The sequence below is a fragment of the Rattus norvegicus genome, chromosome 10 (assembly GCF_036323735.1).
Source record: "Rattus norvegicus strain BN/NHsdMcwi chromosome 10, GRCr8, whole genome shotgun sequence".
Taxonomy (NCBI): Eukaryota; Metazoa; Chordata; class Mammalia; order Rodentia; family Muridae; genus Rattus; species Rattus norvegicus.
In genome coordinates, this window is record NC_086028.1 from 80,359,685 (window position 1) to 80,496,031 (window position 136,347).

Genomic DNA, 136,347 nt, shown 5'->3' on the forward strand with positions numbered 1-136,347 from the left:
AAATGCCTAATTCCACAGGGCTGGAGTTCAGAGGATGAGAGGGAGGGGAGTTATAGCCACAGCCAGACTTGGCAGGGCCCCTGGGCATCAGGAGCCAATGTGGGTTCCTGCTCCTCCCTCTCCGAGGGTAGGTTTTTGAAGGTGCCGTGGGAGACAGGGAGAGAGCAGGTGGCAGGTCACAGCAAGCAGAGTGCCTGCTCAAAGTTTAGTTGCAAGATTACACCTAGTCAATTCTACCTTGGAACAGCTCCTTGGCCAGTTCTCAGCTCAGTAACCACGCCCTGGCACAGCCTGAGCAGAGATACCTAGGCCTGGTCCACTCTTCCCTCCCAGCCCCGTAATGACCAGGCCTCCCATTTCTCCACCTGGCCTACAATTACAAAGCACAGGGCCACCAGTCTGTGCGGCTGAACTGAAGGACGACCCCAGAGGGGGGCTAGATGGGATCATACCCATTATACAGAAGTGGAAAGTAAGGCTCAGGGAGGTCTGTGGTCTCAAGGCTATTTGGTGACACTGCCAGGTGACTAGAGAACAAGGTACCTCCATGCAAGTCCAGAACTCATTATAGGGCTTTTTGACTGACGTATTTCTGAGATGGATTGTAGGGAGTGCCTCTTGGTTAGTGTGGGAGATGTAGCGAAAGACAGACTCCTCCCCTCCGACTGTGGGTTTTACTTTGTGTGTGTGTCTGAATGTGAGCACAGGTGCGTGTGTACATGTAAGAGCAGGGGAGCGCGCGCGCGCGTGCGTGTGTGTGTGTGTGTGTGTGTGTGTGTGCATTCACTTAAGTGTGCACAGAAGTTACATTGGGTATTTTTTTCTTACTCTCTATCTTTTTTTCTTGAGATGAAAATGAATCTCTTGCTGAAACTGTGTCTCACTGGTTGGCCAGCCACTTTGGGCATTCTGCTCTTTTCTGCTCTCTTCTCTGACCAAGGCCTTTACATTCATGGAAAAGGCAACAGCCATCTTCTTGTTTGTTTGTTTGTTTGTTTGTTTGTTTGTTTGTTTTTGTTTGTTTGGGGTTGGTTGGTTTTGCTGTTGCTGTTTTTGTCTTTTTGAGATAAAGTCTCATGAGACCCAGCCCAGCCGTCAACTAACCATACAGTCAAAGATGACTTTAAACTCCCGATCCCCCTGCCTCTACCGCCCACGTCTCTCCTTAGATGTGAGAGCTCCTTGGCCTGAATCAGTAGCAGAGGGACACTTGAGTCTCTGGGAGAGGGGAAGGGGATGAGAGTGTGATTTGGGATGGGATGCTGACTGGGGACAGGCAGGGGACGAGGGTCCATTCCCAGAGGAGGACACGGGAAGCTGTACACCTGGCACTGACTGGATTGGATATGGAGGCCCCTACATTTCCATAAAACAAAAGGATCATTCACTCCATTTAGAGACAGAGCAAATGAGGGTGGTACAGAGAAGGAAAGAGACTTGCGCAAGATCACATGGCAGAGAAAAGGGGAGGCTGGGATTTGAAATGGAAATCTGAGGCCAGAGTCGAAGTAGCTCTCCAGTATTCTCCGAGCATTCAAAACCCACTAGGCAAGATGCTAAGAGACAGAAACAGGATGCAGGAGTCTCTCCAGGGCTCCCAGCATCATCTGCCCTGCCCCCACCCCCGTGGTTATTATTTTCCATTTATTATATACTTACTAGTGTGTATTTTTAATTTAAATTTAATATTTGAATTTTAAATTTTATTTTTGACATTTAATTATATATTTAATCAAAATGTATTTGCATCATTTCCCCCTCCTCTTTTACTCCTACTAAAAACCCCCGTGCCCTCCTCCCTGCCCTGTTTGTTCTCCATAGTCCGGCAGCCAGCAGTGCAATTGAGACCCGCTTGTGAGAGAACCTGATGCGAAGTGGGCAGAAGTGGGGTCTCAGAAGAGTCTCTGAAACTTCCTGAGAGTTGGGGAAGGAGGAGCATTGGTGTGGCATTGGAAGCTGCAGGGGGAGACAGGGGAAGGGACTGTCTGTGCAATGCTGCTCTGAAGCAGGGTCTGCGCTGGGCAGGACACACCCAGGCCTTGCGCCACCACAGGGAGGAGGGAGGGCCAGCTGCCTTGGCAGGCCACCAGTACTTTGCAGGACGTGGCACCCGCGCTGACTCCAGCAACAGGACCTGAGGGAGGGACAGCTGGGAGTTGAGTCCCTTTGGGGACGGGACCACTATGCACGGGGCCAAAAGCTCAAACAGTAGAGATCAGGCACCTCAGGAAGACCACCAGGCTGCTGCGGAGTGGGAGAGCGCCGGGTGGGAGGTGGGCCGGGGACGAGGGATGCTGGGAGAGGAGAGGAGAGGAGATGATAACGTCTTCGCAGAGCCTGAGGAGCAGAATAAAGAAGCCATAGCTTGGACGAGCGTGATTGTAGAACTAGAAAGCCCCTTTCATGACCAGCTGTGGTGGGAGTCAAAGCCGTCAGGGTGGAGCCTGTGTTACCCCTTAACAGCAGCTAGGCAAAGGGCAGGTTGCTTAATCTCTCTGGACCTCAGTGTCCTCCCCTTTAGAATGCAGCTAAGGACCCCGGTAGCCAGAAGGGTTTGGCTGTGAAGACCACGAGAATGCTTCCACCGAGCAATTGTTAACTTGTGTGTGTTATGTGAAGGGCAGATCCTGGAGGAGGGAGCCACGAAACACCTTAGACATGAGGTGGCTGGCTTTAGGGCGAAACACTGGACTGGGGTCCTCGAGTCAAACCGACTCCGCATCCTGAGTAAGCCCCTCCCACTAGCTGCCAGAGACTAGCAGAAGTCCAGATGAGTGTGGGCCCAGCCGCCACAGTGTGGCTGTATACAGTGAGCCAGGGCAGGCTGAGGGAGCTTAAAGGCCACTAGGATTTCGGGATTTCCTTATCACTGTGGAATGCAGCCCAGGAAGTGAGCTGGGAAACTTTTTCTAATACCTTCTTTTAGGCGAGCTTTCTTGTAGCTGGGACAGCCGTGAACTCCTGAGGTGTCCAAGGCTGGCCTTGATCTCCTGAGACTTCCACCTTCCCCTTCCCAAGCGCTAGAATTACAAGTGTGCACTGACACATCCAACTTGCATTTCAGGCTTTCCTTCTCTTCTTCCTTCCTCCCCACCCCCACCCCATCCTCCATTCTCATCTTCAGCTCCTGACTGACCTGGAACTCTCTATGAAGACCCAGATGGCCTGAAACTCAAAAGAGAGCCGCCTGTCTCTGCCTTCTGGGTGCTTCGGTTTAAAGGGGGTGGGCTACCACTCAGGCCTGGTTTTCACATCGGTCAGTCAGCATTAAACTTACACAGCAACCACCAAGTCTTAGACAACTTTAGATGCATTTATTTCCAAAATAATAACGAAACGCAACGTTGTAAAAGCAGTATGAAGGATAATTACCCCCAAGTAACGAGAGGACACAGCAATTACAAGCAGGCAGAAGAAGGGTTTTCAAATCCTGTCTGTTGCTTTCTTTTCTTTCTCCTATTTGTACTGAATTAGAAAACCCCAAACCACAATTACAGGTCATTAAACATGGCAGCAAATATTAGCGGCTCTGTCAGGTGGTTTTGGATTTGGACCGCATCCATCTCTGAGAACCATCCACCTTCCCCTCTTATGCACCCGAGGTCAGCAGATGCCAGGTTTTCTAAAGACCCAAGGCCTAAGCTGTCTCCTGTAGCTTAGAGGGAGCCCCGTGCAGTGCGGCAATCTGCTCTCTGCTTGAATTTGACTGTGGAAAGAATTCTTTAAGTTCTGATGTAATGTTTGGATGTGGTTTTTAAATAGTCTTAATAATAGGTCATTGATTCCAGTCCCCTGGTCCGAAACAGAACTCTGCAAATGGTGAGGGAGATCTGTGCCCCCATAATGGAATACTTTGGGTTTAGGACATTCTGCTGTGCTTAGGGTTGTAGCTCAATTACAGCTATGCTTAGCAGAGCATGCGTGAGGCCCTGGGTTCAACCCCCATGCAAACCATAAAGAAAACCGGTCTGCTACCATAAACTCAACAGTAAATCTGTAGTAGATTGGTGATGTCTGGGCGGTTCAGCCGGTGACTGTGTTGCTGCTATCTGCTTGGGCCACTCAAGACTGTGGACGTGGTGATCTTGAGTAACCTTCTGAAAACATGAAGTCATAGGTTTATTTCTTCACTCTTTTCCAGGGACAGGACTGGCTCATAGTTACCATTTCTGCTATTCCCTTTAACTCCTATTGGGGAGGATTTAGACTGCACCTTTCTTTACTGAGGTCAAAACATAATAGTGTCAGGCCATCAGGATGGCTCAGGTACATGCTGCCAACCCAGATCACCCAAGTTCACTAACGGGAACCCACGGGGTTATCATCTGACCTCCACACTCATGCCCCAGCATGGATAGACAAACATACACACACACACACACACACACACACACACACACAAAATAAATGTAAAAAAAATCTTTTTAAAGAAAAAAAGTAAAAACAGCCACAGTAAAGGTTGGGTATGGTGGCACATGTGTGCAAGCCTAGCACTTTGAAGGCTAAAGCAGGAGGATCACAGATTCCAGGCTAGCCTGGGCTACTCAGTGAGTTTCAAGGCAGCCTGAGCTACATTTCAAATCTACATTTCAATAAGCAATAAAAAGATAACAAAAAGGACAAGCAGTTTCTCTCTTATCTGATAATCTGGAAGACAGTAGCCCAAGACTGGGAAGATACTCTTTTTCCTTGACTGACTTCCTCAGAGACCCGGACTCCTTTCATCTTGTGTTTTGGCTACCCGCAGGTTCTGTTTTCATCTGCAGGCTCCACGATGGCTGACCACTAAATGGTGCTAAGCAATAGTGGGAGGGAGCTGGAGAGGAATGCCAGGCCCCCTTCCTATAAGACCCTGAAAGCCACACTTTATAGATGACATCCCACCAGCCACCTCGTCATAGCGACCACATCCAGCTGAAAATGAGGAAGGGAAATGTAGTTCTTAGAATTCTAGATTGTCACCTGTCCTGCTAAAATCGAGACACTAATTTTGTGAAGAGAAGAAGTGAAGGGGACGGGGGACCTTGGGAGACCCTAGCCATCAGCTTACACTACCAGACCCTGAAGAGCAATCTGGAAACAGACACTCACTGGCTTTACATGCGGTCTCTTTCTTTCCTGGAGAAGCGGCCTGATGGCCAATGTCACTGGTCCTCCCTAGGCTGTGACATCCAAAGCAGCTTATCAACTCATATCATGATTCAAAAACGATCACCAAACAAACAGTCCTTTTGTTCCTAAAGCATGGTGATGAACTGAACATTTTGAAATGCTGTCTTCTCTTTTGAACTACACATACGCCAAGTGTGTCTGGACTCTGCCCACCACTGATCTCTAACCAACTTTAAGCCTGGTCCCACGGGAGATGGTTGAAAGAAAGATGATATGCAGCTATTTGATCCTTCTGGCATCATGACACATGCCTGTCATCACAGCATGTAGGCAAAGGCAGGATTTTGAGTGACAAGCCAACCTGGGCTACATAATGAGATCTGTCTTGGGGGGTGGTTAGGGGGAGCAGTGTTTTGGTTTGTTTGGTTGTTTGATTGGTTGGTTGGTAGTTTGGTTGGTTTTTATTTGAGACAGGGTCTTTTTCCATAGCCCTGGATGGCTGGGAACTCACTATGTAGACCAGGCTAGACCTCTGCCCCACCACCCCCCCCCTCTCTCTCTCTCTCTCTCTTTTTTTTCTGGAGCTGGGGACTGAACCCAGGGTCTTGCGCTTGCTAGGCAAGCGCTCTACCACTGAGCTAAATCCCCAACCCCTGACCTCTGCCTCTCAAGTGCTATGTTATAAATAAGTTCGGGCCTGGGGATTTAGCTCAGTGGTAGAGCGCTTACCTAGGAAGCGCAAGGCCCTGGGTTCGGTCCCCAGCTCCGAAAAAAAGAACCAAAAAAAAAAAAAAAAAGAAAAAAGAAAAAGAAATAAGTTCATGGTCACAGAGAAAGAGCCCGCCATTCCAAATGAAGTGTCTGGATGAGGCACACTTGACTTGCCATCAAGAGGGATGCTAGGAATAGAAAGTGCATTTGATTTTTATGCTAACTCAGGTGGTGGCCATATCTTTTCCCCATTCTGGATCCAATCTCAGTCTTATTCAGTTGGTTATCCTGAAAAGAACTGAAGTGCAGGTCACTGCTCCAGGCCCTCACATTCCTGGATTAGAGCAGTGAGCCTTCATGCAAACAAAGGTTTTACTAGGGAAAATTAAAACATTTGCATAAATGTCCTACAAAGTTGTGGAGATAAAATTTTCTTAAACACTGGGTTGGGGATTTAGCTCAGTGGTAGAGCGCTTGCCTAGCAAGCACAAGGCCCTGGGTTCGGTCCCCAGCTCCAAAAAAAGAAAAAAAATTTTTTCCTAAACACAAGTTTGATAGTATTTGATTTAAAACAAGATTCATATTTGATATTTCTTACAAGTTTAAAGGCATTGCCACCTTGGACCAAGCATTGAGGCATTTAATACCAGCATTCTAGAGGCAGAGACAGGAGGATCTCTGTGAGTTGCAGGCCAGCCTGGTCTACATAGTGAGTTCCAGGACAGCCAGGGCTACACAGAGAAGTGCTGTCTCAAACCTCTTCCCCCAAAGAAAGTCATTCCCACCACCCATGGTAAGAAACTCCACCCCAGCAACAACAAAAGCTTCAAGTCCTGAGTAGGTTGCTAGAGACCAGCTTTAAGACCTGAAATAGCAACACACATAGTATGCACTCACTGATAAGCAGATATTAGCCCAAAAGCTCGGAATACCCAATTCACAGACCACATGAAGCTCAAGAAGAAGAATAACCAAAGTGCAGATACTTCAGAACTTCTTAGACGGGGGAACAAAAATACTCATAGGAGGAAATACGGAAACAAAGTGTGGAGCAGAGACTGAAGGAAAGGCCATCCAGAGATTTCTCCAACTGGGGATGCATCCCACATACAGCCACCAAACCCAGACAATATTGCAGATGCCGAGAAATACTTGCTGACAGGAGTATTTCTCTACCAGAGCCTGACAAATACAGAGGCGGATGCTCGCAGCCAAACATTGAACTGAGAACAGGGTCCCCAATGGAGGAGTTAGAGAAAGGACTGAGGTAGCTGAAGGGGTTTGCAATCCCATAGGAAGAACACACTATCAACCAACTAGGAGGCAGAGGCAGGCAGATCTCTGAGATCTAAAGGCAAGCCTGGTCTGCACAGCAAGTTCCTGGTCAGCCAGGGCTACACAGAAACCCTGTCTCAGACAAAAGATAAAATAAACAATAGCGAGAGTTATTCTAATTAACTCATTCCCTTTACATCCGATGCTGCCACCTGATAAAGGATTAACAAAAACTGGCTTCCGGCTCTCTCATGTGTGTGATAACGAACACAGACGCTCTCAAGTTTTGTGGAGCGAGTTACTTAGTATCCGTTCAACTGAAAGGATGTGGATTTTCAGTCCAGTCTCCGGGATTTGTTTTTCTTCCAGCCTCTGGGGGCGGGAGTGGTGAAGAAAAAAATCCATTAATTTTTGTCCTGGAAAGTTTATTTTGCTTTTGTTCTGGGGGTGGGGGGAAGCACTCCCGTGACTCACCAGCAAGATCATTATGCTGTGTTTGAAAACCATGTGAGAATCTGAGAAACTCAGGGGCTCTCTGCCGCTACTTGACAAAGTTTCATAACACACAGCACCCTGGGGACTCAGATGGCATGGCTCACCCTTCCAGAGAGCCTTGCTCTTGGCTGTTTAGCATCCCCATCACCCTTTCTCTGCCACTACTGCCTGTGTGAAACCAACCAAGGTGTCCCAGTTCTTAGCAATTGGCTTTGTGAGGAACTGGATTTTTTTTTTTTTGCTTTGTTTTTGATTGTTTGTTTTTTGAGACAGAGTTTTTCTGTGTAGCCTGACTGTCCTGGAACTCACAGAGATAACTCCTGCCTCTGCTTCCTGAGTGCTAGGCTCAAAGGTGTGTGCCACCATCTCCTGCCTGGAAACTGGATTCTTGATCAGAGTTTACTAGTACTTTCTTTCAGTCCCAGATCTTGAATTGTCCCCTGTGCCAAGCCTTCATGAAGCACTTCTGAGTCACTGGCTCACTAGACAGAGGATATTCTGCCGCACAAAAGGCACCAATCACTAAAACCTCATAAGTTACGTGAAAATAGATTGCCTGAGACAAACTGGCAAGATAGAGCAATTGAATCCATATAAATGCCTGCGTACTGTCAAAGGATATTGCAGTTATTTAAAACATAATGGGACTACTCTAAAATTGTCATCCATATTGCCTTTCAGGTTTATGCATGGTTATGTTACTCATTTCTTCTTTGGAGATATCCAATACCTGTGGGCCGTTTGTAGATTTTGAGAACACATGCCCCCCGAGCACACCATGGTGTGTAGTCTCCATATTAGAAAAAAAATCTATATGTACTGCTGATTACATCGTGAAGTGAGGTCATCAATGGAGAAGAGTTTTCCTCTTACCCTGATTTCTGGCCACATACAGCTAGACGCGTGTATTGACTGACTGGCACTTGGGGACTACACTGAAACTCTCCCATTGCTGTATTTATTTTTTCCTCACGATGTATGTGACCGTGAATTCACCATCCTCCTGCATCTATCTTTTGAGTCTCGAGACTACAGGTATATTTAACCATGTGGGCTTCAAATGCTTTTTTAAATATTTGTTTATTTATTTATTTTGACGAAACAAATGTCCCAGCAGGGTCTGCAGTATACAGCCCAAGTGGCAGAGCCATCCCACCTTGCCTGAAAGTCTGGCAGAGTGCCTTCCTGCTCTGGCTACCACTCAGGTAGGTGGTGGCACACTTGTGTCCCTGTAAATCTATTTTCCAGTGTAGACCACCCTTGCCCCAGAGCTAGAGAAGACTAGTCAGATGCACTTTCTGGTTTGTGGAGGAAAGCACGATGAAATCATTTCTTCTTTCTTTTAAGGGGAATGTCCGGAAATGCCCCAGACTACCAAAGATTTCACAAACTTTATGAGCTTTTAAACAGTTGTAGTGTTTTCCCCATACCTTCCAGACTGCACATGTCAGGGCTCCTGGCGCCTCTCGCTCTAGCACCAACTGACATACAGATTGATCCAAGGATGGTGGTAGGTATACCCAAGGCAGAGGCAGGAGCATTCCCATATTTGACCCCAGCCTGGTCTACATCGTGGAATATGTAGTCCAGCAAAGAATACATAGAGAGAAGCTACCTCAAAAAAAGCTAAGAGTGGATGACTGGGGGGTGGGGGTGGGGTAGCTCAGAGGGTAGCATGAAGCACAAAGAACCGAGCTTAAATTCCCCAGCATCCATGGAAAAAGCAGGGCACTGTGGCTACATCTCGGTGCTGGGAGACAGACACAAGAAGATTCTGGGTGCTTTTTATTAGACAGCCAATCTCCCCAGTGACAAGCAAGTGAGAAAGACAACCAACATTGACCCCTGGCCTTCACATACACATATATGGGCAGGTGACACCCCCACTCGCCTATACACGTGTATACTTGTATATATACTACAGTACATTGCGCACACGTGAGCACGCAGGGGCCCTGATCTTTCCTGGGGCTGACCTAGACCCTCTGACCCGCCCCACAAGGAATGGGCCCCACTCAGGCATAGATGTCCATTCTGATTATAGGTGGCTGCACTTCCAACTTCTCCTGTTCCCACAGGGCACAGAGAAACTGGTAAGTGATGAGGGTACCCTGGAAGACAAGAGGGAGTCAAGACAGATGGCGGGCATCAACAGAACAACAAATTTGAAGAGACGGTCTATGGAGGACATGTGTCCGCCATACTGCAAATACCTGAAAAGGTTTGAAGGAGGGAAGATCTGCTTGGGCTCACCGATTCCTTCCACGATCAACTGTCCCATCGCTGCAGGTCTGGGGTGACAGGGCAGGAGGTGGATGTGAGGGGACAGAGCAGCCAGGCAGCAGAGAGGGAATGCCTGCCACATTGGGCTTCCTTTTTCTTTCATCCACGCTCCCAGCCTATGGGATGGTGTTGTCTACTTTCAGGAGAAGTCTCCCAACTTCCGGATAATTCTCTCTGGAAATACCCTCACAGACATGCCCAGAAATAAGCTATACTACTAACCGCTGGGGAATCTCCAGGTCCATCAAATGGACAACCAAAACGAACTGCACAGAAGCTGGAGAGACGGGCTCGGCAGCAGTTAAAAGGAGTTGCTGCTCTTGCAGAAGACATGAGCTTGGTTTCCAGACCCCCACATCAGGCAACTCACAACCGCCTGCACTTCCGGGCTCCAGAAAATCAGATACTCTCTTTTGGCTTCCACAGACATTGTCTCAGGAGGATACAGACCAGACGATAGCATAAGTTCATAATGGAGCCAGAAGCTGAGAGATGTGTCCCGGCTCCCTGATCCCAGCCCTCGTCTCTAGAAACTCACCCCGTTACATTTCCTGGTCTCCAGCTTCCCGCTCAGGCACCACTCAAAGTTTTCCCTCACTAGGTGTCAAATGTTTGGGAACCAGAGACTCATAGGTCCTAGGCTCTTACGAGGGAGACTTGCTACTGAGGAGGGTAAGAGCAAGCCCAGCCCATCCACCGTGAAGCCTGCTAGTCAGGAGAAGACAGAGAAAGAGAGGCCCTCACCTGTGTGTGCCTAACGAAGGACACAGAAAAAAAACAGTCAGCAGTTGTGGGCTCTGCAACATAAACACCCCATCAGCATCAGAGAATGAGATTATACTAGCACACTATTATATGTTATGTATTATGTTTCTATGATTTAATTATAATATATTTATATATTATATTATAATAACTATTACATAATAGTATTATGCTCTGGTCTCAGCTGTGCAGCTCCCTAGCTGTGTGACCTGAAGCACTTCATTCCTCTGAGACTGACTCTTCTATAAAAATGCAAATAAAACCCACACCACAGGATTGCTGTGACTTTCACTGACCTACCAATGGTGCCTGGCACCAGAAAACACTCAAGAACCCTTAACTGAGGTGCCCATGTGCGGTAGGCGGCCAGAGTAGCTAGGCTGATGGCAAAAGGGGAAGAACATCTATCACTACCCGTCTGGGTTGACCCCAGCAGGGGGCTTCCTGGCATGTATAAGGCAAGCCTATGACTTTCCTGGGGAGTCTTCAGTGAGAAGGAAGAAAAGGTTGCTTGCACCCCAGCTGCAAGCTGTCAGTCTCCTCACATAGACACATTCCGCAGCAGGAATTGTGTAGATAGATGTGCAAGCAAGGAACACAGGAGACCATGGCCCAAATGGTCGTGACTATGTCCTGCCTCAGACAGCCCTGGGCTGTCATGGGTTTGCCTAAGTCCCGCTAGGCCTCCCTTAGTCTCTGTATGCCACAGAGCTATTAAGGCTACATTAAGGTATGTCAGGGCTGTGAGGATTCACGGAGATGCTTCGGGATGTGTCCTGGGATTTTTTTTTTGTTGTTGTTTGATTTGTTTTTTGTATTATTTATTTTATGTGAGCACACTGTTGCTTTCTTCGTCAGACACACAAGAAAAGGGCATCGGACCCCATTAAGGATGGTTGTGAGTCACCATATGGTTGCTGGGAATTGAATTCAGACCCTCTGGAAGAGCAGTCAGTGTTCTTAACCACTGAGCCATACCTCCAGCCCAATGTGTCATTTTTTTTTTACAGCCATCCTCCATGATGAGAGAGAGGCAGACTCTTCTAGCCGCTGCAGCTAGGAAATGTCTGTCCATTTCTAACGGTTCTAAGTTGCAATCTCCCTGGGTGAGTGTGCACAGGAGAGCCTGTCTGCCGACATAGCAGCCTCTTCCAAGTAGGTGCAATGGTGCCCTTCACTGTCTATCCTGGGTCTGTGGGACCCTACCAAGAGTAGCAGTTAAGTGGGAGGGTTCTGGAGCCGGGCCGTCAGAGTTTGAATTTTGACTCTTGGCTTTGTGACTTGGGACAGCTGGCTTAGCCTCTCTGGGCCTTTCTTTTCTCTGACATTGCAGACAGTAAGCACACCCTCCCCGGGGACTTTGTGTGAGTACAAACGGGAATATAAACGTGTGAAGTGCTTGTAGCACAGCCTGGTACAGATGTTTGGTTTTAGCTGTGCTGGCCGCCCAATTCCCACGCCTTTCGGAGCCAGCAGATAGCTCATCCTCTGGAACACCCCTTCTCAGAGCTGACGGGATGGGCTCCCTGAGGCAGAAGTTCCTAGAAGGGAGCAGCTTCAGGCAGTAGCCAAGGCAAGCTGCTCCAATGGTCATGCTTAAGCCCCGGGAGGCAAAGGGGACAGGTTTTTTCACTAATGGTTTGCAGGGAAGAAAAAGTAAGGGCTGATGCTTTGATGCCCCCAGTACGTAGGGAAAAGCACCCCATCTCTCTGTGTTGTCCTCACAAACCTCAGAGGAGCCTGAAGGCTCTTGAAGTTGGGGAGTGGTCCTGACCAGAGCTGACACTGGAGTTCAAACTTGAGCCTCCCCCCACCTCCCACCCCCTACACACCTCTCCTCACCCCCTCCCCTTTCCTTGCCCTTGTCAATGATCTGTCAGTAACCCCCGGAGGAGGTGGGTGATAAAGGGAGAGAAGGTGATTGGATAAGAAGATAAGGAGCACTGTCAGAGGTAGAAACAGAGATTGTACGTCCTTACTGATGAGGACTGTGGATGGGGGGGAGAAGGGCAGAGTGGAGGAAGGAAGAGAGAGCCAGTGTATGTCTGGTTCTCTTTTGTTTTTCTGTTTGCTTATTTTGTTTGTTTGAAATGGGGCCTCATCATGAAGCTGGCTGGCTTGGAACTCACTATGTAGACCAGGCTGGCCTCAAACTCACAGAGATCCATCTGCCTCTACTTCTCAAGTGCTGGGACTAAAGGCATGGGCCACTATGCCTGTCTGTTGTCTGCTCCTCAAGTAACAGTCCAACTTGAGGGGAGGAACTTTTCTGTTCAGTATTCATATTTTTCAGATAAGGAAACGGAGGCGCAGAGAAATGAATCCCTCTAGAGTTACCAGGTCAGTCTAGCACTAGGCTGACAGCTAGAGAGCCAACTCATCCTGGCCGTGGTTGGGAAGGAGAGGGGAGTAAGGGGTGAAGCTCCTGAGTCCCTTGAAGGCCCTGGGATCGGGAACTCCCCTAAAGCCAACCCCCTTTGCCGCTGAACTGCACCAACCAGATGTCTTCCAGTCTGCCTGAAGAAGACAGGACTCACTGCTGTGGAGAGGGGCAGGAGGGCTGGGAGGTGACCTCACAGGGCTCAGGGATTCTTTTAGAAGGGTCCAGGCTCATGGCTTCCCCCCCCCCAGCCAGGTCAGACACTAAAGTGTCCTAAGCCCCTCCATACCTGCCGCTCCCCCACCTTGGATGAAGCCGGCCATTAGGCAGGGACCGTCTCTGGGAGAGGCCAAGCCCTCTGGCTCACTTGTGGATTTCCTTTAAGCAAGACTTCCTCTCTGCTTCCAGGACTCCTGTCAAACAAGAGGGTCCCTGGCTTAGAGTTTGGGAGCTGCAGGCAGAACAGACATTCCCCGATGACTCACAAGCCTGGAACTCTGTGGGCCAGCAGGAATGGGGATGGCTTCCTGGTCAGTCAGGGTCAACTGGGACACTCACTCTGAGACAGGGAGGCAAGGGAGAAACAGAGGTCAGAGGTAGAGAGAGCTCAGTCCAGGGACTCACGGTGAGGTCCCTAAGGTGCCTAGGGAGAGGACACTACATTCGTCTCACTATATCTCTGCTATAAAATGGCAAATTGTAGCCTAATGCAGCCTGAGGTGGCGGGGGGGGGGGGGGGGGCCTAGATTTCACAAAGGATTTCAAACTTTCTGGGAACTTCCTTTGACAAAGGAGGGACCCCACACACACACCCCCAGCCTGCGCACGCACCTCTGCCCCTTCTTGAGAGCAATACACTCCAGACCCAAGACACTGAGGGATGGTTGGGGTGACCTCTAGGGTCCCCCAACACCTTGAGTCTTGTTTAGCAACTGTAACCCGCTTCACACCTCGCTCTTCTCCATTCACTGGGACTCGTGTTTGGGGAGGGGAAACTGAGGCACCGAGTGGTCACAGCTACCTTCCCTAGCTCCCTCCGGCTTAGCAGGTTTCCTGGGCTAAGTGTGCCTGGCTCCTCTCGCAGCCACCCCTACGGAGATTGTTGCTGAGGCTCCAGTCTACGTGGCAGACAATTGAGGGGGGCTGCACGGGAGGGAGCTGGGAATGAGGTCAGCGGGTTGGAAGAGCCTGGACGGCTGTGGAGGCATCTGGACTCCAGCCTCAGGGAAGGTGGGGGCCTCCAGCAGCCACTCCCAGCCCTGAGCTGTCAGTTGCCCGCCCACTGTGGCCTCCGGCCCCGCCCTCCCCGCAACCCACACTCCCAAGGCCCCACCCCAGCCAGCTGGTTCCCATCAAGCCCTTCCAGGTGGCAGTTCCTCCCTGCCCACCATGCTCCCTTCCCCCTCGGGCCACAGGGCCCAGCTGAGAGCCTGGAGCTGTTGTCTGGGACTCTCCGATTGGGGCTGGAATGATACGGTGGTCTTGTCTCTCATGCCGTCCTCTCCCACCTCAGCTGCTTCTGTAGATGGGCAGAGTGAACTCTGGAAGGCCTGAAAAAGATGACAAAGACTGGATCTCAGAGAGAGCCCTGGGTCTCAGCTGTGTGGCCACGGAGAGTCAGTTGCCTACTCTGGACCTCAGAGGTCCCCTCCGCGCCACTAAGGAGGTGGGGGTGGGGGCGTGAACACACACTTTTTTCCCAGCAACATGTCTTACTTATTTTGATACTTCAACCTCCAGACCCTAAAAACCCTGGAACTCAGCAAAGGCTGGACAGTAATTTTGCCGGGGCGGGGCAAACTCCTGTCTACTCTCCTGCTGGGTCTTCCTGTTAGTCCCAAACACACATTCCCACTCTCAGAACTCCCCTCCCGGGTTCAAGGACGCCAGCTTTATATCTGAGTCTTTTTGATGTCATGGAGGTCAAAGTGCTTTGGACAAGTCTCTGTCAAAAGTCACAGCCAGGCCCTGCTCAGAAGTGGTCGCCAACTCTCTGAGACGCTTAGGACGAAGAATCCAGAGTTCCGGGTCTCTAGACATCAGCTCCAGCTGACTCGTCTAGCCTTGTCCAACCCCTTGTCCGCTTGTCATCATTCATAGCCCATCCCCTCCCTTTCTGAACTGACTGTACCTCCCTCTCCAAATGGTGCATTCAGCATCATTGCCTGCACTCCCAGGCTGGCTCTAAAGCCTCTCCTGCTCCTCCTGAAGCCTACCCCCTCCATCCTCCACCCTCCACCCCCAGGGCATTGTCCTTAATCCCTGGGTCTCTCAGGAGGCTTATCTTTACCTTTCAAGACCAGTGAGTATGAGGCATAATCACTTACCCCATATTACCAATGGGGAGAGAAAGTTCAGAGCATGAAGCAGTCAATAATACACAGCCAGTGGGTTTGGCCAGATGCACTTTTGTTTACATTTCCCAGACCTCCCTGCTTCCCTTCCCTTAAGGGTACAAGCTGTTGGTCCCAATACTCTCCCAGCACAGGGCTGATCCCCAGAGGCCTGCAGAATCATTCAGTTGAATAGAATCAGCTAGAGTGTCTGCCAGAAGACACCCAACTCAGGGTCTTCTTGCCTCACTGTTGTGTCCCAGACAGACCCAGGAACCAGTCATTCCCACCCCTCATCTCTCAACCCCACATCTGCTCTAGGTGGAACCTAACGCCTGTCTGTTAGCCATCTTCCTCTGGTTTGTTCCTTCTCTCACCAACCTGGTACACGTCTCCTCACTTGGGCCACGCTGGCACCTCTCAGCCACTCCTCTACGGTGCCTGCTTGGAGCCCACTCCATCCAGGGACCGTGGTGACTTTTCACAGATACAGGCTTAATTGTGATCCCTCCAGTCTCAGAGCCTCTATAGGGGACTGAATGCACTTGGCTGCCTGATCTGCTTACCATGCTCAGCACTAGCCTACTAGCCTAGCTTCCCCTGCACCCCCAAGATAGGCTTTCAATGTATACCCCTGGCTATCCATAGAGCAAGGAGGCTGGCCTCGAACTCAGATCCACCTGCCTCTGCCTCCTGAGTGCTGGGATTAAAAACAGTCAACATGACTGCAGTAGCCTTCTTGAGATTCCCTGAGTAGCTGAAACCTGCCTGTACCAGAACCTTTGACTATATTGCCACATCTACCAACTCAACTCCCCACTTGCATCTGTTCCTTACCTAACCCATCTCTATTCAGCCATGTACCTGCCCAGAGTCCCAAGATTAGGGCAGACCCTCATTCACAACCTGGTCTGTTGCAAGTCTTTGGTTATGAGATTTATGTCTGTCTCATTACCAGACGTAAGATGCGTGAGGGGCAGCCACAGGGTCTCTGCAGCTCACTGACTCCCAAGATGATAAACCCTTGATGTTTAAGCGCTGTGGGGTGACTACATCAGAAAGGGAACCCTGAGTCCTCAGCAGAGGAAGTGGCAGGGGTTGGGGAGGCTATGAGGAAGAAGATGGGACCATGACATCGTCCTTTATACTGGATTCTTTCTGCTGCAAGACAGATTCTGTCCAGCCGGTCCTCTCCTCAGAGCTGACACAGGGGAGTAGACCGAGTTTTTCTCTTACCCCTAAGATGGCCCCTCACCTGAAAAACTCCAGACCCCTAATGAGGGATCATTGGCAGCTGGTACATAAGTGTAAGACTGAAGGCATCTGTGGAGAATGGGACAATACCTGGATAGGAGCCCCTGACATTTATCAAACATTATCTCCCTACCTAGCTCTTCATACACATACTCTAAAACTTGAAAATCAAGCCTCATTGGATTCTTTGCATTTATATCCTTGTAGTTTGAACTGGAATCCTTTTGAGAAAGGATGCAGATACTGGAGAACTAGAGACTTGGGAGCAGAGACGCCAAACGGGGTTGCTAGAAGGGAAGACCAAGGAGAAAAAAATGTGTGGGCAGAGGTGTGGACAATGGGCAGAGGGAAAGAGAGGACACTGAGAAAAATGCATGAGGAGAGTTTGAGGGAGAGGAGCGGAGGGTAGGGGGAAAAGATATGCAAAAGGGAAGGGAAGGGGGAAGAAGAAAGATAGAGCTGGGGTAGAAGGGGTCCTCTAGGGAGTAAATGAAGATGGTGCTCAAGGCTTGACTCTAGCCCTCAGCTCCCCCGCCCCCATGCTTTCTCTGGGGACAACTCCATGTGTACACACACACACACACACTTCAGTCTCCATGTTCTTGGGGTCCCCTCATATCATTTCTTCTCCAAAATCTAGAATATAGAAGCCAAGGATTTCAAGGGTTTCCTTTTCTCTCTTCTTCTTTTTTTTTTCTTTTTCTTTTTCCTGAGATGGAGTTTCCTTTTGTAGCCCTGACTGTCCTGGAATTCACTCTATAGACCAGGCTAGCCTCACACTTAGTGATCTGCCTGCCTCTGCCTCTTGGGTGCTCAGGATTCAAGGCGTGAACCACCACTACCCGACCAGGGATTTCTTACACACTTCTGACTGGACTAACCAGGAAAGCAGAGAGGGAGACAGGAAGAAAATGCTCAGAAGGAAGGAGTAGGATTGGAGGTGAGCTGGGGGAACCCAGACTGAGCCGTGCAGAAGACAAGGAAGAAGAAAGCCACCCACACACCTAGGATCCACCCACAGATTTTGCTCTGGGTACCCCTGTCTGGAGACTGTAGGGCTTTGTGATGGAGGGTGGGGTATGCTTCATGCCCCGTGCCCTTTACTCCAGACGTAAATGCCCACCCCCACATACAGCTGCTCGCTCTCTCTCTCCCCTGCCCTTCTCCCAAGAGACCAGTTCTCCATCCCTGGTCTGCAGCCAAGGCTGGGGGCAGAAGAACTTTCTGGAGGATTTGAGTGAGAAAAGCAAGAGAGCCTCAAGTAGGGACTGGAACCTCTGGGAAGGGAGTGCAGAGGAGACCCGGGTATGTGCCCTACCTGGTACATTTATACCTGGGCAGCCTCTGCTCCTGTTCCAGACTTCAGAGCCCAGACGGGTCCTCTCCCTCCCTCATGAGGGGAAACATTTGGGGAAATTTGGAGAGAGACAGAACTCAGAGCTCAGCACTTTCCTCTTTCTGTTTTTCTTCTTGAGGAATTTTTTCCCCCAACTGCTGATGACTTTACCATTCTTGGGGGTGGGGGGGTGGAGATTCTGGCTTTTGCTCCCCCTACACTCCAAGTGCCGGACAAAGCCCTACATTCCACAAGAAGCCAGGGCTTCAGAGTTTCCTAAAGATGAGGTGGCGTGGCGAGTCTCCTCCCTCTCCCAGCTCCAACTCCCCCTCCCCCAGTCTCCAGCCCTCAGCCTGGCCAGGGAGGCCCCGCCAGGCTGGGAGGAGACCCCAAGCACATTCTTCCTCTCGCTGTCATGCTGCAGAAATTAAAGACACATCTCTGAGCTGGGTACCCGCCAATCGTTTCAAGTTGAGAAGTGGCAGAGGAGGTCCCGAGCTTCAGCTCCATGCCACGTGTAAAGGAAGCTTGGAACCCACTGCCCACAACTCCTGGGGCAAAAACCTGGAGTCAGACATGGGGTGAAGGCTGTCACACGGCACAGACACGTCAAGCACCCCCCCCCAATTCTAGTAGTCTCCTAGCCTCCACCAGAACCCCAGACCCTTGATGTGGCAGTCACCAGTCCACACCTGTTAGGCTCTTGTCTCTTCTTCCAGATGAGCCTGGGGGGCGGGGGGGGTGCTAGATCAGGAGCAGGGAAAAGTAGCTTTGGATAAGTGCTTTTCCCAATACAAAACCCAACAAAGAGTGGGCAGATCACACTGTGTAGTGCTTCGTGGAACCCTACCCTAGACAACTGCCTTGAACACCTATTCCCTCTGATGTACACCATCCCCGTCCACTGTTAGGGAGTGGGCATCCTTTGGAACTGACCACTGTGGAAGGCAGGACTTTACTGAGTTCCGGAACTACCATCTCAGCTTCTCAGCCCCAGCCTTACCCTACAGGCACTGGCATAGGCGGGGGCAGATCCTGGGCCACAAGTCACTGCCACATGGTTGGGATAATTGATGAAGTCCTGTCCTTCCATTGCTGTCTCCAGTTCTGCTTCTCTGGAAACTCTATATTTTTCCCTTTAATTATAGCCTCTGCAGTCTCCCTCTGCCACCCCACCCGCACCGCTTAGCCTAACTGCCCACGGCCAGCGACGTGGCTCCCTCCCCTTCTGCTCCCTTGGTCTTTTTTATTTTTTTTTCTTTGCCTTCGTTGCACAAAACTAGCTCAGGGAGGGCGTGAAGGGGGGGGGAGCAATGGAATCTTGGATGGTTTGGAGGAGGCGGGACTCCTTGCTTCCACGTTTACAGCTCTGAAGACGGCTGTGGGGGAAGTGATACAGGACGTCTATGGGCCCTGAGAGGAGACCCCTATGCTTCCCTGCCACCCACACAGTTTAACAAAATGAAGTTCCTAAGTAGAGTGGGGGTCAGGCAGAGCACCTTTGCAGGGTTGATGGGAGCCCAGGGAAAGAAAGGACACTGTCTTTTAGGGACACATTTAAATATAAGCCACTTTTCTTGGGGGACGACAAATGACCCTTTCCTGATTGCAGAGGTGGGGAACAATGGCTGAGATTTTCAGCAAAGAAGCGAGGACATGAGGAGTAGCCTTCAAATAAAGTCACTCAGCTACCAAAAACAAGTTTCTGCCACACACCGAGTTCACCTAGGTGTCCCCAGACCAGATCCAAGTACAGTAAGGAAAGCAGGTTCTCTACAGAGAGAACACGGCTCTATGGCCAATGCCTTCTACCTGCTCTTTCTGGATTGATACTGCTACCTAAGAGGGCCTCTAACCAATTCCTGGCTGTAGCCACAGCTGACACAAGACCTTTTTCTAAGACATCCCTGGTCACAGGCCTCCTGTAGCAAATTCCAGCCCTGGGATGGAGGTGGTCAGGAAAGAGTTTATACAAGAAGACCCAGGCCACAGCTTTAAGGACTCAGAAACCCCCCTGCCCACACGGCTGCCCATCATAACGCAGAAGGTTTCTTCTGGAAGGACAAGGATGTCAAACTTCTCCCCAAGCCTAATCCTCAGAGATGTCTCCCTCTGTTACACCTGGGGCTGGAGAAAGGTGGGTCTTTCATGGAGCCACATTCATGGCAGAACAGATAGCCACCCCACTCCTTTCAAACAACCACATATCTGACTCTTAGTATCTGTGAAGAGATGTCTAATTTGTTCCCAAATAGTCCTACCCTGCATACCTGGGCCCACACCATGAGGTATTCTCCTCCCTCTAACAGTCACATCTGCTTAGCTGCCTGGTTCTTCGGATTTGGAGAGATGCTTGCCTAACTTATTCTTCCTTAGGTCTTCCCAAGGATGCCAGAAAGACTATGAGACATGGCCAAGAGGACCTTTTCCCAATTGTGCCTGACACTGAACCCTTTGTAATGTTCCCCAACTCAGATTCCCAATTCTACATCCTTCTGATTTGAGGTCCCAGAAGGAAAGTGCAAGGGGCATCCCCTACCCACAATCAGTATATCGAGGGCCCAGCCACACTCAGTGATAGCACCTCTGGCCCATGTAGATCTGGGGGACAAGGGTGGCAGAATTGCAAAGGGGGGAGGGGGCTGGGTGGACTCCTTTCCCTTCCTTTCCCTCCTCCCCCCTCTTCGTTCCAAATTGGGGGCCGGGCCAGGCAGTTCTGATTGGCTGGGGGCCGGGCTGCTGGCTCCCCCTCTCCAAGAGGCAGGGTTCCTCCCAGCCCTCCTCCATCAGGATGGTATAAAAGGGGCCCAGGCCAGTCGTCGGAGCAGACGGGAGTTTCACCTCCGGACGGAGCAGGAGGCACACGGAGTGAGGCCACGCATGAGCCGAAGCTAACCCCCCACCCCAGCCGCAAAGAGTCTACATGTCTAGGGTCTAGACATGTTCAGCTTTGTGGACCTCCGGCTCCTGCTCCTCTTAGGGGCCACTGCCCTCCTGACGCATGGCCAAGAAGACAGTAAGTTCCAAACTCTGGGGAGGTTATGGTTTCTTGCTATCGCGTTCTGCATAGGGGTCCTAGCAATAAAGACTTAAACGGAAGCGCGGGGTGCTCCAGAGTTAGGAGGGATGAGAAGGTGATGGAGAGGAACTGGGAAGAGAGAGGTCACCCTCGCGAGCAGAGGAGAGTGAGCAGATCTCAGAAGTGGAGCCCTGGTTGAGATGGCACGGCAGGAAATTTCAAGCATCTATCTGTAGCGCGACGGGAAAAGTGGGAATCTGGGCAGGGGTTGGGTCAGAGTACGTCGAAGATCAAATAAGACCTCTGGAATAGAGATTCGAAGCTCAAGATGTAAAAGCAATCAAAAAGGCTGCGGGATGATTCATAAGGAAAGATTGTTTGCCCTCTCTGCAGGCTAGACAGTGTTGCTGGGGCCTCCGGGGTGCTGGGCTCTGGGAGTGGGGTGGGGGGAGGAAGGGACGCACGGAGAGGGCGGGTTGCTGGATGAGAAAGTTTGGCTAAGACTTGACTGGGCGCGGTCCCTGTGCCTCCTGCTGGTCAACCTTGAGCACTACGAGTCCTGGTACAGTACTTTACAGCGCGCGGGCTTAAGAGGGAAAACCTGGGCTATTGCCGGGCCTGGACCCTCATCTCCAGACTAGGAAAATAAAAGCACAGATGGATATGATAGCCTTGGTCTTTGAAAGTGACCCAGGCCAGTAAAATTGGGTCCGCCCCGTGCATTGCTTAGCGTTGCCCGCCACCTAGTGGTTGCTTTGATCCGGTGCTAGAGAGGTGGGCGTGGTTAACTAATCATTGCTATTTGTAGACTTGAGTTCTTTCTTTGGCTAAGGAGTGACCCCAAAGCTCTACTGGCTTTGAAGGAAGGACCGGGAAAGCTTTGATTCCTGGGAGCGGAGAGTTAGGGTGTATCTAACTTTAGGGATATATTTTACTACTCTGGACAAGGCTCCACGGAAGTCACCCTCCTCCATTTTAGCCCCGCCCATTCCGTCCCACCTGCCCAAGGAAAGGAGGTGGGACCAGGGCTGGAATTTCCCTTCTCTCCTCCCACCCCCGCCTCCGGTCTCCCCGCAAACCACGTCCCACAAACCTCCACCTACTTTGTAGGAGCCCTCCTACTCTCCGTCAGGAGGACTTCTATTTCATTTGGTTCCCGCGCGCGTGGGCTGAAGTTGAGTTTGGAAGCAACCCCAGCCTAAAGCTTTGTTTAAATTCCTGGGAACTTGGAAGTTACAGCCCTGGCCAGGCTTCTTGGTGCTGTCACTGAACGCCGTTACAGAGCAGACCTGCATTTAAGGATTTAAGGGAAGAAAATAGGGGTTGGGGGAAAGATGTGGGAAGTGGAAAATCTACGTGCACCTCTTAGACAGGGGAAAGGGTGAGTAAGGCTGGGATCCCTGGTGCATCAGGTAAGGTTTCAGAGCCGCTCATGTCCTGTGTCTCTTCCCATTTGCTCAGTCCCTGAAGTCAGCTGCATACACAATGGCCTAAGGGTCCCTAATGGTGAGACGTGGAAACCTGATGTATGCTTGATCTGTATCTGCCACAATGGCACGGCTGTGTGCGATGGCGTGCTATGCAAAGAAGACTTGGACTGTCCCAACCCCCAAAAACGGGAGGGCGAGTGCTGTCCTTTCTGCCCAGAAGAATATGGTACGGTTCTAGTCCTAGGATTAAGGGAGGTCGGAGTCCCTCCTTTCCCTGTGTCTTGAAAACCTATAACACCCCAGGTACCTTAGCAAATTTACTTCTAACTGCACATTTTTCTCCCCAGTATCACCAGACGCAGAAGTCATAGGAGTCGAGGTAATAGTCTGCCCCCTACTTTTGCCCACCCGTCCATGACTCCCACTGTCCTCCAATAAACTCCAACTTTTTTTTCGTTCTCTAACCGGCCTCTTGTTTCTTCACCCTCAACCCCACAGGGACCCAAGGGAGACCCTGGCCCCCAAGGCCCACGGGTAAGAGCATCTTATTTTAAGTGAGCTGGGAACCTGGAGGGGGTGTGGCTCTGATTTGGGTTCATAACAGCCCCCTCCATTTCTTGGTGCAGGGACCTGTTGGCCCCCCTGGACAAGATGGCATCCCTGGACAGCCTGGACTTCCTGGTCCTCCTGGTCCCCCCGGCCCCCCCGGACCCCCTGGTCTTGGAGGAGTAAGTAGATCTGGGAGACCCCAGACTTATGTGACTCCCCGTTTTGTTTTGTTTTTGTTCATTTGCCTGTTTGTTTTTCTTTGCTTTGGTTTTGTCAGACACAACTTTGTATCTTTAAGTAATCATAAACTTACAGGAAAGTTGCAATGGTACACAGAACTTCTGTTCACCCTTCAAAACACCTGCTTTTTCACTTTCTGGACACACAGCTCTCTCTGTCTCTGTGTATTCCCAACCATTTGAGACATATCGTCAAGAACATGCCCAAAGGGGGTTGGGGATTTGGCTCAGTGGTAGAGCGCTTGCCTAGCAAGCGCAAGGCCCTGGGTTCGGTCCCCAGCTCCGGAAAAAAAAAAAAAGAATAGAAAAAAAAATGTTCCCAGAGGTCTGCCTCTGGTGACATGAGCAAGAACATGCCCATGCCTTATGCTCTGAAGCACATTTCCTAAGAGCAAGTGCATCCTCCTATGGGACCATAGCACCACATTTAATGTTGATCTAACGCTATTGCCTGATGGACAGTCCCACTTTCAGATTTCACCGGTGCCTCCCAAAATGTCCTTTGTAGCATCACCCCCTCCCTGTCCAAGACCACCAATTGCATTCCATTATCTCAGTCCTTTGATTCCCACGAGTGTAGGCTGTTTCTGAGACTCTTCGTCATCCTTGACTCAGCGAGGTTTTGAAGAGTCTGGCTGTTGGGCAGAAGCCATTATTTTACAGGTTCTTCGACAATTTGGGATTGGCTGGTTAGATTAGGTTCAGCCAAAGTGTCTGGTACAGGAATATCTTACAGTCTGTATTACTGTCTCTCTTAGTTAATGGCTTCTGGAAGCCTACGTCTGCTTCTCCCATTACTACCATTGCTTCCTGGCTTTTAATTTACCCTCCTGAGTCCTGTTTGTTTTTTGTTTTTCTCTTGTTTTTCTAGAACTTTGCTTCCCAGATGTCCTATGGCTATGATGAGAAATCAGCTGGAGTTTCCGTGCCTGGCCCCATGGTGAGCCACCAGGGGGAGCAGTGGGACAAAGAGGAGGGGGATCCAAGAAAGGCCAACGATGTCCTGGGGAATAACTGGGGAAATAAAGGCCACCTTTGGGACTTCGGATCTAGAGAAGATGCAAGGCAGACAGCTGTGATCCCCACAGGAAGCAGTAGAAACAGATCTCTGATGCACTGCTTTTACTCACAGATATCACAAGCCCCTCTTTTTCCTTCTGTAGGGTCCTTCTGGTCCTCGTGGTCTCCCTGGCCCCCCTGGTGCACCTGTACGTATCTAAGGGTCTTCATGTATCACTTTGGGCATGGGCTGTTGCAGGGAAAGATGGGGATGGGGCAGAAGGCTGGTAGACATCTCTTGTAAGAGGGAGACAGCCTGGAAGGAACCTGCCTTTCTGAGCCTACCCTTCTCTCGTGTTCTTCAGGGTCCTCAAGGTTTCCAAGGCCCCCCTGGTGAACCTGGCGAGCCTGGCGCTTCAGTAAGTTAGTCCTCCATGCAGACACTCCTCCCTCTCCACAAATTCTCCAGTGGAAGGTCACCCATACTGAGTGAGGGGTGGCTTGTCACCACCTAGTTCCAGTCTTCCTCCTTGTTGTCTCTCATCTTGGAGTTCTAACTGCTTCACCTGTCTCCTCTAGGGTCCAATGGGTCCCCGAGGTCCCCCTGGCCCTCCTGGCAAGAACGGAGATGATGTAAGTACCCCGGGGGTGGGGGAGACACTATCAAATCCTGTAGCCTTCGCAATGTGGGTCCTGAAATCCTCCCAGCAGGGTCTCACCACCAATAACCAGGGGAAGAGAACTCAAGATGGCCCTTGGCAGTGATCTTTCCACTGAATAGAATGCTCTAGTTAGGCAGCCCCCATCTCTGCCTACATCTTCACCCCTTCCACACCCTGTCTCCATCCCTTGGAGTAATCTGGGTTTAAGAGCTCTGGGTGTGAGCAGGTGTGGAAACGAATATACCACTGGTGGGAATTCCCTGGAAGGTACTTAAACTGAGTTTTAGGTTAGAAGTTAGATTTGGTTCCCCTAAACCAAAGCCACCCTTCAATAACACCCCCCCCCCACAGGGTTGGGGATTTAGCTCAGTGGTAGAGCGCTTGCCTAGCAAGCGCAAGGCCCTGGGTTCGGTTCCCAGCTCCGAAAAAAAGAAAAAGAAAAAAAAATAACACCCCCCCATAAACCTGAGCCCTCCCACCGTTTCCCAGTGTGGGGGCTAGGGGGGCATTGCCATAATGGCTTTTTCTCTCTCTGCAGGGGGAAGCTGGTAAGCCTGGCCGCCCTGGTGAGCGTGGACCTCCTGGACCTCAGGTATGCAAGATATGAGGGTGGGCCAGGGCTCCCTGCACTGGGGATGCATCTAGGAGCAATATTCACAGAGCCCTTCCTTCTGACACCTTTCCAAGTCCTCATTTGTCTTTCTCTCCAGGGTGCTCGTGGATTGCCTGGAACAGCTGGCCTCCCCGGAATGAAGGGACACAGAGTAAGTCTCTCTTGAGTCACTGAAACACCCAAAGTCCCAAGTCAACATCTTATCCCCTTCCCTATGAGATCCTGTTGTGTATCATGTTAGGTGGTAGCTACAGATGTCTCAAGAGTCATAGGTTAGACATCTAGAATAACTTCCTTTTGTGGGGGAAGAAGTTGCAATAAAGAGACTGGCTGGGCTGATAGGTGAATTGGGGTCTAGTTCAGCTCAGAGGCAGGGAGACAACTGGAGGTCTTCCAAAAGTTAGCGTCAAATCTGTGTGGGTGTCGAAGAGGTATACTCCCCCACCTGGCGTCTTACTTCGTCTTCTTCCTTGTGAAGGGTTTCAGTGGTTTGGATGGTGCCAAAGGAGATACTGGTCCTGCTGGTCCTAAGGTAAGATATTGTCGAGGTCCTGAACTGCCCACGCCCAACAGTTCTGCTCCACATGAATACTTCACTCTGTGCTCTCTTCCTAGGGAGAGCCTGGCAGTCCTGGTGAAAATGGAGCTCCCGGCCAGATGGTGAGTTTGCCAGCTTGAGCGATCGGGGGCACTCCAAGAGGGAGGGCTAGGGTGAAGGGTGGATGGAGGCTATGGAAGGAGGTGTCTCCATCTCACTCAACCATCCTTGGTTTCGTTATTAGGGTCCCCGAGGTCTGCCTGGTGAGAGAGGTCGCCCTGGACCCCCTGGCAGTGCTGTAAGTACCCCTGGCTGCTTGGATGCCCCTGGGCTCTGGCTGGAGTTCCCCAGGGACTAAGGGAACTAACTGGCCAGTGCTCAGGGGGCATAATTGGGCTTCGTCTCTCTTGCAGGGTGCTCGTGGTAACGATGGTGCTGTCGGTGCAGCTGGGCCCCCCGTAAGTATGGCCTTGACTTTGAGTTTGGGAGTGGGGTGAGACTTCAGGGTCAGCTCTTGGGACTGACATCAGCCATTGAAACTTAAAAGCTCTCAGTCTCCGCCTTGTAGCTAAACCTCCATTTTATTCACAGGGTCCCACCGGCCCTACTGGCCCTCCTGGCTTCCCTGGTGCAGCTGGTGCTAAGGTGAGACTCATCCTTTCTTTGAACATGATTGGCATAGGCCAAGGGCTAGGTGTCACCCCAGATCAGAGAAGCCCAGAGTGGCAAGAGTGAATGAAACACATTGCACAACACCCTTATCCTCGTGTTCCCTCCCTAGCTCTCAAAATCCTCATCCTTGCTCCCCCGCCCTCTAACACCTGACATCTGGAAGTAATGCTGGGTGCCCCATTCTGATTTGTCCTTTCCTCCAATCCAGGGTGAAGCTGGTCCCCAGGGAGCCCGAGGCTCTGAAGGTCCCCAGGGTGTGCGTGGTGAGCCCGGACCCCCTGGCCCTGCTGGTGCTGCTGGTCCTGCTGTAAGTGTCCTCTCTGCTGCTGACCCCAGTGCCACTTGCCAGTTTCACCATTCTAGGCTGTCACTCACCCTCCTTTCTCTCTGTGACAGGGAAACCCTGGTGCTGATGGACAACCTGGTGCTAAAGGTGCCAATGTAAGTCACTAGTGGCCCTCCTCCTCCCCTGCCCACCTGCCACCTGCCCCATGCCCTTCACCCTTGGGCTAAAATGTCTGTCCTGACTCCTGCAGGGTGCTCCTGGTATTGCTGGTGCTCCTGGCTTCCCTGGTGCCCGAGGCCCCTCTGGACCTCAGGGCCCCAGCGGCGCTCCTGGTCCCAAAGGCAACAGTGTAAGTATAAGACTCTCCCTTCTGCCGGGCTCATGCACTAGCTCCAGTGCGCCCCCTTCTGAAGAAGCGTACACTTGCAAACCAATAGAGCAACTCCAATTCTTGTCCTCTTTCTGTCCCTACACAGGGTGAACCTGGTGCCCCTGGCAACAAAGGAGACACTGGTGCCAAAGGAGAACCCGTAAGTCACACATCACCCCTTTTCCTCCGAAGCCCCCAAGACCTGGAAGCCTCACAGGGGAGCTCCAGGGAGGAAGGGAACCCCCTGCCTCATACCCAGAAGCCCTGTTGCTAGAGGCCAGCATCATAGGCTCCTGGGCTTGTGCCCTCTCACCAAGGCCACTCCCTCTCTGTCCAGGGCCCTGCTGGAGTTCAAGGTCCCCCTGGCCCTGCTGGAGAAGAAGGAAAACGAGGAGCCCGTGGTGAGCCTGGACCTAGCGGCCTGCCCGGACCTCCTGGCGAGCGCGTAAGTGTCCCCTGTGTCTCTCAACCTTTGCTCTTAGTGCTCCCCCAGTGCTGCAGTGGTGATTGAACTCACTGGCCTTTTTTTTTCCCTCCCTGCAGGGTGGACCTGGTAGCCGTGGTTTCCCTGGTGCTGATGGTGTTGCTGGCCCCAAGGTAATCTCTCTCTCTAGCAGAGAAGCTGACTCCCCAGCTGCCTGACATCACCTCACCCTGACAGTACTGTTCACACCTACCTGGACTCATATCTGCAACCGTGCTCCCTGCCACCTGTGCCTATGTCTGGGTCTCCCTCCTCCTCCTCCTCTTCCTCCTCCTCTTCCTCCTCCTCCTCCTCCTCCTCTTCCTCTTTCTTCTCCTTCCTCTTCCTCCTCCTCTTGTGTGGCATCTCTTTGGCATCCCCATGAATCCTCCTCAAAGCCCCAGACCTTCTACCAGCATGAAGAAGGTGCTAATCCACAATAATGAGGCCAAGCTTGTGACCCTGATGTATCTGTGACTTCTTTCCACTTAGGGTCCTGCTGGTGAACGTGGTTCTCCTGGCCCTGCTGGTCCCAAAGGTTCTCCTGGTGAAGCTGGTCGCCCTGGTGAAGCTGGTCTCCCTGGTGCCAAGGTGAGAAGATCCTCAGTCCTGCATGGGACTTGGATCAGCCTGCAGCTAGTGCTCTAGACTCCCCCTCCCATCCCCCTCCTCCCCTTGTCAGCCCCCTCCTCCTTCCCTCGTTCATGCTCTCCTGCCTCTCCCTAGGGTCTCACTGGCAGTCCTGGCAGCCCTGGTCCTGATGGCAAAACCGGCCCCCCTGTAAGTATGCCTGTTCTCTTACGCCTCACCCCTACCATCTGATGTGCCTACCTTAGTCCTTACCACAACACTTGTGCCTCCCATCCTCAGGGTCCCGCTGGTCAAGATGGTCGCCCTGGACCCGCAGGTCCTCCTGGAGCCCGTGGACAGGCTGGTGTGATGGGATTCCCTGGACCTAAGGGTACTGCTGTAAGTATCCAGTGAGGAACACTGAAGAACCAGGAACAGGCATACTAATTCAACTGACTTGCTGTGTGACCTCAGACCTTTAATGACCCTTTCTGGGCCCATTAGTGAAATAAGAGACCGTTGATGGCTCCACGATCATCACTTTGTCATTTACCATTTTATCACTTGATAAATAAGTTTTGTTGCTAGGCAGGCTTCCCTGAACACACAGATAAGATGGCCCTTTTACGTGGTAGTCTCACCCAAGTTTGGTAAGGAGGGGAGAGCCTTGAGATGACCCCCATTAGCAGTTCAGGTCACTGAAGGTGTGTATCAAGGGGAAGGAAAGGGAAAGAGTGACCAGGAAGGAGCCTCGGGCACCTTCTTTGGGTGCAGGAAGAGAGGCCAAGCATTAGATGCCAGCAAGACCTTCACCTAGACCCTGAAGCTTGCCATCCTCTTTCAGTCTTCCCGAACAGAAAGCCCCCTAGGAACACTCACTATGAGAGGTCCTCGACTGTAATAGTCTCGACCTGTGACCCTCAGTCTTGCCTCCCTTTCTACACAGGGAGAACCTGGAAAGGCTGGAGAACGAGGTGTCCCCGGACCCCCTGGCGCTGTTGTAAGTATCTCTTTTGAGTCTCTGTCACCATCCTCACATGGCAAGAGTCACTAGTGGGCTCTGCTGTGTCCCAGAGGTCCAGTCCCTACCTGCTGCTGCCATCTGCCACACTGAATTTATCACCTTCTCCCCACAGGGTCCCGCTGGCAAAGATGGCGAAGCTGGAGCTCAAGGAGCCCCCGGCCCTGCTGTAAGTACCCCTGTCTGCAAGCCCTGGGGATCAGGAGAGGCAGGGCCTAGCCTCCCTTCTCCTTGGACTCTTCATGACCACTGCCTGTTCTCTACGACAGGGTCCTGCTGGTGAGAGAGGTGAACAAGGTCCCGCTGGCTCCCCTGGATTCCAGGTAAGGCCTCGTGACTTAGGTCTGTAGGGAAGCGTGAAGAGCGGTCCTTTGTTAACAGTTAAAGATTCTAAACTCTTCACCTTCTTCCCTCCACCTCCCACTTTACAGGGTCTTCCTGGTCCCGCTGGTCCTCCTGGTGAAGCAGGCAAGCCTGGTGAACAGGTAAGAGGTAGTAGCTGTCAAGAAAGTGGAAGCATGCAAGAAATACAAAGCGAAAAGACCACCTGTAGCTGCTTAGGAAACATCCAGCTAGAGGGATAGGGATGAAACACCAGGGGAGGACTTTGGCTACACCAAAAGTGTGAGAGCGCTCACTGCACATCATGTGGCAGTGGCTGTGTGGCTTCTAGGCAAGGTGACTTCTTTATGCAAACTCCTGGAATAATTCTGGCGTTACCTCAAGCCTTCCCACTGTAATGAGGAATTTCAGCTCTAAGCTGAGAAGGTGTTCCTCTGGGCTCTGAGGACCAGCCCTAGGAAGGGGGGCAGAGGCTCTTTCTCAGGTGGAGGTTGGGCTCACTGCTGTTCCTCTTTCTACCCTCAGGGTGTTCCTGGAGACCTTGGTGCCCCTGGACCCTCTGGCGCAAGAGTACGTGAGCCCTCTAGTACCACTTCCATTACAACGTCCCAAGCTCAGTCCTGTCAGAGCATCATGAGCCCTTTCCTTCCTCTCTAGGGCGAGAGAGGTTTCCCTGGTGAACGTGGTGTACAAGGTCCCCCAGGTCCTGCTGGTCCCCGAGGAAACAATGGTGCCCCCGGCAACGATGGTGCCAAGGTGAGAGCATCATGGAAGGGCATGATGGCTGGAACCCAGACTATAGGGCTTGGGGACAAGATCAGAGTGGGAACCCAGGGGGTCCAATGTCGGGTCTGTGAGTTTGTTCTGGCTGGAACCTGTGATCTGGGATCCACACATAAGGGATCCTAAGTGAGCTGATGGCTCTGAGACACTTCTGAGACTCACTGATCTTGTTTACCAAACAGGGTGATACTGGTGCCCCCGGAGCTCCTGGTAGCCAGGGTGCCCCCGGTCTTCAGGGAATGCCTGGTGAACGTGGTGCAGCTGGTCTTCCAGGTCCTAAGGGTGACAGAGTAAGTCAACCTTCCCCTCCCATGAGCCCTTGGTGGTTCTCGTTTATCTCCTTGCTTTGCTGGTTACTCTATTACCTATGATCCGGGCCCTTCTGATGTGTCACCATGGGGATGAAAGTTGGGGCATCTCCCTGATAGAGGTTCCTTTATTTATCACTCTGTAGACTTCAGGGCTCTCTTAACCCAGTCTCCACCTGAAACCCCAGGTAGGCAACTTTAACCCCTGAAAGAACATTGTATCCTTGGCTGAGCTGAAGAGGTCCTCTTAGATACATCCACAGAACACTGTAGCTAAATTCCTGGCCCTAGTCTGGAAGTCTCAGATTTTTTTTTCCCTGTCTTTAGGGTGATGCTGGTCCCAAAGGTGCTGATGGTTCTCCTGGCAAAGATGGCGTCCGTGGTCTGACTGGTCCCATTGGTCCTCCTGGCCCTGCTGGTGCCCCTGGTGACAAGGTTAGTGGCTACCTCTCCACCTTATCTCTTGACACAAAGCTGCCTCAGCAAGCTCAGATGGGGCTATGCAGGGAAGGCAGGTCCTGACATATGAAGCTGGTGACCCAGGAAGTTCAAGGGACCAGAAGGGAGGGAAGGTGTCACTGTCCATCTCCCCAAAGAGTTCAGAGTTCCTGTCTCTCCCTCATAGGGTGAAACTGGTCCCAGTGGTCCTGCTGGCCCCACCGGAGCCCGTGGTGCCCCCGTAAGTATAGCCCTTCTCTCCTACCTGCTTTCTGTCCCCACCCCAAACCCCATTCCTTTATTCCTTCATCCCTCTCCTTCCCTAACGTTGAGAAAACTTCTCCAACGTGTTCTTCTTCTTCTAGGGAGACCGTGGTGAGCCTGGTCCCCCTGGTCCTGCTGGCTTCGCTGGCCCCCCTGTGAGTACCTCTTCACTATCTGTCCCCAACTGAGACATAAGGCCTGGGACCTTGGGTGACTGAATGAGAGCAGAAGTGTTACCCTGAGTCAGGGGAGAAGGGTGGGGAGGTACTGGTTGTCTCCAAGAGTCTCTGCATCTCCAAGTCCCTATCTGTGGCCTCTCCTCTAGCCCAGAGACCCTCTGCTCCCAGGCTGCCTCATCCACTCCTCCATTGTCCATTCTCCCTCCCACCTAGGGTGCTGATGGCCAACCTGGTGCGAAAGGTGAACCTGGTGATACTGGTGTGAAAGGTGACGCTGGTCCTCCTGGCCCTGCTGGTCCCGCTGGACCCCCTGGCCCCATTGTAAGTATCTTACCCTCTACACCATAAGCTTTTGGTAGCCTTGGACTTGTGGCTAGCCTGGGTCTCATACCTGGACACTCTCTTACAGGGTAACGTTGGTGCTCCTGGACCCAAAGGTTCTCGTGGTGCTGCTGGTCCCCCTGTGAGTACCATCCAAAGTCGAGACTCCCCAAAGGCAGAGATTGGAGGAGATCAGGCGAGGTAACAAGTGACCATTCCCTTCTGACCACCCGATGTTCTCTCTTGCCAGGGTGCTACTGGTTTCCCTGGTGCTGCTGGTCGTGTTGGTCCCCCTGGTCCCTCTGTGAGTATCTGTGGTTCTGGAATGGGGATGGGGATGAGACACACATACACACTGTCAAGACAGAAGGCCTGGCTGGGGCATGCCGCTGTGATGCTTTGGAAGCTTGGACTCTGACAGTCCCTTTTGTGCCCATGTAGGGAAATGCTGGACCCCCTGGCCCTCCCGGTCCCGTTGGCAAAGAAGGGGGCAAAGGTCCCCGTGGTGAGACTGGTCCCGCTGGACGTCCTGGTGAAGTTGGTCCCCCAGGTCCCCCTGGCCCTGCTGGTGAGAAAGGATCTCCTGGTGCTGATGGACCTGCTGTAAGTGCTATGAGATCTCTGTGTTTCTGGAGAGATCCAGAGTTGTGTAGGTTTCCTGTGCCACCGTGATCCCATCTCACTCCTGTCTGCCTCCCTCAGGGCTCTCCTGGTACCCCTGGACCTCAGGGTATTGCTGGACAGCGTGGTGTGGTCGGTCTTCCCGGTCAGAGAGGAGAAAGAGGCTTCCCTGGTCTTCCTGGACCCTCTGTGAGTGTTCCTTCATCTTGGGGTCTCCAAGAAGAATGGTCCTAGGACTTGGTTCCTAGAAGGGGCAGGGGTAGCAGTGGTCAAGACAAGGAGATCAAATGTGATAGAAATGCTCTCACGAGAGCCAGGTGTTGGTGGTGGTGTCAAACACCTTGAATCCTAGCACTAAGGAGGCAGAGATGGGTGAATTTCTGAGTTCAAGACCTGCTTGGTCTACATAGCGAGTCCTAGGACAGCTAGGGCTACACAGAGAAACCCTGTCTTGAAAACCAAACTAAACAAACATACAAAAAAAAAGGTCTCGTGGCTTGAACCACCACATCTGACCTCCAGCCTTACTCTGTTCTTTAGGGTGAACCCGGCAAACAAGGTCCTTCTGGAGCAAGTGGTGAACGTGGTCCCCCTGGCCCTATGGGCCCCCCTGGATTGGCTGGCCCCCCTGGTGAATCTGGTCGTGAGGTAAGCACCCTCTACCTACTGGCCAGTACCATGCAGGACCGCTAATCGTGTGCCTGCCTCTTCCCTGGAGTGGCCTCTCATCTCTCCCCGCTCCCTCTACAGGGATCCCCTGGTGCTGAAGGCTCCCCTGGAAGAGATGGTGCTCCTGGTGCCAAGGTAAGAGGTCATGCCACACATCGCACATCAGGCTGGACTCTGGTTTGCCCTGGCCCCTCCCCAGACAGGACCCTTCATCTGAAGCTGACCCCATGACTTCTACTCTCTGTTCCCAGGGTGACCGTGGTGAGACTGGCCCTGCTGGCCCCCCTGGTGCTCCTGGTGCTCCTGGTGCTCCCGGCCCTGTTGGTCCTGCTGGCAAGAATGGCGACCGTGGTGAGACTGTAAGTGGCTGAGCTCAGGTCAGATCTCTTTTTCAGGCAGATTACCTCACTCAGGCTGGGGAAGAAGAGGGTCTTGGGATATATCTGGGCCGCTGGCCTCCCTGGAAAAACAGTCATAACTTGGCCTTCATCTAGGCAGGACCCCATCTTCACCAAGGCTTAGGGCTTGTCCCACCTTATCACATGAAGCCTGGCTCTGGGGAGGTTTCATTGGGAATCAGGAGAGGTGGCCACAGCAGAAGGTGTGGGTTAGGAGTTGTCTAACCAAGGGAAGGTTCATCCTGCATCCCTCGACCTTGGCCTTCCCCAAGTCAAGATCTAACACACTATTTTCTCTCCAGGGTCCTGCTGGTCCTGCTGGTCCCATTGGCCCTGCTGGTGCCCGTGGTCCTGCTGTAAGTGTCCCATGCCAACCTCATGCCCTGTGAACATTGGCCTAGATGTGAACAGAGTTCCACCCAACACTCAACGTGACTTTGCACCTGACAGCCTGTCTCCTCTCTTTTAGGGACCCCAAGGCCCCCGTGGTGACAAGGGTGAGACAGGCGAACAAGGTGACAGAGGCATAAAGGGTCATCGTGGCTTCTCTGGTCTCCAGGGTCCTCCTGGCTCTCCTGTGAGTAAACTCACCTTCCTAGCCCTGGCTACCTCAGGCCTTCTCTATCATATCCTGGTGCAGACTGCATAGTGGGAGAGGAGCATTTGCCTCGGTGTCTACTCTAGGTAGACATTCTGATTCTTCCTAGTGAGGGTGAGGGATAGGGGAAAGAGAGAGAGTGCTCAACGAAGGATTGTGGTGGGAATGGTCTAGGACACGTCACCTTCACTACCCCTGAACTGCTTTTCTCTGTTCTTCAGGGCTCTCCTGGTGAACAAGGCCCCTCTGGAGCTTCTGGTCCTGCAGGTCCCCGGGTAAGTTGTACCTTCCACCTTATTTCTTCCTGGAGTCCCTCCCTGTCCTGGTTACTTTCAAGTATCCCTCTGTTCTTCAGAGAAGAGTTCAGAGACCAGACAGTGGGTGGGGAGGAAAAGAATCTTGGTCTTGTAGAGCCTTTGACTTTCCCATCCCTGCCCCTTGCAAGCCTAGCTATAGGAACTAGTTGAGGACACCTTTTGAGACAGAAGCAGAGATTGGGCAGGGCCAGCAGTGGGGGGAGGGGGAGTGCTTCTGAGCCAGAGTCGGGGCTGCCTTGGGTTTCTAGCCATATTTTTCTAACCATCTCTCTATCCCCCAGGGTCCCCCTGGCTCTGCTGGTTCTCCTGGCAAAGATGGACTCAACGGTCTCCCTGGCCCCATTGGTCCCCCTGGTCCTCGAGGTCGCACTGGCGATAGTGGTCCTGCTGTAAGTAGCCTCACATCCTCTGCCTCCTGACCCTCCCCAGGAAGACTCGAGTACCAGAAAACCCTGATCTCCTTTCTCTACACAGGGTCCCCCCGGACCTCCTGGACCCCCTGGCCCTCCCGGTCCTCCCAGCGGTGGTTATGACTTCAGCTTCCTGCCTCAGCCACCTCAAGAGAAGTCTCAAGATGGTGGCCGTTACTACCGGGCCGATGATGCCAACGTGGTCCGTGACCGTGACCTTGAGGTGGACACTACCCTCAAGAGCCTGAGCCAGCAGATTGAGAACATCCGCAGCCCTGAGGGCAGCCGCAAGAACCCCGCCCGCACATGCCGTGACCTCAAGATGTGCCACTCTGACTGGAAGAGCGGTAAGGACTAACCCCAGCTGCCTCTCTTCCCGTGCTCTCTTCCAAAGCCCACCATGCTGCTTCCCCGTGTTTTTATGCATCCGTATGGTGCTGGCTGCCTAACTTCTCCTGACTCTGCGTTGCCCTGCCCACTTCAGGAGAGTACTGGATCGACCCTAACCAAGGCTGCAACCTGGATGCCATCAAGGTCTACTGCAACATGGAGACAGGTCAGACCTGTGTGTTCCCCACTCAGCCCTCTGTGCCTCAGAAGAACTGGTACATCAGCCCAAACCCCAAGGAGAAGAAGCATGTCTGGTTTGGAGAGAGCATGACCGATGGATTCCAGGTACGTGCACTGAACCCCAGAGCCACTCTACAGGAGGAGATGGGTTAGCCTCATACCCAGAAAGCACAAGACGTTCTGGAGTGGATTTAATATCTGCTTAGTGGAAGGGCAGATGTGGATCTAGGATATAGGAATCCTGGGTAAAAAGGCAAAGACTAGAAGGTCCGTGTGATGGCTCAATTTCCCCTCTCTCTGGCCCGTGCAGTTCGAGTATGGAAGCGAAGGTTCCGATCCTGCCGATGTCGCTATCCAGCTGACCTTCCTGCGCCTGATGTCCACCGAGGCCTCCCAGAACATCACCTATCACTGCAAGAACAGCGTAGCCTACATGGACCAACAGACTGGCAACCTCAAGAAGTCCCTGCTCCTCCAGGGCTCCAACGAGATCGAGCTCAGGGGCGAAGGCAACAGTCGATTCACCTACAGCACGCTTGTGGATGGCTGCACGGTGAGTATCCCCAGACCAGGTCCCGCCCACTTCTTTGGGCATCTGCTTTAGCCTCCTGGCAGATCAGAATGAGCCTCACTCCATCCCCGCCCCTGGTAATGACCCTCTCCCACCATCTCCATCCACTCCAGAGTCACACCGGAACTTGGGGCAAGACAGTCATCGAATACAAAACCACCAAGACCTCCCGCCTGCCCATCATCGATGTGGCTCCCTTGGACATTGGTGCCCCAGACCAGGAATTCGGAATGGACATTGGCCCTGCCTGCTTCGTGTAAACTCCCTCCATCCCAATCTGGTTCCCTCCCACCCAGCCCACTTTCCCCCAACCCTGGAAACAGACCAACAACCCAAACTCAATTTCCCCAAAAGCCAAAAATTGGGAGACAATTTCACATGGACTTTGGAAAACATTTTTTTCCTTTGCATTCATCTCTCAAACTTAGTTTTTATCTTTGACCAACTGAACGTGACCAAAAACCAAAAGTGCATTCAACCTTACCAAAAAGAAAAAAAAATAAGAATAAATAAATAACTTTTTAAAAAAGGAAGCTTGGTCCTCTTGCTTGAAGACCTATGTGGGTATAAGTCCCTTTCTGCCCACTGGGCTTATGATACCCCAAATGCTGCCTTTTCTGTTCCTTTCTCCACCCCCTCTTGGGGCCTCTCCTCCATTGCTCCCCAAATTTAAGTCTCCCCCAAAGACACAGGAAATAATGCATTGTCTGCCCAGCCAGCAAAGGCAATGCTGAATCGTCCCACCAGCCCCTCAACCCCCAGCCTACTTCCCTACCCAGCACCTTCAAATCCTGCCGGGACATGGGGTTCTCGGACTATTGAAGGAGCCTAACCATCTGGCATCTCCATGGCCTCTGCAACAAATCCCCACACACACTTTGTTTTTGAGGGCCTGTGCTGGGGGAGCCACCTGCCCCTCGCAGGGGTTTGGAGCCAGGCAGGGTCACAGCAGACTGGAAACATCGGCCACACATGTGCAGGCTGGGTGGGAGAGACTGTTCTGTTCCTTGTGTAATTGTGTTGCTGAAAGACTACCTCGTTCTTGTCTTTGTGTGTCACCGGGGCAACTGTGTGGGGGCGGGGATGGGGGCAGGGTGGCAGCGCGCCCAGTTTGGTATCAAAGGTGCTACATCTCTGTGAAGGGGTGGGGTGGGAAGGAATTTCTGGTGCTATAGAATCTGAGATGCTCCCCTAGACCAGCAAATGTTCCTTTTGTTCAAAGTATTTTTTTATTCTTTTTTTTTTAATGGATAGGGACTTGTGTGAATTTTCTTTTCCTGACGGTGCTATTTAACAAGGGAGGAGAGAGTGCCAACTCCAGCCTGCTCTCTCTCTACCCCCCTCTTCACTCTTCCAGCTCCTGGGCCTATCTGATGATCTCTCTCTCTTCTGAAACCCTCCCCTCTTGCTGCTGCTCCCTACCCTCAGCTTCTCTCTCTCTCTGTCCTGCATCAGGGTTTCAGAGCACCATTTTCCAAAGCACAAAGCAGTTTTTATCCCTGGGGTGGGAGGAAGCAAGAGACTCTGTACCTATTTTGTATGTGTATAATAATTTGAGATGTTTTTAATTATTTTGATTGCTGGAATAAAGCATGTGGAAATGACCCAACGCATGTTCAGTGGTCTCTGAATTTCCTTCCTGGAACTTGGGGAGGTGGGGATCCAGGGAGAGGCTTTGGGATGTGTGAGGCAGGGAGCTTGTCTTCTACCATCACCCTTTATCTCTCCCCCCACTTCTCATCCAGATGCCGTTGCCTTCCTCTTGCCTTTCTTACGCCTTAGACCCATTTTTCTTGCCTCTTTTACCTTTTCCCCTTTCAAGTCCTCTTTGCACATCCCCAAGTCCCCCAAGTCTCCACCACAGTTCAATACCAGACGCACAGCATCACGGGCAAACTCGCACGCACTTCAAATCCCGGACCACCCATACCTCAGGCCAGAATCCTAATGGTGTATCACTCTTCCATGATGTAGACCTGAGGCCTGGCGAGGTGTTGCCTATGGGTCCTGAGAGGCTCAGGGACTCTCAAAAGGATCCAGAGGGAGGGAACAGGGACTGAGTCATGGAGGACCAGGTTTCTCCCTGGTCAAGCATGGAGGGGTAGTTGGCTTCTCCCCATCTCTTGCCCAAAGAAACAAGTGATTTGATATAGAAGGGGCCTTTTGAGGCTGGAGTGCCACCAGGAGGGTAAGAATGTTCTGAGGTCACTCTTGCTCTCACCAGAGGGAGGTGCCCAGCTCCCAAAGGGATCTCCTGGGGGCTCTTAGAGAGCTGTGGTGAAGGAACTTCCAGTGTGTCACCAGAAAGGACAGGACCCCACACCACAGAGGTGCGTGGGTCACTCCTGGTCTTCGGCGTGCCCAGAGAGCGTGCTGGCTCGGTGCAGGGGGCCTGTGGAATCATGCCACCCTTCCTCCTGCCTCTTCTTCCCTTTGCCTTTATCTCTACAACTTTTTGCTTCTTTTTCCTCCTTTTCCCCCCTCCCTCCTTCCCTCCCTTCCTCTGCCGGTCTGAGAATCTGAGGCCCTAGGAGAGTGGTAACTGACTGTCCCCCACATCTCAGAGAATGGGGACATAGTGGAAGGTCTGAGAATCCAGCAGGCAGGAGTCTGCACTGAACCGGACACTAAACATAAGGACACAGGTGACCCCATTCAGGGGGTCAGGTCTCAAATTTGAAAGGAAGGCACAGACTACTTGTAGCTTCCCTTTCTTGTGCTACCAGAGAGACCAACTAATCTACTGCAGTGTCCACTGGACACGATCTTACTGCCACTGAGTACTCGAGACTGTTAATTATGACCTTTAATAATTTATTACTAGCACTTTACATGAGGGCAATGTAAAAAGAAAATTTATCTAGAGAGGAAAAGAAGTTGAGGAGTATAAATGAAGATCTATTTAGACACAAATTACCCAAAATTGCGTGGTCCTGATAGACCCATTGATTGATGCAGTGATTGGGTGATACCTTTCTCCCCAGGCATCCCCAGTCTTGAGGCTCTTCCTGGCTTAGACCCTATCTCTTCCCATCCTCACAGGGTCCATCCTTCTGAACTCAGCATCTGAGCTGTACCTGGCCACTACTCACTTGTCTAAGCTTATTGTCTCCTCCAGGGCCTACATCTGTCATCTCAGTCAATAGGCATGATTACAATTTATATATATAATATATATACACATATATTATATATAATATAAATTCACATACACACACACACACACACACACACACACACACACACACACACACACACACAAGCCCAAGCTGACCTCAGCCCTCTGAGGTCCCAACACACTGCTAGCCCCTTACCCAGACGTTACAGGCCCCTGTGGTCATGGTCCACCATGTTCTTTCTAGTGTCAAGGCCTGGAAATTCTGTGCAGGGCTGGGCACAGTCTTCATAGGTACTAGGGAGAGACAAGATGGTGATAGAGGTCCTCTGGAGGATGTGAGTACAGAGTACAGAGCTGTGGAAAGGTGAAGGTGAAGGTGAGAGGAAGGAGAACAAACGACAGTTTCCTGACGTGACAGGTAGTTGAGCCCTTAAAATGTGGCTCCGTGATAAAGGACTGCAATCCTCACTTTTACTACTGCAATCACTTTCACTAACTGCAAAAGGGCTGAAGGAAGCAAGCTCCAGGCAAAGGAGCGAAGAGCGCCTCTCACTGTGCATATGCAAATCTACACGGGCGTCTGCATGCACACGCATGTTCACATGTGGATATATGCATGAGCATGTGCGTCTTGTGGTAGGCCTTGTGTGCAGCACTCCTCGGCGGCCATCACATGGTGAGGGCTGGTATGTGCTCTAAGTGTGTGTACAGAGCAGCAGGGAAGGGGGACAACAAAGAGAGCATTGTATCACACTCTGAACCCAAGCCCTCCTTTCCGCTGACATCATTGCCGCCTTAAATACAGATGCCAGGCCCTGTTCCCAAGACCCTCACTGTCCCCTGTGTGCTAACACAGCTCTGCTGTGTGGACTTCCCGTTCATCTTTATGGGGAAGACTATCCTCCTGGAGCCGATGTTTCCATCAAATCCAAGTAGAAAAAATCTACAGGGAAAGAAGGTTTGGTTTTGATTTTTTACTCTTGCTGTCCTTTTGGAATCTGAGTCCCTTTGGGGAAGGACCTGGAGCCCCATCATCTCCTGGATGGATGGGCTGTAACCTAAAGATGATGGATTTTTCTCCTCCGTTCAGCTTTTCAATCCTGTTTCTAACTGTCTCCAAGACTTCCATAGACTGAGCTGCATGTGGCCGGAGGGGAAAGACTGGAGTGTGGGGACCTCAGCGACATGAGGGAGGACGAGGGAGTACCCATGAGGGGAGGCACTCAAAGCCACAGGAAGGCCTGGGTGGTGGTGTGGCGGAGTGAATGGGAGCGTGAGTGGTCCTGTGTGTGTGTCTCAGTGGGGGCCTGAGTGGGCAAGAATGTGTCTCTTTCTGTGCCCACTTTTCTTCCGGGGCATCTATGTCCCCGGGCCCCTATCTGTTGTGGTGGAGGTGGGAGATCACCACCTCTGGACATACAAGTCTTTCGAGTTTATCTGCACAGGCTGGTGGGTTAGTCAGAGCAGAGAGACGTATGGGAAATCAGGAAGGGACTGGTGTGGAAGGAGTCAACCATCCTAAAGTCCCCACACCAGTGGGAATTCTCAGAGCTGCTGCGAGGCTGTTAGCCTGTCCCTCTGAATGTGTGCTACAAACTGAGCTGGGGCATTTGCACGGAGGATGAAGCACCTGGGAAGAGGACAGTCCTTCTGGGAGGGTGATTGATCCTTGTGCACATGGAGATTTCAACTCTTTGCAGAGAGTGTGCAAAGCCAGGCAGGGAGGGAGAAGAGTCGGCACCCAAAGATGCTGGACCACATGTGATTCTCCCTGCCTAAAATGATAGGAGGAGAATGGGCATGGTAGCACACCTTTAATCCCAGTACTCGGGAGACAGAGGCAGGAGGATCTCTGTGAGTTCCAGGGCAGCCTGGTTTTCAAATTGAGATCCAGAACAGCCAGGGCTACACACAAAGAAACACTGTCTGAAAAAAAAAATGAAAAGAAACAAGAGACAGACAGACAGGCAGGCAGACAGACAGATAGACATGCAGACAGGCAGACAGATGGGCAGACAGACAGACAGACATTATGGGAGGAAATGAAAAGCAAGGCAACTGAAAAAGGAAGGCAGAAGAGAAGAGGGAGGTGAGAGGCACCTTGGGGACCGAAGCTGGCTCAGAGCACAGAGGCTGCATACACCTCAAGTTGGAAGACGCCCAGTCGCTATGGGGCAAGCTTCCACCTTAAGAGCTGTGGAACACCAACCAACAGGGAGCACCAAAAGCAAAATACTGAGCTCTGGGTCTGAGTGGATTTGGAAAAGCCATGAAATCATTACCACCATAACAATAGAGCGTGGGGCTAGCAAGATGGCTCAGCAAGTAACCGTACTTGGTGCCAAGCTTGAGAGTTTTCTTCCAGCCTTCACATACATTCTGTGGAACTGGCGCACGCATGCACATGCACACGCACACGCACATGCTCATGTGCGCACAATGGGGTGGGTGTATGCACGTGCCTGTGCTTTTGTGTATCAGTGTGTGCCTATGTGTGTGAGTATATGTGCATGTGTATAAGTGTATGTGAGTGTGTGCATTAAAAAGTAAACTGTGGACAACTCATATATTTTTCATTTTCTTTTCTTTATTTCCTTCTTTTATTTTATGTGCATTGGTGTTTTGCCTGCATGTATGTCTTTGAGAAGGTGCGGGGTACCCTGGGACCCGAATTACAGACTGTTGTGAGCAGTCATTCGGGTGCTGGGGATTGAACCCTGGCCTTCGGGAAGAGCAGTCAATTCTCTTAACCACTGAGCCATCTCTCCAGCCCCATATTTTTCATTTACTGGCATCCATGTCTAAAAAGGAAAAAGAGATGAGCTGGGGTGTAGCTCAGCTTGTACAGTGGTTCTAGCATGCACGACCCTCTGGGTTCAGTCTCTATCCCTCATGAGAGGTGGAGACAGGATCAAAAACTCAAGGTCGTCTCTCTGCATCGTATCTACTTCAAAGCCTGGGTTACATGAGACCCTATGTCAAAAAAAAAAAAAAAAAAAAAAAAGTCAGACGAAACTAGTTTCATATCTTATTTAACCTAATACAATCTCAAATAACCATCGAAACCATACACATCTCAGTTCCAACTAGCCGCATTTCTGGTGTCCACACGTGACCAGCAGCATTAAGGTGTGTGAACTCTATCATTCTCCTCCATTCAGAAGGAAAAACAAAAGTTTCTTGAGGCATCAGGGGAAACAGAGCCCAGCAGTGTGGATCTGACGGGGCAAAGAGACCCGCACACCTCTCCCCGTGGGGAGACCAATAATGCGGTTTCCAGGAAGTAACGGACCGTCTAGCCTCATGGTTTCTCACTTCAGCCCTGAAGTAGGAATGACTCCGTTTAGGAGCAAGCTAACTGTTGAGGCCGATACGGTGTGCCAGAGCCATGTTTAAACCCTGTCTGGGGAGTTTAGTCTTCGTGATTGAGGCCCAGTCTTAGTTAAGACACTATCTTAGTGGTTGAGGCCCGCTGTAGGCAGCCCCTGTATTCCAGAATCTGGACAATAGGAAGTAGTGCGGAAATGGCTGCAGAGTCCGACAGCGCATGCGTAGTCTGTATTTTGAATGAAGGTGGAGGCCGTTCCTCAGACCACGTAAACAGGGCCATCAACAGGCCTAGAAGTAGGGTGGAGTGAGTGCAGCGTGGAGCCACAGAAGGTGGGGCCTGGAGACAGCTGCTACTCTTTGTCAGGGATTGTAGGAAGTCATCCTGATTACTCTTCCAGGAGAGGCTCCCACTCCGTGGGCACTAAGTGTCTGTGTCCTCCTGGTGTGCTGCTGGTCAGCTGGGCGTTCACATGTGGATGCTCAGGCAGGGCTCAGTGTCTTCTGCAGTCACGCCATCCTCCCGGCTACTTGTCTGGGCCACTTCCTTTCAGGAAGGCGGCCAGGCAGGCTCCTGTGTGCTCTTTGGAACTGAGCTGGGAGGAAGAGGCTGCCAAGAGCCTAAGGCAAGGCCAGGAAGCAGAGGGAGGGAGGAGCTGACTTCTTATTCTCCCGCCCTTGGCCAGCCCAGGAAGGAGAGGGGAGCCAGCAGCCCCCATCTTAAGGGTGCAGGGACTCAGTTGAAGCTAGCATAAACCCCGGGACTATGACACTGAGTTGGAACTGTGCCATCTGTCAGCTAAAGGGCCCCCCGGGGGAAAGAGGAAGTAGCCAATGAAAAGTCAGAGGCAACTGTTTGTTCTGCAAAGAGCCATAGGATCAGAGACCATCCCTCCAGCCATGGTCACCGAGTACAAATACTGTGCCAGCACCACCACCCCCTCCTGTCCCACCCTGCCAGCCTCTGTCAATGCTTACTAACCCAATTCCATAATTATGCAGCTAATGGGCTTGGGGTGCCCGGAATAGGCAGAATGGGGTACAGATGATAATGGTAGAGACCTAGCCTTTTGCCCAGGGAGGAAGTGCAGTCTCTTTCAGAGCTCTGAGCAGGTTGGTCTGAAGGTAGCGAGTAGTCTCTACTGATTGTCCAAGTCAGTTTCAGATTGCTCTCCTCTCCTACACTCCACCTCTCTTCCCGTTACTGCACTCAAGATGACTCATCAGTTAAGAGCTCTGGATGCTCTTGTAGAGGACAGGGTTCAATTCCAGGCACCCTCATGGCAGCTCAAAGCTGTCTGTAACTCCAGTCCCAGGGGATCTGACGGTTCTTTTGACCTCTACAGGACATACATGCAGACAAAACGCCTATACACATAAAAACTAAAAACAAACAAACAAAAACAAAACTCAGGATCTAGAGAGATGGTTTAGCAGTTAAGAGCACTGCTCTTCCAGAGGACCTGGGTTCGAGTCCCAACACCCACATAGCAGATCACAACTGTCAGTGACTCCAGTTCCAGGGGATCTGACACCCTCACATAGATATATGTGCAGGCAAAGTACCACGTGCACATAAAGTAAAAACAAGTAAATGAGAGAGAGAGAGAGAGAGAGAGAGAGAGAGAGAGAGAGAGAGAGAGAGAGCGCTAACTCTGAGCAGACACACAGACAGGTATCCCTCAGCTATCTCCTCCAAACAGCCTTGCCTGGCATCTTCTGTGTGCAGGAGCAGTGATAGCCCTTAAGGGGTAGGAGTAGGGTGGGCTATTAGAGAGAGAGTGGGCAGAATTGGGAATCTAGTGCTGGCAGAAGGCTTGGTGTTTTGGTTCTGAGCCTAGCCTTTAACGGCTGAGCCATCTCAACATCCCAGAAGACCTATCTAACCCATGAGCCCAGACAGCATCTCTTTTCAGAGAGCCAAGAGGGCTTTGAAGAGACTCAGGAGGGCACGGGAGCAGAGTGGAGAAGGAGAGTCAATCTGGGAATCTGTTTTAGAGGAGAGACCACAAGTGAAGCAAGTTGTGAAAATCTAGGGGAGTTTAAGGCCAGTCTGGTCTACACAGTGAGTTCCAGGATGGCTAGGTTAGGGAAACCCTGTTCAAAGAAAAGAAACAGAAAATGGGGAGCTGAAGAACCAGAAGCTCCTAGGAAAGAAGCCTTAAAGAGGGGCCATGTTGTAGGGTGACACACTCCTGTGCATTCTCTTAGAAGAGGTGGGCTGGGCCATGTGTCCTTGTTCCTTTGTTGTGACTCTCTACCAGGTTCCCTGTACTGTCTGGTCTTATGTCAACTTGATACAAGCTGGAGTTATCCCAGAGAAAGGAGCCTCCCTTGAGGAAATGCCTCCATGAGACCCAATTGTAAGGCATTTTCTCAACTAGTGATCAAGGGGGAGAGGGTCCATTGTGGGTGGTGGTGGTGCCATCCTGGGCTGGTAGTCCTGGGTTCTATAAGAAAGAAAGCTGAGAAAGCCAGGGGAAGCAATTCAGTAAGCAGCATCCATCCCTCCACGGCCTCTGCATCAGCTCCTGCCTCCAGGTTCCTGCCCTGTGTGAGTTCCAGTCCTGACTTCCTTTGGTGATGAACAGCAATGTGGAAGTGTAAGCTGAATAAACCCTTTCCTCCCCAACTTGCTTCCTGGTAATGTTTGTGCAGGAATAGAAACCCTGACTAAGACAGTCGCCTTTCGGGCTTAGCCTCAGCCTATCCTCCCAAGAAAGTGGTATCCCATGAGACCCATCACAGGGCAGATGACAGATGGTGAAGCAGAGCTGGCCTGCTCCAGATGTAACAACCTGGGCAAACAATCCCAGGCCCCTGCACAGCCGGCCAAGCATCCCAGAGCTCATTGGGGAGAAGCCACACTGTGGCAACACTTAGCTCAGGGAACATTCTAGAATGGCAGACCTCTGCCACCTAGGATAGCTGGCCAGGGCCACCTCCCAACAGCTCCCTACTAAGATCAGCCTCTCACCAAACACAGCGTGCAATGGAAGTTCCTGCAGGGAACTGTGGCAGGTGTCAACCAGAGCTCTAGGTAAGGACCTTGGTTCTCTACTTCTCAAAGTCCTCATCTCCACAGGGCTTGCTCACTTTCTCTCTCCATAGACTTCAGTTTCTTGGTCTAGAAAGTGTAACCAATGAACCAGTCAAACACCATGACCAGATCCAGTGAGTTGAGTACAGCAACATTGGAAGAGTCCAAAGGGCAAGTTGGCATCCCCTGGGAATTGACAGAAAAAGGGAAACAGAGGCAGAGACAGAAGCAGTAGGAGCAATAAGCAGTGTAGCAGGTAATTTTTTATTCTTGGGTGCTGACTCCAAGCACCCACGCCCCTCCCTACTACCATCCATCTGCCTGTTTGGAGCCAGAGGTCCAAGTGGACTAGGAGCTGGAATCAGTCGTAGCTATGTTCACAGGTCAGCAGCTCTGAGTGGTGCAACTGGAGCTACAAGGGCATGGAGAGGATAGAGGGGAGGGCTGAAGGTACCAGTCTCCGTTATTCTGACCCTCTGGTCCTGACTGTTTGGCAGTTGTGGGGCACAATTCCAGCACTATTGAGCACCCATGCATGGGGGCAGGCAGGTGGGTGTGATCTCCCGTATCCTACCATGTGCCCCACCCTTGAGATGAAGGCTCCCTTATTGGTTGGAGGGTGGCACTACCCACCTGGCAGGGCTCTCAGTGCTGGTCCAGGATGAGGGGCATCTGTGCGCTGTCTACTCGGGGAGGTAACCGCTCTCCTGTACGCACGTTGAACATGGGCAAGGTGGATAGAGGCCGGGGCACCTCGCGGCTGGCTGCCATCTGCCGAAGCTCTTCCGTATTCCCGTGGATGGAGCAGTGGTGAAACATCTGGATGCTGGAGACACAGCAGAATAAGATCATCAGCTCTTGGAATCAGCCTCTAGGAGCTAGCCTGGCACTGCCTCAGAGCCACCCCGCTGTCTGCTCAAACACAGGTACCTGCTTAAGCTCGGGGATTGAAACAAGGCTCCGCGTAGGGACAGCCTTGATTTAAAGCCATATGTTCTTGGCTTAACACCTTTCCGCCTCCATTTCTTCTGTGAAGAGGGGATAATAATACCCATATCCTACCAAGTGCCCCGTTGGAAGAGTGGCCAGCGTAGGTAACTCACAAGATGCTAAGGCGGGAGCAGATAACCACGCAGAGTTTATATTGGTAGACGCCAGTACTAGCTGGGCTTTCTAGTCTAGTGTTCTGGTTGGGTTCGTTTAAAACTTAGAGGGCCCAGGCCTCAAACTCCATTTCAGCTGGGGATGACCTTGAACTCCTGATCCTCCTACTTCCTTCTCCCAACTGCTGCGTTACAGGGGTGTGCCACATGCTCAGTTCACGTGATACTGGAGGGTCAACTCCAGAGTTTCACACATACAAGTACCCTCCCAACCGGCTGCATCCCCAGCCAGGTAATGTTTCTATATTCCCATGGTCTTCTCAGCCCTTTCTCCCTCTTCACAGCCTCCCTCAGTATCAAGCATCAAGGCTAACCCTCTCCTTTCCTCCCATCTTATATCCAGCTGGCCCATTCATTCCCTTGCCTCCTCTTTTGTCCTAACTTTTGACCTTTCTGGGACACCTTCCCTGTAGCCCACCAAGCTCCAGATCTCATTAAATGGGCTTCTTAAACCTGATCTCTGATCCTTAGTACCTGACACAGCTGCCTTACTCCCTCTTGCTGCCCTGTCTGTGTTTGGACGACAGTTCCTTGAGCTGTGTCAACCCCACCCTCGGCAACCCGAGGCAGGGCCATCAGAAGGCCCTTCTTGAACCCCAGCTTCAGGTCTAGCTTTAATCCTATGTGACAGCCCTAGGTCCTTGCTTTCTGTTGTCCCAGAGCAACTTGTCATGTGTCTGAGTTTGAGTTCAGGGCCAGCTTGGGTTGTACAATGAAGTCAAGTGAGCACAGGAGTGGGGCATCAGGGCTTACTTTGTTTTTGTTTGTTTGTTTGTTTGTTTTTTGTTTTCTAATCACTAGGCTTCTGCTGCTTACTGCTTTGTGACATTTGGTAAACTGTTTAACCTCTCTGAGCTATTATTATAGGAAGCCATATTTTACTACAGCAAGCCCAGCAGTGAGTTTGACCTCCAGGGGAGGTTGTCTTCAACTTTCTCATTCTCACAAACCCGCCTAACTTCGGGCTTCGTCTGGTAACATTTCCCCAAACTCCTGATCTTCAACTCAGAACTGAGACTTTTCTTTGTAAACAGTAAGTTTTCTGCTAGGCATGGTGGCACAGGGCTTGGGAGGTTGAGGCAGGAAAATCTTGAGTTTGAGGCCAGCTTGGGCTGCACAATGAAGCCATCTTAAAAACAGATTTAAAAAAGAAAATAGAATTGAGTTTTCTTATGGAAACCCAAGCTACAGGCAGGCTGAAGAATGCCTCCCTTTTGTCATTCAGTTACGAAGAAGATAGAAGGATCCCTACCAGAAGTGCACGTCCTAGTCAGTGGACACCAGCTAAAAGCCTGAGAGGTTAGACCATAGAAAGACAGGCAGACCTTATGAAGAACAGGCCTCACTCCCCTTAGAAGCAGGACTGCTGGCTGGGGAAAAGAAATGAGGTCACTGTCTAAGGCCAGGGGAGAGTGAAATAAACTCCTAAATGTGGAATGCGACAAACTGAATTGTCCAAAACACAATTTTCCATCCCTAGATGAGGAGAGAGAGCCTGTGGAGGGATGAGAGCAAGAAGTCTGTGGGGGATAAGAAGAGCTGGCGAGGCAGGTGTATCCCTCATCCCTCATCCCTCGTCCCTCGTCCCTCGTCCCTCATCCCTCATCCCTCGTCCCTCATCCCAGGGAAGGCCTTCACCAAGTCCCTCCCACCCCCAACCCCACATAAGTGTCTCTTCACCCTGGGAATGCACAGGTGGGAAAAAGTCTCCCAAGAAGAGCAAGGCAGTGCACATCAAACAAACTCCATGGAGCTTACCCAGGGGCTCCGTGTAAATACTGAGGCAGACAGAAGGACAGGCAGCCACTGCTGCATACAAGCACACACTCATAGACACACATGCACACACTTGTGGTCATTGGTCTCTCATACCATCTACACCACTAACAATCTGCCCCTGGCACACAGACACAATGCCACTGGGGCCTGGAGCACTTTGTGACCAGTCTGATCTGACACAGGTGACAGCCAGGCAGTAAAATCACTTCTGTGGCCAATTGGAAAAGTGACAGACATTGACCTACATTAAAATAACTGCATCTGGCAGAACTAAATCAGCACAAAACTCAGGCCCACAAAGGCTGATGGACTACAAGGGCAAAAGGTATTCTGTTCCAAGCAGAAGAAAAAAAAAAAAAAAAAAAAAGAAATTCTTCCTGACATCAGAATTGCAGACTATAGCAGGAAGACTAGAAATGGTTGTAAGAGAGGAATCATAGTACCAGTGATACAATCCATCAAACCTGGATATGTGTGTGTGTGTGTGTGTGTGTGTGTGTGTGTGTGTGTGTGTGTATACACATATAATATATATATATATACATGATAAAAATACATGATAAAATTATTGCTCTCCATGGGAAAGAGCTATAAAGTAAAAAACAAATAGAAGACAATAAAACCCAGCCGGGCAGTGGTAGCCCACGCCTTTAATCCCAGCACTCAGGAGACAGAGGCAGGTAGTTCTCTGTGGATTCAAAGCCAGCCTGGTCTACAAAGCTAGTTCCAGGGCAGCCAAGACTACACAGAGAAACCCTGTCTCAAAACATAAAAAAAACTAAATAAACCCAAAATCTTTTGTTTTTCCTTTTGTTTTTGAGACAGGCTCTCCTGGAAGCATGAGCTCCGATGAAGGCTAAGGTGGAAATCCTCCTGCCTCCAGCTCTATGCTGGGATTACAGGCACGTACCACCATACCTGGTTTAATACGGAATTCTTGACAGTTTCGTGTGGAAGATTGATGGATTTACATAAACCAAGGAATTGTGTTTTACTAAGGAAAGTATATTTTCTGTTAAAAATTATAATCCTTGTGTTTAAAATGTATTGGAAAAATTCAGCTGGTAAGGTACATGCCTAGCAGGCAGGAAGCCCTGGGTTTAACCCCCAGCACCACGGAAGCTGGGTCAGGGATACCTGTAATTTCTAGCACTCAGGAAGAAGGTAGCAGAACCAGAAGTTATTTTCAGATGTATATTAAGGCCAGCACACTACTCAAAACATAAGTAAATGTAGCCAGACACATGGCACATACCTTTCACCCCAGCACTTGAAAGGCAGAGGGAGGTCTGTGTTTGAGGCCAGCACATTTGTATAGTGAATCCCTGGCAGCCAGGGCTATATAGTTTGACCCTGTGTCTGCCAGGCAGTGGTGGCACACACCTTTAACCCCAGCACTTGGTAAAGGCAGGTGGATCATTGAGTCTGAAGCCAGCCTGGTCTACAGAGCTAGTTCCAGGATAGCCAAGACTACACAGAGAAACCCTGTCTCAGTTCGCTCTTCCAAAAAAGAAAGAAAGTTGACCTCAAAATAATAAACACTAAAGGTTGTCATTTTTCCACTCAGAGATGGAACATAACACAAAGATCCTATGGGTGGAAACGGTTGGCAATCAAATGGTCGATTTAAAACTGAGGGCTTGGGGCTGGGGATTTAGCTCAGTGGTTAGAGCGCTTGCCTAGGAAGCGCAAGGCCCTGGGTTCGGTCCCCAGCTCCGGAAAAAATAAATAAATAAATAAATAAATAAATAAATAAATAAATAAATAAATAAATAAAAATAAAACTGAGGGCTTGGGTTCAGGATATAGTTCAGTGGTGAGATACATGTCTAGTGTGTGTGAAACCCTGGATTCCAAACATCCTAGAATTGGTTCAGAAATGCACATCTATTCCATATATGTATGGGCAATCCCTATGCGGGCCCAACTAGCTACTGACATATCAGATGTCTCCACTATCTGTTACCTCAGACCTTCCTTAGAAGGAACAATGGGGTTACTATGACCCCCACAGGATTCTGCCTACCTCACAGTGGCCCCCTTGAGGTCATTACAGAGATAACTTCACCAGCCCCTGAGCCCACAGCACAAGTCTGCTGAGGCCAATCGTGGGTGATCATCCTTGGTCCTCTCTCTGGCCGAGGTGTGGCCCAGACCCCCCTTACAGAGGCTCCTCTGAGGGAAGCAGAAGGCAGAACACAGCCCACCCACTACCGAGAGGAACCGGGTGGACTTTTCCAGCCGCCACCCTGGAGATCCTAGCGCCTAGTGCTCTACAGCCATCTCCGGAAGAGAATCAGAGAGATATGTCGCTGGTGTCACCATCTCCAGACTCAAATGCTGTGATGGCTGGAGACCAAGATGCCAGCACATCACAGGTCCCAAGCCAGAGTGAGAGCAAGATTGGGCCCAACGTCGCCACCCAAACCCTGCGGAAGCCCACCATGTCGAAGGTGATTCTGAGGACTGTGGCTGATAAGGGGGTTCATAGCCGTGTGTCCCTTGCTGCCTTGAAGAAAGCTGTGTCTATCACAGGGTACAATATGGCCCAAAACACCTGGCGCTTCAAGCGTGTGCTCCAGAATCTAGTCAAGAAAGGCATGCTCAAGCAGGTGACCGGCAAGGGTGCCTCGGGCTCCTTCCGCCTGGGCAAGAAGCAGGCCTTCAAGTCCAAGTGCAAGGCCAAGAGACGCCAGCGGAGGCAGAAGCCTGGGCAGCGCCGGACTGGATCACGCCGATCACTACTAGGCTCCAAAAAGAGCAATAACCGGCTTTTCAAAGGAGTTCGTAGGGTGGCTAAAGGCCGCCGCCATTAATACGGCAGGTCAGGCGGGGTGCCAGGCTTGTCACGAAGTGGGAATAAAACCCAGCTTATTTCACAATTGCCTTCTGGAATCTTTGGGGGTTATGGGGACTGGAAAATTAGACCAGGGGCATAGGGGCACGTGGCTGGGGGGTTGGGGGAGAAGTCGAGGGTAGGAGGAATCTGAGGCAGAATAAAATGGGCTTGGAAAAATAGGGTAGGATTCAAAGCATCCGTTGCCATCAGCCTGGTAAGCCGCATCCTCTCATGGAGAACCCGGATGTAAGCCAGGCGTCTGGCTCATAGAAGGGAAAAAGGGACGGAGGAAGGAAGGGTGGGAAGGAGGGAGGGTAGGGGGAAGGAAGAGGGAGAAAGAGAAGAGGGAGGGGAGGAAGGAAAGGAAAGAGAAAGAAAGCAGAAGAGGAGGAGAAAAGGAAAAGAAATCACACTGGGAGCCCTTTGTTGCCTCTTAGGCCCTTTCCTTTGGACAGAGGCAGGTCCCCTTTCCCTGTGCCACAATTGCCTCATCTATGACCAGAACACAGGAGGACAAGGTCAACACATGGGCTCAGCCCCCAGCTAACCTGGGGCCAAGGCTCAGAAATCTTTGCTGCATATAGAAACTAAAGGGTTCAAATCAACAATTCATGAGGGCTGCCCTCTCCAGCCCCCCAAATTTGCTCTACTCACTCAGAGGTGGCCATGTCTCTCTTCAGCCTGTGGGGAAGAATAGAGGTTGAGGGGAGGGGTCAGTACCAATCTGGCTTTGCTCCATGATGTCCCAAGAGCTCCCATATAGGAATTCCACGTGCTTATAGTCAGAACCCGCTCCTGATTCCAAGACAGACAAGAGTGGATTCCCAGCTAGAATGGGAGCCCCACATTCCTCTTACAGTTGAGAATGCCATTCCCTGAGAAGTATGGCTTCCCCAGTCCCACGGTGACCCTTTAGATGTGTCAACCTGCCGCCCTGTCCAGCACAACTCACCGTCCTTCACGCCGACAGCACATAATGTAAACCAGCAACAGGGTGAGCAGCAGAGCCACCAGCACGGGCACTAAGAGGGTCACCAAGGCATCTGTTAGGAAGTCTCGGCCCGTGGCCTCAGTGGGCGGGCAGAAGAATGGGTCGTGCTCCAAGATCCCATCGCCAGGAGTAGGCACCTCATCCAGGGGCTCTGGCACTGACTTGTCCACCTGAAGAGAGTCCAGGGCTGACCCAGGACTCAATGGACACAGAGACCCTGCCCCGCAGGAGACATGCAACCACCAACCTAGAAACCCCATATAACCACAGACCTTTTTCCTGCCGGTCTCCCCTAGCCCATGTGACTACAGAACAAACATTGGATGAGAGGCCAGGAGAAGCCAGTTCCAGGAGAAGCAGGCATGTACAATGGTTAGTGCCGGTGCTAGGTTTGGGCTGCCTGAGTCTGAACTCTGACTCAGGCTAGTGATTCACTGGGGTGACTTGCCTCAACATGGTTTCCTCAGCTGTGAATTCAGATCGATAATAGCACGCCTGTTTTGGCAGTGAATCATAGTGGTGTCACATGCTGGGGATACAATGTGGAGCACACAAGCCTTCAGTAGGTTGTCAATGACCCTGATGCAGCTTGCTTTGCCGCTGGTTCCCAGGAGCAGGCACATCAGCAGTTTCCAGCTTGGACTTAGAATCTCTTGAAATATCACCAAGTGCCACACCATGAGCTTCTTACCTCAGGTTGGCTTGTTTGGTGGCACTTCCTCAGGAAGCAGACAGGGGTGTCACACAGATGCATTGCTTAGGAATTTCTGGTAGTTTTAGCAGAGCAGTTCTGGGACTCCAAGCTGGAGCGTCCAGATGTGGGCTTTGTCGCCCTCTTGTGGCAGGAGATAGAATGTGTGTGTGTGTGTGTGTGTGTGTGTGTGTGTGTGTGTGACAGAGAGAGAAAGAGAGAGACACAGAGACAGAGAGACACAGAGACAGAGAGACACAGAGACAGAGAGACACAGAGACAGAGAGACACAGAGACAGAGAGACATAGAGACACAGAGACACAGAGACACAGAGACACAGAGACAGAGAGAGACAGACACAGAGACAGAGAGCACACGCACACCCATGACAGAGACGACAGACTAATACTGAGGCCCAAACTGACGCTACCAGAGAAAAAAGACTGGGCTAGAGAAATCACAGCTGGAGCAGACTTGATGGAGCCAGGATCCCTCCTCACCAGAGATACATTGCACCAGTCGACACGGAAGTGAGGTGCCAAGGTGTCATAGCAGGACAATAGTGGAGGCTGTCCCTGGGCACAACGGGCATAGCTGTCAGGTGATGCCACCATCTTCAGGCAGGTGGAAAAGGGTGTGGCAGAGCCCACCTTAATGTAAACCCTGGAGCAGAAAGGAGACACTGTCAGCATGTAGAGGTGAGGGTAGGTTATCACTCCATTGAGCAGGGGTGGAGGTATCCTGGCAGTAGATTAGGACCTGGGGTGGGCAGGGTAAGAGACCCACGGGAGACATCAAGGCCTGATAGGAGAGGTCACAGTCCCCAAAACCTGAGACCAAGGCAGACCATCCCACTCTGTGAACCTTAGAGATCTTTCAACATGTTTTCATGGCGTATCGGTAAGTAGAATTCAGACCAAACAAGGCCTTAGTCTCAGGAAGGACAAGGAGACCAAAGGAAATGTGCAGAGTCATGTGAAAGAAACGTGGAGATAAGCCTGATGAAGGTATGTCTCCGAAGCACTCAGGAAATCAGGGAGATGGCTCTTCGTTGCCACTCAACCAGCAAACCCTTCCTGGGTTGCCCCTTCCTTACCCTTCCTTCCGGCCCTCAATAGGAAGAGGGACTCGGCCTCCTCGGTCCAAGGCAGAGGTGATGTTGAGCAACTGGAGCTCCCCTGGCTCCCAGAGTCCCCCCAAGGCGGTGAGGAAGCGGTTGGCAGGTGTGGAGGGCAGGACCTCCTCCACATCATGGCTACGCACCAGGAATTCAGCTTGGTATGGTAACCTGGGACCTGGGGAAGCCAACTGGGTACTCAGCTGCACCGCCCCTGTGCTGGGTTCTCCAGGTGCTTTCAAACCTCCTCCAAGTGTCCCCATAGTCCCCACAACACCTCCGCCCCAACAGCCTCTATACAATACAGGTCCCAAGTTCCCTTCCCCAACACTGTAGCCTATGCCCTGCAGCCTATGGGCAACTTGGTTAGTTACACAGCCCGAGAACAGACCTCATTCCAGAGTTCCTTCCCTAAAGCTACTAATGCCATCTCTGTCCTGATGTCTCCTCTCCAATAGGCTTAACTTCCTGACACTCTCTTTCCCAGATTGACACTCAGTAGCTGGGCACTGGTGGCTCATGCCTTTGATCCCAGCACTCGGGAGGCAAAAAGGCAGGCAGATCTCTATGAGTTCAAGGCCAGCCTGGTCTACAGGAGTGAGTTCCAAGGCAGCCAGGACTACATGGAGAAACCCTGTCTCGAAAAAACAAAAAGAAGAGAAAAGGAAAAGATTGTCACCAGTAGAGGAATGAAATAGGAGGTACCTTCGGGGTCCCCAATCAGCAGCAGCAGCCTCTGTCTAGTGGTGTCAAAGCTGTCACGATTGTAGGCTGTGACCTAGGGGAATGAAAAGTCTGAGGAGTGGTTCTAGGGGGAAGCAGACAAGGCACCCAAGGGGTGTGTGCAAATTATATGTAAATAAGCATGCATAAACGCCCATTCCACTGGCAGGGTTACCCCTAGACCCCAGTGGCCACCCCTCCGGGTCTGGATGCCTCTGTGCTGGCACCTCAATGACTTGGTGCCCACGATCTTCCGGAGTGGGAGTGCCATAGAGGAAGCCAGGGTTATAGGGACTGCGTTGTGTGTAGTGCAGCCACCTGGGCAGGTCTGGATGTCCCTGGAGGTGAGCATGGTAGGTGAGTCGGACAGTGGGTGGCACCGCTGACGGGAGAAACAAGAGGGAACTGGAAAGTAGAGACAGGACAAGATGGCTGCCTTGGCACACCCCAGCCCATCTGGCCCCTCTCTCACCAATGTGTTCTGGAAGGCGCAGGAAGGTAGCATGTTCCAAAGGATGCACAAACACACGACCCACAAGTGGGTGTAAAGTTGTCTGCTGGGCCTTGCTGTCCCTCAGGCCTGCCAGGAGACCTATGGGGACCCACATAAGCCCCAAACACACAGACAGCTTCAGTCATGGCCAGAGGTGAGCTCCCTTCTCCACAGTGTTCCTGATGCTGACAGCCAAGGGCTCCTGGCCTGCTGAACATGGTAGGGTATATAATTCCTACTCGACTGCTTAGTTTAGAGGGTGACAAGACCCAGACTTCTGTTGTCTTTGAATTTATGGAAGGACCCCCCCCAGCCAACTTTTCACTCCATATTTTAGCCCCATGTGGGAGGGAACTGGTGTTTGGTTGAGAAAGGTATGCTGTGTGAGCTCATGTGACTTGGGAAAGAGCCCCACGCCAAATGTCTGGGAGGCTAGAGGAAAAGAGGACCCCCAGAAAAGGGGTAGCCATTCTAAGGACCCCGGTTCCAAGAGAAGAACACAGAGCACAGTCTGAGCTTTAGGCCAATAGGAGTCCAGCAAAGTGGACTTGCCCAGGCTGTCTCCGCCTTCCCTCTTAATGCCAAATTTAGCTTGCTGTACCAGAATTAGAGTCCCAACCAGCTCATTAAAGGGCCCATGACCCTCTTGGCTTGTCCCATCATGCCCATCCCTGCCCTAAAAGCTTCCAGTACCCATCCCCCAGAACCCAGCTTCCAGCCCTGGGTCCCTCAGTGCTTATCATTAGCCCCCCAAAACCCTCTAGGTCTTACTTCACCCACTCCAAACCCTTCTTTTGAGAACCCCCCTACTCTTCTACCTCATAACCTCTAGATTCCAACTCTAATTCTGTCCCTCCTCCAAAGAAGATCCCCAACTTGCCTGCAAGGAGAGGAATCCAAGTTGCGGCTGCTACCATAGTTGCCCCAGCCTAGCCGGTGAGTGACAAGGACAGGGGTTGGAAGGGCAGGGGGGAAGGGAGGGGAAGGAGGTGTGGCAAAGCAGCTGGGGCCAGCCTTGTCCAGAGTGCCGCCTCTCTCCACTCCCAGAGTGAGCACTGACTCTGGGGTGGACACTGTCCTCACACATGGTGCCCTCTAGTTGTTCCTGCTGACCACCGTGGGTTTTATTTGGTGTCTGTTTTTTTTTTTTAATATTATATATTTGATGTATTATTCTGCACTTCCCTTATTCCTTTTGTCGTATTATTTTGTGTGTTTGTGTGTTGCCTGCATGGATGTCTGTGCACCAGCTGAATGCACTGCCCCCAGAAGGCTAGAAGAGGGAATCGGACATCCCACCCCCTAGAACTGGAGTTACAGACAGGTGGTTGTGAGCTGCCATGGCGGGTCTGAACTCTGGTCCTCCGGAGGAGCAGCCAGGGCTCTTAACCACTGAGCCATTGCTCCACCCCCCTTTTTGAGATACAGTCTTATGTAGCCCAGGCTGGCCTCAAAGTGCTATGTTGTGAAGATGACCTTGAACTCCTTATCCTCCTGCCTCATCGGTTTTATGCAGTGCTAAGGACTGAACTCAGTAACCTGTATGTGTTAGTCAGGAACTCCATCAACTGGGCCCCATTCACAGCCTAGGGGGTTTTTTTGTTGTTGTTTTTGCTTTTTGGTTTTTGGTGGTTAAGTTTGTTTTTTTGTTTTGTTTTGTTTGTTTATTTTGGTTTTTGAGACTGGGTATCTGATGTGCCCTGGATACAGGAGAATTATCCCAGTCAGCTCATTAAAGGGCCCACAACCCTCTCGGCTTGTTCTGTCATACCCACCCCACACCCTAGGACACCTCTACCCTCACAGCTCCCAGTACCACCAGCCTTCACCCAAGTCCATATATTTTCTTTTTCTTTTTTTTTTTTGGGGGGGGGGACAGTTTCTCTGTGAAGCCCTGGCTATTCTTTTTTTTTTTTTTTTTGGTTCTTTTTTTCGGAGCTGGGGACCGAACCCAGGGCCTTGTGCTTCCTAGGTAAGCGCTCTACCACTGAGCTAAATCCCCAGCCCCTGCCCTGGCTATTCTAGAACTCTCTCTGTAGACCAGGCTAGCCTTGAACTCAGAAATCTGCCTGCCTTGACTCCCTAGCACTAGGATAAAAGGCGTGCATCACCACCCTTACCCAAAATGTGCATTTGGGTGTTTTGTCTGCATTTTTGTCTGCACACGAGAGGAAGGTACTGGATCACATGAGTCTACAGTAATAGACTGTTTTAGCCTCCATGTGATACTGGGGCATAACCCAGGACTTCAAAAAAAGCAGCCAGTCCTCTTGACCACTGAGCCATCTCTCCAGATACTCAGTGTATGTTTTCTAAACCAACCACCAATCTGACTGCTTGGGCCCTCCCTTAAGGTTTTAAGGTTTACTTTTATTTTCTGTGAACAAGTAGTGGCCTACATGTGTGTTTAGGTATGACAGGAATATCTGGTGCCCATGAAGATCAAAAGAGGGAATCCCCTGGAACTGAATAACGGGTGGCTGTGAGCCACCATGTGGGTGCTCTTAGCCACTGAGCCTCTTTCCAGAACCCCTACCCCACCCCACCCCCTTTAAGATCTCAACAACTCAAATTGTCCTTGAATCTCATTCCCAGTAGATGGCTTTCTGGCCCTTCCTCTTTTTTTTTTTTTTTTTTTTTTTTTTTTTTTTTTTTGGTGGCCATTTTGACTAGAATTGTACCTCCCTGCCCCCACACACCCCAATGTCCCTAGACTCTCGCCTAGCTTAATGTGTCCTCTTAATTTCCTGGCCTCCATCCAAGCTGTTCTCTCCGCCTGGTGTTCCCTTCCTGCCTTGTCCCTTGGGCAGACTTTGAGCAGGTCACATGTGTCCCTCCTCTCTGAAGCCTCTCCCCCCACCCACCCCACCCCCCCCATCACCCCTCCCCCAGTATCTCCTCTTCGTAGGCTGGCTGGGTACTGCTGATTCCCCACTTCTCCCATCCCTGTGTCAACCCAGCCTCAGAGCATCGTGAGGAACAGGTGTTCTGACCAATCGTCTCACCACCTTCTAATTCCTGCACCTGACCTGGGGTCTAGCAACCAGGAAGTGTATGGGGCTGGTTGACAACTTCCTTTTTTCTTTTTTAATATTCATTTATTGTATATAAGTACACTGTAGCTGTCTTCAGCCACACCAGAAGAGGGCATCGGATCCCATTACAGATGGTTGTGAGCCACTGTGTGGTTGCTGGAAACTGAACTCAGGACCTTTGGAAGAGCAGTCAGTGCTCTTAATCCCTGAGCCATCTCTTCAGCCCGGTTGACGACTTCCTTAACAGTGAGCAGAAGTATCTGTTTCCCAGACTGAGCCCCAGACCAACATCTCCCCTGTGAAGGCCTGGCTGGAGAGAACCCAGATGGTATTGGCCGAGTGGGACAGGTAAGCAGAGAGGCTCTCAGCAGCTCCTGTAGCCGGAGCTAATTCCAAAAGCTTAGAGTCCCAACTTGACAGTTCCTGCAGACACGGTCTTTCGTTACTAGTCCTCTCTGGGCCTCTGCTTCCGCAACTATAAGCTTCATGCTTTGTGCTGGCCTCGATAAAGAGCCCACAAAAATACTGATAGCAGCACATGTTCAGTCACCTATATCAAACAGAGATGAGAAAATCCTGCCTGACTGGGGCTTGTGTGATGGTGGGAGGGATCAATGACCTGTCCGCCTCTGTGCCAAAAGGCTCACATGCATTTATGTGCAAGGACCCATTTCATTCTTTTTCTCTTTTTTCTTTTTTTCGGAGCTGGGGACCAAACCCAGGGCCTTCCGCTTGCTAGGCAAGCGCTCTACCACTGAGCTAAATCCCCAACCCCCAAGGACCCATTTCATAACCACAGAATACCATGAGGCAGACATCACCATAGCCCATGTTTTACACTTACACCGAGGCATGGCCGGGTTTTTTTTTGTTTTTTTGTTTTTTTGGGGGTTTTTTTTTTTTTTGGTTCTTTTTTTCGGAGCTGGGGACCGAACCCAGGGCCTTGCACCCAGGGCCTTGCGCTTCCTAGGTAAGCACTCTACCACTGAGCTAAATCCCCAGCCCCGGCATGGCCGTTTCTAACTCCCTCCAAAGCCGTGCTGCTGCTGCTGACTGAATGCTCAGATAGTGCATGGCCCCTTGTCGAGTTCCTCCGTGATGCATTTGATGGTGAGCACCTCTGGCCTTCATTCCCACATCTACACTTCTCTTGCGGGGACTCCCACAGAGAACAGGCGGCAGGACACTCTCCCCTTGAACCCTGAGGAAGAAACAGTGCCCCACCCTTGCCAGCATTCCACAGTCTTTGCAGGCATGGCCCCCATGAAAGAGGGCGTCTTACCTTCCCACACCCTGAAGGTCCAAGCAAGGATGTCTCAGTTCGGGCTTGCATTCAGGTGACTAATGGGCAAGTCATTCTGTCCTTGTCCCTTTCCCTTCATTCTTCCCACCTGACCACCCTGTGTATCCCTGGTGAGTCACAAAATCTCCAAAGTCAGCATCTACTGGGGTTCAGGCGTTTGTGCTCGGATCACCTTGATGCCTTCTCTGAGGTGGAGGAGAGAGGAAGGGGTTTGAGAGGCGGAGCAAGAGTAGAAGACACAGAATGGGCAGTGTGCACAGTTAGCAGATGTCCCTGCCCTGCCCCTGAACCTCCCGTGTGACACCCTCCCCTGATGCCTTACTGCTATTTTTGGTGCCCTCGGATCGCACCCTCGGCTGTGTTAAGGCAGGGTGTGCCCCAATGTTACCTACTCACAAAAACACAAGGTCCACAAAGGCCGGCCTCTCTCAGTGGAAAAGCTACAGCCATCTCTCTCCTGGTTTTCCCCAAGAGAACCCCCATTCAGGAGAGCCAGGGACTGTCCCGGGAATCCACTGGAGGCCTCCAGACTTCTCAGGTCACCAGAACACTTCAGAGCTTTGAGGCTTAGGGACTGGATAGGTGTCACACGCAGAGTCGTGGAGCTTTTTATTCAGGAAATTTTTATTTTATTCCATTTGTTTTGTTTTTAGAAAAGTGGGGCTGGGTGCGGAGGTATGCTCCTTTAGTCCCAGCACAGAGGAGGCAAAGGCAGGCAGACCTCTCTGCAAGTTCAAGGCAAGCTAGAGCAACATACTGACCCTGTTTCAAAAGGGAGGGTGGGGCGATGAGCACTGGCTGTCCTTCCGGAGGGTCTGAGTTCAGTTCCCAGCATGCACAGGGGCAGCTCGTAACTACCCGTAACTCTGGGGAAACCCGGCTAAACCTGGCATACACTTACACCTATATTACACTAAGTGGGGGCGGGGGGGCGTTTCAACATGCACAGAATAATAAAATGCCCTTACATATCTGTTACCTAGCTTCAACAATTCTCAACTCCTGGCCAATCTTTTCTTATCTTTTCTAGGTTCCGTCTCCCAGGCCATTTCACCCGTCAGTATCTCAGTGCATATCTTTGAAAGATAATGACTCTTTCTCTTTAAACATAATCCCAGGAGATTATCAAAAATGAGCAAAAGCTTCCAGTGTTTGGATTCCATTCTCTTGTAAATTTCGCCTTTATTTATTTATTCTCTGAGACACTGGGCCTTATGCTACTCACGTTAACCCTCAGACTCTTGCGTTTAAGGGATTCTTCTGCCTCAGTTTCCTAAATACCTGGGACTGTGGGCTCATGCCTTGGTACTTGCCTTATTTCAGAGTTTCGTTTTGTTTTTTCTTTCTTTTTTTCCTCTTTGAGATGAGGTCTAACTATGTAGCTCTGGCTGGTCTGATACTCAGGACCTTCCTGCTTCGGTCTCCTTAGTGACGGGATTACTACAGACGGTGAATCGCAACACCCCACACGTACTTCACAGGTTTGTATTGGGTTGCTCGTGTGTGTGTGTGCGTGCGTGCGTGTGTGTGTGTGTGTGTGTGTGTGTGTGTACATGTGTGCGTTTGTTTTTGGTTTTATTTGTTTTAGCAATGTATTTGTTTGAATCAGGATCAAATATGCTGTAACTGATTGGTAGATGTAAATATCTCTTTTCCTCCCTTGAATCCTTTGCATCCCTCCATCCTACCCTCCCTCCCTTCCTTTCTCTTCCCCACTCTCCTGTGAAGGAGCCAGACCAATTCTGCAATTGTACACTCTGGGTTTCCTGACAGCATCTCTCCAGTGTTCTACCATGCCCGTGTCACCTTCGCACCCTCCGCGAATGGAATTCTCCAGACACCGTTATTTTCTGTAGAGTATAGATCTAGAGATTGGGTCCTTTCTTCTGCAAGTCCACTTTCTAGACGGGGATAGACTCTTTATCTGGAGGTGCAGTGTGTGCAATCAGCCTTTACAGTTTTTGCTGTTCTGCCTTGCAAAATGGTGATACTCAAATTCTACCACTCTCTTTCAGCAGTTGGCATGTAGCCAGACAGAAAAATTGCCCTCCTGATTTTGCTTTCCAGGTGGCACCGTTCATATAGGAAAGAGTGTAAATGCTCGATTCTTTTCATATCTAAATATACTGGTTTCAAAATAATGGGTTGATTTCCCAGCATCCTGCAAACTGTGACCAATTAGCATCTTTGTTTTTGTTAGTAATATAATCATTACTTTAGGGTTTAAACATATGTGATTGCTTCGATCCATCACAAATAGCATCCCTCCTGGTGTTCAGGGTGTCCCATTTTTAATTCTTTATTTATTTAGTTCTCATCAGTCAGAGCATGTGGTCGGGGATGGGTCAGGTCTCTGCTTCTCTCAGCTTTATCCTAGTAAGCTCAATTGGAGCTTCCCCTCTGCTCCCCTCCCCCTGCCCCCGACACTCTTTGCTGGCAGAGCCTTTTTCCTCATCGCCCTCCTCATTGGCGACCAGCTTCCTATCCCATCTGTCCACCCCTGAGAATGCTTGTTGAATGAATGAATGAATGAATGAATGCATCATACATGAATGAAAACATCATCTCCCTACAGTCTCACTCTATTCTCGTCTCCCTTTTGAGCTCTAAGGAGCCCATTTCTTCATCTGCATCCGAAACGCATATTAAACGTCTTTGTGAGGGACAAAGGAACAGCATTCTCATCATTGTGATCTGATTCTGGCTTCTGCCTCCCAAACTCCGCCCACATCTTTCTCCCTCCTCTTCCCCGCCCCCAGAGCAACAAAGAATGCAACTGGGTCAGTCCGCCACGAGAGGGCGCCGTCACAGACTCCAGCCGTCTCTGCACTTGCGCAATGTTGGGGCTGATGGCGAGTGAAGAGCTGGGAGGAGCGAGGCCTGCGCAGCACCCACTTCCAGGCTGGGAAAGTACAACCAAGGGGCATGCGTGCTGGACCCCGCTGTTAGTCTAGCGACACAGGAGGACATTCAAGGGCTGCAAGCCTATCACGCATGTCGTCTATTTCCATATCCAGAGAATGTACTTTAAAAAAAAAAAAGGGGGAGAAGGACTCCATGTAGGGGGTAGGTGGTTGGAAATAATAATTACTTTCCTCACCCACCTGTCATCTGTCAGCACTCCGGTATCCAAGGGCATCTCCTGTTCTCCCATCAACCTCACAGATATTTTGAGGACACCAGCCTGAAGACCTAGTACGTCTTCTCGAGCCCCTTGTTTAATTTTTGTTCTGTCTTATTTTTGGAAAGGGGTGTCATAGAGCCCAGGCTGGCTGTAGCTAAGGATGACCTTGAATTCCTGCTCCGCTTGCCTGTGGTGGTGTTGTTAAATGCTGTGATTTAGGCCTGCACCTCACACTCGGGGCTTTGAGCATAGGAGGCAATCACTCTGTTGGCTGAGTGCTATCCTCTTCCCATAGGTACAACTTCAGGTCCCCTAAGGAGTGACCAACCAAGAAAATAAAAACCACAGTGCCGGACTGTTCTTGGCCAAAGTTCTATTCTTGGAGAAGCAAAGAAGGGGAGGGACTGTTCTGGGTGTCACTGTCATTGCCACTGAGATATTCGTTCTGTAAAGTAGAGGCAGACCAATGAGCTAATGAGGGGAAAGAACCTCGTAAACTGTAAACCTCAGGAGAGCATATGGAGTCTTTTACTTGTTTATAACTGACAGTGCATAGCAGTAGGCAGGGCCAGGGCAGCCCACCAACAGCATCTGAGACCTACAGGACGGTCAGCCTTAAAAGCTACCCCTCAACGATAAAACTGGGGAAGGACTGGGACAAGAAAACCAACTCCAGCAAGATGTCCTTTGACTTCCAAGCTCATGCGTGCACGTGTGCGCACGCGCACACACACACACACACACACACACGCACACGCACACTCATGCACACACACAATAAATAAATAAATTCGAAGTATTATTTTAGCTAGTTATGGTGGCCCATGCCTCCAATCTTTAATCCTAGCACGGGGCAAGAAGATCCCTGTAAGTTTGAAGCTAGCCTGGTCTACACAGCAAGTGGCAGGTCAGCCAGGGATGCACAAGGTGAGCCTGTCATAACACATGCCCGGACCCCTGCATACACACACACACACACACATGCATATAAGGTTTTTAAAAAATAAGAGTTTTAAAAGGCTAAGGAGCTGGCCTTGTGTTTGCTAGGCAAGCGCTCTACCACCGAGCTAAATCCCCAACCCCAATTGCTGGCATCTTTATGGATGAGTTACCTATAAAGAAAAATCTAAGAGAGCCTAGATTTGTCTGGCAGTTTGTGTGTGTGTGTGTGTGTGTGTGTGTGTGTGTGTGTGTGTGTGTGCGTGTGTGTATGCCGGTGTGCTTGCTTCTGCATACTCCTGTGTAGGCCAGCGGTGTACTTCAGGTATCTTCCACTGTCTATCACCACCTTGTGTTCTGTACCAGGTCACTTGCTAAACAGAGAGTTTTCACTGCTGCTACTACACAGCCAGCCAGCAAGGCCTCTGGAAGCTGCCTGTCACTGCCCAGGAGAATGCTGCTACTCCCAGCTTGCAAGAGAGGAAGAGGAAGGGACAGACAGACAAGCGGGCAGGCACACAGACAGACAGACAGACTGACTGACTGACTGGCTGGCTGACAGAGGGATGGCCCAGAGGCTAAGAGCAGAGGATCTGGGGTTGGGGATTTAGCTCAGTGGTAGAGCGCTTGCTTGGGTTCGGTTCCCAGCTCCGGAAAAAAAAAAAAAAAAAAAAGCAGAGGATCTAGGTTTGGTTGCCAGCACCCTTATGGTGGCAACCAATCATCTGCAGCTCCAGTCCCAAGGGATCTGATGTTCTCTCCTGGCCTCTGAGGGCACCCACAGATAAAAATCAAGATAAAAGATGTACATGTACAATTGTTAATGTTACATTAAAAATGTTACATTTTGTTGCTGCTGCTGTTGTTGTTTTGAGACAAGATCTCTTTGCATAGCCCTGGATGTCCCAGAACTCGCTACCTAGAGCAGGCTAGCCTCAAACTTAACTCTCTACTTCCTGAGTGCTGGGACTAAAGGCATGATGGTTCACTATGCCCAGCTCACAAGATACTTATGAATGGAGCACTATACTATATTCTAAAAGGACTAAGTGGAGAGACGTAGACACAGGATCAGTTAAGCTTGAGAAATCTCCCTGTCATTCTCACTGACAATTCTCTCCACGTTTTTATCAATGGATTCCATACGTACCCAGTAAAGATCTCAACGGAAGCTTCTGTGTGAGACTGATGCTAACAGAACAGCACAGGGGCCAAGACAGCGGTAGACTGTTCTGAAGAAGAAAATGGGCCTGCCCTGAAGAGATACCAAGACTTTCTTTGAAAGTGATAGTAATTAAAACAATGTGGTCTCGGTGCCGGGCCGGACAAAGAGATCAATAGAACAGAGTGGCCAGAAATGGAGCCAAGTGTATGTGGGGATTTGATTTATGATGGGGGAGAGGGGGTGGCACAGCACTTAGCAAGGGAGAACAGTCTATTCAATAAAAAGTGTTGGGACAATCGACTTTTCACATGCAAACCTCTATGCACCATCCATAAATATTAATTCCAGATGGAGGAGAGATCTGGAAGTGAAAAACAGAACCTTAACATAATTAGGAGGAAATGCAGTCATGCTGAGAGTAGCAAACAGTTGGGACGTAAGGAACACGATTCAGAAAAGACTGATTCTTATTATATTACTGACCCCCCCCCCCCAGCCCTCTATTATAAAGATGGTGCTTTGAACAAAGTGAGGAGACAACAGCCTGGGTGGCAATGTTGGGAACACATAAAACAGATAAAAGTTAATATTCAGAATGTGGAAGGACGGGGCTGGGGATTTAGCTCAGTGGTAGAGCGCTTACCTAGGAAGCGCAAGGCCCTGGGTTCGGTCCCCAGCTCCGAAAAAAAGAACCAAAGAAAAAAAAAAAAAAGAATGTGGAAGGACCTCCCGGAAATCAGCCCTCTGGATGCTGAAGTGGAAGGATCAGGAATTCTAAGCCAGCCTGGGCTAGACAGCGAGGACCCATCTCAAAAGGGATGTAGCTCAGTGGTAGAATACTTGCCTAGCATGTGCCGAGGCAATCTCCAGCACTAAGAGTAATCTTAAAGAACAGACCCAGAGCTTAGCACGGTGGGGCACACCTTTAATCTCAGAGCTCAGAAGGCAGTGATAGCAGATCTCCGAGTTCGAGGCTAGCCTGCTCTACATAGTAAGTTCGAAGCCAGCTAGAGATACACAGTAAAAACCTGTGTTTATTAAAAAAAAAAAAAAAGGCAAACATCTTGAGTGTATTCTAAATGGCATTATTTTTCTGTCTCCATCATAGCACACTGGACCGAGTCAGGCTGTCAGGCTTTGGGGAAAGATACCCTTCCCTAGCTCCGTTCATGAGCTATGATTGGTCGAAACATACCAAGATTTTTTTTCCCCTCTGCCCAATGATTGGTTTAGGCATGGACATGTGTAGAATGTTGTCACCAAGCAGGAAAGGAAGTTTATTTGATTGGGGGAGGGAGGGGGGAGGGAGGGAGGGAGGGAGGAGGGAAGGAGGTGGGTGGCAGTGGGTCTGGGAGAAACTCAAGGGTGAGAAGGATCGACTGGTTTCTTCTGCCTCTGGGAATCTCGGCCTCGCCTCCGTGCCTGTGTGAAACACCAGGAGTTCAGACACTGACCTTGGAACTGTGTGGGGTGGGCGTGCGGTAGGGTGTCAGCAGATGAGTGGTATTTACCCTCAGGAAAGGGACTTGGAAAAGAAAGATGGTGAAAGCTGCATCCCGGTGCCTCAGCTGAGTCTCTGGATTAACCAACTTTAGGGTTTTTCCCACCCTCCTTCCTGCCTCTTTTTCTTTCTTCCTTTCTTTCTCTCTTTCTTTCTCTCTTTCTTTCTCTCTTTCTTTCTTTCTTTCTTTCTTTCTTTCTGGTTTTTTGTTTTGTTTTTGTTTTTTGAGACAGGGTCTCACTATGTAGGTCTACATGTACACCAGGCTGGCCTCACACTCATAGAAATCTGCCTGCCTCTGCCTCCTGAGTGCTGGGATTAAAGGCTTGCACCACCCCTGCCAAGCTTCAACTCTAGGGTTTCTTGATATAAAAGATAATCCCTTTTGCTCAAACCACTTTCTGTCCCCCCCCTTCCCTTCCTCCTTGTGTGTGTATGTATATGTATGTGCATGTGTGTGTGCATGCACACAGTATAAACCTTGATCAGAGGTCAACCTTGGGTTTTGTTCCTCAAAAGTCATTTCTCTGTCTCTCTTTCTTAGAATTATTTACTTAATTTCATGTGGATAAATGTTTTTTCTTGCATGTATGTGCACCGTATGTGTGCCTCATGACCTCAGAGGTCAGAAGAGGGCTTTGAAATGGGAGTTATGGATGATTCTGAGCCACTATATGGGTGCTGGGAATTGAACCCAGGACCTCTGGAAGAGCACTGAGTGCCATTAGCACTGAGCCATCTCCTTTCCTGAGACTGCCACCTGGGATTTATTGATTAGGCTGGCTGGTAAGCCCCTGGGAGGTCTGCCTGTCCCTACCTCTGCAGCACTAGGGTTAAAAGCATATGCCCCCCACTCCATGGGCTTTTTATAGCGTTCACCAAAAATAACTATAGGATAGCTGAGGATAGCAATGGAAGTCATTTATCCAGAAGGAACCAAGGGGACAGTGAGCCCAGGACACATGCTTTACCTCAGTCAGGCCATGCACATTAAAGTGCACACTGCTTAACATCCAACAGACCAGCAAAAATAAGAAACCCCAGGTAGCAATATCGCTCTGTGGTAAAGCACTTACCTAGCATTCATAAGACCCTGGGTTTGATGTCCAACATTGTAAAAGACAAGTAAAAAGCCCCAACAGGAGAGGCCAGTTCAGTCAATAAAGTACTTCCCTCGCAAGCGTGACGACCTGAGTTCTAATCCCCAGAGACTCACACTTAGAAAGAGGAGGTGGTGGCTCATGCTTATATCCCAAACTGGGGAAGAAGTGGAGACTTCTTTGGGGCTCACTGACCAGCTAGTCTCGTCCAAGTGATGAGCTTCAGGCCAAGGAGAGACTCCATCGCAGAAGAAGTGGATGGCCTCGGTGGGGATAACACTGAGGTCGTCCTCTCGGCTCTACATGATTACACACCCTATCGTGTACACACACATGCACACAAATAAAAGAGAGGGTAGAGGCTGGCCATAGTAATCCACCCTTTAATCCTAGCCTAGGAGGAAAGTGCAGGCAGAGCTCTGAGTTTTTGGCCAACCTAGTCTAGACAGTGAGTTCCGGGTGAGCCAGGAATACACTCTGAGACCTTGCCTCAATCAACCAATCAATCAATCAATAGAGCAAATGTTGGCCAGATGTGGTCTTGTACAGTTGCTGGGGTAGGAGGAAGGATGGAGACTCGGCAGCTGCAGAGAACATCATGGCAGTTACAGCCAAGTTCAAAGTTCAGCCACCCAATACCTGAAATTCTGCTTCTAGGTAGACATCCTGAATGGGTTCAGACAAAATCCCAGGATGTTCTCTGCACGCCTGCCTAGATCAGCAAGAACAACAAAACAAAACAAAACCAGATGCAAACCAAACACTGTCAGTAGGTGAACTGGCAACAACTACATTATGGTTTATTCAAGTGATAAACAGAAATTAAAATGAGCAAACCACATAGGGCCTGTGATGGTTTGTATATGCTCAGCCCAGGGACTGGCAGGATTAGAAGGTGTCACTGTGAGTGTGAGTTATATGACTCTTCTTCTAGCTGCCTGGAAGTCAATCTTCCACTAGCAGCCTTCGGATGAAGACATAGAACTCTCAGCTCCTCCTGCACCATGCCTGCCTGGATGCTGCCATGTTCCCACCATGATGATAATGGACTGAACCTCTGAACCTGTGAGCCTGCCCCAATTAAATGTTGTCCTTTATAAGACTTGCCTTGGTCATGGTGACTGTTCACAGCAGTAAAACCCTGACTAAGACAGAGACCCACTGTCAAAAATCTTGAGTGGGGAAGGTACAAATGGCATATATAGTATTGCTATTGTTACACAGGCTTTAAAGACTCAGAAAGCACTACTATTTCATGAACACGTAAATGCATGGGAAAGAGGTAAAATTATGGGCTGATGCTTGCCACAGTTTATGTAAACCCAAGCAAAACAAGCCAGCCACGAAAGGACAATTTCTGTACGATGCTTACATAAGGTACCTAGAGGAGTCAAGTTCACACAGATACAAGTGGTTGCCAGGAGCAGCAGTGGGAGTGGCCAGGGAGTGCAGTGCCAGGAGATAGTCTCCACAGGGAAGATGGGAAACATCTTTGCAGTTTGGTTTGGGCACTCTCTCTGTCTGTCTCTCTGTCTTTCTCTGTCTCTCTCTGTCTCTCTGTCTCTGTCTCTCTCTCTGTCTCTCTGTCTGTCTGTCTGTCTCTCTCTCTCTCTCTCACACACACACACACACACACAGACACACACACACACACACACACACACACACACACACATATGCTGGCCTGGAGTTAGGCAGGTAGGCTAGGCTAGCCCTGGCATCACAAGCCTGAGTCACCGCTCTGGGCATGATTTTCTCTTGGATTCTGGGGATGAGATGCAGGTTCTCACCCTTGTACAGCAAGTATTTTTTTTTCTTTTTTTTTTTTTCGGGAGCTGGGGGCCGAACCCAGGGCCTTGCGCTTGCTAGGCAAGCGCTCTACCACTGAGCTAAATCCCCAACCCCATACAGCAAGTATTTTACTGACCAACTCACTTCTCCAGCCTCCCAGATTAGTATCATTTATATTCACAATATTAAAATGGGCCAATACTGGCATTTGTAAATTCCGCTGCAATGCAATTCTCTGTACTTTCCTTATTTTCTATGAAAAAATTTCAAACTAAAAGCTAAAAAGAAAGAAAGAAAAAATTATTACAGAGTAAGAGTTGGGGGAAGGAGGATTGCCCCCAAGGTAACACGATTGCTTATGTTCTACTCTCTGCCCCCAACCCCTCCCGTGGCTAAGAGAAGAGGCTAAGGCAGAAGAGCAGAAGCAGCATTCTGGAGACTGAGCCAGTGCTAGGTCCCACGGGACCCAGCAGAGCCTGGTAGAGCCAGTCAGGCGGGACATGGCCAGCAAAGGCCTATGGGAGAAAGTGACTCTGAAAGTTGTCTCTTCCTTGCACACAGTCCAGAAAGCAGATGAAAAAAACAGTTGGCCATCAAAAAACAAAAAAACAAAAAACAAAAAACAAACAAACAAACCAACCACAGAAATGTGAGTTCTTAGCAGTCGGAGCTCCTTGGATTTGCTGATGACATAACGCATTGCCTAATCTTTCCTGTTCCTTCTTTCTTCCCCTTTGACCTCTGTGCATGTCTGCAGAGCTCCAATGGCTACAACTACAACCTAGCAGAATACATAGTTACAGCTGAGCCAGCTAAATACAAGCTTTCCTTTAAAGCACCTGAGGATTTGGAGGTATCTTTGCTGTGTCCCACCCCCTCCCCCCACCAACACCCCGTACCCCCACCAACACCCCGTCCCCCCCACGCACACCAGACCCATGCCTCCCTAGTCTCCAAGAAACATGTGATCTTTACAAGGTTACACAGGGTGCTAGAGTACAGTGTGAGACTGATGGGAAGAAAGCCAGTAGCCAGAAAGAAAAAAAGAAAGAAGAAGAAGAAGAAAGAAAGAAAAAAAAGAACAGGCAGTAGCTATCCCCCAGCTGTGGAAAGAAGGGACCCACAGTTCCTCTCTCTGCAGGTGCAGTGATCGACTTCAGGAATAAAAGACCCATTGGGAAGTTTAGAAGAAAGGTCACCTTCAAAAATTATCTCGGGGCAGGGGTGTAGTTACGATTTGTAACATTTTCCTAGCATGCTTGAGGCCCTGGGTTCTATCTGGATATCAAGAAACAATTCAGAAGGGTTTGGAGAAGCCATGGGCAGGAATAGAGAAGAATTTCACATAATGGATCTTGAAAGGCAGAGGCCCAATGTCTCATGAAAATAGACTCAGGCGCTGTAGACACCGGAGCTCATTCTCAGCCTCATACCTGCCCACACTTTTGCATGCACACCCAAATCCATGCTCCAATACACGTGCCTTCCATGGCAGTGGCAGCCCACACTCGGAACTCCAGCCTCTGTGCTTTCTGCATTCAGGATCTCTTTAGTGCCCTCGGCAACTCCTTGAGGTTGGTATTTTGTCTCCGGCTTACAAATTATGAAGAGATCTGGCAAAGGCCTTGAGCTTAGAAGTGGCAGCTTGGGGGTGTTCTAACAAATGCGGTCTGATTTCAAAGCCATGTTCCAGCCTGTGCCTCACAGGAAGTAGGAGACACCCTGGGTCACCCATGGTCGGAAGATGTCAGACATTCAGGTTTGAGCATGTTAGGAACTGAGAAACCCAAAATAACTAGCCTAAGGTCACTAAGCAAACGGGAGGAGCTAGGATTCAATTCAGACCTGCAGAATCCTAACCGGGACTCTAAACTGTATGACCCATTGCTCTCTCCTTCCTGTTCCCAGGGAGTTGGAACCCTGTAGGACTCTAACTCCTCACCACTACCCTACCCAGCCACTGCCATGCTGGGTGAGCTCTCCTATTTGGTAATGTGAGTACACAAGCATATCCTCCTTGGATCCCAGAACTCGCTCAAGGCCCCAGCCAACAAAGGAGAGGAACTGGGGTGAACGTTATTGACTAACCATAGAGCAGCCAAAGGGCAGGGTCTAGATCAGCTTCTTCACGGATGACAGTGGCCAGGAAACAAACAAACAAACAAAAACTGCTTTCAGAAGTTGTCTGAAAGGCCCAGGGCTGGGAAGAGCAGCCAGCCTTGGCACCCAGCCCATGCCTGAGCCCAGGGCGCTGAAGGCTGAGACTTATCACACATCAGACTCTCTCCACCCGCCTTCATCACCATCTTTGCTGTTTGTTACACCTGGCACTTAAAGCCAGCAAGCCTCCAGGCATATCATCAAAGAGCACCTTCGGAGAGGGCCCTCATGAGAAACAAGGACGTTCATTCGGGCCAGGAGAGAGGAAGGGTTATCACTGCCTGTTGCCGTTTCTATCACTTAGCCACTGCTGGGGAGGCTTCTCCTCTATACATCGGGCTGCTGGCATCTCCCAGGCCTCAGTTTATCCCCTGGGAGCAGGGAGGAGAAACGTGACTTCTGCAAGGTCAACTAGACAATAAGTGGTATAGCCAAGACCTAAAGCCTGGATCCTGGTTGGGGACTTAGCTCAGCGGTAGAGCACTTGCCTAGCAAGCGCAAGGCCCTGGGTTCGGTCCCCAGCTCTGAAAAAAAAGAAAAAAAAAGGGGGGGGGGAGCCTGGATCCTGGCTCGACTTTGGGAACTGCTCCACTCCCCTCTCTATACAGGACAGAGGAACGGAGGAAACTTCCATCCCAAGACCACCAGGAACATTGGCCATGGTATCAGCGGTTTCCTCCACGTGAGCCCCGGGGAAACCAAAAGTTTCAAATTATCCTGGGATGCTAAACAGGCGAGAATCTGTGAACATTACAGCCTGAGGAATGAAAGTTTACCTCAGACAGGCAGGGGCAGGATGGAGGTGACACCCCGGGGCCCCACCCATCTCTTAGGCAGATTGTATAGTATCTGCCTCCAAGGAAAGAGTGATGGTAACACAGTTACCTCTCACTCCCTTAAAGCCTCTTCAGAAATTCCAGCCTGGGTGTTGCTCAGCCATCTAGGAGCCCATGAAATAATAATCTTTACTCATTAGCGGCAGTCGCCCAAGCTCCAAGCTCACCGTACTTTCTCACATCCCCAAAGTCCTTAAAGGAGTTTTACTCTGACAAATCCGTGCACAAGGGAGAGCTAAGGGTAACCATGAATCCAGTTCCTCCTAAATTTCTGCCAAGGGTGTTGGGAAAGGGGCTAACAGCTGGTTCTCAACCCCTCCTCCCACCTGGCCAGGAGTGAGTACAGACCCCTTGGGCTAGGGCCAGTTAAAAATGACTCACCACAAAGGGTGTGGGAGATTCTGGGCAGAACACCCAGGGCCTTGGGCCCTCCTCCAGTCCACCAGGGAACTCTAAGAACACCCGCTCAGATCCCCAACTGGCAACGGGGTGAGCAGAAGGGCAAGGGCATCGCCCAACCACCACAGTGGGGGCCCGGGATGTAACACAGTTGCTAAAATGCTTGCCTAGCAAGCAGGAAGCCCTGGGTTAGAGCAATTGCTCAAGCCTGTAATTCCAGCACTCAGGAGGTGGCGGCAGTTGAATCAGAAAAGTTCAAGGTCATCCTTGGCTAAATGTTTAGTTCGAAACCAGCACAGGATACTGCAGATCCATTCTCAAAACACAAGCAACCAACCAACTGCCATAGTCGGGTTAGGGTGGAGGGCTCAGGCCCCAGAATTGAATTTGAAGTCCTAAAGCTTGTTCAGGAAGAGGGCTTGGCTTCTAAGATGGGTCAGAAGGTGAGAAGGCACCTGGATGGCTTCTTTACCCTGCACAGATCCCCAAATGCAGAACTGGGGAGGGATATAAGTCTCCTGCCCACTGGGCAAAAATGTAGGGGCATCTGAAAGCCTGAGATCTGTGTTCATCTCCGGCTCCAGATGAGAGCCAAAAATCTTCCCTCTCCTGGCACACTGCACTAGGGAGCCAGTCCAGAGGTTCTTGGCTCCTCCCCATCCCAATCTTCAGGGTTCCCAGGCGGTTTCCCCAAGTCCCATCCCCCATGCAGGGAGCTCTTTCGCACGTGCTATGGGTTAGTGTCCCACAAAACCCACACACGGTGAACGGAAGGGTAAGAGGTTCCCTCCATGAGCACGGCCAGGCCAACCGGAGAGAGGGAGAAAACGGGAAGAGGAGGAAGAGGATGGAGGGGAAGAGGGCGGGGGAGGAGGCAGAGGCCGCAGGAAGGCCTGAGATGCAGGAAGCAGCTGGGGCGAGGGGGGGGAAGCTTTGTGCCTGAGTTGTTTTCTGGGTCCTAGTGTCCACCCTGTTCAGTTCCTGGGAATCTACCGACTGACTGGAGCTACACAACTAGACCTGAATATTGGATGGATCCTCACTGCTAGGTTCCAGATTATTGGAGAAGGATCAAGGGCACAAGGCCTCTTGTTGTGTATGTGAGGAATGAAAAAGCTCTAAAGAAACTGAGTTTTGTTTTGTTTTTTTTGTTGTTGTTGTTGTTGCTGCTTTTTTTTTTTTTCTTTTTTTTCGGAGCTGGGGACCGAACCCAGGGCCTTGCGCTTGCTAGGCAAGCGCTCTACCACTGAGCTAAATCCCCAACCCCGTTAAGAAACTGAGTTTTAAAGATGGAATTTTTGCCCCGGAGATTCCCCTTCACCAACTTTGGGAAGTAGTTAGAAATATGTGCTTTGACCTAGCACCCAACAGTTTTGATGCTGGTAGCCCTAAACACTCTAAGGACCTTTAAGAAGATGATTAAGGGCCCTCCCCACAAAACCCCTTCACTTTGTGGGAGGAGAAGACCAGCTCCCAGACACACACACACACACACACACACACACACACACACACACAAACACACTTGCACACAAGTGACCAGAACCTCTAAATCCGAGACCCAACGTAGAACTCTGAGTAGAGAAACTTTGACCCTAGGCCTCTAGAATCATTCCTTCCAACCTCCTGCAACACCTTCCAAATCTGTTTGAGAGGAAGGTTTGAAGGCCAGGATTCTACACCCTTCCCCAAGTGGGCAGGTTTAGAACAACATCTTAAGACTTCCAAAGGCAAAAAGCAGCTTTGGTTATCTCCTGACATTTGGGTGATGTAGCCCCTACCCCCACTCCATCCCTTTCATTTCTCCTCCCCACAGAGCACCACAAGATTGCTGGGCCAAAGTTTTACGTCCTGAAAGGTGCAAAAAAATGTCTATGGGGAGTTGTTAAAATGAAGAATCCCAGGTCTTGCCCCGGAGATCCCCCTTCACCAACTTTGGGAAGGAGTTAGAAATATGTGCTTTGACCTAGCACCCAACAGTTTTGATGCTGGTAGCCCTGAACACTCTAAGGACCTTTAAGAAAATGATTAAGGGCCCTCCTCAAAAACCCCTTCACTTTGTGGGAGGAGAAGACCAGCTCCCAGACTGCTGTGGCTAGATGGCTCCCCGCCCCCAGGGTTAAATGAGGGGACGCCTATGTGGGTTGTGAAAAGCCGCCGAGTTTGGGGTGGGAGGGTTGAAGAAGAATAGCCAAGGTCCGAGAAGCTGCGGAAGGCTGTCCGCCAACTATGAGTAGGAGAGACCAGGCGACAGGGTGGAAGGGGAGGGCTCACAGGCTCCGGCCCCGGAAATCCGATCCCTTTAGGACCCAGTGGTACCAGTCCCCCAGCGGCGGCGGCGAGAAGGGCAGCCGCTCGGTCTCCGGCAGCCGCGGTTCGGGCAGAGCTAGAGAAAGACCGAGGCTCGGGGCGCGGGGGGGAGGGAGGGAGGGAGGGAGGTGCGGCGGAGCGGCCCGGGTTAGCGGAGCAGCCACGGGCGCGGGGATGCCGGGCATCCCGAGAGCCAAGGCCCCCGGCCGGAGTAGGGGGCGCCTGCGCCGCCAGCGCCGCTGACACCGCCTCGGAGGATGTGAGCCGGTGCCGCGGCCGCTGCTTCGCGGGCTGGGCGCGCGGTCCCAGCGGCTCCAGCCAGCCTCCGCTTCTTTAATTTGGGTGGGGGCGAACGCACCAGGCCGCTAGATCTTTGGAAGGGGGCTGGCTGTCTTTGGCAGCTTGGTTGGGGGAGGCGACCCACACAGGGCGCTCGGAGATTTTTTTTTTTTAAAGCAGGGTTAACTGTTTTTTGGCAGCTTGATTTCTGGGGGACTCTATAGAAGGCCTTTCGGGATTTCTTTCTTTGGGGGGAGGGGGCGGTGGTCCCGACTTGGCCAGCCGCCTGCTGGAGGGGGACAGCGGGGAGCAGGGGGATGCGAACCCGGCTCCCCCAACCATGATGAAGACGGAGCCTCGGGGGCCCGGGGGTCCCCTCCGGAGCGCCTCCCCGCACCGCAGCGCCTACGAAGCGGGCATCCAGGCACTAAAGCCTCCCGATGCTCCCGGGCCTGACGAGGCACCCAAGGCGGCCCACCATAAGAAATATGGCTCCAACGTCCACCGCATCAAAAGTATGTTCCTGCAGATGGGCACCACCACGGGGCCGCCGGGTGAGGCAGGCGGCGCCTCAGGCATGGCCGAAGCCCCACGGGCGTCCGATCGCGGCGTGCGCCTTTCCCTGCCGCGGGCCAGCAGCCTGAACGAGAACGTGGACCACAGTGCCCTGCTCAAGCTGGGCACCAGTGTGTCGGAGCGCGTGAGCCGTTTCGACTCCAAGCCCGCGCCCTCGGCGCAGCCCGCTCCGCCGCCGCACCCGCCGTCCCGGCTGCAGGAGACGCGGAAGCTGTTCGAACGGAGCGTCCCCGCGGCCTCGGGTGGCGACAAGGAGGCCGTGGCGCGGCGGCTGCTGAGGCAGGAGCGCGCCAGCCTGCAGGACCGGAAGCTGGACGTCGTGGTGCGCTTTAACGGCAGCACCGAGGCGCTGGACAAGCTGGATGCTGACGCCGTGTCGCCGACGGTCAGCCAGCTCAGTGCGGTCTTCGAGAAAGCCGACTCGAGGACCGGCCTTCACCGTGCACCCGGTCCCCCTCGGGCCGCGGGGGCGCCCCAGGTCAACTCGAAGCTGGTCACCAAGCGGTCCCGGGTGTTCCAGCCACCGCCGCCGCCTCCCGCCCCGTCGGGGGATGCCGCGACAGAGAAGGATCGTGGCCCCGGAGGGCAGCAGCCCCCACAGCACCGAGTGGCCCCTGCCCGACCTCCGCCAAAGCCGCGGGAGGTACGCAAGATCAAACCGGTGGAGGTTGAGGAAAGTGGGGAGTCTGAGGCTGAGTCGGCTCCCGGGGAAGTGATCCAGGCCGAGGTGACCGTCCATGCAGCCTTGGAGAATGGCAGCACCACAGCCACCACAGCCAGCCCTGCACCCGAGGAACCCAAGGCCGAAGCGGTCCCCGAAGAGGAGGCGTCGTCGTCAGTGGCGACACTAGAGAGGGGGGTGGACAATGGCCGGGCCCCGGACATGGCACCCGAGGAGGTGGATGAATCCAAAAAGGAGGACTTCTCAGAAGCGGACTTGGTAGACGTGAGCGCCTACAGTGGACTCGGGGAGGACTCTGGGGGCAGTGCCCTGGAAGAGGACGATGAAGAAGATGAAGAGGACGGGGAGCCCCCCTACGAGCCGGAATCAGGGTGTGTGGAGATTCCTGGGCTTTCAGAGGAAGAGGACCCAGCCCCGAGCCGGAAGATCCATTTCAGCACCGCACCGATCCAAGTGAGTGGTCCCCTTGGATGCCCCCCCCCCAGCTGCCCTTGCCACGTGCATGTGGTTGCTCCCACCCAGACATCCGTGTTTGGCAGGCTGAGTCAGCCCCTGCCACCCAGCCGGGTTCCCAGAAGTTCCCACAGTGAGGGAGGCGTGGGGGAACTTCCAGCTGTTTGTCAGAGTGGGAAGGTTTTCAGGTCTGTGATTGTGAAGGTGGCCTGCTGCGACCTGCCCTCAGGTTCCTAGCCCCGCCCAGCATCCCTCCCTGCCCTGGGACACCTGCTCTCTCTTCCTCCCCCCCCCCAGACATTCTTTCTTCTAGAAGCTGCCAGAAGCTGGGACTTGGCTATCCTGAAGGGGTGTGGGACGGGACGTGTCTTCGGGATACTGTTCCTATACAAACCCTGCTGTCAGGAAGAGAAAGTGGGGGAGCTTAGGGGCACTTCCTGCTTCTCCATGTGTGAGACTGGCTCTGTCTGGGGTGAGAGAGAGGGGAGCTAGGAACTTCCCAAAACAAAAATACAAGGGAAGGCCGCCCTTTTTCCCCTCCTGTACCCCCACTCCAACTTTGCAGAAGTGAGAGAAGGAAGCAGGGATGAGTTGGTCCACTGCCATGTGACTGGGCCTGAGGGAAAGACGCTGCACCTTAGGGTCTGTGCAGGGCCAGCTCCCCATATCCAAGGTTGCACAGGAAAGGGGCATCTTCTGTAGTCCTTGAAGGAGCAGGCCCTACAGGAAGAGGGTGGTGAGTCTGAAGTTCCCCTAGGGCACCTGGCAGACTTTTCATGCCTATAGCCTTGGGACTCCTCTCTCTTTCTGTATTTTCTATTTACTCTTTTAAAGAGGCTGGGGGCTTGCTTTGTGGGGAAGGGAGTTCAGCTGCTCTCCCCCCCCCCTTCTGCGCTTTTTCTTACACCGCTATTGCTGATTGGTTTGTGAACTGTGCCTGTCAGTGCTTTGAGATCCTCTGAGTAGTGGTGGTAGAGAAAAGATGTCCCCTGGGGAGAATTAAAACCAGGAGACCACTCCCATTTCCCACTGCTCTGTGAGCCCAGCTGGCACATCCAGATTTCATGGTCTTTTCTTCCCTACCCAAGCTCTACTGAGCCTAGCACCTGGCCTGCCCCAGCAGGAGTATAACAGCACCAAGTACTTTCCTTGGCCTAGACCCTGCTCCTCCTTGCCCTCTGAGGCCAAACCCCATGTGTTTGCTTGCAGTTTCCATAGCTACCCCTGGACACCAAAGCTACCCAAGTTTCTCTCACTCTCCACCTCTTCCCTCTCCCCCCTCAGCCCCCCAGGCCAGCAGAGAGAGGTCCAGAAGGTTAAGGGTGGCCAGCCTCTCGCCCCTCCCTGCCCAGGGGTTTGGAAGACTCTTCCATGCCCTGTTCCCTGTGGAGGCAGTGGGATCCAGGAAGGAGTAGAGGCTGTTGGGAAGGTGTTAGAGGTAGCTGCCCCATCCCCGTGGGGTTTTTGAGCAGCCCCATGCCCTCATAGAAAGGGAATGTGGTCTGGGCCTCTGTCTATATCTGACGCCTTACCCTGATTTTTTGGTAAAAAATAGCATATGATTTGGAGCAGTGCTCTGGACTCCCTGGTGACTCCGAAGCAAGCCGGCCACTGGCGTGAGAGCCAAGGCAGTGCAGAGGCTCCACGTGTCTGACTCTTGGCCTTACTGGGGCTTTCGTCCTCCTCAGCCTGGCCAGGGCCGTAGGCTTTTTTTCTCCTCTGCCACCTCCACCCTGATTCTGAAGCCAGGGTTCTCTGCCCGTCCCTGACCCAGTTGTCACCATTATGGAGGTCGGAGTATCTGCTCAGGGCAGAGGATATGATTCCAACCTGTCAGCCGAGGAGATCGCTGAACCCAGGGCCTTCTGATAGGAGGAGTGACTGGTGGTCCTAGGCCTCTGAGCCTGAGGCCTGCCTGGGCTTCCCACAGTGGGCAGGATACAAAAGGTGAACAGGTTGGGGACAGAAGACAAGGCCCAGATCAGGCCAGTGGAGATGGGTTGAGGCTGGAGGATACTGTCTCTGGGCACAGGGTAAAGGCCAGAGGCCTCAGATGAAGAGATGGGACAAGGCCAGTTTGCTGACCCAGACTTATGCCATTCTTTATCCTAAAGCTTGGGATACCTTTGCAATAGGGAACTGAGTCACTTGTGACGGGCTAAGTACAGCCCATCTAGAGTCTGGTGCTGTCCTGCTACTGGGTAAGCAACCTCTGTGACCTTGGGTAATAGATTATATGTGGACTAGAGAGTCTGTTCCTTCAAGGCTGGGACCGCTGGCCAGATGCTGGGGAACAGTCCGTTGGCCACTGGATGAACACGAAAGGACTGATCCGAGTGTCCGATCAGTAGTGTCAAGGGCTTTAGCTGGGTGAGCATGACCACCCCAGCTGTGCTACTGGCTGGTCCTAGAAGTATCCTCTCTCTCGACCTCCTGCCGTGGCAGTGGACCTCTGGGATGAGACTGGAGGTTTGGATGACATTCAGTAAGCCCCAACAAAGGAGTAACCCTGCCTACAGGGTGCCCACGAGCGTGCTCCTAGAGCAGAGGAGGGCCTGGCACAGATCTTGCTGGAGACAGTGTCTTCCTCCAATCTTTCTGGCTGATAAGTGCTGCCTCCACCTCTCCTGCCCCCCACTTGACTTCGAGCGATGCCAACAATGTCACGGCTAGCAGTAAAGCCAAAACAAAAACAAAACCCATCACGGTTCCTCAAACGAGCATCAGGGACCCACAGAGCCCTGTCTCCTTTTCACTGATCCTATGAAGAAGTCAGAGGTAGACACCTAGAAGGAGAGAGATAGCAGAGGGGCACAGGGAACGCTGTACAAGACAGACAGGCTGCCACTGCACATGATCCTTGGTTCCTTTAAGGTCCCAGTCTTGGGGCCTCTGCCTGGCTCTTCTGGTACCTGCAGATAGGGGTATTGTTCTTCAGGGGCATAGTTATGGTGTGTGGGAGGGCCATAGGGGCTCCTCTTTCTCCCCCACTCTTGCTCTCTGAGGCCTACCTGGGGATTAATGGCCTTCCCTTCTCCATGGAAGTAAAAGGAGGTTCTCTGCTTCCTCCCTGGCCCTCTTGGCCTCCACTTCAGCAGCTGGGCGGGGAAGGGTCCCGGTGCCTTTCCCTCTTTGCTCCTTGCCTCTTTCTCCCCTCCCCCTCCCCATCTGGCATCCTCCAGTGTCTTCTCCATCCTTCTCCCCCTCCTCTCTTCCTGTCTTCTGCTCAGCCTGTTCCTCATCTGTGTCTTTGTGTCCACCCTCAGCTGTCTGGCTCTCGGGTCTTGTCTCTTCCTTTCCCCCTGCCCTGGTATTGGAGATTCCCAGACCTTGCAGTCTCCCCTAGAGTGTCCGTCCGGTCCTACCCAGACTAGACCATATGGAACAGATCTTTCACTCTCTGGACCCTGGGCTCTAGAATTAGGAAGCCCTTTGCTGAGAACTGGATTCGTTGTGAGGTCAGTGTCAAGGAAGGGCCTCTGGAAGAAATGGCATGGGGCTTCAGGCAAGTCAGCTGGCCCAAGGGCCTTCTCCTGCCAGTGCATTCTCTGTGGCCCTCTGAGAGCTGCTCCTCCCCAGGTATTCAGCACCTACTCCAATGAGGACTATGACCGACGCAATGAGGATGTGGACCCCATGGCGGCCTCTGCGGAATACGAGCTGGAGAAGCGAGTGGAGAGGTTGGAGCTGTTTCCTGTGGAGTTGGAGAAGGGTGAGAGACCAGGCCAACCTAAGGCATACGCTGGGATCTTCTGTGGTGCTACCCTCTGTCCTGCCACCCCTGCCACGTGTTAGGCTGCTTAGCCCCAGCACCTGCTTGACTTTCTCGGCATCCCATGTCAGCACCAATAGTCACTGGTGTCTCCAATGTATTACTTGGTGTACATCTCCTAAGTACTGTGTAGGTGATCCTGGGCGCTGTTGGAGGCACGGAGACAGATAAAAGCAGGCTCCCGGCCAGACGGCTCCTCTAACTTCAGCCTTACGTGCCGTCATATGTGCCGGGAGGAAAGAGAGACCATGTTTGATAGAGCCTCACCAAGGAAGTACGCTCTAAAGTGAGCTCTTCAGAGCTTAGCTTTAAAGAGAAGCCCTGTGGAAAGTGGGGTTGAACAGAGAGGTACACTCAGCGTAGGATGAGCACGTGGCCGGGGTGGCATGGGCCATGGCGAGAGCATGGCCATTTCTGAGAGGGATTGGGAGCTGTGGTAGGGACGGGGAAAGCTATTCTAGAAAGTTCACAGTGTCCAGGCAGTGGTGGCACATGCCTCTGGGAGGCAGAGGCAGGCAGATGGATTTCTTGAGTTCTAGGTCAAACTGGTCCTACAGAGTGAGTTCCAGAGCAGCCAAGGCTATATAGAAAAACCCTGTCTTGGGGGTGGGTAGAGAAAGAAAAGCAAAAGAAGAAAGGGAAAAAAGAAAAGAAAGATCACTGTGGCATGGGTCCAGGGAGGGTCACAGTGAATGACGGTCTCCCATAGCAGGTCAGCAGTTGCTTAGTGAAAGTGGATGCACCAGGCAGGAACAAGCCTGGTGGTCACTTGACTTAGCGGAGCCCGGAGCTAAGAGAGAGGAATCTGAATGCTCCCAGGCCTGGCATCTAGTGCCTGTCCTCAGGGAGTGTTCGTGGGGACAATCCTATGTATGAATGCTGGAAGTCCATGGGACAGGCAGTGCAGGTGCAGCTAGGTACTGGGTATCCATGTTTGGTCAGCGGAGTTCTGGGCTTAGAGGAGAATAATTGAAGAGACCAAAAGGCTCAGGGCTAAGTCCTGGCTCAGTCCCCATCCCAGCCACACAGTCTTATCTGTATGCACAAAGGCCTGCCACACCCCAGCTACCCTCACACACCCTGCTGCCTGTCAGCTCGTTGGATAGGGCATAGGGCAGGAAGTAACCCATGAGTTAGCAAAAGGGAGGTGGGTCTAACCATAGTTCTTTTCCATCGTGAGATGTCTCCTATGCCTGGGGACTGCTTATACAAAGGAGTGGGTATAGTGTAAAGAGTCCCTGCCAGCCATGGCTTCTCCCCTTCTGTGTCACAGACTCTGAGGGCCTGGGCATCAGCATCATTGGCATGGGAGCCGGAGCCGACATGGGCCTGGAGAAGCTGGGCATCTTCGTCAAGACTGTGACTGAGGGTGGTGCAGCCCATCGGGATGGCAGGTACTACCCTCCTTCCATTCCCTTCCCCCTCTTTCCAATTCCTTCCCAAGTCTGTTTTAGAAGTCATCATCTGGGGTCGGAGGGCAGCAGCCTCTGGGAGGCCTGTGTGTGATTTTGTGTGTGTGTGTGTGTGTGTGTGTGTGTGTGTGTGTGTGTGTGTGTGTGTGTGTGTGTGTGTGTATGTGTGTGTCTTTGGATGTTCACAGAGCACCGCTGTGCAGGTGCTGTGCCAGGCTTTGGGGTGACAGCCGGGAACAGATGGAAGCCCTCCCCAGGGCCCCACACGTTCTGTGGGGGAGGGGTGTGAAGCTCAGCTGTGCCTAGCACACCTAGCACGGTGTGTACTGGCTTAGGGTGTGTGTTGGCCCTAGTAGGAAGAACATGGACTGCGTGTCTGGAATAAGGCTTTTTCCACATTTCTTTCCCTTAACAAATACGAGGGCCTGACTCTCGCTGGGTTGGTGCCAGGCCCTGGCAGTCAGTGTAGGGGGCCTGACCCTCGGAAAACAAGCAGTGGAGTAAAGTAGGCAGATACCAGACAGAACAAACAAACTGGATGAATGGGGAGGAATATATGTAGGCCCAAAGTAGGAGGGCCTAGCCAGGAGTGGTGATGCACGGCTTTAATACCAGCACTTCGGAAGCAGAGGCAGGCGAATTTCTGTGAATTCGAGACCAGCCTGGTCTACAAAGAGAGTTCCAGGACAGCCAGGGCTGTTACACAGAGAAACCCTATCTCAAAAAACAAACAAACAGACAAACCAAAACAAAGAAACAAGGAAGCAGGAGGTCCTGGCCTCTCTAGGGTGGGCTTCTTGGAGGAAGTGATACTGAAAAGAGCTAAAGACCAGGCAGGAACTAGCAAGGCCAAATGTATATAAAAGGTTCCTTGTAGCCAAGTGTAGTGGCTTAAACCTTTAATCCCAGCATTGGGGAGGCAGAGGTAGGCAGATCTCTGAGCTTGAGGACAGCGTGGTCTACATAATGAATGCCCAGATAGCCAGGACTACATAATGAGATCCTGTTTTGGAAAAAACAAAACAAAACAAAATAAATGGATAAATAAAGATAAAAGGTTCCTTGTGAACACAGGAATGGAATGCTAGCACTTCAACTGAGCCCTATGTCCCCAGCCTGAATGGAAGGGGTTCCAAGTAGAAACCACTGGGGCAGGAGTGTAGATAGCCAGGGATCCAGGAACAGATAGGAACAGATAGTTGCAGCCGTGTTCTGGAGCCGAGGTTGCATAGGTGTGCACCTGTGTGGAACATCTCTGGCCAGAGGCCTGGGGTTCCGTAAGTCAGAAGGCTCTCGAAGGGCACCAGAGCTCTGGCACCCAGGCTCCTCCTCTCTGCCAGATTTTCTGTTGTGTGTGTTGCTAGGGAGGAAGTAGGAACTGCTGTAAGGCTTTCCCTCAGGAAAGCTGTGAAGGTTTGACACCCACACCCCATCCACATGACAGGGGTGAGTGGTGAGGGCTGGGTTACTATAGGCTCATGTTAGAGGCATAGGTGCCCAGTTCAGAGGGCTTTTGCCTGCAGTGGCGTAGGTGGCATGAAAGCAGTGGGAACAGAAAGGATGGCACCCTTCCTGGCACTTCTCTCCCTCTCCAGAGCTTGGCCACTGTCGCCTGTTTGCTAGAAAAGCAGGTATGTGAGCATCATGGGCTAGCGCCCACATGAGAATGTGGCCCGTAAGGGAGAAAAATGTCTCGGGCATTCTCTCTGTTTCCACTTGAAGCCCTGAGAAGCTCAAAACCTCCCAGGAGGTGGAAGTTGAGGGAGAAGGTACCAAAAAGTTCCCCCACCTCCCCTCCCCTCACAGACTAGGCTACCACCCCATCTTCCGCTCCTGTGGAAGGGGTCCAGGATGCTCCCACAGCTAGATTGTGCTGGGGTGTGCAACTCTGCGGATGTGGATTGGTGTGTGAGCAGGAGAGGAACATGCTTGGGTCCAAGGTGTTTTGGGGGTGGGGGACACTGGGGTGGTGGCATACATCATGGGTAAAAATGAGCTCTGAGCCTGTCGCATCACCCTGTGGAGTAGGACTGCAGACAAGAGTATGGTTGTTACAGGAAGTATACCTGCCACCTTTCCTGGTCGTGGATGACTGCATCTGTGTTGTTCTCACTTACCTTTTTCTGGGAACCTTGTGTGAGCCTTGAGTCTCCACTGGGAAGAGCCCACCTTTTAACCCAGCTCCTGCTCCTCTCATGGCCCCATAACCAAATGTCCCTTTCTTTCCCTAGGATCCAAGTGAACGATCTCCTGGTAGAGGTGGACGGGACGAGCCTGGTGGGAGTGACCCAGAGCTTTGCAGCCTCTGTGCTTAGGAACACCAAAGGCAGAGTGCGGTGAGAGTCAGACAGCTAGTCCTCTAGGCACCAGGTCCCCACCCGGGGACCTGTGCCTGCGCCCCTGCCAGGCCTGCCTTCCCATCCCCGGATCCCTGGCTGTGCCGTTCACCACTAGGACTCAGGTTTCCGGGCTCGTGTCCTCCATGTTCTCCTCTTGGTTTATTCTCCTTCCCTGCTTCTGTCTCTAGCTCACCTCCTGAAAACCAAACCAGCTTCTCCCACCTAGAGCTTCATCTCAGGCCCACCCCATGTCCTGTTGGCAAGGCTGCTCCACTGAGTGGAGTTGAAGTCTGTGTACACCTCTGGCAGCTCACCTTGGGGACCGCTCCCTGCCCCACTTGTAGAGGGGCACTGCCCCCAGGAAAGGGTGTTGGAGGGAAACAGGATGTGGGTGGCTGGGGGAGGAGGAGCTGATGCCTGGAAGTCCCACTGTTTCCTCCCCATGCTAATCTGCAGTTGCCATCATCCTGCCCCTTCCTGACCAGGGGCTTGGAGCGCACCCAAGACACACCTCTGCGGTCTATTCCCCATCCCCTAAGATGGGTCATTTTAGCCGCTCCTGTGCTTTTGGTTTGGTTTTGTGGTGGCTGTTTTCTCTTTGGTGGGAACAGCTCCTATGCTGAGAGCCCCTGAGCTCATGTTCCCTGTAGCCCAGCCCAAAGTTTGGTTGGCGTCCCATTCCCACAGCTGGTCAGAGAGGCTAGCAGGTCTTCCTGCTTCTGGTAGGCAGCCATGTGAAAGCCCCAGCTCCCCTATTCGTTATTAATTCTACAGCTTCTGGACTCAGGCTCTCAGTTCACCTCCCCTGGGAGGGCCTAGGTTTGGAGGGAGGGCCCCACACAAGGAGGGCAGTGGCATTCCCAGCTGTAGACAGGCTGGGATGACGCCAGAATGACAGATGACTCTGGTGCCCCTGCAGGTTCATGATTGGCCGGGAGCGGCCTGGAGAACAGAGTGAAGTGGCCCAGCTAATTCAGCAGACCTTGGAGCAGGAGAGGTGGCAGCGGGAGATGATGGAGCAGAGATACGCCCAGTATGGAGAAGACGATGAGGAGGTAGGACCATGACTGCCCTCTGGTGGTTAGATGAAGCAGAGCAGCCATTTGCCTCAACTACTTTTTCTAGGCTTGATTAAAACAAAAAAGCAAAACAAAACAACAACAAAAACCCTATGTTCCAGGGGAGTTTATGGTTGGAGAGAGAAGCAGCCCCTCCCTTCAGAGAACCCCTGCTCAAATGGAAGAGTCCCACTCTTCTGTCTCCCTGTAACTAGAAGGAAAACACAGTCTTCTCTGAGTCCTTACTCTGGGGGCAGGGTAGAGCCCCATAATCTAGGGAACCTGATTAGGCGAGAGGTCTTGTCCTCAAGGAAGCCATGTTATGGAGTTTCTGCAGGCTGACAGTGTCCCTATTCTAGCGATGGAGACTCCCTCATGAGCATACTGTTGCTGGTCTCCAGCCTGGCAGCGGGGTTGCTGAGGGAAGTGGAGTATATGGATCCACGTTGCCTGTATCCTTCCACAGACAGGAGAGTATGCCACCGATGAAGATGAAGAACTGAGCCCGACATTTCCAGGGGGTGAAATGGCCATCGAGGTGTTTGAACTAGCAGAGAATGAGGATGCACTGTCCCCTGTGGAGATGGAGCCTGAAAAGCTGGTGCACAAGTTCAAGGAGGTTGGAAGAGGGGCCCTGGGGCTGTGGGTGAAGGCAGATAGGTAGCTGACCCTAGGAGCTGAGTGCCACCTTATGTCTGCAGCTCCAGATCAAGCATGCTGTCACTGAAGCGGAAATCCAGCAGCTGAAGCGGAAGGTGAGGGTGTGTGTGCACGTGTGCATGTGAGTGCATGCTGAAGAGCCGGGCTGAGGGCTGGGGGAAGGCGCTCTGCCTGCACACAGGCACTCCCCCTTATATACAGCGGTTCACCATGGGCCACTGTGAGGCCAGGGATGTCAGGATTAAGAGCCCAAGAGCTCTGGCCCATCTGTTCCCCTATTCATTCACTGGGTCTCTTTCCCCTCGTATATAAGATGTGATATAAAAGCACTGTCAACAGCATAGAGCTGTATAAGAGGACCCAATGAGAGGATACATGGATACCCTGCAGCCAATACAGGAAGTCTGCAGCCTGCTTCAGGGTCCGTGCTCAGTCAAAAGTCAGTATCAGCAATTCCATGTTGACGAGCCAAGCCTTAATCTTGATGTCTGTGTTTTCTCCTCAACACACATCCAACCTTCACGGGCACTGAGATAAGATAGAGGTTTTTTGACCCCCTCAAGCACACAGTGGTGCTCATAGTGACACACGCCATCCTGAATCCACAGTCCGATTCACTCAGACACCTACACACTCCGTCCGCGCAGATATGATTTCCAGACACCCATGATTGATTCTGCCAGAAGCACTGGCCTGATTAGGTCACAGAAGCACACAGACATGACCACCAATGAGGCCGCCTGGCCTAGGAAGAGTGTCAGAGGACATGCACATTTTCACCTGGGCTAGCAGCACCCATGCTAGTACTAATGGCACCAGCTGGTAACACACATGGCTACTGTACATGCATGCCAGATGCTTACAAGCACATTGGGTACCCACACGCTCCCCAGGCATTGCAGACACACAGATTTCTATATATTGAAGGAGTCCCAACTCCCACGGGGTTTCCGGGATAGTAGGAGAAACCGATCTCCAGGGACCATGAAGATGCACTACACCAGGAGTACGCGTGTCTTTTTCTACGTAGATGAGAGAGGGCAGGGGATGGGTGTCTGGGACATCAGGAGTGTCTGGGTGGGAGCTTGCAGGCTGAGTTTGAAAGGAGGCCCGGCAGGGTATGGTAGCTGGTCCTTCTGAGAGGTGAAGAGACAGCTGGATGGTAGGAAAGCTAAAAAGGCAGTGTGTAGACCTCACCCTTCATGAACTGTGTATAGGCGTGGAGCTGTGGACCCTAGGTGGAAGTTCACCACCTAGGAAGTGGGGGCAGGTGTGAGAAGGGGCTTTGGGGGTAAGGAAGACTTGGATATGGACAAGCTGGTTAGAGACCCTGGCAAGCGGCTGTCAGACTGAGTCAGAGTACAGGCCAGGTGTGGGAAGGAAGGGCAAGGGAGACTGCATTTTTCGGGAGTATTTTGAGGGCATGAAGCAGATGGCAGGTCACAGGTGGTTTCAGGTTCAGAAAGCAGAGGTATTCAACTGACAGACATCTAAGGTAACTTCTAGATGGCTTACGTCACTTCGGGCACAGTTCGCGAGCAAAGGCAGAATTGATCCTCATCCTTGTGTGTCTTATGAGACTGCATATTACTAACTGTTGTTACTACCTGAAGAGTTAGTGAGCCTCTAGATCAGGAAGCACCCCATCCAGTCGTAGGGCAGAGAGTACTGCCCAACTCAAGTCCCAGCAGGCTTCCCTGGGAAAGTGATACACAACAGGTATACAAGGGAAGGTAGATGGGGCGTTCCTAGCAGAAGGAACAGCATCTGCCAAGGCCCTGAGGCATGTGTGAGGGCCTGCAGGAAGGCCTGAGGTATCTAGGCTTTAGAAAGCACGAGGTGTTTGCAACAAGGAAGACAGAGGGACAACCAGGACCTGGAAACTGAGTGTTGGGACACCGTGTGACAGCAGCACCTTCCACCAGGCAAGCAAGTGGAGAGAGCAGGCTTCAGACCCGGGAAGAGTGCCATTTGGGGCATGGTGCCTCTGAAGGGCTGGGAGGTAGGGCTGGATGAGGTGTGGGATCTGGCAGGGGCTCAGGATTAGGGCCTCTGTGCAGAGGTGCTGTGGGAGGTGGTGCTGTGCCTTGAGGAATGATAGAGAGAAAAATGCAGACTGATACAGTCCCCTGGGAGCAGGAAAGGAGCTGGATTGTTTAAGAATCTCCAGGGATGGGTTGGGGATTTAGCTCAGTGGTATAGCAAGCGCAAGGCCCTGGGTTCGGTCCCCAGCTCCGGAGGGGGGAAAAAAAAATCTCCAGGGATAGGGACTGGTCAGCAAACCAGGGCTGCAGAGAGCTCAGAGCTGGTGAGCGATTGTCTTTCCCTATCTACCATCTCAATAGCCCTGAGGCATGTCGTTCCTGTCTTCTGGATAAGGCAGAAGTTGCTAATCAGTGACTCAAGGGTGCCTGCTGCCGCCCTAGCAGAGCTCTAAGGTCAGCCTCAGAGTTAGTAGTTGGGGGCCGGTAGGCTCCACAGGTATGGAGTCCTTAGAGGCTGTTGCCTCAGGGGCTCACTCCGGTCACCTCCAACCCTGGGCTGCTCTTTCGTCACAGTTGCAGAGTCTGGAGCAGGAGAAAGGGCGCTGGCGGGTGGAGAAGGCCCAGCTGGAGCAGAGTGTGGAGGAGAATAAGGAGCGGATGGAGAAGCTAGAAGGCTACTGGGGTGAGGCCCAGAGCCTGTGCCAGGCTGTGGATGAGCACCTGCGGGAGACTCAGGCCCAGTATCAGGCCCTGGAGCGAAAGTACAGCAAGGCCAAGCGTCTCATCAAGGACTACCAGCAAAAGTATGTGTCAGAGCTTGGGGTCTGGGGCCAGACAGGCAGAGAGGCCTTTAGTGATAGTCCCCACCCCAGCCTTCCTCCAGCTGAGTAGAGAGAGACAGTGAACAGAGAAGTTAGAGGGCACCACGATGGGATATCAGACCCTGGCCCTAGAGGCCTTGGGACAACCTACTTCTCCCTGGACCAAAGCCACACGGTACACCCTTAACCCACCATCTGTCCCTCGCCTGTCTCCAGGGAGATCGAGTTCCTGAAAAAAGAGACCGCCCAGCGTCGGGTACTGGAAGAGTCGGAGCTAGCCAGGAAGGAGGAAATGGACAAACTTCTGGATAAGGTAGAGCCCTGGGTGGCCTACAGAGGGAGCAGCATGGAAGGTGGAATCCAGTACTCACTCAGTCAGTGTTTGGAAAGGCTTGTGGTGCTGGCTGGCAGCTCAGGGTCATAGCCTAGGGTGGGGGAGGGTGAAGTTGCAGGATCTGTGCTCAGTGGTCAGGCCTGATACCTCCTCTCTTTGTTCTCCAGATCTCAGAACTGGAAGGAAACCTGCAAACACTGAGGAATTCCAATTCTACTTAACAGGAATCCTTGACTGGACAATGATAACCCCTCCATTATCCTTACCCCCTGTCCTCAATCCTCACCCCACCCCTACCAGCCTGGGGACAGGTGCCCCGACTTCCCCTACTCCTCCACCCCATCTCCCCCAGCTTCAGGGACCAGAGGGCCCATATTACAGGCCCCTTTAGGGTGGCCAGGGCAGACAATGCTGGCTGGAAGAGTGGCCTCCTTGCCCTGTGGGGCTGAGGCACAGAGGCCGAGAGAAGCTAAGAGCTGGCCTGGGTGGTGGATGGACACAAGGACCTGCAGACCAAACTGCCAGACTTTATAACCTCCAGCCTGTGTCTCTGGACCGGAGTGGAGCTGGGGCTCTCCCAGCATCTCACCACTTGGAGGCTGCTCCCTGCCCACAGGGTCCGTATGGCCCCTGGGCCTCTTGACTTGAGATTCTTGGCCCCTTCCTCTTCCCCATCATTGTGCTGTCTGTTGCATTCTGGCCTCCAACTTGGAGGGATTGCCTCAACATCTCCCACCCCTGCTCCCCATCCCAGGAGGGATAGAGCCCACCCTTGAGCCGGAGGCTGGGCCTGGTCCTGCACTGATATCTCTCCTATCCTTCAGGGGGGAAGGAGAATGTGACTAGGGGAAAGGGTAGTCCAGGACACCTGGAATCCAGCCCCCCTTCCTAGGAAGGGCAGCAGCCCTCAACTTCTCCGTGTGCCTCCCCTCTCCCAGGTGCCAAACAGCCATAGGCCTCCTCCTGGAACTGCCCTGAGGCCACTCTGGGGTTGGGGGTTTCCTTGGTCTAGCCTAGGAATGCCAGGAGGGAGGGAGGTCAGCTTAGGTGGTGTGCCTGCAGAGCTCTCACTGGAGAGCTAGGCCCTACCCAGGGCCACACCCGGAAGCCTTGTATTAACATCAAAGAGACTCAGCCTCCCCTCCTCCACTCCCCCACTGTTTTCCAATGTTTTCACTGGAGGGCAAAATTTTACTACTCATCTTTCTGGAGACCAGGGCTGCTTACTGTCAGCCTGCTTTCTAAGTGAAATTGACTCCATTTCCCCACGTTAACCCCAAATTGGGGCTTGGACCAAGGGAGGTGAGAACCCTCAGGTACCCTCCCCTTTCAGAATCCATCTCTTGCCACTTCCACATACCACCCCGGCCCTAAGCCTAACTTTGTTTTATTTTTTTTTTCTTCTTTTTAAAACAACCCAGTTCTATCCTTTTCGGTTTCTCCTAGTCCCCTGTAAATAGACCATACCATCAATCAGTATTTCTTGCCCCTCTCTTCCTCCCCTCGACGTGCCCCTACTCCCCCGAAAGAGCTGGCTGTCACAGTGCCCGGCCCCTGCACTTCACCCAGGCAGATGGAGGGGGCGGAGCCGGGTGGGCGGGCCCTCGGTGTACTTCCGGTTTTGACCGGCAGCGCTCCTGCCCCGCCCTTGGAGGACCCCGTCTCTGTATATAATATATATATGTATGTATTGTTCCTGGTTTTGTACGGACCATGCCCTCTGTCAGGTCGTCCCCATAAAAGCAGCCCCCAGAGCCTCGCCGCCTGGTTTCTTGATGCGCTCTAGTCGGGAGGGGAAGGGATGCCAGAAGGTCCTCTCCTTTTCCTAATAGTGCACAGGATCTAGAGAGGACCTTAATACTAGTTAAGTTCTCCAACCCCAGCAAACTCACTGGTCACCATTCCCCAGTTTTCTTGAGCTCTCTAGACGGTGTCTTAGGTCTGTTATTCACGAGGTCTCTAAGCCAGAAGATGGGCTGAATACAAGGAGAGAACCGAACCTCCCCCTGAGAACCGAGTAATCTGCAAGACCCCAGAGGTCTCCTATGAAGTACCGGGAGGACCAAAGATTTCCTAGAAGATAACTTGTCAGAACATTGTCCTCAAGGTCAAAGAGAATGTCCTTTGTCCCTCCTGAGCTAGCTTGAGAAGCTTCATATAGTCCCGGCTGCCCCCTTTGCTAGTCCTCAGTTCCAGAGACAAGTTTTGGTGAGTCCCAAAAGCGAATTGTAATGAGACTTCTGCAGTATACAGCACAGCCTTTCCTTTTACAGATCCTGGGGGGCAAATATGTTCAGTAGCTTGGGGTGGGGTCAGGGGATGAGCTCATCTTCCCTTTTCCTCAGAAAAGGGACAAAAGTCCCACGCTCCAGGCTCTTTGGTCACTTAGGTTAGCCCCTGACAATGCCAGAGATGAGTGGTCTCTATAAGAATGTCACTAACAGCCCCTGGGGGAGCCACTCCCTAGCGGCTCGTTCCATTGCAGAACTGGTTCTGTCAAGCCAAATAATGACTTCCTGTTATCTACCCTCAAAACTGGTTCTGCACCCCAGAGCCAGTGTAGGGTCTGTCCAGCTCTGACACCTACTTTAGAGCCGTCAGAAAACTAGCAATGGTGGTGGCTTCTCAGTGCATTTCCTCTCATCAGATGGTCCTTGGGACACTGGGAGTATAGGGCATCCAGGTAGATCCAGGTGTGGCTGAGTCCTGTGATAACCACTTCCCAAAACATGAAGACTCAGGTCATCAAGCCTAGGTGAGAAGTCCCTGAACCACAAACCCAAGTCCCTGCTCAGGAATCCTTGCCAAGAAATGAAGCAGCTAGTTCTTCCTGGGTGGGGAGACAGATGTGGGGTTTCCAGTCCCTGTACCTTCCCTAGATGTTCTAAGGAACGGTCGAATGGTTACTTCGTGTGGAAGTATTGAGAGCGTTCTATGGCTCGCACCTTGTATATTCTCTTCTGGGAGTTCCTTAGCCCTGAGCTGTGACTTACCCATGAAATGGGTTCATTTGAGGGTCTGCCAAGTGGTTTGGGGAGATTGTGGTTTGTCATATTAATTCCATCGACCGAAGTAAATAATCATTTACTGAGCTGAGGGAGCTTGGTTAGAGATGCCGTAAGTCAAGCATTTGCTGCAGTGGAGGTAGCTTTTCCTCAATATCTCAGCACCTTAGGCCTGTTTAGGAAAGGGGTTCCATTCTAGCATTGAACACACACACACACACACACACACACACACACCCTATAATGACCCTAGAGCAGCAGTTCTCAACCCGTGGACCGCAACCCCTTTCCCAGGGATCACTTAAGAACATCTGAAAACATATTTAGACTACGATTCATAACAGTAGCAAAATTATAGTTATGAAGTAGCAACAGAAATAATTTTATGGTTGGGGGAGTCACCACACCACAAGGTGTATTAAACTGTATTAAAAGGTTACAGTAGGGGCTGGGGATTTAGCTCAGTGGTAGAGCGCTTACCTAGGAAGCGCAAGGCCCTGGGTTCGGTCCCCAGCTCCGAAAAAAGAACCAAAAAAAAAAAAAAAAAAAGGTTACAGTATTAGAAAGATTGGACACATTGCCCTAGAGAGTATCTGTCTGCTCAAGTGGTGGCTAGAATCATCATCTTCTCCATGTGGACCTACAGTCTAACCAGACTTTCAGCAGAATCTCAATGTATCCTGAGGCCCTCCAGCTCTGGGATGTTCTGAGCCCCGTTGATGCTATCCCCACTCACAGTTCTTAGGAACTTTTGGCTCAACATGCTACTGCCCACGGGCCCTTGGCAGTGGCCCAGTCCCACAAGCCATTCGGAGTACTCCAACTATCCAGACTCTACTACTCCTGGGCTTTCTCCAAGGTCACCACTTTCTCCTAAACAAGTCGTTTTCTTTTTATGAGCGTGTGGTCTGGGCATCTAAGAGGACTCGAGAAGCCCCTAACTTAGAGATTTATGGGGAGGATGATCTTAAAGAATCTGAGAAGTGCCTGGGCATACTCCAAGATTGCTACATGGTACCTAGCTGATGATCACACCCACCACCACTGACCTGCCACCATCTCTGGCTCACCAGGTCCAAGTCTGAGCTCATCCACTCCACCTCCCACCCCTAGCACCAGAACTGCCAGGCCCCCAGCCAAGACCCGCAGCCAGTCTAGACCCCTCCTTCTCTCAATTCTTTGTCCAGCCGGCTCCAAATCCTGTCTATGTCTTCAATTCTGTAGCCAGAATAGCTTTCGGCCTGATCTTTAATCTTCATGCTTATGGCTGTCATCATTCAGCAATTCCTTGAAGCCAGCGCCCAGACTTCCGGCTACCCTCTGCAGGGATGCCCAACGAGTCTTCCTAAAATTTATGTTGGAACACCTCCCTCCTCGGTTAACCTTTTTATGGGGGGGGAAGGAGGAAGTAGTAGAATGCACTGTCAACCCTACAACCTCAATTTTTTCTGCTGGTCCATCCACCCTGCAGTGCCCACGAGTAAGTCTCCCATAGCTTGGGCAACAGGAGTAGCCACACATCTCTAGGAATCCTCCTTGTGCCCTACTCCAGTGCCTCGGGTGCACGCCCCCTCCAGAACTTAATGTCTTTCCCGCTCCTGGACCCACAGCTCTCAGGCTTGGCAAGTCCCACTTGGCTTAATCCTGACTGCACTGGACCACGTCTGTTCTGTTCAACCGCGGTCCCCTTCTGCTTCAGCGCCCCAGGTTGGCCGCTCCGCAGATGCTTGTTGAATAAAAGAGAATCAGAAGCCCTCACAGACCCTGCAGAGGAGATGGAAAGCCCCGTGCGTCCTGAGGCGGGACCGCATCCCCGGTTGCTTCCCTGCCACTCGCGCGCAGACTCCCAAGCGCCGCGACTCCCGCGGTCCGAGAAGTAGCGGCAATTGGGATCCCCGGCCCGGCCGCGGGCACCCGCCGCCTCCTCCCCTCGGTCCTTGCTGCCTCCGCCCCTCCCGCCCTCCTCTTCCCTCCTTCCCTACCGCTCTTTGTCTCCGGGGCGCCCGGCCTCCCCACAAGCGCCCCCGCCCCCCATCGCCTTATCCCGGGCGACCCCCACGGACCTAGCCACTGCGACGCAGCACAAATCGGCCGGTGGCGCGAGGGTCCGAGACCCCCGAGGCTTGGCGGGGGCGGGGCAGGAGGTGGCTCTCAGTCTCTCAGGCGCTCTCTCTCTCTCTCTCTCTCTCTCTCTTTCACACACACACACACACACACACACACACACGTACACACACACACGCACACACACACACACACGCACACGCACGCACACACGGAGCATCCTCCCGTCAGGTTTCCCGGTCCAGCCCCGCCCGCACCTCCTGCTTCCCGCAGACCTTCTCCCTGCATCCCTACACACCTCGCCTCTCCATTCTTTCCGGCTCCGGGACTCTCCCCGCGGATCCCCCACAACACCCTGGGATGGAGCGACTCCAGCCAGCCCGGAGCCCCCCGCGACCGGGGTGAAAGTCCTCCCCTCTCCTGCCCGGCATTCGCCCCAACACCATGGGCCTGAGGGGTTCCTGGGGCGCCGGACGCTGAAAATGACGGATGCTGGAGGTGAGGGGCCGGGTCCCCTAGGGTGGAAAGGGAAGCGTAGCCAGAGACTACTGGACTCAAGGTGGGACCCTCAGGAAGGCTAAATGGATCTAAGCCACAAGGGCCTTTCTTTCTCTGTCCCTAGGGAGACCTCACTGGACTGGGTTGCGGGGAGGGGACAGAAATAGGGTTTGTGTCCCTAATCCCTTTTCTCCCGCCTGAGGAAATTAATTTGAGAGAGAGAGAGAGAGAGAGAGAGAGAGAGAGAGAGAGAGAGAGAGGAAAAAGAAAGAATGAAGAAATAAAGAAGAAAAACTGGTGTGGGGGCAGGGGGAGAAGCCTTAACTCCTTCGTATCCGGCAGTTAGACCTGTGGGTTGAAGAAACTGTTCTACCCTCTGAGGGAGATTAGTGAGAAGGGACTCTGTCTGATAGGAGTAGGTGCCCTGTCCACCAACCCCATCTTCTAGGACGACGCTTGGACTAGCTGTCAAACTCCTGCGGACTGCTCCAAGCCTGGGGCTGGCTGAAGACTGAGGGCATGGGAGGGGCTCGGCTCCTTAGCTATACAACTGTCTCCCCAATGCCAGCCTGCATGTCAACCACTTCTTGGACTTATCAGCTGTGTGCGTCTCTGTCTCTGTCTTTGTCTCTGTCTCTGTCTCTCTTTCTCTGTGTCTCTGTCTCTGTCTCTCTTTCTCTGTGTCTCTGTCTATGTCTCTCTCTGTCTCTCTGTGTCTCTGACTCTCTCTCCCTCCTCCTTACTTGGGGTCCCCTCTCCCCTCTTGCTGTGGGGCAGACATTCTGTTCCTTTCTCTCACCCCATGGTGGAGTGGCAGGGCTACCCAGCTGCTTTCCCTGAGCCTCCTGGGTCTATTCTTTCTTGATCTCAGCTCCCTGTGGACACTGCCAATCTCTACCTCTGAATCTGCTAGTTCTCCTTCTGTTTCATCCCCAGGTTGTATACCTTTTTTTTTTGTTTTGTTTTTTGTTTTTTGTTTTTTTTTTCTCCTTCCCTTGGGCACCAGGTAGCTTGGAACTCACCTGCCTTTTCTTTTCCCAGAGAAAGGTCAGAGGTCACTAGTGGTCCTCCAGGAATTGGTAGCTGTTGGGGAAGGGAGTGGTCTGGTGACAAGGGAGCCCAAAGGTTGTCCGAGGGAACAGGTTCATTTGCCTCCTTATGTAGTAAGTGTGTGAGCAGAAGTGGGAAGAGGGGTACAGGTGGGTATCTGATTTCCCAAGGCTGCGTTTTAGGGAGGAGAGAGTTGGGTGACAGAGGCAGGCGACCTGGACATTATGCATCCATGGAGTTTTACATGGGATAGTGCAGGAAGCCCCCCCCCCAACACACACACACAGTTCTGGGAGCTGGCTGTTAAAGACAGAGATGAAGAAAGCAGTTTGTGATGAATCAGGATGAGCTGAGAATCTGAGCTGGAGGCCCTAGTCTACCCAAGAGGGCTAAAATAGACCTTAGTGCACAACAGGCCTTCACCCCTGGATTGGGACCATCAGGAAAGAACGTGGGCTGGCCTGCTCTGTTTTAGAGAGGAGGTGTCACCACGGTGGTCTGCAGAGAGCAGCCATTCTGGGAGGAGAAGCAGCTACTATCCTGAGTCTCCAGGCTGAAGGGAGGGCACATGGCTCGCTCATCAGCCACAGGAAAGCAGTAAAGTCCGAAAAGGTCTCCATTTCTCGGGAGAGATAGCTTTAGACAAACAGGGGTGGCAACCTAGGATGGAGAACTGGAGAAGGGACAGCTGGATCCCAACCAGAGAAAGCTTTGCAACCCAATGATGAGATATAGTTCCTGTTGAGGACCAACCTGCCTTCGTCTGGCCTCTCAGGTCTGGAGAGAATATTCTAGATATTCAGGGGACTCTTAGTCCCCAGAGTTCAAGAACAGCAAAGGGGTCCCTTGATGAGATATCCTTGACCTCTCCCATATGGCATTGTTTGGCTCCGCTCCAAGCATCCCTCTAGCCTAGTGGAGGTGGTTTTAATGCTCGCCTTAATCCTAGCTAGTGCAGACCAGTTCTCCCTCCCTTTACCCCAACCCTCTCCTGAGAGTACCCTTTCCTCATGAGCAGGGCCAGAACTGCAGATCATGCCCCCAGGATAGAGCTGAGAAACAGGAGTCAGGGGTCAACATCTACCTCTTAGTGCTTGCATATTAATGTTCACACCTGTAAAGTGGGGATACCGAGATGATGCCAGGCCTAGCAGCTCACAGAAAATGTCTGTGCAACGACAGGAGATCTAGAGAGCATGTGGTCTGGTCCAGTGCCCTGCCCTTCTCCTAGGCACCAGGGTATTAGAAGTAACCAGAGATTATGTCTCAGCTGTTCAGTGTCTCCCTACCGTGAGCCATCCCTCTCTTCTTATCCCTGCCTTCTATGCCTGTTAGGAAGCCTGCCCGTGGTGTGCTGTTTCTGATGCATTTCCCCTGCTTCCCTTCCTTACCTGCCCACTCTTCTTGCTTCCAACCACAAACCAAATATCAAAACCTGAACAGTACAACTCCGTCTGTCCACACTCCTTCCCAGAACGTTCTGAATGCTTTAGAGATTGTTCTGCTGTGTCCTGATCCATCTGCAAGTCAAGAACGATGGGGACTGTGGTTCTGTCTGAAACACTGAGTGGCCCTGCTGGTGGGGCTGGCTTCCTGAATAGTTCAAAACAGCAGGTGGCGAGGGTCCTGGTGACAGGCGACAGAGGAAGAACTGATAGATACAAAGATGGGTAGAGGCACAGACATAGTAGATGCTGGGAGGATAGGATACACAGTGGGAGGGATGGAGAGAGGAAGGGAGAGAGAGAGAGTAGGCAAGCAGATAGATAAAAACATGGGTAGGTAAATGGATGGAAGAACCTGGGTTTTAAATCTGGATTTGCTATTAACTGCCTCGAGATCTTGGGCCAGCCACTCCCTCTTCTGTTTTGGTATAAAACGAGAGATCTGGGTTTAATCATTTCTATGACTTCTAGATTTGATGTTGGACAGTTGATGGTGATGGAGGCTTTTAGGGGATGCCTGTGATTGGAGGGCCTTATGCAATGCAGGGACTGCTCCCAGTTCACAGAAGCTGGCTATGTCCTGATTGGCTTTGCTGTGGCTTTCCTGATTATGTATGTCTCCTGCCTCAGCCCCCACAGGCTTCTCTTCCAAGGGCCAGAGGAAGAGTGTTAAGGAAAGGAAAACAATGGATGGGCGGGAAGTTAAAAGCTATTGACTCATTTCTGCCACAGTCAACTAGAGCCATTAATCCACGATATCTCTCTCTCTCTCTCTCTCTCTCTCTCTCTCTCTCTCTCTCTCTCTCCCTTCCTCCCTCTCTCTCCTTTTTTTTTTTTTTTTTGTCCTTCCCAGCTCTCTTGAGTCATGGCTTCCTCAAAGCTTCGAGAACCTGTGGATGAAGTTTTTGGTAAGTTCTGTGTGACTCTGTGTCTAGCAATAGACTTAGCCGTGGAGCCCTTCCTTCAAGTCTAGTGGCCATTGCGTGGGGGAAGGGCAGACAGGGCGCTTAGGGTTCTTCAGTACATGGTGAGCGAGTGACCTCACATGTAGTGTGTCATTTAATTTTCAAAATAACGTTGGGCGTACAGACAAGGGGTGTAAAGGGGCACATGCTGCTGTGACCTGCTTTAAAGATCCCGTGGAGCCCAGTGAGGTGGCGCAGCCATTAAAGGTGTTAGCTGTGCAACCCAAATTCAGTTCTGCTCATATGAAGGTGAAAGGAGAGACTCAACTCCACAGAGTTATCCTCCGACCTCCACATGTGCGCTCTGGCATGCACACCCATATCATACTTCATGCTCATACCCGCGCACGCACACACTAGTTATAATAATATATTTTTTGAATAGCATGAAAGCTTGAGTTCCATCCCAAATACCCACTTAGAAACTGGGCATCCGCTGTGTATGTGGTGGCACATGCCCTTAATTCCCGTACTTGAGGAGCAGAGGCAAACTCTGGGTTCAAGGCCAGTCTGATCTACATAGAGAGTTCTGGGACAGCCTACATAGAAAAATCCTGTCCAAAAATAAAAAAAAAAAGGCTGAGCAGTGCACACTTGGAACCCTAGTGCTGGAGAACGGAAGAAGGGGTTCCCCGGGGCTTTATGGACGGCCAGTGTAGCCATATCAGTTACCTCTAGGTTCAGTGAGAGACCCCATCTCAAAAACCCAGGTGGAGAGGGATCAAGGCCACCAACCTCTGACTTCTATGCATACACTTATGCATATATATGAATAAATATGAATGAATGAATGAATGAATGAATAATTAGTGGTAGAATTGGGAACCCTAGAATACCTGGCTCTCAGTCCCTAGTCACTGCACTAAACCTCTGTATACTCCAGTTCAGACACCTTACATTTTCTCCAAGTCACATATATACAGTCAGTGCCTCATCCTACACACACACACACACACAAACACACACACACACACACACAGAGAGAGAGAGAGAGAGAGAGAGAGAGAGAGAGAGAGACCTCCATGCCCTCAGCATTCTCTGTTGTCTGTGTACACACTGCCATTTTGAGAGATCACCCCACCAGGGCAGAGCTGTCTGCAGGCTGTGTGGCTGTGATGTGGAAAAGCTGTCCGTGCTACCCCAGCTTGATTTGAGTAGATGATTCCTGGGTACAATTCCAAGGGGCTCCTACCCATGGGATGCCACAAGGCTCCGGCTTCTCCTGCTTCCTCCCATCTCTGCCTTTCCCTCTTCCCTCCTGCCATCACCACTGGTCCTAGTCCCTGCCAGTATTGTTACCTCAGTCTCTTTGGGAACACTGTTCCCCACCACAGCCTCTACACAGCCCCCACCACCACTTCCTTATCTCTGAGGCTGGCTCTTCACGGTTCCAGCCTAACCTTGGCAGGTCCACAGAGGTGAGCTTGCCTTGGTGGGAGGGGGGCTTTTCTTTCTCCTCTGTCCCAGGCTCCTCGATGATCCTTGCTTGTTTTTCTCCTGTCTGCTGAGGTAGCTGGGCGCTGCCTGGAGTGCTTCCTCATACGAAGACAATAAAATATTCATCTCTCCCACTGCCCAGAACCCAGAGGGGGAGGCAAGGAAGAAAACAGATGGAAAAAGGGTTTGAGGGGCCCTGGTGAGACCTGCCCTACCTTGCCTTGTACCCCCAAGCCCTCAGGAGAGCCTTAGCACTCTACACTGTGGCTGATACCCATTTTGCTATGTGACCCAATGACCCATTACCCAGGTGCACATGGCTGGATACTAGCTGAGTGTTTGGAGCGGAGAGGAGGTCAGAACACTGACCCAGGGGCCAGGGGACCGGGATACCACGTTGACTTCCTCCACACAGCTGATCAAACCTCTCTTGTCTGAGTTTAGTTTCTCCACCCAGTAAATGACAGCTTAGAGTCATTCTTGCCTCCTTCTCTGTTCAGAAAGGTCAGAGCTGATCTGTCTGCTGCCTCCAAACAAGTCAGACTGCCTGTCTTTGACCCTAGCTAGCTCTTGCCAGCTCTATGTTCTTGGGCAAATTAAGGCTGCCCTGGGGATCCCAAGTCCTATCCTCCTAGATTGTAGGAGGTTTCAATGACCGGTAATTGTGAGGCACTTAGAGCAGTGTGAGCTATTACTGGCTCCTGGCTGCTTTCAGGGGCACCGGGAAGTTCTTCAGAACGAAAGGGAGTCACATCTGGATCCAAAAGAGCAATCTTGACAGTAGCTGTTGCCTCCCAGCCCCTCACCACACCCTGGACAGTTGCCATGGTCTCTGAGCCTGCTTCCTTCTTCAATCAGGCTTTTCTTTAACACCTCACACCCAGAGCTGTACCATACCCTCTCCTTAGAAAACCTTCTTCTGGCTTTGTTTACAAGCCCAGCTTGTGTGGCGGCCAGCCAGGCCACAGCCCGCCTACCAGATCAGAGGCAGTAGCCCTGGCGGATGTTGTCGGATGTTGTCTCCTCATCCGTTCAGGATAGTTCCTCATGTGCTTGTTTCCTTTTTCTCTCTGTTGTTGGGTCTCATTTGCTTTTTGAAACAGGGCTTCTCTCTGTAGCCCTGGCTTTCCTGAAACTCACTCCACAGACCAGGCTGGCCTCGAACTTAGGGATCTGCCTGCCTCTGCTTCCTGGGTACTGGTATTAAAGGCGTGTGGGCCACCATCAGGCCCTTTTTCTTCCCTTAAAAGAGTATTCACTAGGCACCTGTCATGCACTAGTCACAGACAGAAAACTCTGTCCTTACTGAGTCAACAGTTAAATAGATGCAAAAAGCGTAAACGAGGAAGACATTCAGGATGCCAGAGAGTGGCACACGATACAGGAAGCAACAGGAATGGTCCTTTGGAGTTTATGCAGGGGTGTCATGTGTGCAAAGGCTTTGAGGTGCAGGCTGGATCCCCATGAGGATGGAAGTGAGGCACAGACTGAACTTAGAAGGCCACTCGGGGACTCTGGCTCTGATTCTGCATGAGAGGGTTCTGAGCATGGGACTGACAGAGCTGACACATTGAATCAGGATCACACTGGCTGCTGTGTTAAAAATCCGATAAGTGGGAAAGAGGAGAGGAGGCAGGAGATGGCAGACATCTAGACCTCTCTTCTTCCCTCCCCCTCCCCTGCTCCTCTCTGTATGTGCACGCGTATTCATGTGTGTGCGCATTCGTAAACAGTACTTCCCTGACAAAACTTAAGAGCATAGGCTGTAGAGAGGGCAGTTTCGAGTAGGCAATGCTCTTGTACAGGACCCAATTTCAGTTCCTAGTGCCCACCATCCGGCAACTCACGACAGCCTGTAACTCCACCTGCTGGGGGTCCGACACCCTCTTCTGAACTGTGAGGAGGCTATCTGCATTCTAATGTATATGCGGCCCTCCACCATGTACACATGGCATAATTATTATTATTATTATCATTATTATTATTAACAACAACAACAATAACAACACCCTCAGACATCCTCAGAAGTAGAGAGAAAAGCACAATGCACCTTATGACCTGCTCATGGAACAGGATTTAGGAGGGCTGAGGGGAGAAGGGTAGCTGAGAGCTAACCAACCTGAGTTACTTGGGTAGATAGACCATTAGACTAGTGGACAAGATGTCTGATTAAAGCAAGCCTATGAGGGAAGGAGGGAGGGAGGAAAGGAGAGAGAGAGAGACAAAGAGAGGGAGAGAGAGGGAGAGAGGGGGAGGGGGAAAGGGAAAGGAGGGGAGAAGGAGAGGGGAGGGAGGGAGAGAGAGAGGGAGAGGGAAAGGGAAAGAGAGAGAGAGAGAAATTTGTAGCCCTGGCTGTCCTGGAACTTGCTTGCCCTGGCATGTGATTTGACCCACATGCACCACCATGCAGGGCTCTGATGGGTGGTGTTTGGCTGAAGCACAAGGGGGCTCTGGTTTGTGGGTTTCCTGGCGGATGCTTCTGTGCTTAGACTTGACATTTAGTGGGTGAGTCTGGGCTCGGAATAGGCAAAGTGGCCATTGAGTAGGGGTGCCTTTGGGATGTCTGCAGATGAGAGAGGAGCAGGCAAGACAGAAGGTGTGAAGGATGCAGTGGGGTCCCAGAGACATTCAGAGAGGATTGAATGTCTCCATCCAGATGCTGTAATGCTCCTCCCCAGATGCTGTGGCTCTCACTCCTAGCCCAGGTAGCTCTGAGGAGGATAGTGAGGTGTGTGGCATTGGGTACATGTCAGATGCCTTTTCTTTTTTTCTTTTTTTTCTTTTTTTTTTTTTTTTTTTTCGGAGCTGGGGACCGAACCCAGGGCCTTCCGCTTGCTAGGCAAGTGCTCTACCGCTGAGCTAAACCCCCAACCCATCAGATGCCTTTTCATCCCGCTGGTCTCCGCAGCTCTTCCCCTAGTCCTAGTGCCCCCACAGCTACTTCCTGCCACCCAGAGGTTCCATCTCTACTTCCTACTTCCTGCCCATTCCAATGCTTGCCAACTCCTACGACAACTTTAGGATCCAAGTGGGTGTGCCTCCTTTCACCCCTGCTTCTGTGAGTGTCTGCACATAGGCCAGCCATGTCCACAGGCGGACCGTCTGTGCTGTGCTGTGTGCTGGTGCTAGCCGGTGGGGTTAGGAGAGCAGCCCAACTGTGGGAGACTCGAATTCCAACCTACAGGCACAGGGGGAGGTATTCCCAAAAGCCAGTTAAATGTCTGGGATGTTGATTCAGGGTGGCCCCTCTGAGGTGGCTCTGGTCTCCGTTTGCAGACCTGGACTTGGCTGTACCAGAGACCACCAGACTGGACAGCAGCTTACACAAAGCCAGGGCTCAGCTGCTGGTCAAGGGTCGGAGACACCGGCCTTCCCGCTCCAGGCTACGTGACAGTACCAGCTCTGCTGAGGACGGTGAAGGCTCTGATGGGCCCGGAGGCAAGGTTGGGGTAACATACACACATCCACACCCTACCCCTGGATCATACTCCCTCCCTCGCGCTCCCAGGGTAATGTGCCCCTGGAGATCTGACAGTCATGCTCTCAAAGGTCAGTTAGCAGTTCACTTCTGGTTCATGAGTCCTCTCATACAGGAAAAGGTGTTAGCCCATTTTACAGATGAAGCTGAGACCAGAAGGGTTCAGGAAGTCCCAGTAACTGTGGGATGAAGTAGGATGTCTTCACTTCATGTGATCATCCGCTTCTCCAGTTTTGAATCCGAGGAAACCCGCTCTCCAGACCCCAAGAAACACTTTCCTTAGTGCTCCCATACAGCCAACAGGGGAAACTGGCCTCCATCCTCTGGGAAGTGAGGAGGGGGAGCTGAACCACTGCCTCTCTTCCAGGTGACCGACGGCTGCGGTAGCCCGCTGCACCGGCTGCGCTCGCCTTTGCACTCGGGCCCAGGCTCCCCAGCCGGCGGCTCTTTCTGCCTGGAGCCACCGGGCTTGAGGCGCAGTCTGGATGAGGACGAGCCGCCGCCCTCGCCACTCGCTCGGTATCGGCCCCTGCACAACGCCGCCTCGCATGAGGGCCTGGCTGCCACCTCCGGCTCGCCACCGCGCTCCGCACCCTCCTCCGACAGCTCCCCCAGCTTCGTGCGTCGCTACCCTCGAGCAGAGCCGCACAGCGAAGGTGAGCCCGATAGGCGCGTCGCCCCCTGCCGACGAACATTGGAACCGCGGCTAGGCCAAGCGGCTGGGCAGCTGCAGGGGAGATGGAAGGCCATTAGGTTCCATTCTTCATTTACAGAAGCTTACTGTATACTAGATATCGCTGGATCCAAACGGAGCGTAGAGACAGTCCTTAGCCTCTGGAGACGTGTAGCCTAGGAAAGAAACAACCAAATCACCCCGTAATTGACGTATAGGTACAAACCGTAATAAAAGCTATGTGGGAAATATGCAGTTGCTAATTGTCCTCACCTGACTGGAAACGCTTCCCTGAGGAGGTAACATTTGAGCCGAGATTGAAAGGCTGGTTAGAAAATGGCCAAGATAAAGTCAGTAGTATGCCTACCATGCAGGAAGCAAGAATATCACGGCTGAATACCAGATACGGTCATGAACCCTGATTTTCTAGTACTCAGGAGGTGAAGACAGGAGAATCAGAAGCCCAAGGCCACACAGGAAGAAGCTCCGGGACACCTTGGGTTTCACTGAGACCCTATCTCAAAAAAGAACTAATTAATATTACTAGCCCTACCTTGGACTGGGTGGTGGCAGTACACATCTTTAATCTCAGCACTTAGGAGGCAAGAGGCAGGCAGATCTCTGAGTTTGAGGCCAGCCTGGTCTACAGAGTGAGTTCCAGGACAACTAAGGCAACTCAGAGAAACCCTGTCTCAAAACAACAACAATGAGGAAAACAAACACAAAGTCCTACCTCTCAGATGGAGAATGCTTTCACAGTATGTTAAAGGCAAAAGCAGGGGCTCCCATTAGATACTGTAAAAATGGCACACCTCTGCTGGAGTGTCTTATCCTGGGTTACACAGCTACGGAAAAACCCTAGAGCCAAATGGCCTAATTCTAGTCAAGAAATGTCTACCACCCCACATGGGCAGCGGCAGCAGGGCGGCACCACTGCATTCGCCATTTTCCTCCCCTTCTCTTTCTAAAGACGACAGCCGGGATGCCAGTCCCCCTGAGCCTGCCAGCCCCACCATCGGCTTAGATAAGAAGACTCGGAGAAAGTTCCTGGACCTGGGGTGAGTCGGGGCAGGTATTGCCAGTGTCCTTGGAGCTGTTGGGGGAGGGGCTCAGAGCATCACAGTGGTGCCTCCTTGCAGGGTCACTCTCCGCCGAGCATCTACCAGCAAGAGCCGGAAGGAGAAGGGTAGCAACCGCCTGTCCATGGGCAGCAGGTGAGAGGTACCCATGGCACCCACCCACAGCTCCCACCCTCTCCTGACACCCACAACATGCTGGATCCTTTTTTCCACAGGGAGTCTGTAGAAGGCTCTGGAAGGACAGGGGGCTCTCCATTCCTGCCCTTTTCCTGGTTCACAGACAGCGGCAAGGGCTCTGCTTCCTCGGGGAGCACCACCTCTCCAACCTGTTCCCCCAAACATGAGGGCTTCAGCCCCAAGAAGTCAGCTTCCCAGGTAAGCCTCTTCTTATTCTTTCTTTTTCTCCTTCTTTCTTCTCACCCATCCTTCCTTCCCTCCCTTCTTCCTTTTTCCCTGCTGAGGCAGTCTTACTCTGTAGCCCAGGCTGGCCTAGAAGGACAAACCCTCTTGCCTTAGCCTTCTTAGTGCTGGGACTGCAAGACCGTGCCCTCCTTCCCAGTGTAACCCCAGGACTGGCTTGCCTAGCACTGGCTTCTAGACTCACGACAAGGACATGCATACTTTGTCGTGGCTTGGACTGGGAGCCCAGGTTTTTCTGGGACCCATAGTGTCCCACCACAGAGACGTCTAGTGACTCATGACTTGCATCTACTCTCTGGCTTCATTCATTCATGGCTCATGCATTCATACCCATTTGTATTTCATGCATTTGTTGATTCTGCTTCCTATGCTCAGCACTCGTGTGGGAACACTAACACCCCCTCCCAACTCAATCTGAGGAACCCTTGCTTCTGCCTGAGGCTACACCATTACAAGCTGGCCATCTGCACGGTGGGAAGTTTTGGATATGGGGATGAGCAGGACCCCTACCTAGTCCTCTGAAAGCTTCAAACCCTAGGAAACAAGAATCATCACCACAATCAATACTAAAGTCTCCTTATGTTCACAAAGACCACTATACGGTACAAGGCCCACTATTGTGTGTGACTTTAACTGTGATGTAGGCAAGGAAGTCATTGTTATCTGCACTGTACAGATGAGCAAATGAGGTTCAGAGAAAACTCGCCCACAGATGTGCACAGCTGTGGATGGCGCTAGGGCTTAGGAGAATCAGAAGTGTGGGGTTCAGGGGAGAGGCCCTTCTGATGTGCAACTTTCTTTAACCACCCGATATTCTTCCTCGGCTCCTCCCTTTGTGCTGGTCCCAGGGGACACCATGATCAGTGAGACAGCCCAAGTCCTCACAGAGCTCCAAGGCCAATGGGTGTACCCACCAGCCAGGATGCAAGAGGCCTAGGAGAAGAATTTTTTTAAAGATATTTATTATGGGGGTTGGGGATTTAGCTCAGTGGTAGAGCACTTGCCTAGCAAGCGTTCGGTCTCCAGCTCCGGAAAAAAAAAAAAAAAAAAAAAAGATATTTATTATGTAGACAGTGTTCTGCCTGCATGTACGCCTGCAGGCCAGAAGAGGGCGCCAGATCTCATTATAAATGGTTGTGAGCCACCGAATGGTTGCTGGGAATTGAACTCAGGACCTCTGCCAGTTCTCTTAACTTGTGAACCATCTCTCCAGCCCAGGAGAAGGATTTTATGTAACAGGGTCACATGATCCAGCCTGGGGGAGGGATCCTGGTAGACCACCTACAAGAAACAGTACCTAACCCCCTCCATTCCTGATAATTCGTCTACCTAACTTAACGCTAGGACCATGTTGTCTAGACTGGGGTTCTGATATGTCACTTCCGTCATCGCAGGCTCTGTCTGGCTGCCTCGTTCCTAGTCCTGGAGCACTGAACAGCTGCTGGTGCCTAGTTTAATATTTCAGCCCCATCTGGTCAGGTGATAGGCTTGGAGGTGGGAGGTGACCTTACTCCTCCGTGCATCCTTTTCTGTGTAGGAATCTACCCTGAGCGATGACTCCACACCTCCCAGCAGCAGCCCCAAGATCCCCGGTGACCCTCGACAGGAGACCAAATGCTCCTATCCCTACCATACGTTGTCCCAGTCCTCAGATGAGGTGAGTGAGGTTGGCTTTGTCCCTGCTGGGGGGACCCGGCCACAGGCTGGGCTCCCTTTACTCTTCCCATCTCTACCGCAGTTTCTGGATGAGTCCCTCCCTGCTGTAGAACACTGGACCAGCCAGCAGGTGGGTCAGTGGCTGCACAGCCTCAACCTGGAACAGTATGCCGCTGAGTTTGCTGCCCGGCAGGTGGATGGGCCGCAGCTCCTGCAGCTGGATGGAAGCAAACTGAAGGTGGGTCAGAGTGCAGAGTTGATGGTTGGCCAATCTGAGATAGCCTTGAAGGATAGGGACTGCCCTTCTGACCCTGATTTACCTCCTGGACTGACCTGGGATTTCCTCTCCCTGTCTAGCCTCTGATCCCATATTCATTCTCAGAGCCTGGTTACCACCTTGTGTGACCTTGAACAAGTCACTCTCCATTCCGAGGACCTCAGAGGTTGGGCGGGGTCGGGCTAAGGCTGAAATCCTAGATTGAGGATCTGAAGCCAAGGATGGGGTCCCAAATGGCCTTGTGCCAGGAGTTGTCATCTCTGACCACTCGCATGCCATTCCTCTTAGCATAGGGCCCAATCCCTAGGCGAAGGCCATACAATAGAGCAGACTCCAGCGGGTCTGCAGGGCAGTGTTCTGGGCCTCTTTCCTTCATTCTGGTTTTCTTCCCAGAGCCTGGGGCTTAGCAATTCGCATGACCGGGCACTGGTGAAGCGGAAGTTGAAGGAGCTGGCAGCGGCTGCTGAGAAGGAACGGAAGGCGCAGGAGAAGACCGCACGGCAGCGAGAGAAGCTGCGGCGCCGCGAGCATGAGGCCAAGAAGAGCTAGGAATGGCTGGCGGGGCTGGCACCCCGGCACACTTGCAGCCACCTGCATGGGCCTCACCAGGAAGGCAGGGTCTAGGCACCAGGTTCTTGGAGCACATGGCCCCCTCTCACCCTGTTTGGACTGAGTCCTCTGGAGGGAGACCCCAGGGGGAGGGCCCAGTAATAAACCCAATTTCGAGGACTTGTTTGGCGCAGGCTTCCAGGGGGAAGCAGGTGGCAGATGAAGAGGGCAGAGGCCAGGAATGCAGCAAACGTGGAGCCCAGAGGAGCCTGGTTCAGGCTGAACCACCGCCCTCTGACTAGAGTGGTACTGAGCAGGAAGTGATCTAGCTGGAGAGGCCCTACCATGGCCAGGATTCCTAGGCTTAGAGAATAGCCTGGGCGACCTGACTGGAGACAGGAGATAGCTGTGTCTCCTCAGCTCTTGAAGGTGGCTGTGTGGTGGGAGAAAATTCTCCCCAGAAAGGCCAGTGGGCACTGCCAGTAGCACTGTGAGTGGATTCCCAGACACCTCCTCAGAGGAGAGAAAAGTGAGCAGGGAAGGTTAAACTGGCCTCTGTAAGGACTGCAAAGGGGAGAAGGGGGAGCATTTTCATATTCATATATTCTCTCTCTCTCTCTCTCTCTCTCTCTCTCCCTCCCTCCCTCCCTCCCTCCCTTCTTCCCTCCCTCCCTCTGCCCCTCCCTCCCCTTCACTACCCTGCAGGTTCACACAGATCTGCTCCTCTCCCACTGGGCCAGGAGTGGGTCTTTGACCCTTTCACAAAGCTAGAATATACTTCTTCAGAAAGTACCTGAGCCATCTTTGAGGGCAGGAAAAATTGGGAGCTGTTGGGGACATAGGACATTCCCCACTAGTGCCTAGATGATGAAGAGGCATGATCTAAGGATGGTCTTTAGGCTGCCAGATTTAAAGGGTCTGTTGGCTTTCCAGGTGCCTCAGTAGGCCTACAGTGGACATACTGCTGGCTTAGGTTTGCTAGGCTACAGAGGGGGACTGGGCCAGTCCTGGATGGGACTGGCACGTGTCCTTTGTAGGATGTGTTCAGAGATAAGAGGGTCCAGGTGTCATGCTGACCCAGCTTCTTGGGTGCTGGTCAGTTACTACTGGGCCCAGGTTTCTGATGAGAAACCCCCACCCCTCCCAGTTTCCTGGAGGGGTGGACAGGACCTGCATGCTAACTCCCTCTCTCCTGCCTGGGAAAATGGCTGAAGGCCAGGGCCCTGTGTTTGGGCTCAGTCATCTGCACTGGGAGTGGGGCCTCAGAGGGAAACTAAGGTATAGGGGCATTGGTACTTCCTAGACTGGGTGGGGAGGGTGGAGGCCCGACTGTCCCTGAAGCCGTCAGGAGCCAAGTGTGCCCACCTGCATGTGAAGGGGGAAGATGGTTATCAACTTCTTTCAATAAATACTTACCACACACCAGTGATCTTTCTGTCTGGGACACGGGACTAAGCGATTCCTTGAGTGCCATTGGGCGATAGGGTGCCAGGTGTTGTGAGTGAGTGGATGGCCCAGCCTGGTGGCATGCTCTGCTCACCAGCTTGGCCAGATCCTGAGGAGTCAGTCCTCACAGGTGCTTTGTGTATGGACATCCCCTCCCCTCCGCAAGGAAGCCAGGCAGCAGTCACATTTCATCTATTTACTGTGGATGTCACTGTCACCATCCCAGCCACTGGGAGGGGCACACGGCTTTAACCCCTGTGTGCGGAGGGCAAGGGTGAGGCATCTGAGATTACAAAACTGGCTATGTACATGGGGCATCCTGGGTTTGAGTCGTCTGTGCACACATAGTGGGCATAGGAAGTCTGGGGTCTAAAGCTCAAGCAGGGATAGGGTGAGCGTAGACTGGGCAGGGGAGGTATACACGTGAGGACATGCCAGGCCAGGAAGCGGCAGAAACATTGCTAAGATCGCCTTGGGGACAGGTTACTCTTAGGCCTTCTCGGTGGGCCTTGGGTGAGAACGGCCACCCATTCTCAAGTTCCCAGTGGCAACTTTAGTGTCCAGAGTGGAGATGGAGAGAGGCTGCAGGACCAGAGACAAGGTTGGCCCCCGTTTCCCCAGTCTCTCTCCATCTTTCTTACTACTGACGAAGAAACCAGCCCAATGTGCCTGTACAGGGTGTGGGCATAAGGCAAGCGAGGCAGCCACGTGGGAGACCAGGACTATGCAGGCAGTGAGGGGGACCCAGGGTTTCTGGTAGAAAACAGACAGCTCTGGTCTTGGGAGAAGTGTCTCTGGGGCACCCCACCAGGTAGAGCCGTCCCCAACCCTCAAGCATCATCACCATGGAGACCAGGCTCCAGGGAAACCCCCTAGGTTTCTCCATAGAGACAGATTGGCACTTAGGGATCGCCACAGATGGGCCACTGCGATTTCTACAAAGACAGATCTGGCCATCGGGGAGACCCAGTTTCACCCCCGTACCCCAGGGGATAGATAGGGAAGTCCCTGTGGTGGCTGGATTCAGAGGTGGCAGCATCCTCCCAGGTGCCAGGAAGAGAAGGCCCCTAGCTGACCCGATACGTCGATGTGTTCTTGGGCTCTGTGCTGGGCACGCACCAGTCACCGGCCTCCTGGATGGTCTGGTAGTGGCGCCAGGCAGACTTGTTGTAGACAGGCAGGCGCTCCACTGAGTCCGTGGACAGGGCCTAGAGAGCACTGCCATCAGCCTCCTGCTTGCCCAGGCCCTGCTTACTGCCCTTCAGTCACCCAGGCCCTGATGGTCTCCATCCCCGGAGTCGTAACTCAAGTCTAAGCCCCATAATCAGACATTATCTGAGACACTGCCCCAGGCCCAGAAAATCCCCTAAAAGGGTCTGAGCCTTCTGTGTCTTGCCCTGGCCCATTCCATGAAGCCGTCCCCTCAAAGGTCAGGGAGGTAAAAAGGATCAAGGGGAGGAGGCTGGGTTGTGTGACCCCTATTAACACCAAGGCACACTTCCTCTCAACTGAAGTTCAAGATCTGTAAGGTCCCCCATCCTTCTAGCCCATGGCTCCTCAGAAGAAGGGGCCTTCCTCGTAGACCTTGGACCCCCTGAAGTTGCCCACCATATTAGTTTAAAGTTACAGCACTCGAGGAGCCAAGGCTCAGCTATGAGTCTGGGGCCAGGAAGGATGAGGGATGGGTAGAGACCTGCTAGCAGCAAGTTTGCCCCCTGGCGGGCCTCACCTTCAGATAGATGACAGCATCTGTCCCAAAGCCCTCCATAGAGAAGAGCTGCAAGTCCCCCTGGAAGTACTTGGCGTAGAGGCGGGAAATGGGGAGTCCATACCCAAAGCCAGCCTACAGAGGGGCCACAGGTCATACAGTGAGTCAGGGATGCTGGACTGAGGACAGGCAGGGGTGGAGAAGGGACATCTCCGAAGCAGATGGGAGTAGGTGGAAGGCAGGGGGACTGCAGAGGAAGCAGGGAGAGACAGGAGAGGTCTACCCAGAGGTCTGGGTGGTTAAAAGCTCCTTAGAGTCCATTCCCTAAGCTCAGGACCGCCTGTTTCACAGGAGCAGGGACAGAGGTGACAGCAACTAGCAATGATGTGGAGAACGAGGAGAGAGGACTGAAGACACATGACAGCTCAGCAGATGGGCAGATGATCAGCAGGCGGGGGGGCTATTAGCAAGCGGGGAGATGGGTGGCCATAGAGTCGAAACAGGAGACTGTTGTCACACAGCCATGTGGGGTGGGGGGTAGTATGCTTGGGAGTTGAAAAAGCAGGAGTCAGAGGACGGGAAGAAGCCGTCTCACCAGCGGGGTACCCCCAGTGCCAGGCTGGGGTGTAGGAGCTGTAGAGTACATGTAGCTGAAGAGCCTCTCGATCTTCCTCAAGGGGACACCCCCGCCTCGGTCACTCATCTGGGAGACAAGGGGCATGTGAGAGACCCTCCAAGGTTATCCGCTCCACTCCTCACTCCACCCCTCACTCCACCCCCACCTCCCGTGGCCGAGTCAAGGCTCACATACTTTGATGGACAGATCTTCTTCACCGAGGGCCACCATGATTTTGATGGGAGGGAGAGTGAGGCTGGACTCGTGGCTTTCCACTGTGGCCCGCATGGCATTCTGGGAAGGGAGTGAAGGATGAGGTAGTGAAGAGAAGCCAGCCCCAAAGGTGCTCCTGAAGTTGAGGGCCAAGGGCTGACCCTGCCCAGCCTCCCCTGAGAAGGGCGGCCCTCTTACCTTGAAGAGTTCAAAGAGCATGTGGTAGAGGTGGGAGGGGACGTAGACCATGTGAATGGGCTGGGTGGCGTTGGTGGCTGTGGGAATGAAGACCAAGGGCAGGAGTATACAGCAAGGTCACCATCCACAAACTTATCTACAGTGCGATCCTGCACTCTTATTCCTTCAGAGCAGACCTTTCTTCGCTCTCTCCACAGCTGTACCTAACCTAGTGGCTGCACCCCTTCCAACCCTTGGAAGGACAAGCTCAGCCCTGCTTCTTCCTTCCAGCTGCATTCGAGGCCCGGGAGTGGGTACCACTTCTGACCGCCCCAAACCATCTCTTGATGACACTGATGGTTCTTGGGTTCTGGGGAGGTATCCCATCACTCGTCACTCTCCATAGTCCGGCCCTGTCCCTCCTGTCACTTCAGAGCTTTTTGAATTAGCTTGTGTATTTGCATGTTCAGTGGTCACCTATCACAGGTCCCAACTCCCTAGCACCAAGAATGTACCCTCTGCGAGGACAGGAGCCTTGGCTGTCTTCTTTACATGATGCACATGCCAAATGGTGAGCAGTTATCCAACAAATTAATAACACAGAGTAGCTCCTCTCTAGGGGAGCTACTAGGGGTAAACAAGACTTGGGGAGCACAGCTCCCCTACTCTGGCCTGTCTGCATTGCTCTGAAACACATGCATGGGTACACACACACATACATGTACACACACATACATATATACACATATATACATATACACACACATACACACATGTATGTACAAACATACACACATGTACATACACAGTATGTACACGTACACACACACACACACACACACACACACACACACACACACACTCATTTGCTTACCATTGACTTCCTGGATCTCCAGGTCAGGGGAAGCCATGTAATACTTGTCACACAGGAGCTTAGCCATGTCATAGGCATCTGAGAGAAGACAGGACCACTCAGGTTAAAGGTAAGGCTGACAGCAGCAGTCCCTTTTGCACTGACTTTAGACATCACCAACATGAAATCCATGGGGACATGGCCCCCCACCACTGGGAATGGCTGACCTGGGTGCTCTGACCTGGTTATCTAGGAGGGGTCCCTGGGGCTCCTTCATGGGCCAGGCCTATGGTGGGGAGCTCACCTTTCACCACATCAGACACGCTGCAGTTGGGATCAATGCTGCCAATGTGTTTGGGGTGGGCTGGGTTGGTGCTGCCATCAAAGATGAGGGCTGTGGGCAGAGGGAAAGGCACTGCTGGCTAGCTCACAGGAGCTAGTCCTCCCTCTTCCTAAACACCCCGCCCTTCACCTCATCTGTAGTTCTCTGCATGTTCTGTGCTAACTGTGCTCCCCAAGTCTTGTCCCCCCCTAACTCAGGCCTTCCAGAGCCTCTGCACCCTACAGCAGTCTTTCCATAGGCTTCTCCCACATCATACCCTGTTAAGTGTGTGTGTGTGTGTGTGTGTGTGTGTGTGTGTGTGTGTATGTATGTATATGTGTATATGTGTGTATGTATATAAGTGTGTGTATATGTGTATGTATGTGTATGTATATATGTGTACATGTGTATACGTGTGTATGTATATATACATGTATGTGTGTATATGTATATATGTGTGTGCATGCATATGTGCATATGTATACGTGTATGTGCATATGTGTATATATGTGTGTATATGTGTATGTATGTATATGTGTGTATATATATGTGTGTGTATATGTGTGTATGTGTGTATATGTGTATGTATATATGTGTGTATATGTATGTGTGTATATATGTGCGTATGTGTGTGTATGTATGTGTGTGTGTGTGTATATGTATGTATTTTCGTGACAGGGTTTCTCTGTATAATAGTCCTGGCTGTTCTGGAACTCGTTTTGTAGACCAGACTGGCCTTGAACTCACAAACATCGGCTTGCTTCTCCCTCCCAAGTGTTAGGATTTAAGGCATGCAGCACTATACCCAGCTTTAAGTGTACACTTTGCTTTCACACAATACTAGAAGCTTCCACCAGCTTGCTTTTCTTTGAACATAAAGAATTCACATAACTTACGGTGGCTATGCTTTGTCAATCAGCATAGAAAACTCTGAATAGGAACGGCAAACAATAAACTGTTTTTTAATACAATGGAGTTTTAATGTTTTGGGTGTGGGTGTGGGTGGGTGGGGGATAACGTGTCAATGCCTGGCAAGATGGCTCAGTGGGTAAAGATGCTTGCAGCCAAGCCTGACAACTTGAGTTCAATCCCCAAGGCCCAGATGATGGAAGGAGAGTATGAACTGCAGGATGTTCTCTGACCACCACATGTGCATAAATAAATACATACAATAGTGAAACTGTTTCAACATATTTTACACTTACAAATATTTAAAACAATGTATTTCAACCCAATGTTGCACTCTGACTTTACTTTGGGAGCCAGTTACTTTTTAAAATGTTTATTTACTTTTTTTTGAGGTTGGCCTCAAACATACGATTCTCCTGCCTCAGCTTCCCAAGTGCTAAGATTATGGGTATATGCTACCACACCTGACTTAAGCCACACCCGTCAGTTCCTGAATGCCACTCAGACCTCTGGACACAGTGGCTGAAGTGGGGACCCCTGCTTTCTTGTCCTGCCAGGGCCCCCTGCCCTCTCCGAAGCAGCCAGAACTCACTGTGCTGGTTAATGAGCATGCGGATAGAGATGCGGCTGAGGTAGAAGCGGTCCAAAAAGTACTGGATGTTCTGGTTGGAGACTGGGTCATCACCATAGGTGTCCTTGTACTCCAACACTCCCTGTGCCATGGTGGGCACTACGTCATTGTGCCGGTTCCGGATGGTGACCAGGGCATCAGTGAACCTTCAGAGAAGGCAGACATTTGCCTCTCCCCAGTCTCAGGCTTGGGGACACCCCGGTTCTCCTTTATTCCTAATGGCCTATCAGTGCCTTCATTTTCTCTATCCTTCCCAGCCCCACAGACACACAGCGCTCACCCACCTGAAGCCCACCCCTACAGTCCCAGCTGTCCAGCCACCTTCCTGTTTATAGCTAAAGCTCTTGGTTCCTCTGACGGTTTGTTCCTGAGGGCAGGGTTCCCCCACATCCTCTTGGCATGCTGATATGCTGACAATTACCATCGTCATCTCTTCCAGCAGACCTGGCTTTCCCAGAAGTAGCCTGTCTTCCCCCTTTCTTGGCATATCCCTGAAGGCATAGCCTTTTCCTGTACCCAGCTGGCATTTCATCCTTGGGGCCCTGACCAAGACGTCCTTGCCTGCACCTGCCTTCTTGTCCCTAAAGAGGATGCTCACTCACTGGCTTAGGGTCCGGTGGTCCTCGGGGTCCTTGTCCAGGAATTCCATGATGTCCAGCAGACTCTGGACATACCTGTGTGAAAGCAGAGGGGTCTGTGAGCTCAGCTGAGACTACACAATGCTCCCTCTCACCCCCTCAGAGGCACACAGAGCTGAACTGGCTGACAATCAACACCCCATTTCACCTGCTCTGGGTCTCCCCGACACCCTGGTAAGTTGTATAAGGAAACCTTGAATTTGCTAGTTCCCCCAATGGTGCATGTCTTTGCTTCAGAACCCCATTAACAGCAACCTTATGAGGTACCAGAAATCACTCCCACCTAGAAGCTGGAAGAACAGGGGGCCGAGGCCCAACTGCCCCACAGGCCACAGTAACAGAGGGCACAGACCTGCCGTGCTGAGCCCCTTTTCCCACAAAGATCTTAGTGTCTCTCATAGGGGTCTGAGGTTTTAGTAGACAATGGGTGCCGCTGCAGGCTAGCTGCTGGCACAGGACCCTGCCTAGGGAACCCTAGTTTTAAAAGGTGAGTAGGTGTGGCCATGGCGGGCACTCCCTGTGCCTCGGATAGGACCAGGGATGCTCATTCTACCCTGCAAAGCCAATGAGCAGGGTGGGTGAGCCCTGCTGTCTGTTTCAACTCTAGGCCTGGTGGGAGGGGCAATCTCCTCACCAACTAGGAAAAGTTAATGAATAAACAACATGGGGCTTGTGCACTGAGCTTCTGCATGTGAGGTAAGTCTGCCCGAGGCTGTAGATGGTGCCAATCTGGTGTCACTGTCCCTTTGCCTGACTGAGTCATGACCTTAGTTTCTCCCACAGACATGCTCCGCCTGTATCTTGTTCTAGAACTGTGAAAGTACCAGCCTCCTTCCGTTCCCTGTGGCAGAAACACTTCTGGCCTGAGGACTGGAAGGGCTGCCTAGAATCCTGTCATGGAGAGCTCCCGAGGCCCAGCGGTTTCTCTAGCAGAGACACTAGGTTAGGACCTATTCCAAAGCACCCAGAGCTCTGAGAAGAGAGGGAGGAATGAGCCCGGAGCGGTGCCCAGCCGGGTGGGAGTACAGCAAAGCCTTGCGGTTCTCCAGAACTCCTGCCTCTAACAGGGCTGCCGCTGCTCCGGATCTCACCACCACCTCCGCCTCTGTGTAGAATGCCTTTCTCTCTGTATCCCATAAGTGCTCTTTTGCTGGTTCTGCTGGGTTCAGTGTGGCCCTGGGTTAGATATGCAACTTCTTGTTTCCTCACTAGGACAGGTGGGGAGTTCTTATCCCTATCTCTCATTGTGCAGTGAACACTCTGAACGCTGGCCCCTCAAAACCTGTCACCAGCCAAGCACACCCACTCAGCTCACTACTGCCTTGCTTTAGGCTATTCCCCACTGGGAGCAAGAACAGGCTTGGTCTGGGGCTCCTTCCTGGCTTTCCCAGCCAGAACCTAACACAGTACCCATGTGAGTTGCTCTTTTTGCTGACTAGCTAAGGATAGGATCAGTGAAGAAACCAGCTTCCTGACAGACTGCCTTCCCCACTGCCCAGAGGCATCAGGAGTACCTCAGTCTCCTTAGAGAGGCATGGCAACTGATGTTCACTGAGCTACTTCTAGGGCCTGACCACTGCTGCTACCTGGGCTCGGAGACCCACACAGGGCCTTTAATCACAAATGGCCGAAGGGGCTTTGAGGGAGTGGGGGACTTGGGAGAGAGGCTACAAGTGAATGTGGGGAGGAGGCAAGGGGAGAGGAGGGAGCAGTTGGAGGGTGAGCCACATGACCCCTTCTCAAGATCCATGGTGGGGGGCTGGGAGACGGAAGGGTCAGAAGTAAGAGGTTCAGTGCATGCCCACAGGTCGTGGGTGTGAGTGAGCCCTGCTGTCTGATCCACCTCTAGGCCTGGGGGGAGGGGGAAAGATTCTCAGACGAAGGAGGCTCCGTGCTCGGCCAGAGTAGAAATGATCAGGGTCCCAGCTCTGAAGCCCAAGGCAGGGCTGTACAGTGAACTTACAAGAGAGGTAGAACTGGTTACATGGCCACTGACATGGAACAAAGGCCACCTGGGTATGTTGACAAAAGTAGTACTGTTGGAGTTGCTGAGGGGACTGGAGACTCGCATCCCTGCCTGTCCCTCAAAGGGCCATTTCCACGGGGGAATAAGGCTGGGTATATTCTTGGTTCTTCAGGGAAGAACATGGGAGGTTTTGCTCAGGAGCCTTTGCCCTAGCCCTGAGGTACCCGTAGGCCTTCTATGTCACTCTAGATTATAGCTGGATCCTCCAGAGAGAGACACTTGGGTGGGGTTATGCTGGCCCTGGGGTAGCCCCTCTAAGAACCAGGCTAAGGGCACAGTATGTGCCCAGGTTGAGACGGGGAGGCTTAGGGTCTAACTTACTCCCCTCCTTAGTGTTTCCAATGCCCCAAGAAAACACAGAGACACACAGCCACTCCCTAGCCAATACCCTCCAGGGAGTGGAATGCAGGCCTGAGGGGAGAGGCAGGCAGTAGAACTAGGAGAGAGAGGAGGGCATGCGGCCACCTGCAAGCCCTGTGTGGGAGTAGAGAAACGGCTGAGCCAGAGCCACGGGAGTAAGTGTGTGTGTGAAGAGTATACGTCTGTGGGTGTGTACCAGCATCGACAGCTGCTGAGGACAACGGTGTGAACCAGACCGCAGTCAGGGGAGGAGGGTGGCTACTAGCATGAAGGGAGAGGGCAGACATATCCCACATCTGGAGTTACTCTGTGAATGGGCAGCAGGCTTGGGTTTGGACACTGGCTGTTCACTGAAGGCCACTGAGATGTTCCAGCCCAACTGCAAAATGAGGTTCGCACCCGGAAGCTCGGGTCAGGTAGGGCTTAGCTTTAAAATCTCCTGGGGATCACTCCCTGTGAGACTACTGGACCAGGTGTGCTGGGGGACTGAGGGCCAGGCTAGTTCAATGCAGGCTCTACCTCTTGGCTTGCGGGGTGGGAGTGGGGCTCTTCACAGGCAGGGCCTGGGGTCCACATACCTTGTGGACAAACCAGGGGGGAGGATGTACACACACACACACACACACACACACCTGCTGAATCATCTGCTCCCACACACCCCTTACAACTCTACAAAACCCGGTGACGAGAATGGCTCACTGGCTGTGTCTGGGGAAGCACCGGCAACCTGCCCACGCCTCTTCAGGTGGTCTTCCTCTTGAGAGGGTCCACTGGATACCCCTGTGCACCCTGGAAGCACTAGGGGACATCCCATTCTGTAGGTGAGCCCTACTTACCCAGACTTGCATGGGAATGCGGAAGCCATTGCCCTGCGGCATAACCCATACAAAGCCTTCTTCCTGGTTCTCAAATGCAGCCTCCACAACGCAAAGCCTGGACCTGAATCCCAGATCCACCAGGACTCCCTAACCAACCTCAGCCAAGATTCTCCACTTCCTGAGCCTCCATTTGCCCTGAAGATGAGGAGATCCACTTGGAGGGGAAATCATAAAAGATTGCAGGACCATCTGAGTTAGCAAACACAGTGGCCCCTGACACTCCACAAGCCCTCAGGTGTGTTAGTCTTTGTATGTGTGTGTGGGGGAGGGGGTCTACCCCCTCTGTTCTCATTGCTGCACAGCCTCTGAGACTCTGACAAAACTGTGTCACCTTTGACCTGCAGGTATAGCTACCCAGAAGCATGGAGCTAAGGCTGGTACTGTTCTTGACATGTGTGCTGGCTAGTTTTATGTCATGTTGACACAAACAAGGGTCATCAAAGAGGAGGGCTCCTCAAATGAGAAAACACTTCCGGAACACTGGACTGTAGGGAATCCGGTAGAGCATTTTCCTCATTAGCGGTTGATGCAGGAGGGTCTAGGCCATTTGGGTAGCCCCAGCCCTGGGCTGATGCTCCTGGATCCTATAAGAAAGCAAGCTGAGAGTGCCATGGGAAGCAATCCAGTACTGACTTCCTTTAGTGATAGAGTAGGATATGAAAGTATACACCAAATTTCCTCTTCATGCTTTTGGTCATGGTCCCAGCAATGGTAACCCTAACAAAGACAATGTGTTTCATACTGCCCAGTAATATAGGACCCTGAGAAACAGCATACAGTGAGACTTCACTATACTGGCCAGGAAGCTGAGCCCAGGAAAGGCCTATTGCTCTGCGGGGTTACCTATCAAGACTCTAGGTCATGTATATCACACACATGCTGCTGCCAAGCCTAGGGGGCAGCCCCAACTTCCAGTAACCCCCAAACTATGGCCCCAGTTACCCCAAGTCTGAGCAGCTAAGAGTGGATCCGGTTTCTTTTGAACTGGGAATTCGTCAGTTCGAGCGCCAGCCCAGGCCTTTAACACTCCATTAACTATGCTGTGTACTAACTACTGTTCAGCCAACAGCTCCCCCACTCTGCACACCTCTCGCCCACGTCCCCAAGTTGAGGTTCTGCTTGCTAGCCATCACTCAGGCTAGTGGCTCTCTGCCCAGGCTCCCCATGAAGTCCCTTTCATGAAGGCCTTGCCCAGCTCCACCACTCCACCATCCCATCCCCCTTGAGTTTATCCTAGAAGAAAACTGCACTCGCTCATCGAAAAACACCCAGTCCTGCTAGCAAGTCCTTCCTGTTCTGCCATTTTAGCTTCCCTTGCGGTGGCTGAGACACACTGGCTCTGCAAACCCCCTCAGCGGCGCTCTTTAGTGTGTCAGGATGACCGACCACCCCTCGGCATGCTCGCCTGCATGCTGAATCATCCGCCAGGGAAGTGTTTTCTCTGATCTACCCTCTGCTGTGCCCTGGCATTCCTCCCAAGCTTGGAGGGGAGAATAAGTCAAACAAGCTTCTCTGTCACAGACGGGAGTCCAGCAGCCCCTGCCCCCCTCTGACCCTCCACTTGTCAAGCTCCCTGGCTGTCTCAGAACAGTTTCTTGGGAGGGGTCTGAGAAATCTTGTCATGAAGTCAGGGACCAGCTGGTGAGTCAGCCGAGCCAGTCAGCCGGACAGACTGGAGGAGGGCTGGGAGAACAGATGGTACCTCTTGTTTCCTCCCCCAAAGCCCTGCCACCCTGTGGGAAGACACACAGACTGGCTCGGAGGTCTTGGACCTCCTAGTGCAGGGCTCAGTGACAGGTAACTTAGTTGGGCCACCTGAAATTCAAACCCTGCTCTCCACCCACCCCTCACCTTCTCAGGTCTATTCATAGCTCCCCCTTTCTAGCTACGAGTATCCAAGCCCTTCTGTGTATTCTTTTCAGTTTTCTCATGTGTTTTGTCTTCAAACAAGTTTCACTATGTTGCCTAGGCTGGTCTTGAACACTTGAATTCATTATCCTCCTGCTTCAACCTGCCAACCACTTAGGAAGGCAGGAATTGTCTCCACCCTGCTTAGTTTTCTTCATGACGTCAGTTAGCATGCACTGCACACCTAAATGTACCTGGCCTGGTGTGCACAAGCCTATCCTTACTGGAACCCATCTCTCTAGAATAAACCAGGGAGAGACATATCCACGCACAGACACAATGCTGGAAGACAATCAAAAACACCACAGGACACCCTAGAAGGGGTTGGTGTGAAGGAGAGTAATGGTGGACACATCCATATATGCTTTTGTGTTTTACAAAACGAACATGTTACACTTCTGTAAGTGGGAGACGTCATAATCAATGTCATTTCATTAAAAAAAAAAATGGAACCTTCCCTGATCATGACTTCTTCACATGTTTGCACTGGGTTTTGTTTAGCCCGTGTTGGTAGTCTCCCAGGGATGCCTTGGGCTCCTTGTGGGAAACTGCTGCTGTCTTTGTGTTTGTTTGTGTGTGTGATATTGAGACTTGAACACAGGGTCTCGTCTATACCAGGCAACTGTCTTACCACTGAGCTATCGTCAGTCCTTTATTTGTTTGGAGACAGAGTCTCACTAAGTTCCTCAGGCTGGCCTTACAATTATGATTGTCCAACCTCAGCCTCTGAGCTGGGATGACAAGCCAGCACCACTTGTACTGACTGCCTAATCTATTGTTTCAGCTGCTGAGGAACAGCCCAGGGCAAAGGCAGCTTTTACCACTGAGCTTAGACATGGGACAACGTCGGGCCCACGGGTACGTCACAAGCTCCCAAGCCTCAGTCATTCCACATTGCAAATCCTGAGGACTAGCTTCTTGCCCAGTTGTCACAAAAGTCTATTGACGATCAGCCAGGGACATGCCCAGTGACAGATTCGCCTTTGTTTATGTTTCCAGTCAGGCTCTCGGCTAGTGGCCTCCAGTTACTCAGCTCTGTGCCTACGGCTACCTGTAATAGACTTTTGATCCTTGCCCTCTGAACTCTTAGGGAAGGGACTGTGTTGTCTGCTTTTAACTGAGGGTTTCTTCAACACTCAAGACAGATTTTCCACTTGGATAGCTGAATCTTCACCTTTTTCCCCCTCGTTTTCCCAAGTTACTTCGGCAAACAGGAGCATGGGCTCCAGGAACGGGCCATGGATTACTGCTGATGTGAGCAGGACTTTTGCTCTTGACCATGAAAGCTGCGCTCTCTTGGATGGACCCTAAGTTCAGAAAGTGAGACCAGACTGAACTTAACCTTTGTCCCTGTACAAGCAAAGGATTTCCATGTGACCTGGGTAACTCTCCAGCCTCTGGGGGCCCCCGGCGCCTCGCCTCTGTCCTAGCTTCTGACACAAGAACGGAGGAGGAACATGGTGAGGATGGAGGGGTGGTGGTATGTGAGGGGCCTCACCAGCTCTGCACCAGTTGCACTGAGGGGGTGCTCAGCACCCGGTCAGGAAGCAGGTTGATCTCTTTCATGATGTTGGCCAGGCGCACGGGCAGCTCCTGCCGGAGGAAGGTGAATGAAGTTTTCTCGCAGGCATTGCTGGATCCTGAGGATGGCAAAGGGGTCAATCAATGGCTGCAAACCATGGGAACAGTCGTACAGGTGGAGACTGGGCAGGGGGAAATGACCATGTGACCTATCTGTGGCACACAGCAAGGCAGCCTCCTAGCACCGCAGGGCTTGAGCCTTCTTCTCCAGACATCCTACCACCCGGATGCCACTTAAGGAACAAAATGTATCACTCGCTGACCCTCAATTAAAACCCTGTTTGTTTTTAACCAGGGAAACAAGATGTTCCTGGGGTTCACTCGGAACTGTTCTGGCCCAATTCACCCCACTTCCCATCTCTCTGGGTAGGCACTCATCCTAGGGGACTGGCCCAGGGCGCAGAGGTACCTACGAAAGCCTCCTCTCCTTGGGGTGCTAGGACTAGGTTCCCAAGACTGTAGGAATTCAGTATCAACCCTAAAGCAGGCCATCTGAGGAAACAGATGAATGCCAACATAGAATTGGCTATGTTAATGACCATCTGTGAGGCAAATGGGGACCTTGGTCCAGGGTCAAGATTAATAGGCAGTAGAGGAATGAGTAGTGTCAGTCTAGAGACGGGAGACCTAGGACCAAAACAAGGCCTTACTTCTGAGACTTACTGTGTGTCATCATCAGTTTTTCCCATACAGGCGGATCAGACTACTGCAAGCCCCTTCTAGCTGTGGCACTTTTCTGGGTCCTGGAGTGGGCCCTAGAGGATATCCTACACAAGCAACGCTCACAACGCTAACTGAACAGGGAGACACAAAGGCCCATCCTGGAAAACAGGTGCCCAAGTTTTGCCTGCCATTTCCCTGTCCTCCTGCCTGTGACACAGCCAACTCTTGAAAGACCTGGGCCCACTCCTGATCCCCAGCTGGCACCATGGGAATGCCATGTAGACAGACAGGGCCACACAATGTCTCTATCCACCACTTGGCACAACCCCAAAGCCACCTCAACCCTCAGAACAGAGTGGGTGATCTTCAGAAACGCAGGGATAGCCACGGGAGGGTGCAAGCCACCTGACTACCTCATGGTAAGTTGGGCTTTGCCCAGTTAGGAACTGCTGCCAGGGCAGAACAGATTTGATCTTCAAGTGTCCTTGCCCAGTGGGCAGCTGCAGTGGGTGGAGGATCACCAGTTGGGGAGCTCCTCTTGTTAGCACCTCCTACTCAAGGAGCCCCCTTCCCGCCAGCCTAGGCATTTCTCCCTTGCTCTGTTCAAAAGTACCCCACCCTTCGTGCACAGCACAGGTCTTCCGGATGACTGAATCTCTTTAGCATTCCCAGCACCATGTCCCCTGTTTACTCCTGGCCGCCCACTCTCAGTGGCCGAGATCCCCCACTAACTCTCTCATGCGGTCCTATACCTTCACTGCCTCTTACTCTCCACGATCCTTCGCAACGCTTTCTCCGCGCCCCCATTCTTAGTTAACTGTGAAGGGGCACTCTTAACTCTTTGTGGGCAGCCAAGCTTGCCTGGCTGTTTACCCATTCCTGTCCATACTCTTCCAAGCCAACCCTCCTGTCACCCAGGACCTCTTCCTCGGACGTTAACCTCTCATTGCCAGGGTCTCCTTCCCCGCGCCCACCGTCCCCGGTGCCCGCCTACGCCGACTCCGTACCGAAGTCTAGAAACTGCTTCATGGACAGCGGGGACGGGGAGAACTTGCTGAAGTGCTCGATGTACTTGGGCGCCCCTGCCAGGGACGCATTCTTCAACAGCGCCCGGAACCAGCGCATGGCGACGACGCCTGCGGCTCGGGCTTGGCTCCCGCTGCTGTCCCGGAGCTGGAGGTGCTGGCACCGGCCCTCCGCACGGCCAAGCACAGCCGGGAGACCAGCTTCGGCCGCCTCCTCCCTACCCTTGCCCTGGCGGTGCCTCCAACGTCTAGCCAATCGGCTTGTCCCGGCGCCTCGACGTCGCCAATGGTCGCGCACAAACAACTCCAGGAGAGCCAATAGCCTTGCGCTTCGACACGTGGCTCTCCTCGGGGCCCACCCCCTTAACCGTGAAGGTGCTGGAGACGGCCTGTTGTTTTCCTGGGTTATGCTAAAGTCCCGCCTCCTGTCGCCAACTACCATAGACCTCTTAGGGGCGAGTCCTGGGTTAACCCCTTCTTCCCCAGAGCCCCGCTAAGCACTTCGTTTGACCTACTCTTGCTTTTCCCTGGTTCATTCCCTGTCTCCTTTAACCCTCCCTTCCCTGCCTTGTCCCTTTCCTAAAGGCATCTGTTTGACCTGACAACCTGCTTACCTGTTCTGCCATAGGGGCTCATAGTGGTTTCTCACTCCTATGATGGACCCTGAATGAACACTTGTAAAATCTGGAACCAGGATGCAAGCTTATAATAAGCTATCCTATATGCGTGCAACCCGCTGACTTCCATAATATACTAGAGGCCCAGGAAAAGGTGGCGTTTTCTTTTTTCTTTTCTCTTCTTTTCTTTCCTTTTCTTTTTGTTCCTCGTGAAAAACATCCAAAAATTAGGGTGGGAGTGTAGTTCAGAGGGCGTGGCACCTGTTCAGTGAGCATGAAGCCCTGTATTGATCTTCGGTTCTTGAAAAACAACAACAAAAACAGCCGGAGCTAAACCCCTCAGGACTGGCAGAGGCGGAGGCATGAGCTAATTTTAGGAAGTTCCATTTCATTATTACCTAGTTCGTTTGACTGAGTATAAAACCTTGCGCGTCTTACACAACCACCTGAGAAGGCAACCTTCTGTGCACCTAGCCTAAGATGACAACTGTCTGTGCCTCTGGCTTCCTTATTTATTGCAAGTCCCCAGGAGCTAAGGCATCTTACAAGCTTGGGAGCCTAGCCCACTCTTTCTAGCAGGTCCCTGCCTCCTTCCTGCGAAATGTCATGCGCCCTCTTTTGGTAAAACTTGGTATGTTCCCCACTCTCTGGGCTTTCAAAGATTTCTTGGGTTTTTTTTTTTTTTTTTTTTTTTTTAACTATTGGTTATTCAGTGGTTTACCGGCCTTTACCACATCCCCGCGAAGCACAGGCAGGGTCAAGGCTTGGCTTAGTAGAGCCTGGTGCTGCTCTTGGAGGCTAAGGCAGGAGGAGTTCTGGGAGTTCTGTTCAAGGCCTGCCTGAGGTAATGTGAGTTCAAGTACAGCCTGAGTACTTTAATAAGCTCTTTTCTCAAAAAGGGAGAGGAGGTGGGGTTGGGCTGGTAGTAACTCAATGAATGTTTTCCTAGAATGTGCAAGACTATAGGTTTGATCCCCAATCACAACACACACACACACACACACACACACACACACTGCAAGTTATAACAGAATATAACTGTAACCACAAAACAAGAACTCACCATGGAAGGCATAATGCTGTGTGCTAGGCACTGTTTGCCTGGATTATTATATATTTTCCTCCCTCTTATAGACAGGAAAATAGAGTTGGCAAGCACTCTCTACTACAAACCTGACCTTGTTGGTTCCCTACTCAGAGCCTTAAAAAAAAAAATATTGGTATATCTTTAATCCCAGGCAGAGGTAGGAAGGTCTCAGAGTTCAAGGCCAGTCTGGTCTACAGAGTGAGTTCCAGGACAGCCAGGGCTACACAGAGAAACCCTGTCTTTAAAATAATAATAATAATAATAATAATAATAATAATAATAATAATAATAATAATAATAATAAATTTTTAAAAAGGAGCTACAATCTGTATGTACGTGTACCCGAGTGAGTCTTTGTATACCACAAGCATGCAGGTTAGAGGGCATCTGATTGCCTGGGATTGGAGTTATGGGTGGTTATGAGCTGCCTGATGGAGATGTTGAGAGCACAGCCCAGGTCCTATGCAAGAGTACACTAAGTACTCTTACCCGCTGAGTCAATTCTCCAGGTCCACCTTTCCACCTCTTGCTGGAGCCTTTCCAGTTGTCCCAGTATCCGCTTTGGCTCCATTCCTTAGCGTCATCTTTCCACATTCCCATGCTCCAACGCCATGTACCTGCCGCCCTGCCCCCCCCCTCTAATCTTTAACCCACTGACAATGCTATCTCTTTTTACTTGGAGAGTTGTGGGGGCGGGGGCCTCTGACTCATTCTTCTCAACCCCCCTGTACCTATTCTTCTGGTCTTGGCTGTTTAGTCATCTTCTCCTTCAGGAAAGCTTTGCTGAGCTCCTGTGCTGGGCTGGGCTCCCTGCCTGCCTCTCCTGATCTTAGGAAGGCCTGAGAGCTTCTCACGGAGTAGGCTAAGTGCTGGTTCGTGGATCTTCCCCACTGGACTTTAGCTTAAGGAGGACACAGGTTGTGTCTGACCTGGTCATTGCTTTATCTACAGTACTGGGCACAGAGCCTGACGTGTGGTAGAGTAGGCAGACCGAAGAAAGGAAGTGAGGTTGGCAGAGAGGCCTCGGGGCTGTGAGGGAGGATCCCTAGACATCTACCAGCCTAATGATTAGAGGTGGCAGGTGGCACAGGTGGTGTGCTTTCAAGAGCCAGGCAAATTAGATGGGACTTCTCCCTTTCCCATTGCCCCCTCTCTCCCGTCCCAGTCAGTTTGGGTCAAAACCTGATACCCTAGTATGGGAGAGGAGTTCAAGACCATCCTCATCTACATAATCTGAGGTCACCTGGGGACATGTGAGGTCCTTTCTCAACTCCCTTCCCTCATCAAATCCAAGCCAGGAGCCTATCGATAAATGGATGTGTTTGACATCAAAATGAGCGCAGCAGGAACAGGCCACCGCTCTGACAGGTAAAGAAAGCACTCCTCCATGGCGCTCTCCCTAAAACTGGATTTCCGTGAGCTCAGTGCTTGAATCAAAATCTCCCATGTGTGGCTTGCCGTAGGGTGCTAGATTCATCATCAAGAGACCAGCTTGGGTCTCACCCCTCTGGACTGGACTGAGATTGGTCAGGAAGCGGGTAGGGGGAGGGATGGGGGCGGGTAGGAGCAGACGCAGAGGTACAAACTGGGGACTGTTTATTTATTTTAGTGAGACGCCCATATACAAAGAAGGCACAGGATGGAGGAAGCTGTTATAGTACCATGGGGTGGAGGGGACAGAGCTGGGGAGTGGGCCTGCCTGTGGGCAGGGATGGGGAGAGGTCCTGAGAGATTGGCCTCCACTGCTGGAATGGGGATGCAGCTCCTAGGGGACGGGGAGGGGGAGGGCCAGGTTTCTCAGAAAGCCACAGGCAGCTCAGAATATATCTCTGTGGTCAAGGGAGCAGAATCAAGTCTGGCCAACTGGGGCAGGGGCTGGGCCCCCCTCTGCCCTACATTCAAGTATCACACCCCACATGGCCTTGTGGGGAACTCCAGGCCTTGCCCAGGCTGAGGTGGTCAGGATGGGTCAGAAGTCTCTCCTCTTCGTCCTACTAGTGTCGGCTGTGCCAGGACTCCACTCTCTGAAGGATGTCACCGTGCTCCAGGTCAGTCCCAGCATAGTGTGTCCAGGCTGCCCACGGTTTCTCTTTGTCCCTTGGGGCTGCATTTCTTGCCAACTCTCTCTGTAGCCACAATTTTAGAGAGCCACTCATAAAACCCATTCCGGGGACCTGTTTTCTAGTTCACTGCTCTTGGGTCTGAGCACACAGGTCATAAGAACATCCCCTGGGTAGCCTTTAGTGTGGCCCTGTGCTCCAGTGCCTGCCAGGAATTGCGGCTGGGCCTGACTGTCTCCTCCTTGTCAGTAGTTTTATTCTGGACAGTAAACTCTGCCCAGTGACAGTGGCTCAAGGGGGATCCAGTGTGGAGGAGAGGTGTTACCACATCAGGGACCTTTTCCTCCTGTCTCCCGGTGGAGGCGCTTTGGCTTGGTTTTGGCACAGAGACTTGGACATGGCACCCACCAGGGTGTATCAGAACAGGCCACTAGTAGTTCTGTGTGTGGCCAGTATGCAGGGCCATGCTGTGCTCAGCATTTCAAGGTCTTGAAGGAGATTCCACGACCCCAGAAAACATGCCTGCACTGAAGAGGGGGATAGATGCCTGAGCCTGCCAGTGCCAGCCACACTCGTGGCCCCTTTTGGACTGTCGGAGTCATAATTTATGATAAATAGGAAGGAAGGGGGTGCTGGGTGGTTTGTTGGGGAGGGCAATCAGTAGTATCGGTCCCGAATCTGCCAGCTAGTGACCCAGTGCTTCTTGGTGGGTAGTGTGCTCCCTGGAGGTGGGTAGCGGTCTTCCTCCCGGATACGCACTGCGTGGTACTTGGGCATAATCCGGTAGTAGCGGGTTGGCTTAAAGAAGTCACACTGGAGTTTAGGCAGAAGAGAAATTGTGTCAGTATCCAGAATTCAACCAGGAGAAGATGCGTGCGTGCATGCACACACACACACACACACACACACACACACACACACACCCCGAAGGTCTTCAGTATGAGACTGGCAGATGAACATCCCCACCCCAGGCCCACAGGAAGGAGGGGCTGAGGAAGACAGAGGAGAGCAGAGGCAGGTGGAGACTAAGCGGCTGCAGAGATTGTGAGGTAGGAAGATGGGGTGGTCTCAATGGACAGGACTGGAGGTGGGTAAAACGGTTGGTTATCCTAGGGAGATGGTGGGACTCAAGACAAAAGAGATGGGCCTCTCTTGGTTTCCTCCTTCCTTGTGGGAGGAGAGAGGACTTAGAGTTACTGTGGACATGCCTGGTGATCAGAGAGACAGGATCTAGTCCTGACTATTTCTCTTTTTCGGTCTTCCAGAAAGCAGCATGCTCATTAAAGGATTTCCCGGCACGTGGCCAGGTGGAGGTGGGGGCACCAGGGGCAGCCAGAATGGCCTGCACTTTGAGGTAGTAGACAAGTGAGATTCAAGCAGACCCCCAAGGCAAGAGGAGTAGACAGGACAGAATTAGAGACCCCAGCCAGCTGGGGATTTGGAGAGGGTTCATAGGCCGTTACCCGGGTGGGCCGGGGCGGGGGGCTGCCCCCTCAGTAGTCGTCGGTCAGCCTTTCTGTCTCTGATGGCTGGCTCCTCATCTCAGCCTTCTGTCTCTTAGCTTCATACAGGGCACGAGTGCGGGCTCGCTTGAAGAAGCCGCACTGGAGGGAGGAGGTAGGGACGGCCATCAGGGGTGCTGGTAGACCTGACTGACCATCAGCACTTGGGGAGCTGGGGCTTAGAGCTGAGGAACCTGGAAATCTAAGTCCTGAGCCCTGCTGGGTGGGTAGCCAGAGCTCCTGTTCCCCTTTGCAGCCTGCAACTCCCCAGGCATGGGTGGGACCGGAAGCTAGGGGGAGGGGCAGGGAGTGTCTGGGAAAGGGCGGCTGGGATGGAGATGAGGAATGGGATGCAGAGCCACCGGGATGGAGGGAGGTGGGGGTGAGCTGGCAGGGGGTCTGGAATGGGAAGCCCCAGGAGGCTGGGAGTCTCTACCTTCCACAGCAGGATGATGATGAGGCCCAGTAGCAGCAACCCAGCACCCACGGCCACAAGCACCAACCACAGCTCGATCTCAGCGGGCAGCTCCTCCACCAGCTCAGAGTCGATGTCCACGGAGAACTGCAGAGGAGAGAGAAGAGAGAAGAGAGAGAAGAGAGAGAAGAGAAGGTTAGCCTGCTGAGACCCCCTGCTCTGTCTCAGCCGAGGCCATGTCCCTGTTGTTTGACCTACAGCCACTAGGGGGCAGTCAAAGAGTAAAAGAAGCCCCTGCAGGACTCATTGCCACCAGCAAGTTGCTGTTTCTTACAGATTTGGCCACAGGGGCGGGATCAGATCTGGTAGGCAGCCTGGTGTCCGAGTTTGTGACACACACATCTGGACTTGCATACCAACTCTATTCCTGTTAAGTCGTGTGACCTTGGGCTAGTATAGTAATTCCACCTCTCTTTAGATCTTTCGTGAGTTCGGTAGAGATTATTTGAGGCTACTTGGAGGTATAGCCATGGCCCAAAGCATGCATTTGGGAGTTGGGCTACTTGAGCTCAAGTCCAGCTTTGCTATCCACTGGCTGTGTAGCTTTGAACAAGTTACTCAACCTCTCTGTTGTTGTCTGTAATCTGGGAATGCTAATCCCCCAACCTTAAGGGTTGTTGGACAGGATTAAACGTGATTAGCAAGAGTGGACTGCTCCGAGTGAGACCTGCTACACGACAAGCCCTTCATTATTAAAAATGCAGGCAATGCATAGCAATCAGCATGGTGTTTCCCCTCTACGATGGCATGTGTATGCTCAGTGTGCTCCAGTATGCCTAACAGGATAAGTGTGAAAAGGAGATGCTTGGGACCAGAAGTGTTTCAAATTTGGGATTTCATTTTATTTGTGGCTCAAAATTTTTCCAGTTGGGAGCATTTGCAATTCCAGTTTTTGGAGTAGAACTACTCTAGATGACCACTCTTGACTTTCACTTCTTTTAAAATTATTTTGATAAAAAACAAAACAAAAAAAAAAAACAAAACAAAAAACAAAACAACAAAAAAAAAACCAGCAGGTAATGGAGACAATAAAAGGTTTCCAGTAATTCCGTGCTCTGGAAAAGACTGTTTCCAAAGTGAGCAGTGGTTAGTGTATGCCAGTGACCCAGCAGGAAACAAGAGGATCAGGAGTTCAAGACCAGCCTGCACTACAGGAGGCCCTACCTTCAAACAACAAACAACAAACCAACAAGCCAGCATGGCCTTTGATCCTAGCACTGGGAGGCAGGGGCAGGTGGATCTCCGTGAGTTAGAGGTCAGCCTGGTCTACTTAGTGTGTTCCAGGACAGCCTAAGCTACACGGTGAGCCTGTCTCATAATGAATGAATGAATGAATGAATGAATGAATGAATGAATGAATGAACGAACGAATAACAGAAGTGCATAGTAAATCTCTGAACTGAACTTTTCTATTTTGAGGAGAGGGTCTTATTATGTTAGCCCAGGCTGGCCTCAAACTTTTTTTTTCTTCTTTTTTTTTTCCGGGGCTGGGGACCGAACCCAGGACCTTGCGCTTCCTAGGTAAGGCCTCTACCACTGAGCCAAATCCCCAACCCCCTTGGCCTCAAATTTTTAATCCTGTCTCAGCCTCCCATATGCTGAAATTATAGGCTTGCATCCGTGTGCCCTCCTGAGCTACCTCTGTATTTTTAGTACACCTGGCCCACATTGATGGCATCACACTACATGCACACTTCTGCAAGCTTCATCTGCCCCCATTTTTTTTTTTTATGAATAGCATCATCTTTCTGTCTCGATTGATAAAGGCCAACCTGATCTCTTCTGAGGACCGCATGCACACACACAGTCATTGTAGAAATGGACCACATTTTATCGAGCCAATCTCCTACTGACAGACATTTAGATCCCTTCCGATTCCCTACTCTTATTAAGAGCACTAAAAACCCCCACGTTTTTATTTATCTTTGCCCACTTGTCCTGTTAGCTCCTTGAGATATACGACCACGTGCTAGATCAAAGGGAATGGGTGCTTTAAATTTTAATGAATATTGACAAATTCATCTCCACAAAAGAGCCACCAATTTATCCTCCCATCGGCAACGCTTCTGCCACCTAGCATCACTGGTCGGCATTTCTCTCTTTAGTATTTTCCAATCTGATGGGCAGACAGCTCTTCATTTAAGGTTGTTTTGTTTAATTTGATTTTTGTTCGTTTGTTTTCCGAGACAGGGTCTCATGATCCTGTAGCCTTGGCTGGTCTGGAACTCACCATGTGGACCAGGTGGGCCTTGAACTCACAGTGATCCTCCTGTCTCAGCCTCCAGAGTGCTGGGATTAAAGGTGTGCACCAGTAAGCCTAGCTAAAGGGTTTGTTTGTTTGTTTGTTTGTTTGTTTGTTTGTTTTTAAAGACAGGGTTTCTTTGTTATAACCGCCCTGGCTGTCCTGGTCTTTGTTATAACCAGGCTGGCCTCGAAGTCAGAAATTCACCTGCCTCTGCCTCCAGAGCACTAGGGCTTAAGGCATGTGCCACCATGCCCAGCCATGTTTTACGTTTTAAATATTAAAATTTTATATTAAATTGTATATATGCATTTGTGTATTGTGTGGGGATATGTGTATATTAGTGCAGACTGCCCTGGAGGCCAGGAGAGGTTGTCTGATCACCGGGAGTTAGAATTATAGACATTGTGAGCCGCCTTGTGCTGGGAACCGAACTCAGGTTCCCTGCAAGAGCTCTTAACTACAGAACCATCTCTCCAGCTTTATGTGTAAGTTATTTATATTTCATCTCATAAACATTGCCTTTTTAACGTTATCTTTCATATTGAATTCTTTTTTTTTTTTTTTTGTTCTTTTTTTCGGAGCTGGGGACCGAACCCAGGGCCTTGCGCTTCCTAGGCAAGCGCTCTACCACTGAGCTAAATCCCCAACCCCTCATATTGAATTCTTAAAATAGATTCACACTTCTTCATATTCCTTTGGAACATGGCCTTTTTAACTTATCTTCTGTTGTATATGGATTTACAGTTTCATATGGTCTAAGTTTTCATTTCCTCCCTTGGGACTTTGGACTTGTGATAAAGTAAAAGCCACTCCTGGTGCCTCACACCTTTAATACCAGCACTTGGGAGGCTGAGACAGGAGGATTGTTCTACAAGTTTATGACTAGCCTGGGCTACATGGTGAGATCTTGTGTCCCCACCCCCCAAACAAATAAATAGTGCCGGTGAGATGGCTTAGAGGGTTAGGACCCTTGTTGCCTGAGTGTGAGTATTCAGACTTGCGTGGTGCCAGGAGAGAAGCAATTCCTGTGAGTTCTCTTTTGACTTATGCACACACACTATGGTGTACACATACTCCCTCCCCAGAAAAAGAAATCAAATTAAAAAAATGGGGCTGTTCTTGCAGAGGACCTGGGTTTGATTCTCAGCACCCGTATGGCTGTCTGATAACAATAATTCCAGAGGTCACACCCTCTTCTGGTCTCTGAAGGCATTGCACAGAGACCAGAGTACATGCCAGCACAGTATGCATGCCTATAAAATGATAACTGAATTTTTAATTAAAAGCTAAGTAAATAACTCACTCTCCCCATAAGTAAGGGTAAAAGTTACTATTAAATTATTCTTTTATTTTGGCACACATTGAATTCCTACATTTAAATATTTTGTTAAACACCAAGGTGGGGGTTTTTTTGTTGTTGTTGTTGTTGTTGTTATTGAAGATTTATTTATTGCATATAAGTACACTGTAGCTGTCTCCAGACACACCAGAAGAGGGCATCAGATCCCATTACAGATGGTTGTGAGCCACCATGAGGTTGCTGGGAATTGAACTCAGGACCTCTGGAAGAGCAATCAGTGTTCTTAACCACTGAGCCATCTCTCCAGTCCCCACCAAGGTGTTTTGTTGGTGGTGTGAGGTAACTTGTCTTTCTTTCTCAAATGTGTTCTTCTAGTGCTGCCTAATAATATCTCAAGCCCCCAATGCTCCTGCCTCCACCTGAGTCCTGGGATTACAGAGAGTCCCCAATGTGACCTTTTATCTCTACTCCTTAAGAATGCAGACCAGAGTTGGTGAGGGGATAAAAGTTTTCTTCACAGGCCCAGTGGACGAACTCCACATGGGCACCATAGCATGCACGCCTGCCCTCTTCCCTACACAGCATCATAATAAATTATTTGCTTTTTAAAGCCCAGGCACAGGCCAGGCAGCAGTGGTGCACACCTTTGATCCCAGCATTGGGAGGCAGAGGCAGGAGGATCTCTGAGTTTGAGGCCAGCCTCATCTATAAATTAAGTTCTAAGGCATGCAGGGATACATTATGAGGCCCTGTCACAGAGGAGGAAGAAGAGGAGGAGGAAGAGGAGGAAGACAAGGGGGAGGAGGAGAGGGAGAAGGGGTAGGAAGAGGAAAAAGGAGGAAGAAAAGGAGAAGAAAGAAGATGAGGGCAAGGGGAAAGAAAAGGAAGATGAAGGGTAGGAGGAGAGGAGGAAGGGGAGAAGGAGGGGGAATGAGGAGGGAGAGGGAAGATGAAGAGGAAGAGGAGGAGGAGGAGGGAGAGGAGGAGGAGGAGGAAGGGGAGGAGGAGGAGGTCTGTAATATGGCTACATTTCCAGTGTCCAGTCCTTTCCCACCCTTCTTCATCCCACTGGCTTACTAAAGGAAGTGCATCCCAGAGTTCTTCACCTGCCTTCTGTTTACCCCACTTTGTGTATCTCCTATGTATCTCCACTTACATTCTTTTCACAACGAATTAGCAGTCTGCCATATTTCTTCTTCCAACTTAGAACACCCCACACACACCTCGGAATTTCCTGAATCCCACTCGTACTGGGATAATTTGAGAAGATCTGACGGTGAAAGAATATCAGCTTTTCTTTTCCCTATCCATAACCTTAATTTCTTGTCATTTGTTTATTGTTCTGTTTATCCCCGGGTGCTCTACACTCTCTCTGCTGTACGTACCTGCATTGTTGTTGTTTATGATCTGTAGATTGACTTGGTTTTGTGACGCAGTCTTGCTATGTAACCCAGACTGTCCTTGAGCTCACTAAGTTGCCCAGGCTAGCCTCCAACTTAAGTTAGTCCTTCTGCACCAGCCTCTAGAGTACTCCAGCACAGCCAGCCCTTCCTAATTTTTATTTGCTTAATTTATTTTATTTTGGGGGTAGTTGTTTTTTTTTTGAGACAGGAAATTTCTATGCAGTCTTGGCTATCCTGGGACTCACTATGTAGACCAGACCAGCCTTTAATTCACAGAGATCCACCTGCCTCAGTTTTCCAAGTGCTGTGACTAAAGGTGAGTGCTACCATGTCCTCTCTACCTTTAAAATTGTGTGTGTGTGTGTGTGTGTGTGTGTGTGTGTGTGTGTGTGTACATTTGTGTGTGGGTCCCCTGTGTGCCCTTTTGGAGGTCTTTCTCTATCATTCCTTCTCTACTTTTTTTTAAAAAGTACTATCTCTCAATGAACTAGTGGCTATTTTGTCTACGTTGGCTGGCCGGCCAGCCCCCAGCATCCCCTGCCTTCAGTGACCTATAGCTGAAGTTATGTGCATGGGCCAACCTGCCCAGCTCTTTTTTTTTTTTAATTATTTATTTCATGTATGTGCATACACTGTCACTCTCTCCAGACACACCAGAAGACCCCATTACAGATGGTTGTGAGCCATCATGTGGTTGCTGGGAATTGAACTCAGGCCCTCTAGAAGAGCAGTCAGTGCTCTTAACCACTGAGCCGTCTCTCCAGCCCAGTGCCCAGCTTTTACCTGGGTGCTTCAGCGCTAAGGATCCAAATTCAGGTTTTCACACTAGTTGAGCAAGGCCTTTGCCTGCTGAGACATCTCCCCAGCCCCTCACTTTTAGTTTTGAGGCAGAATATCAGTAAGTTGCCCAGGTTGGCCTTGAATTCACCGTAGCCTAAGCAGACCTGGAACTTAACGATTCTCCCAGGAAACTAAGGTAGCAGGCCTCCAGTATCAGGACCAGCATCATTTTAACACCTACTCACCCATGTGGTCTTATTCTCCATGTTGATGGTAGGGATACTGGTTCTCAGGAACAGGGTAGCCCAGCCATCTACTCGGACTCTGTCAAAGTCTTTGTAGTCCTACCAAGAAGATAGAGGGGTCAGAACTAGCAGCTGACGTCTCTCTTGGTCTCCCCCTTGACTCTACACTCTCTACCCTCTTCAGTGCCCCACCAGGCGGCACTCTCAAAGGATCTGTCATCCAGCCTCTCTCACACACAAATGTATCCCATTCATCCCTCTGCACTGCGCTCTGTGCTGATGCCAGACTAGCAGACACAGGGAAGGGCACAGTTTAGGTCAGGCTCGTGGGCTAAATCTACTCTGCACCTGTTTCTGGTACATAGCCATGCCCCTTCATTTACCTAAGGTGGCTTTTGTAGTCCAGCGTTGGAGCCTGAGCAGATATGACAGGAACCAATCTTATAGGCCAGAAAGATTGATAGTCTAGTCTCAAGAAAAGGTTAGACTACATACCAAGAAAGGGCGGGTATAAGAATAACCATAATAGGGGCTGGAGAGATGGCTCAGTGGTTAAGAGCACTGGCTGCTCTTCCAGAGGTCCTGAGTTCAAATCCCAGCAAC

The 136,347-nt window shown here is 51.6% G+C and overlaps 7 protein-coding genes and 3 long non-coding RNA genes across 38 annotated transcripts in view; 6 read left to right on the plus strand and 4 right to left on the minus strand.

The window, feature by feature from the left end:
- Nucleotides 1–9,361: 9,361 nt before the first annotated feature.
- Nucleotides 9,362–18,177, minus strand: LOC102556395 (uncharacterized). Of its 12 annotated transcripts, XR_010055446.1 has the most exons (6): nt 17,927–18,177; nt 14,410–14,571; nt 13,326–13,434; nt 10,621–10,673; nt 9,807–9,884; nt 9,362–9,704 (listed from the first exon to the last, which is right to left on the minus strand). It is a non-coding gene; the product is annotated as an uncharacterized LOC102556395 (long non-coding RNA). The 12 variants fall into 12 exon arrangements; XR_005490708.2 differs by having other exon boundaries at nt 13,326–14,571; nt 17,927–18,176; XR_005490705.2 differs by having other exon boundaries at nt 13,311–14,571; nt 17,927–18,176.
- A 2,596-nt stretch (nt 18,178–20,773) lies between these two features.
- Col1a1 (collagen type I alpha 1 chain) lies at nt 20,774–37,777 on the plus strand. The gene is made up of 51 exons (NM_053304.1): nt 20,774–20,960; nt 22,425–22,619; nt 22,741–22,772; nt 22,892–22,927; nt 23,020–23,121; nt 24,053–24,121; nt 24,345–24,389; nt 24,546–24,599; nt 24,760–24,813; nt 25,381–25,434; nt 25,553–25,606; nt 25,934–25,987; nt 26,071–26,115; nt 26,238–26,291; nt 26,407–26,451; nt 26,585–26,638; nt 26,874–26,972; nt 27,062–27,106; nt 27,202–27,300; nt 27,428–27,481; nt 27,659–27,766; nt 27,865–27,918; nt 28,277–28,375; nt 28,511–28,564; nt 28,655–28,753; nt 29,301–29,354; nt 29,491–29,544; nt 29,645–29,698; nt 29,807–29,860; nt 30,243–30,287; nt 30,375–30,473; nt 30,683–30,790; nt 31,136–31,243; nt 31,434–31,487; nt 31,612–31,665; nt 31,903–32,010; nt 32,099–32,152; nt 32,261–32,314; nt 32,452–32,613; nt 32,713–32,820; nt 33,172–33,279; nt 33,382–33,435; nt 33,552–33,659; nt 34,001–34,054; nt 34,168–34,275; nt 34,518–34,571; nt 34,895–35,002; nt 35,088–35,370; nt 35,508–35,698; nt 35,904–36,146; nt 36,278–37,777. Exons 1-51 carry the CDS (start codon nt 20,885–20,887, stop codon nt 36,422–36,424), a joined length of 4,362 nt encoding a protein of 1,453 aa, NP_445756.1. The 5' UTR covers nt 20,774–20,884; the 3' UTR covers nt 36,425–37,777.
- Nucleotides 37,474–56,481, minus strand: Sgca (sarcoglycan, alpha). 7 transcript variants are annotated; one of them, XR_010055187.1, is made up of 11 exons: nt 56,327–56,481; nt 55,426–55,545; nt 55,181–55,335; nt 54,936–55,008; nt 54,210–54,408; nt 53,614–53,776; nt 52,383–52,591; nt 52,085–52,111; nt 46,283–46,475; nt 45,587–45,835; nt 37,474–43,992 (listed from the first exon to the last, which is right to left on the minus strand). XR_010055187.1 is itself a non-coding variant. In XM_039086059.2 (10 exons), the coding sequence occupies exons 1-9, from the start codon at nt 56,361–56,363 to the stop codon at nt 46,295–46,297; spliced, it is 1,164 nt and encodes a 387-aa protein (XP_038941987.1). In that variant the 5' UTR covers nt 56,364–56,481; the 3' UTR covers nt 37,474–45,835; nt 46,283–46,294. The 7 variants fall into 7 exon arrangements, 5 of the variants coding, with proteins under 5 accessions (XP_038941987.1, NP_001382529.1, NP_001100509.1 ...); XR_005489851.2 differs by having other exon boundaries at nt 41,850–42,255; XM_039086059.2 differs by having other exon boundaries at nt 37,474–45,835.
- On the plus strand, nt 50,677–51,473 carry Hils1 (histone linker H1 domain, spermatid-specific 1). Its single transcript, NM_001109565.1, has one exon. It carries the CDS (start codon nt 50,898–50,900, stop codon nt 51,405–51,407), a length of 510 nt encoding a protein of 169 aa, NP_001103035.1. The 5' UTR covers nt 50,677–50,897; the 3' UTR covers nt 51,408–51,473.
- LOC102557019 (uncharacterized) lies at nt 55,653–65,438 on the plus strand. 3 transcript variants are annotated; one of them, XR_005490717.2, is made up of 3 exons: nt 55,653–56,382; nt 61,189–61,265; nt 64,214–65,438. It is a non-coding gene; the product is annotated as an uncharacterized LOC102557019 (long non-coding RNA). The 3 variants fall into 3 exon arrangements; XR_010055748.1 differs by lacking the exon at nt 64,214–65,438 and adding an exon at nt 62,544–63,263 and having other exon boundaries at nt 60,815–61,265; XR_005490716.2 differs by lacking the exon at nt 64,214–65,438 and adding an exon at nt 62,544–63,263.
- Nucleotides 65,439–75,203: 9,765 nt separating this feature from the next.
- Ppp1r9b (protein phosphatase 1, regulatory subunit 9B) lies at nt 75,204–91,235 on the plus strand. 2 transcript variants are annotated; one of them, NM_053474.2, is made up of 10 exons: nt 75,216–77,099; nt 80,679–80,811; nt 82,145–82,265; nt 84,515–84,619; nt 85,542–85,677; nt 86,147–86,299; nt 86,382–86,435; nt 88,899–89,128; nt 89,363–89,459; nt 89,648–91,235. In NM_053474.2, exons 1-10 carry the CDS (start codon nt 75,729–75,731, stop codon nt 89,699–89,701), a joined length of 2,454 nt encoding a protein of 817 aa, NP_445926.1. In that variant the 5' UTR covers nt 75,216–75,728; the 3' UTR covers nt 89,702–91,235. The 2 variants fall into 2 exon arrangements, with proteins under 2 accessions (XP_038942918.1, NP_445926.1); XM_039086990.2 differs by lacking the exon at nt 88,899–89,128 and having other exon boundaries at nt 75,204–77,099; nt 89,648–89,719.
- A 3,032-nt stretch (nt 91,236–94,267) lies between these two features.
- On the plus strand, nt 94,268–109,498 carry Samd14 (sterile alpha motif domain containing 14). 4 transcript variants are annotated; one of them, XM_039085587.2, is made up of 10 exons: nt 94,268–95,047; nt 98,396–98,450; nt 103,221–103,393; nt 103,790–104,078; nt 105,066–105,153; nt 105,235–105,309; nt 105,390–105,549; nt 107,132–107,251; nt 107,333–107,488; nt 107,921–109,498. In XM_039085587.2, exons 2-10 carry the CDS (start codon nt 98,408–98,410, stop codon nt 108,074–108,076), a joined length of 1,260 nt encoding a protein of 419 aa, XP_038941515.1. In that variant the 5' UTR covers nt 94,268–95,047; nt 98,396–98,407; the 3' UTR covers nt 108,077–109,498. The 4 variants fall into 4 exon arrangements, with proteins under 4 accessions (XP_038941515.1, XP_038941516.1, XP_038941517.1 ...); XM_039085588.2 differs by having other exon boundaries at nt 94,269–95,047; nt 103,221–103,382; NM_001024966.1 differs by having other exon boundaries at nt 94,957–95,047; nt 103,221–103,387.
- Nucleotides 109,499–109,703: 205 nt separating this feature from the next.
- Pdk2 (pyruvate dehydrogenase kinase 2) lies at nt 109,704–124,304 on the minus strand. 4 transcript variants are annotated; one of them, XM_039086929.2, is made up of 11 exons: nt 123,758–124,003; nt 122,260–122,401; nt 115,554–115,625; nt 114,913–115,097; nt 113,394–113,483; nt 113,111–113,188; nt 112,258–112,334; nt 112,042–112,140; nt 111,826–111,933; nt 111,252–111,365; nt 109,704–110,730 (listed from the first exon to the last, which is right to left on the minus strand). In XM_039086929.2, exons 1-11 carry the CDS (start codon nt 123,810–123,812, stop codon nt 110,590–110,592), a joined length of 1,161 nt encoding a protein of 386 aa, XP_038942857.1. In that variant the 5' UTR covers nt 123,813–124,003; the 3' UTR covers nt 109,704–110,589. The 4 variants fall into 4 exon arrangements, with proteins under 4 accessions (XP_038942857.1, XP_063126011.1, NP_110499.1 ...); NM_030872.2 differs by lacking the exon at nt 123,758–124,003 and adding an exon at nt 124,013–124,228 and having other exon boundaries at nt 109,707–110,730; XM_063269942.1 differs by lacking the exon at nt 123,758–124,003 and adding an exon at nt 124,013–124,304 and having other exon boundaries at nt 110,645–110,740.
- LOC120095177 (uncharacterized) lies at nt 122,397–124,191 on the plus strand. The gene is made up of 2 exons (XR_005490425.2): nt 122,397–122,708; nt 123,022–124,191. It is a non-coding gene; the product is annotated as an uncharacterized LOC120095177 (long non-coding RNA).
- Nucleotides 124,305–127,313: 3,009 nt separating the features above from the next.
- Itga3 (integrin subunit alpha 3) overlaps nt 127,314–136,347 on the minus strand; it is a 35,551-nt gene continuing 26,517 nt past the window's right edge. For 2 of the 3 annotated variants that reach the window (XM_008768184.4, NM_001372214.1), the window contains 3 exons: nt 135,745–135,843; nt 129,733–129,858; nt 127,314–128,607 (listed from right to left, as the gene is read on the minus strand). In XM_008768184.4, the coding sequence (XP_008766406.1) occupies nt 128,452–128,607; nt 129,733–129,858; nt 135,745–135,843 (381 nt within the window). In that variant the 3' untranslated portion in view covers nt 127,314–128,451. Of the gene's footprint in view, nt 128,608–129,257; nt 129,399–129,732; nt 129,859–135,744; nt 135,844–136,347 lie in introns of all 3 variants that reach the window. The other variant, NM_001108292.2, reaches the window with a different exon arrangement.

What these genes read in the sequence shown, in the direction of transcription:
- Hils1 (NM_001109565.1), top strand. Translation starts at nt 50,898, where the DNA reads ATGTCGCTGGTGTCACCATCTCCAGACTCAAATGCTGTGATGGCTGGA.
- Pdk2 (NM_030872.2), bottom strand. Translation starts at nt 124,130, where the DNA reads ATGCGCTGGTTCCGGGCGCTGTTGAAGAATGCGTCCCTGGCAGGGGCG. An exon ending in GACCACCGGACCCTAAGCCA is followed by an intron (nt 115,098 to 115,553) that starts GTGAGTGAGCAT and finishes CCTTCTCTGAAG; the next exon opens with GTTCACTGATGCCCTGGTCA. An exon ending in GCACTGGGGGTACCCCGCTG is followed by an intron (nt 111,366 to 111,825) that starts GTGAGACGGCTT and finishes GCCCCTCTGTAG; the next exon opens with GCTGGCTTTGGGTATGGACT.
- Sgca (XM_039086059.2), bottom strand. Translation starts at nt 56,363, where the DNA reads ATGGTAGCAGCCGCAACTTGGATTCCTCTCCTTGCAG. An exon ending in GCTGATTGGGGACCCCGAAG is followed by an intron (nt 54,409 to 54,935) that starts GTACCTCCTATT and finishes TGGCTTCCCCAG; the next exon opens with GTCCCAGGTTACCATACCAA. An exon ending in TGCTGTCGGCGTGAAGGACG is followed by an intron (nt 52,112 to 52,382) that starts GTGAGTTGTGCT and finishes TCTTCCCCACAG; the next exon opens with GCTGAAGAGAGACATGGCCA.
- Col1a1 (NM_053304.1), top strand. Translation starts at nt 20,885, where the DNA reads ATGTTCAGCTTTGTGGACCTCCGGCTCCTGCTCCTCTTAGGGGCCACT. An exon ending in CTGGTGCCCGTGGTCCTGCT is followed by an intron (nt 34,055 to 34,167) that starts GTAAGTGTCCCA and finishes CCTCTCTTTTAG; the next exon opens with GGACCCCAAGGCCCCCGTGG. An exon ending in CGCTTGTGGATGGCTGCACG is followed by an intron (nt 36,147 to 36,277) that starts GTGAGTATCCCC and finishes CATCCACTCCAG; the next exon opens with AGTCACACCGGAACTTGGGG.
- Ppp1r9b (NM_053474.2), top strand. Translation starts at nt 75,729, where the DNA reads ATGATGAAGACGGAGCCTCGGGGGCCCGGGGGTCCCCTCCGGAGCGCC. An exon ending in GCAGCCCATCGGGATGGCAG is followed by an intron (nt 82,266 to 84,514) that starts GTACTACCCTCC and finishes TTCTTTCCCTAG; the next exon opens with GATCCAAGTGAACGATCTCC. An exon ending in TGGACAAACTTCTGGATAAG is followed by an intron (nt 89,460 to 89,647) that starts GTAGAGCCCTGG and finishes TTTGTTCTCCAG; the next exon opens with ATCTCAGAACTGGAAGGAAA.
- Samd14 (XM_039085587.2), top strand. Translation starts at nt 98,408, where the DNA reads ATGGCTTCCTCAAAGCTTCGAGAACCTGTGGATGAAGTTTTTG. An exon ending in CCAAGAAGTCAGCTTCCCAG is followed by an intron (nt 105,550 to 107,131) that starts GTAAGCCTCTTC and finishes TTTTCTGTGTAG; the next exon opens with GAATCTACCCTGAGCGATGA. An exon ending in TGTCCCAGTCCTCAGATGAG is followed by an intron (nt 107,252 to 107,332) that starts GTGAGTGAGGTT and finishes TCTCTACCGCAG; the next exon opens with TTTCTGGATGAGTCCCTCCC.